This window comes from Tenrec ecaudatus, chromosome 15 (assembly GCF_050624435.1).
Source record: "Tenrec ecaudatus isolate mTenEca1 chromosome 15, mTenEca1.hap1, whole genome shotgun sequence".
NCBI lineage: Eukaryota > Metazoa > Chordata > Mammalia > Afrosoricida > Tenrecidae > Tenrec > Tenrec ecaudatus.
The window spans coordinates 14935743-15055531 of record NC_134544.1 but is presented as its reverse complement, the minus strand read 5'-3'; the positions used below and the strand labels follow the sequence as shown (position 1 = coordinate 15055531).

General features: G+C 39.8%; 2 protein-coding genes and 1 pseudogene across 2 annotated transcripts; 1 reads left to right on the top strand and 2 right to left on the bottom strand.

The window, feature by feature from the left end:
• The first annotated feature begins 512 nt into the window (after window positions 1-512).
• On the top strand, window positions 513-113663 carry RELCH (RAB11 binding and LisH domain, coiled-coil and HEAT repeat containing). Its single transcript, XM_075533139.1, has 29 exons — window positions 513-1256; window positions 23861-23950; window positions 31739-31810; window positions 31923-31978; window positions 32076-32189; window positions 34478-34681; window positions 34785-34876; window positions 35681-35974; window positions 39742-39817; window positions 41488-41583; window positions 53843-53955; window positions 60577-60667; window positions 63290-63361; window positions 67083-67223; window positions 68251-68415; window positions 70337-70484; window positions 72869-73025; window positions 73647-73770; window positions 75901-75949; window positions 80583-80662; window positions 87238-87344; window positions 90042-90141; window positions 94486-94568; window positions 95369-95432; window positions 96843-96981; window positions 100172-100288; window positions 103962-104050; window positions 105659-105729; window positions 111973-113663. The coding sequence occupies exons 1-29, from the start codon at window positions 743-745 to the stop codon at window positions 112091-112093; spliced, it is 3639 nt and encodes a 1212-aa protein (XP_075389254.1). The 5' UTR covers window positions 513-742; the 3' UTR covers window positions 112094-113663.
• Window positions 39852-40339, bottom strand: LOC142428000 (small ribosomal subunit protein eS12-like). Its single transcript, XM_075533140.1, has one exon. The coding sequence runs from the start codon at window positions 40257-40259 to the stop codon at window positions 39861-39863; it is 399 nt and encodes a 132-aa protein (XP_075389255.1). The 5' UTR covers window positions 40260-40339; the 3' UTR covers window positions 39852-39860.
• On the bottom strand, window positions 83755-84054 carry LOC142428006 (10 kDa heat shock protein, mitochondrial pseudogene; annotated as a pseudogene).
• Window positions 113664-119789: the final 6126 nt, after the last annotated feature.

Genomic DNA, 119789 nt, shown 5'->3' with positions numbered 1-119789 from the left:
ACCTGGCCGGAGGGACGTCACCCACGGGCAGCAAACACGGAGACAAGGAAGCTCGCAAGGGGCCAGGCCGCAGTTTCGGGGCCGCCCCACCTCGGCACCAGCCCCCGGACTTTCCCTGCGGCTCATGCAGATCACTCTTGACTCGGAAATGAAGTCTTGACGCAGAAGACCACGAAAGGTCTTGGGCAGTGCCCTCCTCCTGCCCTAGCCGCTAGCCCAAAGGGTCTGCCCTAAGGTACCCTGCAACCGTCCGTCGACCCAGTAACGCCCCCAACACCTACCCGATCGGCCGCCTCTCTCGCGATATTTCCAGAGTTACGCCCCCTTAATTCCCGCCCCCTGCCTCCCTCCGCCAATGACTACGGAGTTGGGAGCGGGCTTTGCTGCGGCGTGTGAGCGCGGCCCTGAATTCTTGCTCGCGGGCGTTGAAAGTGGGCGGGGCCGAGGCGGGGCTGCGGCGGAGGTGTGGCTTAAAGGGGGCAGGACCCGCGCGATATCTCGCGGGATTGGAGACCAGGAAGACGCCTACTGAGCCCGGCTGCTAGTGCAGCCGCGGCTGAGGCAGCGGGCGTAGCTGCATCAGGACCTTCAGCTTCCGAGCCACGCCTGGTCTCCAGGGGGAGGCGGGACCTGGCCAGGCCCGGGCCGTGGAGGCGCACCGTGCCCGCCGAGCTTGTGGGGAGATTCAGGCTGTGGCCTGTCTGAGGCAGTCAGAGAGGCGCCCACCCTCCTGACAGAAAAGATGGCGGCGATGGCGCCTGGAGGTGGCGGCGGCGGCGTGAATCCCTTCCTCAGCGATACGGACGAGGAGGACGACGAGGTAGCGGCGACCCAGGAGCGGCGGTCAGGACTTCGGCTGGGTTCCGGGGGCGGCCTGGACCCTGGATCGGTGGGCTCGCTGTCGCCACAGGACCCTGTGGCTTTGGGGAGCAGCGCGCGGCCAGCGCTCCCTGGGGAGGCGGCCGCGGTGGCGCTGGGGGGCCTCGGGGAGACCCCGGCCCGCCTGTCCATTGATGCAATCGCCGCTCAGCTGTTGCGCGATCAGTACTTGCTGACGGCCCTGGAGCTGCACACCGAGCTGTTAGAGAGCGGCCGCGAGCTGCCTCGGCTGCGCGACTACTTTTCCAACCCCGGCAACTTCGAGCGGCAGAGCGGGACCCCGCCGGGGGTGGGAGCGCCCGTCTTCCCCGGAGCAGCCGGCGTCGGAGGCACGGGAGGCCGGGAGCCGAGCACCGCGTCGGGAGGGGGACAGCTCAGTAAGTGCTCGCCACCGGGTCGCTGGTGGCGGAATGTCGGGGTCCCGTGGAGTTGGGAGCCGGGAGGAGTCTTCCCGGGCCGGGGGCGCAGAGCGTCGGAACGCTGGAGAGCGCGCGATCCGGGAGGTGTTTTGTTTCGCATGGAAGCTGGAGGGCCTGACTGTCACCGCTCTGCGGGTCTCCAGCCCCCGGCTGGATGCTCGCTCGGTTCCGGCACCCCTGTGGGTGTCCGCGCCCGTCAGAGCCCACGATTTACCAGCCCACTTGTAAACGGGCTTATAGCTTTAAGCATACTTCCTTTTCCTCCATTTCCCTGAATCATACGGCCCAGGGAATTGTGGTCCTTAAAATATATACCCTCCGTCACTTTCTGATTCTCTGTGGGTGGTGTGTCTCTCTGGCCCTTGGCGGCCACCTAGGTTACTTACCGTGTTTACCAAAGACTGGGCGGAAAAAAGTCAGGTGCATCCTTCTGACCCTTTGCCTTTGGGATGACTGCTGAACCCCAAAGCCGGGCTTTGGCCTGCCGGAGTTGGGTTCTGTTGAAATGTCGCAAGTAAATTTCTTTCGGGTTCCTGGCGTTAATTTCAGTGGGAGCGGGGCTGCCAACGTGCTGCCTGTAGTTGATCTCATGGTCCCCACCCACCACCTAGCCGCCTATTTTCCTCTGCGTGAATGATGGGCGTTACTTTTTCACCTTGTTATTAGCATGTTAGCCTTCTAGAGTCATCATTTGCCGTCTTCTTCATACATTTATAAATATTTCTTTGGTCCTGAAGACTGTCAGTGATGCTCATTAAGATTCCGGCTATCCATACCTTTAAGGAGAACTCGCAGGTCTTCCCCAAATTGATGGTATGAGGCGCTTTTTATGAAGTCAACGGGAATTTACCAACGTGTTAAATGTGTGTGACACGCAAACAAAATAAGAATTGGCTTTTATTTTATTACTCTAAAAAATAGTCCTTTTTCCCCTAGACCATTTTATTAGGAGCTAATCCAGACTTCATACCATTCCATAGTTTAACCAGGCTTTTGTTTTAGGATTACTACATTACTTAATAATGATCTTCACATGGCAAGCTCTTATTAATTCATCAAGTGCCAGTGCAAATACACCTTTATAAAAGCTTTCCACGGAAACTTCCTTGACCTACTTAGTTCTTTTCATTGCATGACTCTCAAACCTTAATCACAGCGTTTAGCTCTTCTGTATTTTATTTATCGACAATGTCAGTTTTTCCAATTAATAAGAACACTTTTATATTCTCTACTTTGTAAAGTCCCTGGCTTATTGGAGAACACAATTGAATTGTAACTGCTCTGTTTTCTACTATAGTAATATAAGTATAAAAGAGTTATTATGTACTCTTAACTTTCAGTCATTTTTAAAGAATTGCTCTATCTGTTCAGCTTATCTTATGACTTAATCACACTATTTACAAGGAAAACATCTTAGTTAAGAACTTTTTGCATCAAAGGGTTGTATGCATTGTATAGGCTCTCAAGTAATATAAAGCCTGTCATCAGATAGAAATTTAATTTAGTCTACAGTAGTCATTTGTGCCTGTGCTCCTCTGTTCTCACTTAATCGCGCCCTTTAGGTCCTAGAGCCTGTATATTAGCCTGGCTAATGTAAATATATTTTTAAGTTAATACAAAGCAAACTGAAGGCAAAAAAGTTATGAAATACAGATGAGTAATGAGAAAAAGTCAACATTATAATTCCACTATCTGCTGTTAATGGTCTTTGCCTTTCTTGCTTTCTGTGCATATATTTTAAGAAATATAAATCACATTAAACTCTTTTACGTAGCTTTATAATTAACCTGTGAATATACCATCTCATTAAATATTTTACAAGTATTGTATTATCTATTCATATTTTATTCATCTCTTTAGATTTCTCTGTGTGTCTCTATTATTAAGAAATTGGGAATGAGGCGTACTTTCAGGCCCATCCAGAATTATTCCATAGACTAAGTGATTATGAGTCCTTGGTTCAGAGGATTTTTTTTTAATGAAAATCTTTGATAAGTGAGGTAAATTGCCTTCCCAAAAAGACTACTAATTTTCTTTCATCATTTTATCAACATTCATCATCTGAAAGGCATTCTTGTTTGATGGCTTTGAAGTGAACTTGTTTGGCAGTTCATTAATTTTAGCTTGAGTATTTTAAAATTACCCTTTCCTCTTTTACCTTTCCCTCCTTTCTTAAATTGCATTTATCAATTTTAGAGCTTTTTTGGGGTCAGTCTCCTATTTTAACTTTGAATAGCACAATATACAATGGATGAGAATAGCAATTTCAGAAGTGTATTTCTTAACAGAATCCAGCATACAAAGCTTTTTATTTCCTTCATTCTAAGATATTTATGAACTTTTTAGTATTTCTAGGATTGAGATATGGGTTACAAGCCATGCTGTATCAGTTTATTTAGCAGCATTCTTTTTCCTTAGTGGCCCTTAAATAAATAATAAGTAAGTTGCGGTCTCCCTCTGTACCCCTCACTATGCTCCGTGTGCTGAAGGTTTAATTCATGTTCTCTTATTAAATGGTTCTGGCTTAGTTCATTCTACAAAGTATTCACTGGTTATGCCTACATACCTTATGCCCTATGCTACTTGGTCATGTGATTTTGAGATGGCATCTGTCCCAGAACCAGGTGAGCCAGTTATGGCTAAAATTCTAAGAAGTCAGCTTATGCTAGTTATAACCAATGCATACATACATCTGTGCTCAAAGTGACAGGTTTCCAAAAATTCAGTTCAACCAATATAATACTAAAAAACTAATATTTATGCATTTTCTCCCCCTCAAAGTACTGGCTTTTTAAACACTTTGTCATAAGGCCATATATTGTTGGTGATGATTTCCCTGTTGTATAGTTGGCAACAGTAAGACTCAGAGAGTTCACCTGTAACTTGCCCAATGTTATTAAAAAATGTGAAGTGGTGGTGCCAGGATCCAAAGCCAAATCTGTCTGACTACAAACCTCTTGATCTTTTCATAATGGTCATTGCTACTTTAATATTTCCTAATATTTTATTAGCAATGCATATTGACTGTTATTAGATCGTCTTCTTAGGGGTACTTTACATTCAGCTCAAATAAGAAATACTTCCTTTGTATAAGTCTGGGTGCCCTATTGTACCTGTTCTAAAAAGGTGAGTCGTTGTAATCAAATAGTCTTCACTATGATTTGAAAATCTACCGTGATAAGAGAGCAGTTAGCATTTGTAAATAATATTTGGCATATATTGTATTTTTATCCCTATCTTTGAGAGAAAAAACTCATAGAAAATAAAATGCACCCATTTTAAGTGTAGTTTGATGAATTTTTAAAAACATAGTCAATCATTTACTGCTAGAATTAAAATATTTAAAATTAGGAAAGGTGTGCGTCAGAGTTGTGTTTTCTCACTCTACTTATTCAGTCTGTATGTTGAGCAAATTATCAGAGAAGCTGGATTATATGAAGAAGAATATAGCATCAGGATTGGAGGAAGGCTTATTAACAGCCTGCAATATGCAGAAGACACAAGCTTGTTTGTGAAAAGGGAGGAGGACTTGAAGCAATGCTGATGAAAATCAAAGATTACAGTCTTGAGTGTGGATTACAACTCAATGTAAAACAACAAACAAATCCTCACACTTGGACCAATAGGTAACATCAAGGATTTCATCTTTCTTGGCTCCTCAATCAATGCTCATGGAAACAGCAGTCCAGAGATAAATAACGACACATGGCATTGGGTAAATCTGCAGCATAAGACCTCTTTAATGTGTTGAAAAGCAAGGACGTTACTTTGAGGACTAAGGTGCGCCTGACCCAAGCCATGGCATTTTCAATTGCCTCATAGGCATGTGAAAGGCATACTGCCAAACGTTAAGTTAGCCACCCAGCACTTAATCTGCTCTGTCACTAGGGCCCCCTTGGTTGATTTCAGATATATTAACATTGTTTATGGTGAATTATCTACAATAAATTATTTTTCTTTGTATCTGTTTTGATTGGTGTGTGTCTGTTATGGAAATTCAGAGTATTTCAGAATATTGTATACTCTATAAACATAATGCCTTTTATGTAGTGATTTTTGAAGCAATTTATCTTTTTAAGACTTATTTCCCTAAAAATCTGTTGACTAAGGTTAATGTTAAGGTATAGGTAAGCTTTTAATATCCTTTAGCAAGTCTTCAGACTGAGTTTAATTCTTTTCTTCCTTGATTTAGCAGCGTAATCCATATTTATAAAACATATCACAAGGGTATTCAGGTTATCCCCCTGAAATTGAAAATTAACAGCACTCTGTAAAGCCAAAATGGTTTAAAGCAAAAAGCAATTACCATCAGTTTCTATGGGAATTTTAAAAAAATGTTCCCAGGCCCTAAAAAAATAGCTTACCAAGTCATACCATTTAACATGTAAACACCTGAAATAACACAGTGTTCACAGACACGGTTCTGTGCTCTGGCGGCTTGGTGAGATGATGCCTATGGGTCCTGGGAAAGCCGCTTGATGACACCCCTCACTGCTTCTTTAACAGCTCACTGCACACAAAGTAAGGACTCAGGCTAATTGCACTTATCAGAAAAGCAAAATTCCTCTTTGATTTTTGGTTAGTGGTGAATGTAGGTCTTTCATAAGCAAAGTAGCATAAAGTAAACTTTCAAAAGTGGGCATAACTGTAAAGCTTTTTAAGTGTGACTTTTTAATAGAAGAATCTCCTAACAGTGCAGTTACTTTTAGTATTAGATAAGTGCATCATCGCATTAGATAAATATGTTAGTGTTAGATCAATGCATTGTTCCTGCTCTATCCACATGATGAACTCATTTGAGATATCTAAATTTGTAATTACTTACTTGCTGGAATACACACTCTGAAACATAAACACATCACTTACACTCCGTCTCCCATATCTTTGCTAGTTGAACCAGACAACTTTCATTGTAGTTGTTTTGCTTTGCAATTCAACTATAAGATTAACAGTTGTTGTCTTGACATCGTCACTAAGCATATGGTAGTAATTTAGCCAGAGACTTCAGGTTCCGATTGAAACCTTAGGGTTCTAATCAAAATTGGGCTTTGGATTCTTAGGATGGTCATCTAGGAGGATGTATGCCTTTGAGTGATCAGCTTCTTTTATACTGTATTTTTCATGCCTTCAAATTTTTATAAAGTCACTGTTCAGTAGGCTGTCGTTTTCTTCCTTTTTATTATCTTGGATCTCAGGATCTGACCTCCTTTTTCTCAGAACTCTCCAGGCTTACCTCTCAATATGTCCAGAGTTCTGGTCTTAGGATCCTTTCTTTGTCTCCCAGTACAAAGGTGCTTTAGTTGTTTTTTCCAGTGTTCCCATCTCTTCAACAAATCAGTTCCTCTCTGTTGGTACAATAGGTGAAACGCTGCCTACTAAACGGAATGCTGAACATTTGAACCTACCAAGCACTCTTCCCACTTCCTCCCTGTCTTCCTCGTTTCCATTCTTCTCTCCTACCCTTTCCTGCCTTTGAATATTGATTTGGGCAAAAGTTGCCCTTTTGGTTTCATGGGACTGATTTTTTTTCCCCGAGGAGTAAGTTCTTTGGAGGTGTTACTGTTCACTGTATTGTTTCTTTGATAGGTGATCCCCAGGAGTTGGTCTAGTTCCAGGTGTGAAGAGTGGCTAAGAGCCTCTCAAGTTCCTTCAGTCTTTCAGAACAATAAGTCAGATCTTGTTATGTTTTTTAATTTTGCTCCATATTTTTCTCATCCTCCATCTAGGACCTTGTATTGTGATCCTGATCAGAGCAATAGGTAGTGTAAGATAGCAGGCCACCATCTCACTCTTTGGTCTAAGTCTAATGGAGGTTGTATTTTGCATGGTCCATTAGTCTCTTTGGATTTTTTCCATGGGTCTTTGATTTTTCTTCTTTCCTTTTTGATCTAGATGAGGGGAAACCAATAATTGTGTCTTAGGTGGCTAGCTGTTCACAAGCTACCTAGACCCTGGCCACTACTCACCAAAGTAGTATGTAGAATAGCATCATTTTATAATGTTATGCTAGTTGACTGAGTTGGCCCCTGAGACTAGTCCTACCCCTAGGTTAATACCTTTTCCCGTGTTATGTCCTGCTGTGTATGTACATGGCTATATTTACAGCATGTGCAAACACATATAAAGAAATATCCTATATCCTATATAATATCCTAAACCTATATAATGACTCATGGATGTACTCCTATGTATCCCACACCTATTCATCTTACATAAATACTTATGCATCCACTGTTACTATTTTTATTATTACTGTAATTTGTAAATACTGCAAATTATATATAATATGCTTCCCCTACTTATTGTATATTTCCTCTCCTTCATCCAAGTTAATACTTGACTCCTTTCTAGGTAGTGATTTTCCTTCTTTCCCCATGCTATCCTTCATAACCACCGAAGAATGTTTCTGTGAAAAAATCTTTTCTTGACTTTTTATGGTATTGGTCTCATGCAATCATTTCCCTTTTGTGATTGACTTATTTCAGTGTAATGTTTTGCGATTCTTCCACTGTGTGCATGTGTCCTAGTTTATCTGTCTGGTTTCTTTCATTAGGCACATAGGTCGTTTACATGGTTTTGCTGTTACGAATGGCGTTGCGATGACCATGGCCATGTTTGTAGCCATTCGTGTCCTTGCACCTATTTCTCTAGTATGTGTACCTTGTGAAATCCTGGATTGTGTGGCATTTCTATGTCTAATTGGAGGACGCACAATACTGTTTTCCATAGTGGTGAGAATTCCGATCTCTCAGCGCTTGTTGTATTCTGTTGTTGTTTTTATCATTGCTATTATTGCCAGAGTCAGATGGAATTCCATTGTCACTTTGATTTGCATCTCAAGTGGCTAAGATCATAACCATATCTTTGTATATTTGTCACTTGAATGTCTTCAATATCTGAGCATTTGAAATTGCAATCTGCATTTCCCCTTTTGATGAAGATTTTATAGTCTTTAATCAAGAAGCCCAGTCAAAGTAGCTGGGTACCATCCAGTTTTTCTGGGCTCGAGGTAAATGTGGCAGTTAACACACATTTTTTACTTGGCCATATTTGAACTCAGTGCCTCTCTGATTGTTTGAATTTGGCGGGGGGTGGCGAGATTTGTTTTCATATGAGGTTAATCTGTTTCCTTGAACTTGACAGTATCATTTCCTTCAAGGTTGCATTTAAATGTTGATGTGGTTACTGGCCCTATTTCATTGGAGCATGGGCCTTTAGATTTCTATAACTCCGCTTACACAGATACTTTATACCATCAAAGTCTAAGGAGGATTTCTGGTGGCATAGTGGTTAGGCATTTCAGCTGTCAGCTGAAAGGTTAGTGATGTGAACCTGTTAGCTAGTCCAGTAAAGACAGATGTGGCAGTGTGCTTCCGTAATGGTTGCAGCCTTGGAAGTGCTCCCGCAGTGACACAGCCAGGGCAGTTACGCTCTGCCCCGTGGGCCTGCAGACAGTTAGAATTAATGCAGAGCAATGGGTTTGGGTTTTTGGTAACAAAATCTACACAGTTGCTCTTGTGTATAAACCTCTTTCTTTTATATATATGAGTGCCTATGGATTTGTTTCTCTAGTCTACCCAGACTAACTGTTCCTCAGATTCATACTTAATGGACCACTGCCATCTTTCCGACTCATAGCAACCCTGTAAAACTGCCCTTTGGGTTTCCGAGACTGTAACTCTGTAAGGGAGGAGAGAGCCTCATCTTTCTCCCATGGAGCATCTAGTGGTTTCAATTTGCTGACCTTGTGGTTAGCAGCCCAATGTGTATGTAACCTACTATCACACCAGGACTCCTCCAACTAGTGGACAGAAATGGAAAGTTGTCCTTTTATGGAACTTAATATTTTTCTAAAATGGATGTTGCCATATGTAGAAGAAAACATTTAAAAGCAAAGTAGCAGACAGATTGAGCTAATGTACATACCCAAACTCACTGCTATCTAGTCAGTTCTGACTCATGGCAGGACGGCCCCCTGTGGATTTCTGAGACTGTAACTCTTCACAGGAGTAAAAAGTTTCTTCTTTCACCTGTGGAGTGGTTGGTGGCTTCAGACTGCTGACTTTGTTGATAACAGCCCAGTGTGTAATCACTATAGCACCAAGGCTAGACCCCAGACACAAGCTCACTGAGTCCTGGGTATCAGAGAAGAGGGTCGAGTAGACTTTTCCATAAAGTGTTGTCTTCTCTTAGAGAAAAAGTAAGTGTGCTTGTTGTTTTTTTGTAACCTTATACCATATGTACTCTCATGCTCATATATATACACACCAGTCAAAGTGTCCAAATAAATTAGAAATCTAAATGTGAGATATTGAATTTGTGGGTTTTTAAAAACCATTTTATTGGGAGCTCTTATAGATATTATAATAATCCATAATTCAATTAGATCAAGCATAATTGTACAATTGCTGCCACCATCAGTTTCAAGACATTTTCTTTCTTCTTGAACTCTGATATCAGCTCCCCTTTATCCCCTCCCTCTCCCACTGTCCCCCCTGGAAACTATATATATATATATTTCTGTATCTTACACTATCCAATATATCTGTTCACCTACAATTCTTGGATTTCATGCATTGAGTGGTCTTAATTATACAAATGAATATACACAGGTCTAACAAGATTAATGAGGCAAAACTAAGACCATAATAGTAAGAGGGGGGGGGATATTAAAGAACTAGAGGATAGTTAAGTGTTTCATCATTGCTCTACTACACCCTGGGTGTATCATCCCTTCCATGTGACCCTTCTGTGAGGGACTGTCCAATTGTCTTACAGGTGGGTTTTGGGTCTCCACTTTGTGTACACTTCTTCACATCAATTTGATTGCTTGTTTTGAACTTCTGATACCTTTTCCCATCAACCCCTCATGATCACACAGGCTGGTGTGTACTTCTTCCATGTCGACTTTGTTGCTTTCCAGTTAGATGGCCGCTTGTTTACTTCAAGCCTTTAAGACTCCAGACTCTCTGGAGTGGCTATCTTTTAATAGCCAGCCACTATCAACTTTCTTTACCACATTTGCTTACGCATTTTTTTTGGCTTCAGGTGTGTTGGGAAGGAGGGTATCATACATTGCCACATTATTAGAACAAACTATTCTTGTACTGAGGTAAGATTTAAGTAGAGGCCCAGAGTCCAACTCTTCTTTGTTGTATATATACACACACACAATACATATATATATGTATCTAAACCTATATATAAAGTTTTTACTTTCTAGTTCTTTCCTCCTGCCCAACTATCACATTTGCCCATTGTTCACCTCTCAGTAATTTTTCTCAGATACATTTCAATTGGTCAAACATGACCAGGAATGCTACACCCTCCTCACCGTCAATTTTAGATCCCATGCTATTCCCCTGTCCCTGTCGTTATTGGGTTACTGTTGAACTTAAGTGTTTTGAAGAAAATACAAAAAATGTGTTTATGAGTTGGAGTAAAGATTTCCTAAGGCATAAAAATCTTAGATTTAAAAAAAAAAATCTTAGATTTTTAAAATTAGGAATTGATCAATTGGACTCTAATGAAATTGAAATTCTTAAGATAAAGGTAACACTTTCAAAGTAAATGACAAGCCATAGATTAGGAAAATATAAATATATTTCCACATAGACAACAGTCAAAAGGTTTTACAATATCAAATTTGTGTAGACTACCTAAGGGAAAATATAACCTAATGAAAAATGAGCAAAAATATAGACCGATAAATCATAAATGAAAAGAACCTGTGAATAGATGACCAAATTCAATAGTAATCAGTGAAATGCATTTCACAATACCCAACTTTTTGGAAAAAGGTAGAATGACAATAGTAAGCATTGTTGGGATGAGGGGAGGCAGGTGCTCATGTAGGTCCAACCACACCGAAGAATGTTTTGACATCTAGTGAAGAGGAAGATGTCTACCTTCAACTTAGCATTCCCACATTTAAGTGTGCAAGTGCAAAGATACTTTATAGCAGCTGAACATTGGAAACAATCCTCTTGGTCATACATAATGGGAAAAATTGATTCTAGTATATTCATAAGAGAATAAAGCAAATCTCAGTTTTTTGCAGCACATTACATGTACTGGGAGACCACTATATCTGTTCTAAATCACTGAACAATCTTGTATTCTATTTGAGGGTGCTTCATATACTGTAGTACCTCTGGTAGCCCGTTGGTTAAGCACTCAATGGTTGGAACCCACCAGCAGCTCTATGGGAGAAAAGAGCTGACAACTTGCTCCCATATAGTTTACACCGCCTAGGCTACCCTATGGGCAGTTAGTTCTACTTTGTCGTATACAGTCTCTATGTTTCAGAGGTGACGATGACATGTGTGGCAGTCACATAATCTGTCAACTTCAGGAAAAGGTTGGGAGTCTAGCCTGTCAATCAGGTCATAGCCAGTGAGTCCTCTGTTTGGGCATGGCCTTCTGAGGATTCTGAGAACTCCTCTCTTAATCTCTGAAGGCAGGGGACACAATTTCTCCCTGTGAGACATTGCTGTTGACAAGACACATGGAGTTAGGCTGATGGAGCCAGAGCCCTGGAGCTGCAGGAGCCATGTGGAGACCCACACCAGCGCTGAGATGCTTCCACCGCCACTGAATCCACAAGACTTTCCACCCACTGGCCTGTGATCTTCCTGCATTCAGCATCATTGCATGTATTGTGTGAGTCTGAAGAGGACTTTGTTGGACATATGGGCTTATATCAAACTTACGGACTTGATGTGGACTGTGCGGGCATGTTTTCTTAATATACAGTACATCTTTGATAGAAGTTCTTTCTTGCAGTTAGCAGCCCAACATATAACCATTGTACACCTTGATATAAAGGTCTTTCTTTTACACATGCGTGTGTGAATTTGTTTCTCTAGTCGCCCCCGACTGGCACAGCTGCAACAGCACAACTTACAGGTCTCAAACCATCAACCGGGACCACACTAGCTCCAGGAGTTGCCTTCAAAGAGAAAAATGTTGGGCATGTGAAATTAAGTTATTTCTTTTAAAATATTAAAGTAAAAATATAAACAGTTTTTAATGTTGGGTAATGGTTATCTGCGTGTCATCCTTTACACTTTTACTTACAAAAAGCAAAATAGATTCTGTGTTTTGTCAAAAATAGGCATTAATGTGTATAAACAAAGAAAAAGTGTAGTGGGAATTAACTCTATCAGCAGATAAACTGGCGCCACTTTATCTAAATCTCTAATATATTTGCTCTTAATTCTTAATCTGGTGCCCTTTTCAACCTTCTCAAGGGTCTGTTTATGTGGGAAGGGAAATTGTCAGAATCAAGTAATGTTGTTTCATAGTATAATATTGACCCAGGCCTCATTTAGCATAAACTTAGCATATTTCAAGGATAAAAGCTTCTCCTAGCCATTCTTCCTTTCATTTTACTAAGCAATTTTGAAAGTTTGGACATTTATTTTGAAGTATACTAATATGGGAACTTGTAATTTTTCTGATCAGTTTTACAAGTAAACTGATATACTAGTTGCATTGCGTGGCATTGTGTAGAGAGTCTTGTAAATATATGTGGGGGCTTCAGAAAGTTTATGGGAAATACAGTGGAAATATTCTGTGCACTTTTTAAGCCCCTTTGTATTATCTTCGAATTACTGGTAGAAAGGCAGCTTGGTAGCATTCTTACGGTTTTTTCCTGGTCAGCTGTTAAGCGCTTTATGTGTCAGTTCTGATCTTAGTGGCCTGCTGTACAACAGAAGGAAACACTGCCTGCCTCTGCGCCAGCCTCACAAATGTGGCTGTGTCGGAGGCCGTTATTGCAGCACTGTGCCAGTCCATCTCATTCAGGGTTTTCTTCTTTTTCAATGACCCTCTCCTTTATCGAGCCGGATGTCTTCTCTAGGGACTGGTCCCTTCTGATACCATGTCCAGAGTACATTCTGGCTGACTTATAAGATAGATTTGTTTATTCTGGAAATAACATGGTATATTCAGTGTACATCAGTTTGTCTCCAGTCTTCCTTAATTATAGTCCAGTTTTCACATGCATCTGAGGCGAGTGAAATACCTTGGTTTGGCCAGGTATACCTTAATCCTCAAAATCTTATCTTTGTTCTTTAGCACTTTCAGATTTTCCCAGTGCATTGTCTTGTTTAATTTCTTGACTGCTGCTTCCATGTGCTTTACTTGTGGATCCAACTAAGTTAAAATTCCTGACAGCTTTAATCTTTTCTCTGTGTATCACACTGTTGAGTTTGGGCCTCTTTGTGAAGTTTTTGTTCTGTTTATGTTGCGCAATCTGTGCTGAAGGCTGTATGCTTGGCTCTTCGTCAGTAAGTGTTTCGGGTCTTCTTGGCTTTCGGCAAGCAAGGTGTTGTGTCATCTGTACATCACAAGTTGTTAGTGAGTCTTCCTCCAATCCTGCTTACAGAGCGGACAGTGAAAAGATACAAGCCTGATTTAAAACCACTTGGTAGCACTGTGGTCAGGAGGAGAATCTTACTATTTTTGATATTTGCCTCAGTTCCTGTTGAACTAGATAGAATACATTTAAAAGTTTGAGTAGAGATTTAATATCATATCTGCCAGCTTACCATAATACATTGTTCTCTTATCCGAAATTTTTTAGAAGAGAAACTTTTGTGGGTGAAATTGCCTCTCGTGGTGAAATCCTTGGTGTCCTGCCATGAGAAAATCATTCATTCATTGGTTTGAAGTAATTTCTTTGTTGCCTTTGCTTCTCTTCCCTGTCTTTATGACAAGAATTCTCCCAACTGATTTGGATTACACACAGTCTTGCAAAAGCATTGTGAGATAACTTCAAAATGGAAATGAACGATCATGAAATTTTTCAAAATTTTCTGAAGCTTATTTGGTACATAAGCTCTTGAGCAGGCTCACATGTGATTGATTCATAACTTCTCAGGTATGTGACATTGTGGTATTTGAAGTTAGGGTACATACAGTCCGATTGTCACTAAAATAGGCTGGCAATGCTTTTGACATAAAGTAGAAGACTATGCAATTGATAGTCATTTATATTCTATAAGTGTCTTGGTATTAGGAAGATAAAGATGAATTATGGAAAACATTAGGTTGGCCCATCCGAAATCTTGAATATTTATTCTTTTTTGTACAAAACAACAATTTCAGATGGTACTACCTAATTTTGGGAAGCCTTCTGCTAAAGGTAGAATCTGTTGGACCTTGTGTCAGAGAGTTAGAGGAATGTTTTATGGTACAAGTTATTGACACCCCAGTAACTGGTTTGCTTAGCTAAAAGACTGGAAATATCACACTTTCCGTTCCATCATTTGGAATTTAGAAAGGGGAGGGATCCTGAAGAAATCATTATGTTAAAAATACGTTGACATCTACTGTGTTAAAAAATATGTCTTTGGATGTGCCTTGAGAGTAGTATATGTAATATTATAAAAGTATCACTGGCTGAAAAAGAGACTGAAAGTATTCTGAAATAGAATGCTCAAGCTGTAGAACAGAGTAAAGAAAAAGTATTTCTTCTCCTGTCCTTGGTAAAGAAAATTCCATTCAACCCCTGAGTAAGCATGTAAACTAGAGTTTCATTTATTTACAGAAGTAGCCATAGCATTCTGAAAAATGTTGTTGATAGTAATTTATTAACAAATATGGATTCCAACCGAGTATCAGGTTTGAGAGGGAGAAGAGTTTCTAAATTTTCCCATTACCCTAACCAGAAGGAAGCCCAAAGACTCCCGTTTGTCCTCACTGCCATCCCTGGCAGCCACTCATAAAACTTGGGTTCGTACATTTGCCTATTCCAGATATTCCTTATAAGTGGGATCATGTAATTGTCCTTTTGCAACTGGTTTATTTTGCCCAGCATGGCGTTTTCAGGGTACATCTATATTGTAGCATGCATCACGAGTTCATTTCTCTTTAGGCTGAGCAGAACTCCATTGTATGTATATAGCACATTTTGTTTTCTCATTTATCTGTTGATGGACATGTAGGTTGTTTTCATATTTTGGTAATTGTGACTAGTGGTGCCACGAAGTGTTTGTGTCAGTGCTTTCAAGTATTGTGGGTGTATTCCTAAGAGTGGACCAGGACCAGCTAAGCCTTGAAATAAGCCCAAAACAGTCACCAATTGTCCTAAATGAAATGACCTACCAAGGGCGTATTCACCTGAACTCTTTTTTCCAATCTCAAAGCTTTACTGTTTCATTGAATTTCCTGTCTAATCATCAAACATGACTAAGCTTCAAGGAAGAGTAGATTGCAGTTTCAATCATGGGTGTAGCCTTCTTCCAGATTTGCCTGTCTGTGATTTCAAAAATCCCCAGCAGTCAGAAATGATGTTCAATTGTTTTTGAAACCAGCTAGCCTTGTCAGTGTATGAGATTTCTCAAGGTAGTGAGTCTGCTTGTTATTTCTAGCCAGGCATCTGTGCTCTGAGGCGTCCTGTTGGTGCTGGCGTAGGGAGCCTTGAACTGCAGTGGCTCAAACTCACCAGCTGTGGCCTTGTAGCTGAAATCCAGACTCCCATTTCTAACCGGGACCTCTGGCTTTATTCTGTTCTGTGTTTATTCCTACTGGATTTTAAAAGGCATTTGTTCTTACCCCTCCAGCTAAAACCTTTTAAAATTGCTTCCTTCATTCCAATGCAATTTTCCCAACATTTTCTTGCTTTATTAGCAAAAGTTAATATCCATTATAGGAAAAATTAGCTGAAAATTTATATAGTATCTGATAATATGAATTTTAAAGATAGGTTACTCTTTCCCCCCTCATTTTGCCAGATTCTTTCCTAAGATCTTCCTTTCTGTCCCAGACACTGCTCCAGCCAAATGTTGTTGGGTGAGGTTACTTAAATTCCACCTCATGGGGACCCTGTGTGACAGAAGAACTGACGCACAGGGGCGCCTAGACTGTGATCTTTTCCAGAACTGCCCATCAAGTCTTTATTCTCATGGACCCCCTGGGTGGGTTCCTTGGAATTGCCAACCTTTCTGTTAGCACAAGCACTTAACCATTGTGCCACCAGGGCTCCACTGCAGCGCACAGAAATCCCTCCATAAACAACCAAAAAACAAAAAATGCTGCCATCAAGTCATTTTTGACTCAGAGTTACCCCTATAGGACAGAGCCTAACTGCCCCATAAGTAGATTGCTTCATTTTTTCCCCTATGGAGCACCTGTTGGGTTCGAACCACTGACTTTTCCTTTAGCACTCAACACTTAACCTCCTGTACTACCAGGGTTCCTTTCATGAGGCAGTAGTATCCTGTAAGCATTTGGAATATGGGTGTGAGGAACTCTGCCTTTGTCTGGGAAGCATGTTTCCCCAGCTCTGTCTACCTAGGGTTGAGTCTAGGCAGGTCTTTGTGAGTCATTCATGACGCGCTGGAACGAGGAGAGTGGAGCTGACATGCACTTTAGGTCTCACTCACCAGGATAAATGGTGTAGAGGCAGGACTTGGTGTCAGGTGTCCCTGGTGGGCAGTGCTTCTCTGTCACAGGAGGTCCCTTTGAGGTGGAATTTAGGCGACCACACCCTACAACCTTGGGCTGGAGAAGCTTCAGGGAGAGGAACACAAACTTCCTTTAAAGATGCACAGAATCTGGGAAAGAGAGAGAAGTATACCTTTAAAACTCATTATCATACACTCCACAGATTTACAAATCATTCCAGTGTGCCACTTGTTAGGAGCCTGACTCGGAAAGGTCTCTCTGTAAAGTGAGATGGGCAGTGACTCCCCTGAGTGAGGTAAGCTGTTTCAAGTGCCTGCACAGAATTACAAGGGGCTTCAAAACAGTTTGTAGAAAAACTTCACTCTCTTTTCATTTCAGTTTTCTATAAACTTCATGACACCCTCCCCTAAGTCGTCAAGCTCTGTAATAGTAATTCCTCTGAGGGTTAGTGTACGCCTCCAATTTACCCAACAGGTGGTCAGATCTCAGCTGTAGACCCTCAGTTGAGTCTCCAGCATTTAGCTCTTGCTACGTTTAAAGTGTACCCCAGGTCATTGTGGTGGATTCATGTGACAAAGAGGATAAGATGGTTGACTGCAGACTGGGAGACTTGAATTCTACCCCAGGCTTACCCACAGATTAATTCTTAAATCATTAACATTTTATCTGATTGCATTGCCATTATCAAGTGCATGACTTGTTCCAGAGACTTTGAAGCTTCCTTAAAGGCCAGGACAAAGTCTGACTAGATACTATCTGAATACACCCACCCCTACCACAGTAGGCCAGTAAATATTCAGTAAGTGAAGAAATGACTTTGGGGTTTTTTTTCTGTAAAAATGAGGGGATTGTGCTATCTCAAAGATTCCCTCTGACTCTCAAGTGTTCTGACCAAAAGGGTTTGGGAAAGTGACCTGTAACAGCATGTGAGAGGAGGTGAGGAGCAGGAAAGTAGAAATGGGATGTTTTCACAAAACTGTGTCTCCCCCCCCCCCCGCCCCCGCCCCCACCCATTGTTAATTACTTTTGAAGGAAGCTGCCCCAGTCTTGATGCCTCCTGCAGCAAGCGTTTTTTCCTCAGAGGTAACACGTTGCCCCTAGGACTCAGAATGGATTTCACAGGAATGAGTTTGACGTCTGGGTTTGGCTTAATACTAACTTTTCTTACTTTCATTTAATTGTAAATAGTATTTTTGTATTATAAAATGCCCATACTGTAAAAAGTAATTCGTATCTGTGTGGAACAGTGGGAAGATAGCAAACAAACAACCAAAACATGTGTAGATCATTGTGATCGGTTCCCCATTTCTCCTCCCACGATCTACTCCCCCTCCTGGTATCGCTACTCTCAATATGGGTCCTGAGGGGTTTATCTGTCCTGGCTTCCCTGTGTTGCAAGCTCTTCTCTGTACCCATGTATATGCTCTGGTCTAGCTGGATTTGTAAGGTAGAATTGGGGTCATGATCGTGGGGGCTAGGAAGCATTAAGGATCTAGAGGTAAGTTGTGCGTTTCACCAATGCTATACTGTACCCTGACAGGCTCGTCTCTTCCTTGTGACCCTTCTGTAAGGCGATGTCCAATTTTCTACAGCTGGGCTTCAGGTCTCCACGCCACTCCACACTCCCCCTTATTCACAATGATAGGATTTTTTGTTCTGGGTCTTTGATGCCTGATATCAGATCCCATCTACACCTCATTATCACACAAGCTGGTGTGCTTCTTCCATGTGGACTTTGTTGCTTCTCAGCTAGATGACTGCTTGTTTTTCTTCAAGGCCCCCCACGCTATATCTGTTGATAGCCGGGCACCATCAGCTTTCTTCACCAAATTTGCTTATGCACCTATTTTTTGTCTTCATTGATCATGTCAGGAAGGTGAGCATCATGGAATATCAGGTTATTAGAACAAAGTGTTCTTGCGTTGAGGGAGTACTTGAGTAGAGAGAGACCCAATGCCCATTTGTTTCCTTAATACTAAACCTTTAAATATATGTACACAGATATTTTTCCCTATTGTTATATATAAATATATTTACCTATGTACATGCCTTTATTTAGACCTCTATAAATGCCCTTTGCCTCCTAGTTCTTTCCTCTTTATGTTTTATTTTCCTCTTGTCCCACTATCATGTTCAGTCTTCATTCGGGTTTCAGTAATTCCTTCTCGGTTACTTTGCCCTTGATCAAACCCTACAGGCATCTTATACCCTCTTCACTATTGATTGTAGATCACTTGTTGTTACCTTGTCCTTGGGTTTGTTAACAAACCACCACCTCTGCTTTTCCACCGCCTCTGCTTCTCACGCCCCCGACCTCGAACCATCAGTCCTGTTATTTTCTTCGCCATATGGTTTATCCTGCCTATCTTATCTAGGTAGACATGCAGAGACAATAATAAGCACTAAAAAAGACAGAGCAAAACAAAACAGAAAAAAAACAACAAAACCAACAACAGATACACTTAATTTTTAAAGTGCTATGTAATTCTCAAGAGACCTTTTTAAGGATCTGAGAATAGTTTTTTAAACTATAGAAAAGTACATTTAGCCATCATTAAAATATGAACTGTAAATATAAACAAATATAGATGCCTTTATATAAATGTAACTACTTTTATATGTGAACTTAACATCATTCTGTGTACTTTATAGTCACACTGTGTGTACCTTAGCTCTAGACTTGGCAAAGCATGTGAACAGGATTTACTGGTTTGCCAACCTGTTGGAAGGGTCTGATCATTACATTTCTGAGTATACGGTGGATTGTTCAAAATTACACAATCCTTCTGTTAGAAATGGAGAAATGCTTTGTGGGTTAAGCATTTCAAATTAGAATATGGTAGCTATTTCTTAAAATGGTGAATTTTTCTAGACTCTTAGATACATTGGATCATGGTCTTAGAAAAATAATCAATTCTGAAGAAGCATACAATTCAATTATATTGAAATTACAGTATTGCTTTTTACCAGATTTAAAATCTGAAGTACCTTCTACTTACAAAATCTATTTTAGAGTAATCCATTTCCCCCCTGATAAAATGAAGCATACTAAGTACAAAGAAGTGCATTTTCAGTCTTTTTCCTTGTGTCGGTGTATAGTCTTTGTACTTGTGGCACCAGCACAGAGTAGATCCCTATGAGACTGCCCTGTAGGTAACTGCCACTTAATGCATGTTGATTTGATTTTCTAAAATGACGCTGGCAGAGTTTTTCTGTTTGGAACAGGTAGCAAATCCATATTGTAGGTTCTACAGACCTTATATGCCATATGGTCATCTTCCTTTTTGTTGTGTAATTCTTTATTAATGTAAAAACCATCTTCAGTTTGGGAATAATAATGCATAAACAGATCTCAGGCTAGATTTGTCCCAAGGCAGTAGCTTAATCTTCTGAACACATGAATGTTATATTGGCATATGATGCGGGGGTGGAGGGGTGAAGTGGTGGGGAACAGCACAGTTTAACATGTCTCAAAATCTCAAAATATTGTTAGTTGCTTGTTTATTAATGAGTATAAGTCAAAAAAGGAATACAGTGGACAGATGATTTTGGAAAGTGCTGACTTTTGTGTGATTAACTCAGAACTTTTATGGATGTTTGATATGATATCCACTATAAATTTCAACCACATATTGATATATACCATTGTTTCCCAAAGTGGGTGATACTGCTTGCCCTCTAACAGGTATATTAATGATCCAAGAGGATTACAAAAGCAGATATTTAACACTTTGTCCTAGATTTTAGGCTTTATGTTTCTATAAAAGTTTTTAATTACCAGAAAGGTACTGGTAGGCCAAATAAGTTTAGGAATCTATGATACATATATGAAGGACTTCAAAGGAAGTCCATGGAAAAATACCATTTTGAAACCCCTCTATGCATATGTGTGTAATGTTCCCCTGTTTTATCTCACATTTTTTCTTGGAAGCATCTTGAGGCACCAAGTGCTTTGTAAAAACTTTCTTAGCAAGTAGAATTTCCCTTTTTATTTTGCTTTAGTTTTAGAAGGGTATTTTTGCTGGATATAGAATTCTGGTTGTATTTTTTTATATTTGTATTTTAAAGATACTCCATTTAAAAAAGAAATGATAGCTTTATTATTAAGATAATATCTATAAAATGCACCCATTCAAGTGATCTCTAGCATATTCATAGTGTGCGACCACTGTCATAATCTATTTTTAAAACATACTCATCACCCCCAAAGAAATCTCGGGCCATTGGCTTCTCACTTCCAATTAGCTGTAGCAAACCACTAATCTATTTTCTGTCTATATATTTCCCTACTCTAAACATTTCATAAAAAGGAATCATACAATAAATATGTGGTTCTTTTGTGACTGGCTTATTTCAGCCTAGTTTTCAAGGTTTGGTTCTGTTCTGTGTGCATATTCTAGTCCTTTGTACTTCTAAATAGTATTCTACTGTGTGTGTACTACATTTTTAATGCATTTGTCAGCTGATGTTTGATTTTTACTTTTTTTGCCATTGAACGTTCACATACAAAATTTTGTGTAAGTGTAGTTTAATTTCTCTTGCACTCATTTTTACCTAGGATTAGAATTGTGGATCATATTTAACCTTTTGAAGAATTGCCAAATTTACCCACATTGACTGCGGTGTTTTACATTGCCATCAGCCTGGTGTAAGGATTCTAATTTCACCACATTCTTGCGGACACTTACTGTTGTCTGTCTCTTTTATCACAGTGTTTTGTTAGGTGTGATGGTGTAGATTCAGACTCATAGCAAGCGCAGGTGACAGTAGAACTGTTCCACAGGGCTTGCTGGGCCATTATCTTTATGGGGGCGCATTGCTACCTCTCTGTCCTGCAGAGCTGCTGCAAGATTCAAATCCCTAATCTTTGGTTAGCAGCCTCGTGCTTGTTTTGCCACTAAGGCTCCTCATCGTCATCCTCCAAACCAAACCAAACTCACGGCCATCTAGTCGATACCAACTCACTGAGACCTTTGGTCAGTTAGTGGGTATAAAATAGTATTTCACAGTGGCTTTCATTTTCATATTCTTAATAAATAATGATGATGAACTTGACTCTGAAACTTCTTTTTTTAATGCATTTATAAATATTTTGAATGCTTTGGAAATGAAATTGTTTTGTTTTTTTGAAATTGTTAACATCTTATTTTTCAGATTGTTTATTACTAGTATATAAAATAAGATTGATCTTGTGTATTCTGCAACTATTATTAATTCATTTGTTGATTTTTAGGGTGTTCTTTAGAATTTTCTAAGGAGCTCTGGTGGCACTGTGGGAAAAAGCCTTGACTGCTAACAGTCAGCTATTCAAAACCCACCAGCCATTTCACTGGAGAAAGACGAGGCTGACTGCTCCCACAAGGATTTAAAGCCTCAGAAACTGTATAGGATCCTTATGTGTCGGAATCAACTTGATGGCAGTGGGTTTGGTTTTTAGGGTTTTCTGTGTAAAGGATCATGCCATCTGTTAACAGATAATCTTCCATCATTCCATTCTGGGTGAATTTTGTGCCTTGAGTTTTAATGGAAACTATTAGTAATTCAAATAATTGTTCCTCTGTATATAATGTGTTTTCCTCTAACTTTTAAAAAATCATTTTATTAGGAGCTCTTGCAGATAGTATAACAATCCATAATTCAGTTAGATTAAGCATATTTGTACATGTTGCCATCATTTTCTAAACATTTACTTTCAATTTGAGTCCTTTGTTTCAACTCCTCTTTTCCTTCCCTCCCCCCTCCCACTCTTGTAACCCTTTGATAAATTTTAATTTATTACTGTTTTCATATGTTGCAGGGACCGCACCGACTGCTACCCCTCTGGCCCCCCACAGTTTCTGTTATTTGTCCATCTAGGGGGATGTGGTTATGTGTCAATCACTGAGATCAGTTTCCCCTTCTTCCCTTCCACATTCCACCTTCCTCCACCCTCCTTGTATTGCTACTCCCATTTCTGTTCCGAGGGGTTTATCTGACCTGGATTCCGTGTGTCATGAGCTCTTATCTGTACCTGTGTATATGCTCTAGTCTAGCCCAAAGTGAAAGGCAGGACTTGGGTCATGATAGTGGGGGGTGAGGAAGCCTCAAAGAACCAGAGAAATATTGTGTGTTTCATTGGTGCTACACTGCACCCTGGTTGACTCATCCTTGTGACCATTCTGTGGGGATGTCCTGTTGTCTTCAGATGGGTTTTTGTTCTCTGCTCCGACCCCCTTTTTCTCAAAAATGTTTCTGGGTTTTTTTATTGTTTATATTCACTTTTCGTTTTCATCTATTTGTTTATAGTATGCCCGGGTTTGGTGCCCTCTTTATTTATCTTGGGTGGAGATCTCTAGGCTCCTTAAATCTATGTCTGAAGCATCTTTCAATTACATACTTTGGACCTTTTTCCTGTTGCCTCACAGATCCCTGTTGCTCTCTTTAATGATCTTCTCAGTCCCCCTCCCCTTCTGTTCTTTACAAGGACAATTCCTTTCAGTTTTCTTTAAAGTCACTGACTCGTTTGATTCTCTGTTTCATTCTGTTATTAGAGTGTTTTTAAATTTTTACATACCACCTTTCTATTCTACAGTTTCTTTCTACCTGTTTGTGTATATACTTGTGTATATTCTTCTGCTAAGTGCCCTTTGCATGCATTCTGTGTGTATTTTCCTTTACTTCTCTGAGTATTATAATGGCAGCTATTCTAACTACTGATATCTATGAACACTTGGGTCATTGTGCACCACTTCATTATGTTTTCTCTTGAAATATGGTTATATTTTCTTAATTCTTTCATATTAAGGAGACTGGATTTGCTATTTTTCTTTGAAGAGAACTGAGTTCTCTATCTCCTGTTCTTTAATAAGTAATTCTCTCTTAGGTGACATCTCAAATTTCAGTTTAGTTTTTTGTGTTAATTGGGCTACTTATAATTAGTCCTGTGTGTGTAATAGTTCAGGGATTAACCAGAGGTTGTCAGGAATACGTGGGTTATTTCAAAGTAACCATATTAGTATAAACATTTTACTTAGTATTTTTATGGAGTTCCTAGACCTTAGAATCATAGTCTTAAAACTGGAAACAATGATAGGTAATTGAAACACGGTTTACTTGGATAATTAAATTAAACTTTATTTATTTAATTAAAATTTTTTTCTTTGTTCTAGATCGAGCTGGGAGCATCAGTACCCTTGATTCCCTAGATTTTGCAAGATACTCAGATGATGGTAACAGGGAAACTGATGAGAGAGTAGCAGGTGAGTAATATTGTATAGACAGACATCTGGATTCCTTGACATTTCAAATATAATAAAAATGGTTGAGTAATTTTAATTTCTACAATTTGGTGTGTGAAAATAATGTTTATAGTTCTTACCAAACTTTTGTTACTCACTTTTCAGCCGCAGGGCACCTCTTACCCCAACTTCTTCTTCAGTGGGGCTGCAAATTTCTGGTTATGTGCTCATACTATTTGCTGAGTCTTGCTTGCAGGCTACTTTATGCAGTGGTCATAACTGGTGTCAGGTTTAAGTTTAGCATAGCATAGCATAGCATGAATTCAGTTGGACCTGAGCCTCACTCTTTTTATCCTCCAAATTAAGACTGCTAGGTAAGTGTTATAGGGCAGTACAATTATGATGGTTAAAAATTGGTTGGGGTGGGGCGGTGTTGATAAACCATTTCTATTGAATTCCCTGTGTACATCTTAGCTATTATAATCTTTCTGCATGAACTTCTCTTGAGCATCTTATGATTTATAAAATAAAGGTTAATATTTGTTATAGCAGTTTTCTCTTAAGACCATTCCAAAAGAAGGCCACCATTCTTTCTAATGAGTGGTTCTCAATCTTTCTCCTTCTTATCCCACGTCCTCGGCATAACTATTGTATTATAGGAACTTCAAAGGACTAATAAGTACCGCATGTGTACTGCTCACCCCAAACGAGCCTTGTTGAATGTTGCTGGAGGTCCACCCTAGAAGGGACCAATAACAGCCCTGGCTCTCTAATTATCAAATGCCCAATACCTTTTGCTCCCTCAAGGCTGAGGTGCTTACCACATTCTTGATTAACTGATAGGAACTGTAGCCTTCATAAAACTGTAACTCTACGAGAGCTGGTATTTGGGGTTCCATTAGAATGATGGGCACTCTTGGAATAGGAATGCTGCGTGGGACAGATGGAGCATGTAGAGGCAGCATGGGGACAAGGAACATTCCTTCTTAACTAACTCCTTTGAATTTTTCTCCTATTTATTGAGACAAGTATGTTAAAAAACCTACCTGTCAGGCTCATTGTGAAGGAAAGGGAGGGCTAATTCTTATATAGTGATTGCTCCATTCTCAACATTGCTCTAAATGCCTGTGAACTGATTTGATTTACAGAATTATCATCTTCCTCCCTTTTGTACTGGTGAGGAAACTGAGGCATTTGCAGGATTACTTTAGACTTTGATAGTCGAACTTGGGCTCAAGCCCAGGTAGTCCACTCTCAGTGTCCAGTACTGTTCCATGTGCCACTGTTAGCATGAAAGATTAGGTTTGACCTAATTATATTTAACACTTCAATATAGGATTTTCATTCCTTGGCTGGGAATAGAGACTGAATATTTTTAGTCAGATAGTATTTTATATTTAAAAAATGACGTAATAACTTTTAGATCAACAGAAACTGAGAAATGGGTCCAGCAATATAAACGATAACTATCCATTTAATGGAGAAGTTACTGGAAGGATTTAATGGGACTCCTATATCAAATCATGGCTTAGTCAAAAGCATCACTCATTGTCAGCTCTAACAGTATAGAACATATCAACATTATCTAAAAGAGCAAATTTAGTGGAAGTCACTTGAATAATGTTCTGACTGACTTAATCTGATTACATCTCTTATACAAGGGTAAATCTACAAAGTACTATTGCTACGGTCCTAGTTTATTCATGCACAGATTTATTCCAAGCAATGTATGTTCAAACATGTCTCTGATCAGCACATGGCTGCAGACAAGTTTTCTCAGATGTGTGGCATAGTCTCTTTAGGGTACATTCAATAAAAAGGATACTTTTTGTGTCAAACGAAAACGTGATTTTGAATTCAGGGCTCCCATCAAATTCTTTTTTTTCCCCTCCCTCCTCAACCAGCCCTTCCCATCAAATTCTTAACAAAGTTAATATTGATATTTTCCTAATCATTGGACCTTAGCAAGAAGTTTACAAGAATATTGCCCCAATAAAGAAAGACCTTTTTTACGTGGCTGAAGTGTTTTAAGAAGGCTAGAGAAGACCTCAAAGATGAATCCTAAGCAAGAAAATCATTTCAGAAAGTTTTAGTGATTCCTTTTTTAGGACTGAAGGGGAAATCATGATAGATTTTCTTAAAGGACAGAGGATCACATGGGCTTATTAAAAAGTTTTAAGAAAATTGAAAACTGAATTGGTTAGAAAAAGCTAGGAAAGTTATGCCAAGCAATCCACCCCACCCCTACCCCCCCATCACTACCACTTATTGCTCATTGTTTGAAGGGTAGCAAGGGCTGCCTTGCAAGGATTTTGTTAGGAAATCTGACCCTATTCACCCTTGGTCTGGATCTTGCCCCTTCAGGTTGCCTTTTGTTCCCAGAACAACATTGAAAAGGAACACATTGTGAATCCTTCAAATTTGCCCAAATTGCTGTTTTCTCAGGGTAAAAATTGAAGAGTGCAGAATTCTTCATGGAAAGGTTACAAAGATTGAAACATGACCTTCAGAAGTAGCAGACAGACCTAGATAGAGGATATGCTAAGAATTAGTAGCTTCACTTTCTTGATGTTTTTGCTTAATAAAAGTTTCTGTGATTCTGTTAGGAGCCCTGATGGTGAAGTGGGTTATGCACCGAGTTAGTAACCATATGGTCAGCAGTTGGTACTCACCAGCTGCTCCGAAGTAGAAAGATGAGGCTTTCTGCTCCCATAAAGATTTACAACCTCGGAAAAACCCACAGAAGGAGTTCGCCCTGGCCTATGAGTCAGAATCTACTTAATGATTTTGTAGGAATACTTCTTACTTACTTATGCATGTTGTATATTTTAGGTTCAGCATTAAATGTACACTTTCTCATTGAGAGGAACCCTGGTGGCATAGTGGGTATCTGTTGGGCTACTAACTGCAAGGTCAGCAGTTCTAAACCACTCATAAGGTCGCTATGAATCAGAATCGATCCCATGGGAGTGAGTTTGAGTTTTAGTGTATCTAATTGAGAACATAATTAAATAGAGTTTTATATATTAATTTGTATTGTTGTGCATTTTATAACATTTTAAAATAAGCCCTACCAAGAAATTAGAGACATAATTATACTCTCCTTTAGTAACCATTTGAAAATTTAGTCTAATTTAGGAGGTGTATTAGAATTCTTGTTATTTAGCTATTTTAGTATTTTCAATTAGGTGAAACATTATAGATTAAAAAGCAAACTGTTTAGCTAAAATGTATAGTAGTTGCTGGAATAATCTCTAATTGTCATGGCATTATATGTAGAATAGATGAAGACAGACATTCTTGTGGTCACATGTCACTGTTGATACAACATTTTTGTTCCCCATCTAACATTTTATTCAAACTTCAGAGTACAAAGTTTGATGACTGTTCCAAACTCTCTGTGGTAGGATGCTAATGAGCTCAATGGAAAAAGTAGAAAGAGAAGAATGAAGAAGCAGCAGTGGACCTGGATAATGACAGACTGCAGGCATAACAGACTAAAAGATAACCTATTCAGTCTGTGGAAGTTTCGATCTAAAGAATACTCTGTGCCTCTGGGTTTGTGAATTACGATAGTGTACCTATACTCAAGGAGCCCTGGTGGTGTGACAAAGTGCTTGACTGCTAAGCAAAAGGTCGGCAGTTCAAACCTACTAGCGCCTCCACGGCAATCTTCTGCTGTATAAATTTAAAGCCTTTAAAAGTCAACAGGACATTTCTACTCTGTCCTATGGGGTTATTATGAATTTAAATCAACTTGATAGGAAGGGGTTTGGTGGGTTCTCATATTATGCTCACATATAAATGAATGTTTTGATTCAACTGCATTTGAAAAGGGGGGAAGAACATACCTTTTTCTAAGCAATGGCTAAAATGTTTCATTTTCTTTTACTGTATCCTTTTATTAAACCCAGTAATTAATATATAATAGATGAAACTTTGCAAAAATTTTTAGAATAAACATAATTCTCAATTCCAAAAATACTTTTGAATAAACAAATAAATACTTTTGACTCTGCTTTCAGTAGTAGGAACTTAAAAAATATTTCAAACTATGTCAAAGGTTTGTTAAAACAATTAACCCACAAAAGGTAATCCAACTGTCACTAGGTCACATGTAAACCTCACCAAGAATGAAGAGATCTGTTAGCAAGAACAAGAACCTTAAAGAATATTTCTTTATCTGTACCTTGGCACTGTGGGGTAAGCTTTGGGCTGCTCACCACAGAGTTGCTGCTTCAACCCCACCAGCCGCTCTGGGAGAAAGACGGCACTGTCTGTGTCTGTAAAGATGTGTATATAGTCCCTGTGACTTCGACCTGATGGCGCTCGGTAGGACATACAAATCTTAGGCAGAGGAGGTTATGAATAACACAGGTCACGAGTCCACTGCCTCACCAGACTGTCCAGAGCAGTGGCTCTCAACCTTTCTCCTGCTGCCACCCTTTCCTACAGTTCCTCAGGTTGTGATGACCCTCAACCATAACATTATTTTTGTTGCTACTTCATAACTGTAATTTTGCTACTGTTATGAATGACCCCTGTGAAAGGGCCGTTTGACCCCAAAAGGTTTAATCAGCTTTTCTTGTTTCTGAGCAAGATACATTTGTTTCCAAGGTCGAGCTTGTGTGCATCTCCTACAGGTAGAAATCTGGTTATTTTTGCCATGCCTCTACAGTGTTCTCTTCAAGAAGGAATGTGGTGCCAGAGCATCTGCCTGTGTCAGGCATTGTGCCGGGTACTTTAGATGTAATATGTTGTTTAACCCTTTGAGCAGCCAAGCAAAGTAAGTCACAATAGCTTACTCTCTAGTGAGGCTTAGCATGCTTGAGAAGTTTGCCTGGTAGCCTCCGTAACTTAGGAGGCTCCACAGATCAGGATTTCTATTCTTGAACCTTTCAGTACTGGGTTACAGCTCTGACCCATATGTATGTTCAGTTCGTATGGATAGCAGAATTTTGTCTGTACCATTTAAGACCATTTCAGCACAGCCATTTTTTAAAATAAAAGTAAAATTTTGATGCTTTTTGTTTTAAGTATTTTCTGTTTCTGAATATATTTTTCATATGATGTATCAATTTTCATGTAAAATGAGTTAAATGGTAACAGAGATCCATCCAGTCAAATTAAGTTTGATCTACCTGTGTTTTTGTAGTAAAGTACATTCTATGTTATTAAACAAGCTAGTATTAGCATGTATGATGTACTTCTTACATGTTTTTAAGTTTTCTTAAAGGCTGCAAGGGACCTTTATTAACAAACATTTTAAATTGTTGTTCTTGAAATCTTTGAGACATTTTGAGTGTCTGCTATGTGTTAGGTACTATGATAGGCATTAATTATACATATACGAAGTAGATAAGGAATAATTTCAATGTTTTCTTTTATTTTTACTGAAACATTTCTGAATTTGTTATGTAAGCATTTTCAGGGGAATGATAACTTAATTGGGGGCAGGAAAATATTGGAGAAAATCTTTGTAGTTACTACTTTTTTTGCAGTAGAATTGTATTCAGCTCGGTTGGGTGCATAGCATGAGGAGTTTGGTGGTTGGTTACTGCCATATCTTTGAAAAACATGAAAATCTTCACACAGTTTTAGGAGGAATTTTATGTAAAAGGTAACTGGAAAGTATACAGTGGATTGTATCTCATTACAAAATAACTGATTCTTAGCGTTAAACAAATGTTTTAAAAAAGAAGGCAGTTCAACTATCTGTAAATACAGCCCCTCTAGAGCCTCTCCTGTGAGACTCACTCTCCTGTGATTATATCCTATGCATACTGTCTTTATAGAGCTGGTTATAAAGATGCCTTTGCTTTTTACAGTCTATACTGTACATTAAGAAACATGCAGCAGAGTGAATTCATTTTGATAGGCACTCTCTTTTCAAAGTGTTGATAATTTAATGATATTGGGCAATTTTTTTATATTGATGTGCGTGGGAATATGAATTCTTGCCGTCTGACATGGGTTTTTCTGGCTTTCTGTGCCTGAATCATTCAGTGTTTGCTCTTGGTCACCTCAATTTTTGCCAAATTAATTTGAGTTTTCCCCAGTTTGTGTTTGAACCAATTTTTTCATTATTTTCTCCCCCTCCCCCCTTCATTTCTGTCATTCCAACACAGGGCATTTCTGATCTGCAATTTTTCTGTAGTATATATAGTTTATTTAGTAAGATGCCAATGATATTGGAAAATATCAGTAGATTTTCATTTTACTTTTGTGGTAATTAGGCATTTTAAAAATTCAAAATCAATTACCTAGAGTTATGAAATTACCAAAAAAAGAAGTAAACTAACCTGTTCTTTACTTATCTCACACACGTAACATGTGTGGTCTTTTAAACCTGGACCTAATCTCCAGTGTGAGTTTTAGGGAAGATGCTTTACCTTTGTTGCACAGAGATGCTTGCAGATCAGCATTGCTGAGGACCAAATAGAACCAGGAACAGACAAAGCCATCTGATTTTCCGTGTGCTTCCATGTTGCTGCAGTTAAATTCTGTGCATCAAAATAAGTGGCCTCCATGTTTCTACATGTGATTCAGCTACCTCCTAAGTTTTTAATGAAAATTGCAAACTGAGTGAATCCTACTTTTCCCATATATTTTTATAACTTTGTTGTCTCTGATAACATCTCATTTAACATCTTTTTGTTTGTCAATCAGGGAAAAACTATATCTTAAGATGAAACCTTTAATTTTCTAGGTTTTTATGCAAAGCAATTTAACTACCATAGTGGATTAAATAGCCAGTTGTAACAAAGATCACTTAGTCTTCCTAGAGCTGTATTTCATTTAGATACCCTCCACTCACCCACCCATGTCTGTTTGGTCTTTTTTCAGCAATTTGGAAAGACATTATAATGAAAATCTCTCAAGTACGTACATTCAGTTAAATTGTGGGTCTGATTAGACTTTTTAAAGAGCTAACTACAATGTTTCCCCAGTTTTATAATTAGACTGTGGTGAGGTGATAAAAGTTCTGAGTTTCATTCATACCTCATAAAATGGAAAAATCAGTGTCAAGAGTTATCAGGGATTTTGAAATTCAACTTACTTTTATTTAGGATCCTAGACTCCTACATTTTTAGAAATGTACACAATCATTTGCTTTAGAAATCTCTTAATCAAAAGTTACAGAAAGTTTTTATCCATATTGGCCATATTCATCCAATGGCCTTGGAACTTGTAAAATAGAATACATTTTATATGCTTGTTTCTTAAATATATTGGCATTCCATCATTTGCTAAATGCTTAAGCCATATTCCTTCAGCTTCTTCAGAAATGGATATTTTCACTCTCATCTCTACATACAGATTTATAACATTTGAAGAAAACATTATAAAATAACTTATTTTAATCCTCAGATATATTAAAGTATATTTACTTGAGCTTCCTCTAATTTTATCTCCCCCACCCCAAGATTATGTTACTGAAACATTTCATTGCATTTTCTTAGCTAAGCAGCATGAAGTAGATATGCCCAAATGACTAATATATTGGTTACCTACATGAGAGGTTTACCTTAGAGTTTGTTTTTAAGTAGCATGATTCCCTGTCAGACAGCTGGAACACTTGATCAGCAGGCCCCCGGATTCTCCTAAAACTGTGGAAAACATTCACCAGTTTGCTTGCAAATCAACTCTGCTGCATGCGTTCACAAATTTCATGAAGATTGCATGCTTTCTGTTCTCAAGACAAATTGTATTTTTTTTTCATACCCATCCTTGCTTTTTATTTTTTTATTTTTGTTTCCCTTTTCTTGGTTGGATGCCTGTGTGTGTTTATTCCAAATCCCTGTCCAGTCCTGGAGTTTGAACTACGGAAAGCCAAGGAGACCATTCAGGCCCTCCGAGCAAACCTAACAAAGGCTGCAGGTGGTGTACATAAAATTTTCTTTTGAGACTTTTCTACTTTGACAATCTAGAAGTAGCTGAGATATTTTGCAGTGTAAAATAGTAAAACGTTATTTACAATTTCTCCCCTCAGAAAATGAAGTTCCTTTACAGGAACGAAAAAATTACAAATCAAGTCCTGAAATTCAGGTGAGTAAATGACAGCTACAAGTAGCTTCTTCATCAAGTGGTAGCATAAGTACCAAAGGAGAACTTAATGATCCTGTGTCTTCTGTCTTACCTCCAGGAGCCAATCAAACCTCTTGAAAAAAGAGCTCTAAACTTCTTAGTCAATGAATTTTTATTGAAGAATAATTACAAGCTTACATCCATAACCTTTTCAGATGAAAATGATGACCAGGTAAACTTACCTTGTTTTTGTATGTGTCTGTATGTGCTTTGGTTTTGCTTTCTTTTTTTTTTCTTTTTAGCCTAGAACGTCTTTACTTTTTCTATTATCTAGTTTCTTCTATTTAAAGTGACACAGTATTCTACCATGTTAGTTCACAAACACAAGTCCTTGTTTACTTGTCTGCCATTGCCCATTTGCCAGGAACATCTCTGCCATTTCTTTTAAGTAACATTGTTACTTCCTGGTTTTTCATGTTAGAGGTTATCTTTTGGCTTCTCCCTAAGGAAAATGTGGCAGACTATACATTTATTTGTTGATGACTACTACTTCCTCAGCCCCAGTCCTCCCAAATGTACGTGTATCATCTTAATTTTGATTTGAGTAATAGTCAGTGTTTTCTTTATCATGACTGAGTGTTGGCTGCTGTCCACTACCCATCTGTCAGTGTGCTAGGATATGGGAAGTGATGCCACTGTATCTCAGTTAGCAGCAGGGTTTCCCCCATGATGGACAGGTTCCAGCAGAACTTGCTGTACTAAGAAGTGGAAGAAAAGCCTGATGATATATTTTCAAAACTTAGCCCATGAAAACCCTTTGGATCAGGACAGATACTGTGCAAGAAAGTGAGCCCCAGCGTGGAAGGCACTCAGAGTACATGCTAGCCTCAGCCGTCGAGCGTGCAGTGACTTTGACGAGGGCACAGGACTGGCCTGCCTCTGTCCTGCTGCATGTGGGGTCGCTGTGAGGCAGCCATCTCGAGGGATCTAATAACAGGAATGACATTTGATGATTTCCCCTGATATTACTAGCTCTTTTTTTGTTTTCTCATTTGGTTCTCTGTGTACTTAGCATTGATCCAACCCTAAACTTTATTGCCAGGTCTGCCATCGGAGGTTTACCATTATTCTATCATTTTCTTCTTGGAAATTCTTTTCTGGAGCCGCTGGTCTTCAGTCCGGCCTCCTCTGTTCTATGCCTGAGGCCTTGCCTCTTCTTGGGACTGCTCTAGACCAGTGATTCTGAACCTGTGGGTCGCATACCCTTTGGGGGTCGAACATCCCTTTCACAGGGGTCACCCGATTCATAACAGTAGCAAAATGACAGTTATGTAGTAACAATGAAAATAATTTTATGATTGGGGGTCACTACAACTTGAGAAACTGTATTAAAAGGTTGTGCCATCAGGAAGGTTGAGAACCACTGCTCTAGATCATGATAATCCTGAGATGTCTTAGCCTTGCTTTCTTGGTTGTATCCGCTGTCTCATCTCAGCTCTCCCTCTTTCTTGCTTCACTTTCTCCATGGAGTCTAGGGACTAGGTACATAAAAGATAAACTTCGGGACTTTGCAGGTCTGAAAATACAGTTACTCTCACATTCAAAGTATTTTGTAGCTGGGTATCAAATCCTTGGTTCCTTCAGAACTGAGGACATCATCCGTGGTCTTCTACATTCTGGTTTCACTGGAGATGGATGCTGATTTTCTGACTCCTGGTCTTGTAGATGGACCCATTATTGCACGTTTTCATCATTCTCTTTCTGGAGGGCTTTGTGACTTTTTAAAATTGTTTTACTGCCAGTGCTCAAGTTACATGATAATGTACATTATTGTCATTCTTATTTCTTTATATTGCTTTAAAATCTCTTTAATATAGACTCTATCATCCTTTAGTTCGGGAAAATTGATTTTTAAATTACTATGGTAATTTTCTAATCTTCCTTTTTTTCCCATTGCTCCTTCCAGAACTTGTAGTTTTTACAATTTTAATGAGGACCTTATGTATTGGACTTTGGATTTTTCAAACATTTCTTAGCCATTTATCTTCTCTTTTCAACACTTCTCAGTTTCATTGTATAGTCTTCTCTTAAGTATTTACTTATCTATTGGTATCTTTTCTGTTTAACCCTTCTACATATGTCTGAGAATCTTTAGCTACCCACTTAAATTGTGTACACACTTAGGACCCCTGAACAATGACCAGAATTTATCCCCTGGTGCTAAACACAAGATACACATTTTTTAATATTTAAATTTTCTAAAAAAAAAAAAAAACAAACATTGTGTGGTAACATCTTGACGATTAAGTTTGTGTATTTAGAATGTCAAGAAACTCATTGTGAAGTATAAAATAATTTAGAATGGTGTTTGCTCACTCTGAAATTATACAAAATTAAGATCATCTTGGACTCTCAATATATTAGCAATAAGGAGTTAAATGAATCTCAGTAGTGGTGGAGGAAATTGAAATTGCCTCTGAGAAGAAGGTGTCATTTTTACTTATTCATGGTGTCTTTCAGGATTTTGAACTGTGGGATGATGTAGGCTTAAATATCCCTAAACCTCCAGACTTACTTCAGCTCTACCGAGATTTTGGAAATCACCAAGTGGCTGGAAAAGATGTGGTGGACGTGGCCAGTGGAGTGGAAGAAGACGAATTAGAGGCTCTCACACCAGTTTTAGACAACCTGCGTCCAACCTTTGAGACACCTCAGCCTATGGAGGTGAGAGACCAGCTAACTGGCTAAGTCTCCCAAATTAATATAAACTATATAAAAGCTTACTATGAGATGTTCAGTTTCTGTTTTTCTCCCATTTTGATTTTAGAATTCCTTGCTAGTACAGAAATTAGAAGATAAAATTAGTTTACTCAGTAGTGAGAAATGGTCCTTGATGGAGCAAATCAGAAGACTTGAAAGGTAAATGGTGGGTCAGTATTTCTAAAGAGACTCTTATACATTTAAGAAAAATTGGCAGATAATATAAATAAATGAAACTGTCTCTTTTGTAAGACACAACTTTTTCCACATTTCAGTCAGTATGTCAGAAGTGAATCTTATAGTTGATTCATCTATTTAATGTAGTATATCTCCGTTTTGTAAAATGTTATTAAATCATGAAAGATGTCTTACAATTGAGTGTCTTAGAACCAAGAAGTGAGACACTTGATTTCTCTAAGCTGTAGTTATTCAATATTAATGAATAACTCCTTGACATCAGTCTTAGGCATGTTCCTCATTCATGATTTTATTTCATACTTACAGTAATTCTTTGTGTTAGATAGAATTCTCCCATTTTGAAAATGAAAAAAAAGGAAGTGTTTGGGGTTTTATGGGTTGTTTAATAGTCATGATCTAATAGTGGAAATGTAGTTACCCAAATGTAAAGTGGGGTTTATTATAAGAGGCCATTCTTTTTTTATTTTAATCATTTTATTAGGGGCTCATACAACTCCTATCACAATCCATACATACATCAATTGTATAAAGCACATCTGTACATTCATTGCCCAGAGGCCATTCTTAAGTTTTAATTGTACAACTAGACTTTTAGATTTAGATATGAGGCATCTCCGTATATCGTGCCAAAAAGATTAATACTCAAAACCTTTCTCTATTAATGTGTTATACTTTTAAAACATTCAGCGCATTTTGAAGTTTATACTTTTGCCAAAGGTTTAAGTAGTACCAGTGCTCACTGTTAACTTTTCTTTCTTTCTACAGTGAAATGGACTTCCTCAAAAATGCACCCTTTGCCTCCCCGGTGGTTTGTGATTCTGTTAAGCCTTCTTTGGAGCAGCCCACCCCCCAAAACTCCGAAGACAGTGTACAGAATTCAGTTGTAAATAGTTCAGACAAGGAAAAAAGCAATGATATTCCTCTTTCAGTGTCAGATGATGTTGATTCTTCTACTTCTAAAGAGAATTCCTCAACTTCCCTCCCCAGGAAGGGAAGGGAAGGAATGCCGTCTTCTTCTCCACCGAGTAAAAATGCAGTTCAGTTCGATAAGCCTAATAGGTTAGTGTGTTTCCTATATTTACAGTGCCTCAGTTAGCGGCTTAGCAACTGGCGGAGCTGCAGTTCTTACTCAAATTGCCTTTGCCAGTCAGAGCTGTGCAGTTTCACATCGACAGTGGATTTTCCACAGAGTAAAGCACGCTCCACAAAGACATGCCCAAAGTTGTCACTCAGTTACTAAAAGGTGAATGAGCCGTCCGTGTGGTAGTCTGTCTCAGCTAAATATTAGGCTCACCAGTGATAGGTGTTCTAGTATCACTAGTGCAATGACTGCCTAAAGGAACAAACAAGTCTGCCTTGAAGAAACACAGCCTGGATCCTCTCTGGAAGTGAGGATTGCAAGACTTCATGCTATGTACTTTGGACATGTTACCAGGAGTGACCCACCTCTGGAAAAGGAAGGGTATCATTCTTGGTGAAGTGGAGCTGCAGCGAAGTCAGAAGACCCTCCACAAGTTGCATTGACATGGTGGCTTCAACAATGCACTTAGATGTGACCACAATGGTGAGGAACGGTGCAGGACCAGACAGCGTTTGGTTCTGTTGTACTTACCGGTCGTCACTATGAACCGTAACCACCACGACGGCACCTAGCAACAAGTATCGCTAGTGTCTTTCCAGACAGGGCTTCTGACCTTTTTTTTATGCTTCTGTCATCATCATCAGGGTCAGCAGTTTTTGGTAGATGCATAATTGCCAATGCTAAAAAGAGCTCTTTTTTTTTTCATTTTTCCTCATTATTTTTTGTCTTTCTAGTACTAATTCTGTATCATTAATATTTTCTTTATTTAACTTCTATTGGATCTCAGAAATCGACTTCAGAGTCCTACATGATCATGTTTTCTAGTGGAGGAGACAAAGAATAATTTAAAAATTATTCTAGTATAAAAAATAATTTTAAGAAAAATATTTACTTAGCTCTTATTGTAAACATTTGGCTGCTAACCTAAAGGTCAATTGTTTGAACTCAACAGCTGGTATGAAAGAGACAAATGTGGCAGTCTGCTTTCCTGAGGATTCCAGCTAAGAAAACTCAGCCCTACGGGGTCATTAAGAGTCAGAACTGGCTCCCCAGCCAGAGGTTAGTCATATCAGAGAGTACCCTGAGTGCTGCCATGGCACTCACTCATTTCATAGCCTCGAGTGCTTCTTTAGCTGAAGGTCCTGCTTTCTCCTCCCGAGTCTGCAGAGGCAGGTAATTAGAGTGTTGTAGCTTAATAGGGAAGAATGACTACTTTGTTTTAGACCGTTAGAACTGATAATATTAAAGGTACATATTGGCCAAATTATTTATTTTAAAGAAAAGTTTTCTAATGAGCCCCACTTTTTTGTGTATCTTCTCTGTAAAATTTTCTTTAGGTATGTGGTGGTTAGAGAATTCATACAGACATGACCCAGTTGTTAAGTCACAGTCTGATACAGGTAAAATATGGTCATAAAAATCTATATTAATGATTCTGAACAATAACTGCCTTTGTAATGATTCTTTAATATTTTGGAATACTTCCCTATGTCTCCGCAAAACCACCCTATGGAGATGATGGTTACTTTTGTGCGACCATTTTTTTAATCTTCTGCCAGGTACTGTCACAGGACTATGTAGCAATCCCTTCAGTCACAAGGCTAATAAGTTTTATGAGAGAGGCAAACAAACAGCAAATCCAAAAAGGTACAAAAAATGTGATATAAGGAAAGTACAACTTCCTTTGGGACTATCTAATCATGTCGCAACAACTCTTGTCATCAAAGCACAAAAGGTTTTACTGAAGAAGTGATATTTCATCTGAGACCTGAAGACTTAAGTAGGAATGAATCAGGCAAAGAAGTAAGAGGCAGAATACCGGACCAAGAGCAAACACCATGTCAAAGAGAGCGTGACAGAAAATGAAGCTGGAGGGTCGAGGCAGACCAAGAAATGTCAGCCTGTTTTTAGTTCAGTTTTCAAGAGGAAGGACATGGCAGAAGTGTTAGAAAGGGCCTGTCAGGTAGCAGTGACTGGAAGGAAGGAAGACTTGCAGGGTATCTATTAGAAGAGCCCAAATAAGAAATGGTGAAGTCTACATAGCATAGCATTGGTACTAGGGATGGAAAGAAGTAGATAGATTGACAAGATATTTTAGAGGTAGAAGACTGAGTGGAGATGGGGTTCAAAGAGGGAAAGAGACCTAGGCTGGCTGAAAGGTTTCTAAGTTGGGCATTTGGACAGATTATGGTGCTGAGAATATGGAAGGGAACATGTAAATGAGCAAGGACTAAAATGCCGCTCTGGTGTGCTAGCATCAACAATGCTTAGTAAACTCCATTAGGTAATTTCTGAAGCCTTGATGCTATAGGAGGTAAGCATTTGCTTTCTAACTGAAAGGTTGACAGTTTGAATCCACTAGCAACTGCAGGAAAAAGATAGGGCAGGATGTGTATGTAAAGATTAAAGCCTTGAGAGTTCTATGGGGCAGTGATACTCTGTCCAATAGGAGTACAGAATTTGCTTGTCAGGAGTGGGCTTGGTTTGGGTCTGTAACTTTTCAGTATGAACTACACCGCAACCTGCAGAAATTGAAGATCCTCATAACTGGACCAATAACAACATGTAAACAAAGAAAGTACCTAAGTAGTTAGGCATTTCTTTTACTTGGATCCACACTAACGCCTGGGAAAATCGGGCTAAGTTGAAAAATCAAACATTGTACTGCACTGGGCAAACCTGCTGCAAAAGACCTCTTGAAGGCATTAAAAATCAAGAAGACACCTTGCGGACCGAGATGTGGCTTATCCAAGCCATGGTTAGTTTTAATTTCCTGTGCGTACAAAAGCTAGACAATGAATAAGGAAGACCAGAGAAATTATGCCTTTGAATCAATGATATTGGTAAAGAATATTGACTATACTACTGGCTGTCAGAAGAGTAAACAAATTTGCTTTAGAAGTCAGAATGCTCCTTTGATGTGAAGATCCTGACATATTATTAAGATGAATCAGTTCCTGGAGAAGGACATTGTGCTTGGTAAAATTTTCAGTAAATAAGAGTAAGGCCCTCAGCTAGATGGATTGACACAGTGGCTTAACAATGGGCTCAAAGATAGCAGTGTTAGTTTCGATGACACAGGACTGGGCAGTGCTTTGTTCTTGTATACATAGAGGATTACTGTGGGTCAGATCCAACTCCCTGGTATCGGAACAACACCCACATAGAAACCAGTGTTTTAGAAATGTTAGCGGTGATTTTAATGTCCCTATTTAAATAAATTACTTAGTATTTTTAATTGTACAAAGTTAGCATTCTTTCAAATATATTGTGAATGCTGAGTGATCCTTTTTATTTTATCTCTAAATTATACATCTTTCAGGTAGGTTTCTGGCATGAAAGTTTACCCTGTATCTGAAACTCTGAAATACTTTGATTCTTCTCAACAGCATGCCAGGCCAGCCTTTGCATTCACTACATATATTTCTGGACCTTCAAGAATTGACAGGAATATATCCTCATTTCACATTATGCAAATGGTTTTATTTACCTCTATTCAGTATCAACCCACTCACCTTTAAGGCCCATTCACTCGTTCAGGCTACTTCAGACGCAGTGATTACTGGTGCTCTTTTCCCTTGGATGATTTGCTGGTAAAATGCCTTCCAAGTCATTGGTGGCTAAGGCACCTGGCTGATGTTTGGAGGCTTTGAGTTAGTGTTGGAATGGGAGTTGTAACATTCAATCTGCTCCTTAAGTGCCCTGATAAACTCTGGTATTCTTTTCATCCAATATTTTCTTCTAGGAAATTGTCTCCTGCTTTCCACCAAGCACTACTCTCATTTTGTCGAATGTCAGCAGATAGTCGTCTAGGGTCAGAGGTAAATTTTTTTTTTTTTTAACAATTAGCCAAGTTTTATTTGCTCATTTTTTGCATTTAAAGTATTCTTTAATAACATCCTTGGCTTGAGATTCTTTGCCATAGTCCTTAACAACCACACAACTGCAACCAACCACTTTCCGGGGTTTTCCTTCTCTATCAGTTTTGCAGAGGCCCACCCACTCTCCTAGTTTCTTGTTGTCATCAACCTTAATGAGGTTGATCTGGTGTTCAGCACATAGGGCCTCCACCAGCTTGACATACATCGGCTCATCACAGTCGGATGCAAGCACACAAAGATGAGCTTGGAGCTTGTCTAAGGCTTTGGCAGCTTCGCGGATTCCACGTGCTAGGCCATCGTGGATGAGGGCGGTCTTCAGCACCTCTTGTAATGCAGTGTTAACGTCCATTACACCTCCAGCAGCAATGCCTTCCTCGGCCATGGCGGTAGGTTACGGGTGGGACCGAATCTTGAACACACCGGAGCCTCCGCCTCCGCACAGCTCGGCGGGGACAGGGAAAGAGAGCGGTAAATTATATCATATAGATCTTCAAACATTTTGATGTTTTCCTTCTTAGTATCTCTAGCTAAACAGCTGTAATTAGTCTATATTTCTTAAACAAGTCTGTTTATGATAATATTCTAAAAAGTTCTTCCTAAAATGTTAAACTTTAAGAAGGTGGTTGAGTATTTCTGGTTTGGGATTAAAGCTTTGTTTATTAATATTAAATTAAATACTGATACATGGTGCATGTTTCTCTTTGGTACAATTTGGGGATTCCGTTTGAATGTCTACTGTTTTATTTCCTCTTATTCCATTATTTTCATTTCATTGGGAATTATTTGAATGACTGACTTTGTTAGTTGTTAATCCTCAGGTAAGTCTTCCTCAAGTATTTTGCTAGGATACTTGCAGGCTCATGCTGAGGTGGGTTTTCTTTTCCTCACACTTCGCTATGTGGTCATCCAGTGGTTAATTCCACGTGGCCCCACGTGTGGTTCTTCATTGCAGTGCCATTGGTGATAATCAAGAGCTAGTGGATGGCTGAGATGCATTTCTGGCCCATTTTTATTGCACGACTGTGCATGGGCCACTGGTAACGTGCCACTTCTTTATACGAACAAGTACTAGGCAGTGATTTTGCAGTATAGGTTTCTTTTCAAGGTTGAAGGAAACCAGTCAGGCTGCCCTCCAAAAAACCAAACTGAACTAACTCACTGCCATTGAGTTGATACCTACTCTGAAGTGTCCCAATAGGACAGAGCAGAGCTGCCTCTGCACGTTCTGAGACTAGTTCTATACAGGAGTAGAAATCCTCATCTTTTCCCCATAGAACTGCTGGTGGGTTGGAACTGCTGACCTTGTGGTTGACAGCCCACACAGAACCAGCAACAGTACCAGGGCTCCTTGAGGCTGCCCTCATTCTGTACTATCCGTACTAGGATACAGAAGTGAGTTAACAGACCACCTTGGTTGGTTCCACTCATGCTAACTGGTGTTTTTAATTCACCTCTAACCCACAGGACTGTTAGGCCAGTTTAGAGGAACAGTTATTGGCCTCATATTTGTAATGTGTGTTTGAAGCAGAGGTAGAATCTTACCATCGTCAAATACATTTGTGCACGGAAGTTCTCTCCTGGGGTCGTTTATGAACCCTTTGGTTTCCTAGGTGTCTCGGATCGCAGACAGTGAAAAGAGTGTGATGCTAATGCTGGGACGCTGCTTGCCCCACATTGTCCCCAACGTGCTGCTGGCAAAGAGAGAGGTGAGACAAGAGATTCTCATTCCAACAACCTCATCATGTCCATTGTTTGTCATTTTGAAGTTTAGTGTTATATTTTTATTTTATTGTAGTCTATTACTTGCAATCATATTCTTACTTTTGTGCATGCATCTCTGCTCCTAGAGAATGGTTTTACACCTCTGTCAGGTGAGTTCAGTAAAACTGCATGGTATTCCTGTTTTCCCAGTTTGGCACAAAGCATCATTAGCTTCTGCAATGCTAACTATTACTGTAGGTCCATTTCTGTGCCCTGAACACTGTCTGATGTTTACACTACCAGCTAACTCATTCCCTCTATCTTTGCTCTTGAAGTGATTTGCTTGATGTGTCTGCAGAAGTGGACACTTTCAGATGGACAATTAACAGGGACTAATAATGTTCTTTTCCTTAATGTACTTGTAGTTTCCTATTACAAATGTTCGTTTTAGTCTGTTTGTCAATAAATTATACATATAACTTAGAGTAGTTGTAATGACCAAAATCACTGTAAATTTTAAACTTTCTGTGTTTTCTTAGATGGCTAGCTAACTTGACAGATGCTAAAATATTCACCTTTTAGTTACATATATACTTTAATACACCTAGCCTATATCATGAGCTACACGTACTATTGGAAGTTATATTGATGGTTCTATATAGCCAATAAAAGTTTGCTGAAAAGGTACTTATTTCATTCACATGACAGAATAATTTGTTGGCAAAGGAAGTTAGTTATTTGTAGTTTTCAATTTATGAGATAAGTTTCCAGTTGGAGAATCTTCAATGGAAAAACATTGGTTTAGAACATTTCAGAATGCACCCTCTAAGTTCCACTATTACTTTTCAAGATTTACCGTCTATTTTAGTCATGATTATTGGGGACCTACAGTATGATAAGTACATAGTGCATTGGCAAAGCCATTTAAAGCTTATCTTTATCTGTTTAGCATTAGAAATTTGTACTGATCCTCAAGAAAACTTTGACTCAGAATACAATTTTTAAATTTTTATTCCTTTAGGTATTTTTATACATAAAGAAGTAAAAAAGACTGTTTTCTTATTGATAATTTCATTTCACTTAATTATTTTTAAATAGTTGTAAGCTATAAGTATGGAAACTGACTGTCTTGAAGGATCAGTGTCTAATTTCGGATGGTTTTGCAGGTCTTCCTGGCAGAATGGTGTTTGAGCTTCTTTTCTGTTCTCAGCTTGTAACATAATCCGTGTAACGAATGCACTGATGTTTGCAACTCTTTTACTGTTTCTTTAATATAAGCTTACGATGTCACAGAAATGTAATTATCACGAGATCCAAGTTTTAGCTTTTTCATTTTAATTTTCCATAATCATAAAAGACCCTACCATGGAAATTTGATTGTATATTGCATGATATACCTTTAAATCTGCATCATCAATTATCAGGTATGTTACATATGTGTGTATATGTGCATATATACATATATGTATTTAATTTGTGGTATGATGCTTCTCTGGCTGATTTTTTAATTTGTTATATTTTTAAAAACATGCAATTTCATGAAGAATGATGAATTACCTATGTTTCGTTACTTGGTCTAACCATGTTGTAGCTTATCAGAAAATGTGTCATTTTATATCTAATGCTAAAGTTGTACATTCTTTATATTTAATTGATAAATCATGATTTATATCTTGGTTTGATTTGAAACTAATCCTTGGATGAGAGAGACACAAATGTTGTCTCATTCCATCTCTTGATATTTAAGTACTTTGTATTGAATATCCCACCCTAGTTCAGTACATCTGTGTTTCAATAAGCTTCTATGATTGAAGGAACAGTGTGTTAGGCTGGGTTGGCTAGAGAAACAAATCCAGACATATATGTAGATGTATAAGAAAGAGTTTTATATCAAGAAGTATTTATTTATCGGGAAGACGTTCCAGCGCAGTCCATCTCAAGTCCCTCAGTCCGACACTAGTCCGTAAGCCCCTCTTCAGACTCCAGTAGCCACATGCAGTGACGCAGGATGCAGGGAGATCACAGGCTGGAGGTGCAAAGTCGTGTGGATTCAGTGACAGTAGCGCTGGCAGCGATCAGGATCAATCAGCAGGAAGGTGAAGGCAGGTCGCCCGGAGTGCCTCCCAGGGTCCGCCTTATGCGCAGGCCACGCCCACAAGGAGGCACCATCAGGCTGTGGCCTGATTGACAGGCTCGACTCCACCGCTACACTTTTGTGTATCTTCAGGTTGTCAAGAAATGATGTAACTACCACAATTAGGGTATTTTTGGTGTGTTTTAACTAATATCTATATAAATATTATATAAATACAGTTCAAATACTCTGAAAACTGATCAATTAAGGAACAGTTCATCTTGAAGATCTTAGCTAAGTTTATGTTCAGTTTTAAGTTTTTTAAATTTAAAAATATATAAAATGAAGGCCTCTTTCATATCCCGGGACCACTGCCCTGCATGCTATCAATTTTACCAACTTAGAGTGGAATCATTGAGGTGGTTTTTTTTTGGTTCACATGTAAGCACATAAGACCTTTTTCTTGTGTTGTACACAAATGATACCATGCATTAAGTGCTGTTATTTTTCCCACATAATACTATATTTCTGATATTTTCCTCTCTCAGTATATAAGGAACTTTCTCATCCTAAGGATGCATGGTATTGGTCTTTTAGTTGTCTTTTTGCAGTTCATTTTCACCATGAAAAAAATTAAACATTTTATATTATGTACTCATGTATTTATTATCATCTGTATACACACATATATGTTGGCTTCAAAAAGTTCCTGGAAAAATTCAATGATCTTTTAAGTCTATTTTTCTAAAGACTTTATTTCCCCTTTTTTCTTTTAATCATGTTATCGGAAGCTCTTACAGATTTTATCACAATCCACATTTGTATATATGTTTCCATCATAATTTTCAAAACATTTTCTTTCTACTTGAGCCTTTGGTATCAGCTTATTTCCCCCCTCACCCCTTCCTCCCGCATGAACCCTTGATAATTTATTTTAAATTTTTTTTTCATGTCTTACACCGACCATAGTCTCCCTTCACCCACTTTTCTGTTGTCCCTCCCCCTGGGAGGTGGGTTTTATAGATCATTGTGATCAGTTCCTCTTTTCTCCCCCCACCTTCCCCTTCCCCTGTTGGTATCACTGCTCTCACTGTTGGTCCTGAGGAGTTTGTCTGTCCTGGATTCCCTGTGTCGTGAGCTCTTATCTGTACCAGTGCACATGCTCTGGTCTAGCCGGGTTTGTGAGGTAGAGTTGGGTCCTAATCGCGTGGTGGAGGGGAGGAAGCATTAAAGAACTAGAAGAAAGTTGTATGTTTCTTTGGTGCTATACTGCACACTAACTGGCTTGTCCACAGATTTTTTAAAGCCCCTTCTTGCATATTTGAAGTAAGAATTTCATGCATCAAGGTTTCTTTCACACTTTCAAAAATTAAAGTAGAAGACAAGCAATGGCAAGTATGCTTTTATAAATATTTCATGTATAAAAGTGGAAATCACAGCTACAGTTGGTGTTTAGCAATGTTTATTTTTTATTTTGTTTTAAAATTAGAAAAAGAACCTTCCTCAACCAGATTGCAGTAAATTATTATTATCACATTTTCTAAATTCAGCATAATATATTTCAAATTTAAGAGCAGTTGATTATAACAATTCCATTCCTTCAGGCAAGAAAAGGAACTTTGATGGTAAAATGGTTAAAGTGCTGAGTTGCTAAACCAAAGATCACTTGTTCAAACCCACCAGCCTACCTGGAGGTGAACAATATGGCTGGCTGCTTTCATTAAGATGACAGCCTTAGAAAGGCACAGGGCCAGTTCTTAGTCCTATTGGAGGACAGTGAGTCAGAATCAATTTGTGGGCAACAAGTTTAAGGAGGAAAACTTCTTCCAACTAAATGACGACCATTATAAGTCATTTCCTAAGTTCAGAGATATTTTTAAGTGTATGTCTGAGAATCTAGTATTTAAAGTCTTGTTTGTTTAATTGGGAGACAAAAATAAGTATGTACTAATCTATGTGGCTTACATATTAATTTATATAAATAGATTATTTGAGGAAACTGGAATCTCTAGATATGTTCAGGAGGTGGTCTTCAAAAATTTGTGGAAAATGGAATTGAGAAAGTCATGGAATTTTTCCTATGAACTTTTGGAAGACTACTTGCATTTATTATGATTTATCCATATAGTGAATGTGCACCAAACAAAATTAAAAAAGATTTTTTCAGTCTGCTTTAAATAAAATTGAAAGAAATTCTAGAAATAATAACAAAAAGATTTCATAAAGAATTACTTCTGAAAGCAGTGTAAGATAACACATCAAAATATAAATTGCATTTCATTTGATGCCAATGAAATAATACTGTGAGCTAGCCATATTGGAAAAGCAAAGGGAGAAGCCAAGACAGAGTTGGGGTGGGGAGAGTGACTGTTCATGGTGTAGGCATTCCTTCACGGATGCTGAAATGCCCTAAAAGCAGGTCTTGGTGGCATTCGCACCATTACTGTGAATATACTGGAAATCTTTCATTGTACATGTTAAAGTAACAGTTTAAGTGATTGGATTGTATCAGATAAGAGATAATATATATCAATGAAATGGGGAGGGGCCTGCAATAAAGGAAACAGCTGCTGTCTTAAATATTTTGAAGTTTTGAGGGGTTTTTTGTTGCTTATTTTTTTAGTGTGACAAGTCCCTCATTGGAGAAACCAAAGTTTACTCTTTAAGGTGGTTGTTCAGATTTACCTCATGGAAAATATCTGTTTCACCAGTTTTACTTATGCGTAATTGTCAATCCAGATGATTATCTCTGTCTGAGAAGGCAGCTAGACGTGGACCATCTCCTTTTACCCATGAAATGGTTTTAATTTGGGGGGATATTCTTTGCTCTTCGGTAATCACAGAGGTTAAACCATGTTTTTTTTTTTAAACGTTTTATTAGGGGCTCATACAACTCTTATCACAGTCCATACATATACATACATCAATTGTATAAAGCACATCTGTACATTCTTTGCCCTAATCATTTTCTTTTCTATCTTTTGGTTAAACCATGTTTTAAGCACTCCAGTACAGCTTCCTGAAGGTCGAGCCCCAGGAATTCCAGGTAGTAGTAATCCTAGAAATGGGTATGTTAGCAGCCCTGAAGGGATAAACTTCTAGTTTTCCCTTCTGTGAGTTAGTGTTCTCTCTTGTTCTCTCTTTAAAACGGGCAACATCGTGGCATATGCCAACTGAGCATAGAAATCAGGGCTTAAACATTAAGTTTCAGAGACCATCTGATGTGGCTGGATCCACTCACTCAGTGATAGTCAAAATGATGAATCGGTTGCTAAGTTTTCAGAATTCCGATATTTTATTTAAACAAGATTTCTGGCTTTTCTTGAAAACTCAAGACTGGAAACGGCTGGCATTGGACTTGTATTCGTAAATGATTCTGTTCACTTTGTAGCTCAGAATTTTCTGCCCCTCTGCATGGGACATGGAGCCTCTAGCCACAGTATTTTTCCGACCCTGGACACATTGAGTCTGTTTATTTCCATGCTGTGCTCTTAATTTTTCTTACATCCCCTATCCATTTGCATTATCCTTTAGACTGCTTCACCATATGGGGTCTGTAGACTGGTTTTATAGATGTTTCCCTATCTCAGGATCATTCCTGGCCATAATGGGAACAGCTGACTTTTCCTTACTTCTTTTCCAGTCTTCTCCCCTTCCACTTGATTTTTCACTTTTCAGACTACTGCGTAATTGCTTTTTCTGATTTTCAACTTATTCTTTTCATACATTGAACTTAGCTTTTCATGGTTCCCTATTGTTTTATTTCATTGTCCCTTATCATTACAGCAAAACATTATTGTCCCAAATACATCTTCAGGTTTAGCATCCCCTTTATTGTCTTAATTTCGGCCTAAATTTAGGCTACCTATCTATCTACCTGTCTTCAGTTACCTATGTTAACTGAAGTGCTGCTCCGAGTCCACAGGAGAAAGCTCTGTAATCTGTTCCAGGAACAGTCGCGCCGCCCCAACCCTACTCGGAGTCAAATTCAGCTCGGCTATACCTGACAACAAAAGCATCTTGGTTTTCCAACATTCTAATTGTCATCTGTATTTGGTATCTCTAGGGATGACTTAACTGCTTCACTATGGATTTTACTCTTTTATTTTGCTAATGTCTTCTTCAGTCATTTCCACTCCCTTTCTGATTTTTCGTACCTTTAGATGATTCATAATAATTATGTTGATTTTTAGAAGTTTAAAATGTGTATGTGTGTGTGTAAAATGATACAATTTTCAAGGTACTCTTTCTGCCCCGCCCCCACCTACTCCCAGGATAATGATTTTTATGTGTTCCATTTAATTTTTTAAATCATTTTATTGGCTCGTACAACTCTTATCACAATCCATACGTACATCCATGGTGTCAAGCTCATTTGTACATTCGTTGCCTTCATCACTCTCAAAACATTTGCTCTCCACTTAAGCCCCTGTCATCAGCTTCTCATTTCCCCCCTCCTTTCCCACTTCCCCTCGATAATTTGTAAAATATTGTTTTGTCTTACCTTTTATGTGTGTGTGTCTTCAATTTTATTTCATGAATTTGAGTTCCCACCATTATTTGTTTTGGGGTTTTCCTTTTTTTGTTTGTTTCTTTTTAAAATGTTTTATTAGGGGCTCATACAACTCATCACAACCCATACATACATCAATGGTGTAAAGCACATCTGTACATTCATTGCCTTCATCATTTTCAAAGCATTTACTCTCCACTTAAGCCCTTTGCATCAGGTCCTCTTTTTTTCCCCCTCCCTCCACACTTCCCCCTCCCTCATGAGCCCTTGATAATTTTTAGATTATTATTATTATAATTATAATTTATTATTTTGTCATATCTTGTCCTGCCTGACTTCTCCCCCTTTTCTGTTGTCCTTCCCCCACGGAGTAGGTCACATGTATATCCTTGTAATCGGTTCCCCCTTTCCACCTCACTCTCCCTCTACCCTCACAGTATCGCCACTCACACCCCTGGTCCTGAAGGTATCATCCGCCCTGGATTCCCTGTGCTCCAGCTCCTATCTGCACCAGTGTACAACCTCTGCTGTATCCAGATTTTCAAGATAGAATTCAGATCATGATAGTGGGCGGGGGCGGGGAGGAAGCATTTAGGAACAAGAGGAAATTTGTGTGTTTCATTGTTGCTACACTGCACCCTAACTGGCTGGTTTCCTCCCTGCGACTCTTCCATAAGGGGATCTTCAGTTGCCTGCAGATGGGTGGGTCTTGGTTCCCCAATCTACACTCCACCTCATTCACAAAGATTTGATTTTTTTGTTCTTTGATGGCTGATACCTCATCCCTTCGACACCTCGTGATCACACTGGCTGGTGTGCTTCTTCCATGTGGGCTTTGTTGCTTCTCAGCTAGATGGCTGCTTGTTTACCTTCAAGCCTTTAAGACCCCAGATGCTATATCTTTTGATAGCTGGGCACCATCAGCTTTCTTCACCACTTTTGCTTATGCACCCATTTGTCTTCATTAAAGTACTCTTGATTTAAAGAAAACCATTTCCAACTGAATTAAAGAAATTTTTATGTAATTGTAGAATCTCTGAAACATGCGTAATAGTGAATTTTTTTTACATATAGCATAGGGTAAATCAAATGAAGTTTATTCAGAATGAATGTCTAATTCTGGACTCACTGTGATTTCTAGTTATGGGTATTGCTTCTGTGTTGTTGCAGGATGATAAATGTGACTTGTAGCTTAGCGTTTTGTTTCTGGCATGCTGGCAAAGGCCGCTGGCACAAACCTATCATGTACCCTGAACAGAGACTTATTTTCATGTGTATGCTCTAACAGGAAGTTATACATATTCAAAGGATTCCAAGGAAAACTATTACATTCTAAGAAATAATTAACAACCGTGGGCGTATGGTGGGTGGAGAATAGTGCCATCGCCACCTAGAGGTGTGTGTGTTTTTGACCTGTAATGTCAAAAGTTCGCTGTCAGATATGTTCAGACTGCTAGGACGACTGAGCAAGCGGTTTTAACCACATCTCCAGTTTTTACCCAGCTTTCATGTCTTAACTAACTACTGCCAATTCTCCTTTGGTTAAAAGGCCAACTAAAATGATTGACATTGACTTTACCCATATTGTTACTTTTTTCAGCAAGCAATTAAAGCAAATGACTGCCACCCAGCCTCTTCTGACACATAAGGACCCTGTGGGCTAGAGGTGAACGTGCTTGTCTGAGTGTGCAAGACTTAGGTCATTCTGGGAGCAGGCAGCCTTGTCTTTCTCCCACGGAGTAGCTGCTGCATTTTAACTGCTAACCTTGCCAGCCTCTCTTAAATTGTTACTAGCCATAATTTATATAAGTAGAAAAAATAGTAATGTTCCTAAATTAAAGAATTCAGGTTGTGTGGGCTGTCTGAAAACTACAGAATTATAGTGTTAAAAGAAACGGCTGACAAATGGCTTTCCTCCATTTATATATAAAAACATTATGAAAACAAAGAATATAAAACTTTGATTCTGTCATTTTCAATGTAGTGGATCAGTTTGAGGTGCTGTGGTTTAGGCATTAGGCTGCTAACTTCAAGATCGGGGTCAAACCCACCAGATACTCCCATGGGAAGAAGACGAAGCTGTCTGCTCCTGTAAACACAGTCTGGAAAACCCTATCTCTGTAGGGTTGCTCTGCGTCAGAATCAACCTAATGGCTTTGGATTTGGTTTGGTTTGATCCTAGAGGGAAAACTGATAGTTTCATTAGCAATAGATGTGGAACCTGGAGAACAAATGTAAAGTATTTTTTCATATTCTCTACATATTTCAGTTGAGAGTGAAAATGTGCGGCTTTGTGGTTCTAAGAAAGCAAATCGAGGCAGCATTTCTTTTAGCTCCTGGACCAATGTTTCTGGTTTGGCACAATATCCCAGTTAAAAGATAATCTGTATGAATATGGGACATAAACATCTTGACTCTTTGGATGGAAAACAAAAAGCATAAAAGACAAGGAAGAATTAAACAGCACCGTAGTTAATTCAGTATGCTTATTTTGGGTAGAAAGATGCTAACAGTTATATTTTGTCTTTTAAAGTGTGTGTGTGTGTGCGTGCATGCACGCGCATGTGTGTACACATATGGGATATATATGGGGTACGGACACAGGTGGTATTAACTTATGTTGTACATAGAATTGCTCTGAATCAGAACCAACCCAGTGGCATCTAAGAGCAACAACTTATGTGCATGTCTGTGTAAGAGAAAGAGGAAGCTTTCTGGCCCCCTAGAGGCTGACAGGCACAGGAACCCACAGGGGCATTTCTGTTCTGGTCCTACAAGGTCACCGTGAGTCAGATGGTCTTGATGTGGTATGGAGTTTGGTTTGGATATGTGATTATACACATACAATGTAACTTCAGACATATATGGGAAAATGGAATTGAACAATAATGGAATTTTTCCAGGAACTATTTTAAGGACCCTTGCTCGATATATGTGTGGATTACAATGATAACAAATACCTGAATATCATACCTATCTTTTAAGTGTGATAGACTCGGAAGAGGATGGGCAGGGCAGAGGTAATGTACAAATTGTATTGCAGGTGTGGAGGCTGTGGGAGAGCAGGAAGGGGAGCCAAGACAGAAGAACCCCTTAGAGCAGTGCTTCTCCACCTTCCTCATGCCACCACCCTTTCAGATAGGTCCTCAGGTTGTGGTGACCCCCAACCATAACATTATTTTCGTTGCTGCTTCCTAACTGTCATTTTGCTACTGTTATGAATTGGACCACCCCGGGGGGGGGGGGGTCGGCGACCCACAGGTCAGGAACCGCTGCCTTAGAGAAAGAACTGGTTAAATAGATGTGTGCCAGTAAAGTTTCAGGGCTCTTCCTGAGATATTTCTCCCTTTTCCAATGCCTCCTGGAGTCACAACTTTAACTAAGATACCGTGAAGATATCAAGTATTAATCTTAACTCTCTTAGATGCTATCAGCCTGTCTGGATTCAACTAAAGCAAGAATAATCCTTGATACTGTTGAACATGAACATTTAATATGAACAAAGTCTTTCTTTCTAATTATATGAGTGGATGTGTTTCTCTTACAGAATCAGACCTAATCTATCATGCATCACATTAAATGTCTGGTGAAAACAGTATTTAACAATATATACATGTCTTCTATCTCCAGCACAATAGTTCTATCCCTAATTATGAAAACATTACTTAGCATTGTAGATTGTCTCCCATTCCTAATACAAAATTATTTTCCCTTTATTTCTTCTGCTTTCAAGTCAGTCATCTAAAACCTACATACCCACCCATTGCCACAAAATTGATTCTGACTCATAGTGACCCCATATAAGGTTTCTGAGGCTTTGTAAAACTTTTCTTTTTTTTTGCTTTGTAAATTTTACAGAAGCCACCAGCCCTGTCTTTCTCTTGTGGTATTGGCTGATGAGATTAACAGTCTAGGGCAGTGGTTCTCAACCTTCCTAATGCCGTGACCCTTTAATACAGTTCCTCATGTTGTAGTGATCCCCCACCCATAAAATTGTTTTCATTTCTACTTCATCACTGTAATTTTGCTACTATTATGAATCGTCATGTAGACATTTGATATGTAGGATGTATTTTCATTGTTATAAATCTAACATAATTAAAACATAGTGATTCATCATAAAAACAACATGTAGTTATATATTATGAAATATTTATATCTAATTACAAATAAATGAGATCTTGTCTTGAAGCATGGTGCAGCATGGGTAACAGTCTTCATGCCAGGTACTCCGATGTGGGCATATCTGCATGTGGGCGGACCTGCCTGGAGATGGGTACAGGAGCAGTGTCTTGGTTCCTAAATTATCAGAAATACATGTTTTCCAATGGTCTTATTGCAACCCCTGTGAAAGGTTCTTAAGACCCCCAAAGGGGTCGTGACCCACAAGTTGAGAACCACTGGTCTAAGGCTTATCCAACAGGGCCACCAGGACTACTTCTGAAACCAACGGAAATCCAGGCAGGATGATTAAAAATGTCAGATTCAAAGTTTAGAATTCATTTTTCAGTTCTCATAAATATTTTCTTAGTTCTTGTTAATACATCTGATTACCTTCAAACTTGAATGTTATACCAGATAATTATATTGATGGTAGAGATAAGTGGGGCTAATCTTTCTATCCTTCTTATCCGAACATAGTGGTTTCTCTAACACACTTGTGAAATCCTGTTCATATAACTTAGAGGATATCTGTCAAAACACAGTTTTTCTAATCTGTTTAGAATTTGAATCTTCTTAGTTTTAAACATCTGACATACAAAACTTTAACATCTTTGTGCTATATTTTAATGTAAAGATGGTTACTTTAGTTTACATAAAATGTAAACCAACTACCTTGCAAGTATTTCTTTGGAAGTGATAAATAAACTTCAACTGTCGCATAGCTCAAATTCATACCTCTGTATGTTGAATGTATAACAGAAGAGAATCCATAGAACATTTTTATTTTAGCAGAAAGCATTTCTGGTAACATTCTGTAGGAGTGCTGAGAGCGTTTCCACACCTGTGGAAATAGTCTTTTCAATTAGGCATTGGCCTAGATCTCTGGGTAAAAAGTTATTAGATTTTGTCTTATCTTTGTAAAAGAATAAAGAATTGTCTTTATTCACTGTTACATTTTAAGTTGTAAAATATTATTGACTGACTTCTGCAAGAGTTTTCTTGGACGCACTTTTAGAATTGAAATGACTGGCGTTCCTGTGGTTCATGTGTCCAGTAGCTTCCGAAAAGGGTCCATGGGTGCCTCAGAAGAAAGGCCTGCCAATTCACCTTTGCAAAATCAGCCAGTGAGAACCCTGTTGAGCACAGTTCGACTCTTATCATATATGGGTCAACTCAACAACTGAAAGGAAAAGAGAGGTTCTTCATTCATCTTGTTCCATGAGGTAGTGCTGTTTAGTCTAAAAACTCATGAGCTCTGGAGAAGTGCTGAGTAGGGAAAAAAGGCTGATAGAATCTTAAGTGACTTTATTGCATTGTTACTGCATTTTCTTCCAGTCAATTTGATGTTTTCATTCCAGTGCCCAACCTTGCAAAATTACAGTGAGTTCTCTGTACTGTTTAGGTTTTATTGCCTTTGAAGTGCCCACTGAAAGTAGAAGAGTACCGGGACAGAACAAAGACTACTCTGCAATGTATTTTCACTTTGACTCTTCTCACCCTCATGTCTCTGTAGGAGTTGATCCCCCTCATACTGTGCACAGCATGTCTGCATCCTGAGCCGAAAGAGCGAGATCAGCTTCTCCACATCCTTTTCAATTTGATCAAGAGGCCAGATGATGAGCAAAGGTAGGTGTGAGGACTTCATTGGAAGTAAATGCCATGTTGATTTCTTAATTTTGTTAATTTGTCATTTAGATTTAGCGTTCTAAAATATTTCCTACCTAGTAATCTAATTAGGGGACACCAGAATGTTCCACCATTGTTGGATCACTTGAAATGTACTTCAAACCATAGTGTCATCCTGTTAGCTCCACCTCCACCCCCCTTTTCTTCCTTAACGTGACTTGGGATGCACACCACAATTAGTAGATAACAGAGAATTCCACCCTAGGAAATGTAACTCCTGGATATGAAGTAAAACTTTAAAAACCACATAATGACTTTTAAAATCTGTGCAACACCTACTTAAGAGTTCTTATTCCCACAAAAAAGTCAAGATTTACTTCCATCAAGTAACTTCAGAGCAAGCCTGTATTGGATTTTCGAGGCTGACAATCTTGACTGAAGCAGATAGCCTCGTCTTTTTCGGTCAGAGTTGCTGGTGGATTTGAACCTCCCACCCTGGAGTTAGCAGTCCAAGGTGCACCAGCAGTGCAGGAGTTCTTGTGATATACTGCGACTTTTATAAATGACTTTTGTTGTTTTGATCTTTGAAAAGGAAATCTACATCTGTTCTTACTACAGTGATCATGGTTTCTCGAGGCTGTGAAGCCTGAGAAATCATTCCTAAAAGCTGTTATCTGAATTGCCGTGTATTTGTGAAGGAAGAAGTTATACCCAAATGCTATCCAATTTTGATGTATTTTATGTCTTTTAAAATAGATAAATGTTCTCTTCTGAAATTGAAGGATAGCAATTTCTGATTTGAAAAGTAGATCTTCTAATAATATACCTCTTCTCTCATTCTAGTAGAAAATCATTTCCCAGTAATGATTAGATAATGTCCAAACCTCTCCTCATGGGGAGGGAATAGACATCATGCAGGTGCCAGATGAGTGGTACAGGCAAATCCTATAATGACTAGAAGACACCTCTTCTGGCCTCCAAATACAGGAAGCCAGAGGAAGAATAACAGGCAGCAGGAAATTAGAGCATGCCTTGTGTACCTTCAGGCAATCCCATTTTCACAAGATAGAGAGATAGTCCCCCTCAGAGAACAACAGGTAGTTTTAGAAAAACCCAAGCAGACCTGCCTTAATAAGCTCTCAATGTTGTTTCTAGTGAGCACTCTGACCTATAAAGGCAAAGAATTAAACCTTGTGGAGTTAGCTCCAAGCTGCCTTAACCTGGTAAGGTTTACCTTCTCATCAGATGCTCCCAAAGGAAAGCAGGTGGGGTTTGTTGAGCAGGAGGACTTCTGGTTTAAGGTGGTGATACAAAAATCAAATGTTCTCTTTTTATACAGACAAGAATGTGATCTCAAGTACAGTAGGACACTTTACATTTAAAAGTCATACGTGAAACCTCACATATAATTTTATAAATTTAAGACACGACAGCATGGTACAGCACAAAATATAATGTTAGCTGCCTTTAGTGTAAGAAAGTAGGAGAACGTGATAAAAACAATGTCTAGAAGCAATAATAAAACTATAGGAAAAATCAGATGAGACAAAGATGAGTGTATATCGTCAGGTTGCTTTGACGTTTGAACTATATAAGAGTGTCACTATTTTTAAATATTAAAAGCAAACTTCATAAAATTTCCTTTTAACAAAGACTTAAATAATGAGGAACTAGCATGGAAATAATGAAAACATTGACACAAACCGAGGAATGTAACCCAGATAACTGCACTGTGTAGAAGTGGTATGGGAGCCTGTTTTGCTGTGTGTGTGTGTGTGTGGTTTTTCAACCATCTTAACCAAATGTAAATAGCAGTAACTCACTAGGAAAATATTTGACACTAAATGTCATAGCTGATCCATATTGTTAAAGAGTTCATCCAAATCAGTAAAAGAAACCCAAAATCTTAACCTGAAAAAAGGAGAGCATCAATTGACAAAACAAAAGAAGAAAGAAAGAAACACATTCACAGAGCCCAACAGGGAGCTTTTATGCTGACTGCTTCCATCCGGGTCCTCTGGCGGGTTAACAGTACGGTTTCTCACAAAGTCAGCCCCCAGGTCGTCCGCGGCCTGTTCTTCCTAGTGTGGAGCCTACGTCCGTGTCGAGGAACTGCACACAACAACGAGCTGAGGTGTAGAACTTTCTGTCCAGTAGAGCGTCCTGGGATGATAACACTGTTCTGGTTGTCTTATTAGTTATTTTTGGCCCTTAATGTGCACCTTGTGAGATTGATCATCTAAAATTGTAATTGTATTTAGTGTTAATTAATTTCAAGCTAAAATTAAATCATGGCTACCATCTGGGACAGAACATGAAATGCTCTGCATTTAATGAGTAGGAGGTTTATCATATCTAATAGTCACGGTTTTCTATTCATTCAAATAATGTAGTTTTTTCAAGGAGTATCATTGTGGACTAAAGAAAGCTGTTGATTTACATTATGCTTCTTCTAGAACCCAGTACAAGGGCACAGAATAAAAGGGAATGACTAACGAAAACAAATGAAATAGATTCATTAGGTAGTTCCTCGTGAGCAATAAGAAACTGTTTCTTATTTAGTATCTTTCAAAAGGATTAATTTTACAAGCCTGTGATTTTGTACTGTATTGACACAGCAGCAATGTCATCTTTTAACTTGGAAACCAAACATAAAATATTAGTAAACCATTCTACCCACTGGCCGTGATGTGCAGGTTAGAAAAATTATTTGCTGGGTCTTCCTTCATTGTAATACTTTTTAGAAACACTCCAACCAAAACTCATAATGCTTGGTGGACAAAATATAAATATGCCTATGTTCCTCGATGTTTATGCCCAAGGAACTATTGGGCAAGCCTTCAATTGCTTACTACAGCTGGTGAGTGTGAACTTCTTGGCCTTGAACCTATTTATCCAACAGCACCACTAGAGCTCCTCACCGCCATCCTTAGCAACTCTGTAGGACAGGGCAGACCTGCCCCATGATTTCCCAGCCTGTAACCCGGTATGGGAGCAGAAAGCCCTGTCGTTCTCTGTAAGAGCAGCTGGTGGTTTCGACTGCTGGAAGCTAAGCAGCCCAATGCATAGCCACTTTGCCACCAGGGCTCTGCTAGCGTTCCTTGTTATGTATAAATTAATAGTGGAAACACTGCCCTTGTTTTTAATAGAAGAAACCCTGGCTTCACAGTGCACTGCAGTCTGCCCACTCTTGTTACTCCAGTTGTTTTTGTTGAGAGAGGGTACACTTTAGAGTTAATTTTCTTTAAATTTATAATTTAAATACTGTTTGTTTTTCTCATTCATTTTTGGCTCTGGATTTAGTGGGAAGCTGCTGTTCCTTTTTTGGTGCTTGCTGTCGCCTGATGGGGGGCTGGGGAACTGCCTGGATCTGAAGAAATGGAGCTCATCCCACCACCTTCAGCCCCAGGGACCCTCTCAGACATAGTGCTTTCACACATTGTATTCCAAGTCCATAGGAGCGCACCAAAGAAAAGCATGGTTTTTGTTTCATTTCATTAAAAATGTCCATTGCTAGGTAAACAAATGGCCATCTAGCTCAGAAGCAACAAAGCCCTCATGGAAGAAGCACACTGTGTGATCACGAGGTGTCGAAGGGATGAGGTATCAGGCATCAAAGAACAAGAAACCACATCATTGTGAATGAAGGGCAGTGCTGAATGGGGATCCAAAGCCCATCTGTAGGCAACTGTGCATTCCCTTATGGAAGGGTCACGGGGAGACGAGCCAGTCAGGGTACAGTGTAGCAACAGTGAAGCATACAACTTTCCACTAGTTCCTAAACGTTTCCTTCCCACCCACTTTGATGATCCCAATTCTACCTTACAAATCTTGCTAGACCAAAGGATGTACACTGGTACAGATAGGAACTGGAAACACAGGGAATTCAGGACAGATGATCCCTTCAAGACCAGTGGTGAGAGTGGCGATTCTGGGAGGGTGGAGGGAGGGTGGGGTAGTGAGAGGGAACCAATTATAAGGATCTACATATAACCTCATCCCTAGGAAACAGCCAACAGAAAAGTGGGTGAAGGGAGAAGTCGGACAGTATAAGATATGACAGAATAATAATTTATAAATTATCAAGGGTTCATGAGGGTGGGGGGAGCTGAGAGGGAAGGGGAAAATGAGCTGATCCCCGGGGCTTATGTGGAGAGCAAATGTTTTGAGAATGATGAGGGCAGTGAATGTACAAATGTGCTTCATACAATTGATATATGTGTGGATTGTGATAAGAGTTGTATGAGCCCCCAATAACATGATTTAAAAATAAAATCCTGAAGAAAAAAAAATAGGACAGTGTGAGGGGGTGGGGGGAAGTGTCCATTGTTGGAAACACTTGGTTTCAGCAGCAACAGCAACAAATCCGAAGCAGAAAGTAATTTGGTTTTGAAAGGGTGAAAACCATTCTAGTGGGTAGAGAGCAATGTTTTCCTTCAGCCTGAGTAAAATGCCCCCAACCACCGGAGGGCCACACCTGTAGACCACACTGTTCAAATGGAGAAATGCCCTGGCCTGGGCAGGAACCAAGAGCAGAAGAATAAGGATGAGTTTGGTGTAGGCCATACTGCCAGGGAGGCTCAGCCTGTGGTGGGGCTGTGGGGGCACTGAGGACCAGGAGGGTCCCAATGGTGCAGTCAGAACATTCGTGCTTTTTGAAGTTATTCTTTTCTATCTTAATGAAAAAGTTGTTTGCTTATCCTACTGCAGAACAATAAAGTAGTACTTTATTCTTTAATCACTTAAGGAACTGGTGGTGGTGTGGTTACATGTTAGGCTGTTAGCCTCAGGGTCAGCAGTTTGAAACCACCAGCTGCTCCATTGAAGAAAAATAAAGCTTTCTATTATTATAAAGAGTTAGAGTCTCAGCAACCCCCAGAGGCAGTTCTGCCTTATCCTCTCTGGTAGCTATGAGTCGGAATGACTCCATGGCAGGGAGTGAATTCTTCAGTCGCTTTAAGTACTGACAAATACATGTTTTTGTTTTTGCCATAATGTTGATCTTTTCTAAGGATGTTAGAACATGAGAAGTAATAAGGGACCATTAAACAAGGCAAGCTCAGAATGTAAAATACAAGGAACATTACTGCTATGGAACAGAGCAGCTACAATAGGCTTTGAAATACCATGTGTGGGTAGGTATTAACCTGCTCTTCCCAGAGTACAGCAGGTGGAGAGACTTGGCCTGGCAGCATCTAACCAAGGTGTGCATGTAATCAGCGGCCCTCATGTATAACCAACCGGGAATTCAGAAAGCTGGCAGAAAGCATCTGAAGCACTGCATACTAGTGAAGTTGGAGCGAGAGAATGCGTTACTGCGCATCACTGCAAAGTGAAGCATTTCTGAAGACGATTTTTGGTGATACTTTACAGGAAATGTGATATTTTACCCTTGAGAAGTAGAATTTAAATACAATCTATTACATTTGCTGTTTTCAGATTTATATGGCAAAATCCTAAAAGCTTTTTCAGAGACTGAGTAAAGCTATTAGCTGCCACCTAGTGGCCAGAGAAGGTCCATTTAGCCTTCCAAATAGTCATCAGAAAAGAGGGATAGTCATACTTCATTCTTTCATCTTATGGGAATATAATTATTTTTTAAAATAGACCAAGAGATTGATTATGTATATCCTATCTAATATGAATAACAAATGAGCAAAAAATGAATTTTAAGTTAATGTCTTGTTTTCTAATCTCAGAAGTAACTGCCTGTCATTGGTTATCAGTCCAACCCATATTTCCAGAGGTCTCATGACACAAGGCCAGACACACAGTGCCTGGAGATCACTGGGAGCCATCCCCCGAAGCTGCCTGCCTTAGTGACTGTGGGTAGAATACTAATAAGAATGCTAATAAGAAATAATGTTTCATGTCCATATGATGCCTCAGTTTTTCTTGGTTCGTAGTGGGTTACACGTTGGGCTGCTAACCTCAAGGTCAGCAGTTTGAAACTGCAAGTTCTGCAGAAGGATGAGACTTTGTAGTCCCATAAAGATTGATAGTCTTGGGGAGCCTACTGGACCAGTTCCCTGTCCTCTGTGGTCGCAGAGAGTTCAATTGTCTTGATGGCAGTAAGTTAGGGTTTGGGGGGTTTTAGTTTTATCATAGTAACTCTGGGGGAATAATCATGAATTATTTAGTAGTTAAACATAAATTCAGTAGAAAATGCAGGCTTGAGCATATCATAATGTCAGAAGGAAGCTTCACAACTCAGAATATTCCCTCCGCTGCAGCTCTCCGAAATGGAGTTGCCAACTGTTTAAAGAGCTAGTCTTGATTGATTGGTGGCACCTTTCTACATTATTAATAAGTACGGTCTAAGAAGGAGCCCTGGTAAACATTGGACTGCTAACTGCAAGGGCAGCAGCTCCCACCCACCTGCTACTCTTCAAGACAAAACTTGGGTTGGCTGCTCCTGTAAAGATTTACAGCTTCGGGAACCAAGGTAGGGTCACTTTGAGTTGGAATCAACCAGATGTCAGTGGGTATAATATGGATACGAAATTATTACACTTTACACGTAATACAAAGCTGCCTCTCCTTAGCCCTTGATCCTAGAGTTGAACTTTCTTTCTAGAGCACAGACAAGTCTTTTATTTACTAATTTGTCATGTCTTTCAGGCAGATGATCTTGACGGGCTGTGTGGCCTTTGCACGTCACGTTGGTCCCACCCGTGTAGAAGCCGAGCTCCTGCCGCAGTGCTGGGAGCAGGTAAAGGACCGGGTTGGCCTTTGCTGTCTTGTTGAAATGGTTTCTGCAAGGATTTCTGAGTCATGATTTCCCCAATTTATTTTGCTTGCATCAAATCTAAAATCGGATGGTTAACTATTATACATTGCATGTTATAAGATATTTTAGATGGTATTTAGGCCCATGTAGGATATCAGTGATGCAGCTGACTCAGTAAGCCAGTAAGGTGGCATCACAGTGCTCCAGATGCTCTGCCATGTCCATTCACATAGCACATACAAAAGGCACCCTCCTCCCAGGGCCTGCTACTATTTAATGCCAGGGATAGCAGAGGTGAGCAGAAGACTTTCTAGTGAGGAGATGAGTGTGAACAAGTAAATGCCGTGCTGTTTTAGAAAGGGCAAACTGAGAAGATGGGGCCATGGTGGCTTAGTGGGTCACGCACTAGGCTGCTGACCAAATGGTCGGCAATTAGAACCCAACAGCCACTCCCCTGCTTCTGTAAAGATTATAGTCAGGCCCTCTGGGCCAGCTGGGCCCTGTCACGTGGGCCAACTGTAAGTCGGAATTGACTTAACAGGACACAGCAGAGAGTCAGAACTCTCTCTAAAGAAGGCTTACAGCTCAGCAGGTTTGCTCATCAGAGACACGAATATAGGGAGGTAGAGGAAAAGCAAAAGCCTTAAAGTGTAATGGGGTCAAACAACAGAAAGGTTGTGTGTTTGTGTATAAAATAAGATATAGTATATAATGTGGACACCTTTGATGCAGAAAGATTGTACTCATTTTCCCCCTTCCCTCATTTTTTAATAATACTAAATTTTGATATTCTGAGCCCCTTCAAGAACTCAGAGTCATTGGCCTTATCGACTTGATGTTTGGGTCACTAAGCAGTGTGCTTCTGCGTCATTTTTTACTGAGTCTACAATAGCATAGTCACTGGTTCTTAAGGAAAATATCAGGCTTTCAAATGTCACGAAAGTATGTGGTCCTTGAGTTTAGTTCCAATTTTGTTTGGGCATTTGTATTTTCATGAAAATATATTGGAGTCATGTCTAGAGTTAATATAGAAAGTTAGTGTTATATAGTCATAATTGCCTTGAAAATCCTTATCATACACAAATCATAGTTAAAGTCAAAATTTGCTTAGCAATAACATATAATTTAGATTTAACTCTGTGCAGCTATTTATGTGCTTATGTATATTTCACTTCTCTAATAATACTTTTTCTATTTAAAAAAATATTGAGATGAAGCAATCACTACAGTTGATTTTAGAACATTTTTCGCACCCAACAAAGAAACTCCAATTTCATTCCCCACCACCCTTGCCCCCAAAATTGTTTTGGCTATTCTGTATTTCTGGAATATCCATATGAAGGTTTAGGTCAACTTGCCGGTTTCTTCAAGAAAGCAGCTGAGATTTTTATCAGGATTGCCTTCAGTGTGAGGACTGTTCCATTGTAGCAGTAGTAAACCTTCCCTTCCAACCCTGGCCTTTCAGGTGTCTCTGCATTTTCTTCTTGTAATAGCAGTTTATAGTTCAGAGTATATGTTTTACTCTACTTTCATTCAGTTTATCTTTAAATTTTATTCTTTTTCATTATATAATAAATAGAATTGTTTTCCTAATTTGATTTTCAGTTTGTTCTTTACTGATATACGAGCTAAAATTGATTTTTTAACATACATTTAATTTTTGCATATACATTTAATTTTGAAAGGCATTGAGCTAGATTAAAGTTCAGGTCCAGCATACTTTGATATTCAAACTATTCTGCCTTTGAGGTGACAATTCTGGATTAAATTTAAGTCAGAGATGTTAATTTATATACCTTTCTGCCACCCCCTCTGCTGTATCACAAATAAACATGGTCTGTCTAGCTACCCACCTCCACTTCATTGCCCAGTATATTCTATATCATTTCTTAATTTTAGGCATCCAATTCATTAATGAATTATGTCATCTTTTCATCTGAGAATGAGAACAAATGCTTCTTTTCCCATTCAAAGGCATATCTATTCTAAAAAGACATAAGAGAATAAAACGTCTTTTTAATGTATCATCTTTTTGCTTATTTCTCATAGAGTTCAGTGCAGTTGATACAGTAGCAAAAACCCATCATTTTGCATATACCAACAAAGGGATAGGCTGAAGTCCGCTTACCTTCAAAACAAGATCCCTATAGGACCCTGGTTAATTGACCATCCTGTAATAACCGATTAATTTATTACTTCATTGCAAAGGTTGAGAAGGGGCCTTGGGTCATATCATAGAACAGGTCCATAATATCCAGAAGCTGTGCTTTCCCAACTGAAACCACACAAACACTGCCGGGAGGGCTCTGCTTCTACTGACGCCCATCGGGAAGCCTCGTCTCGGGCCCATTTTCTCTCGGCACTTGCCAGATTTTCAGCTTTGCTTTTCCTTTAACAGATACTCTATAACCTTGTTTTTGTGTGGACTTTCCCTGATTGCCTTATTTCTGATTCAGATATAACGATACAGGGATACCCAGAGGGGAAAAGTAAGAAACATTATTTAAACAGGATTGATGGCAGAAAGTAATGCTGTGTTGGAGCAAGGGGTGCTGTGTTGTTGATACTTGACTTCCTTTTTTCCTTTTTTAAATTTTGCTCCAGATCAATCATAAGTACCCAGAAAGACGACTCCTTGTGGCTGAATCCTGTGGAGCATTAGCGCCTTACCTTCCTGTAAGAATTGACATTCTCCCTTTAAGATGTATTATTTTATTTTAGGATAATAGAAAAAACTTTTTTTAAGTGTCTTGTGCATTTTAATTCAAATTCTAAGCCATGCTGTTCTAAAAAAAGGAAAAAGATGAGCCAAAAGAAAAAGACCCACGTTGTCAAAGACAGGCCCTTGCTGCATACAGATGGGCACCTTGCCAGTGATTTCGTATCAGTATATGTATAGTCCTGGAGCCCCTGGTATTTTACACATTGGACTAATAACTGGATGGTTGGCAGTTCAAAACCACCAGCTGTCTGCTGGAGAAAGATGAGGTTTTCTACTCCAATGAAGTATTATTGTCTTGGATACACACAGAGTCAGTTCTACCCTGTCCTATGGGGTTCCTGAGTCGGCATCAACTTGAAAGCATTAGGTTTGGTTTTTGAATTTGGTAAGTATAACCAAGTCACTTGTACAGCAGTTCTCAAGCATGATTTACAGACCCAAGGAAGTTACTGGAATCCTTTCAAAAGGGCCCATGAGGTAAACATCATTTGTATAATATAATAATAACATGGTTTTTGTCTTCCTTTTACCACATCAACTTTGTACTCTTGTCGTGGGCAAAGCTGCTGTTGGATTCATATGAAGCAAGAGAATGCCACCTACTTGGACTAAAAGTAATTGTATCCTTCACTACCAGGCTCTAATAGAAAAAGAAAAGGCCATTCCACTTCAAAATGAGCTTGATATACTGCTTCTGCGGCTTGGTCCTTCAATGTTTTCCCTTACTTGTGGCACAATGCAAAGTACTCCAAGAAAGCTGTGTTGTCTCACACTGAACGTACAGTGATTGTCTCCAGGAAAAGCACTTTTGTGGGATTGTTCAAATTATCAGCTGAACTAGCAAGTTGTTGTTGGTTTTTTCATGGGATACAGATTGCACCTGGAGGAACAACTGAAAACAAACTTGTGGTTATTGGGGCTTGGGTATCTGGCAGACATTTTCAAGAAAATTTAGTGAAAGAGCTTGTCTAAGAAAAACAAGTTGGCAGTATTTATTGCTAATGAATAATTTGGAGCTTGTACGTGAGAACCATACTTTTAGAATCTTCTGCCATCATAAGCTTGATAGCTTCAAAGCCTGCAAAGAATTTTCTGATGGCGTCAGTGGTGACTCTCATGAGTGTGATTTTTTTAAATATTCTATCATGAAATACACTATCATTGAGGTAAGATCTGCATAACTCTGGTTCAGTATTTCCCAGGTGACCACTGCATGGTGTTCAAAGCATGCATGGGCGAAATAAGACATTCAAAGTGCAAGATAGACTGATGGAATTTAATGTATGAGAGCGTGGAAAGTTCATTTTTAATGAACTGTGTCATAGTTCAAATTCCACGTTGCAACTAAACTTTATGAAACGACTCCTTGTCAAGTTTTGGTATAAAATCAAAGTAAAACATAATCTGGCTGGGAAAAGATTCTTAAAATACTCCATTTACCAACTCTAAGTTTCTTAAGGTTCTTACAGCCAGATTTAAATGCCTCAACCCAAGCAAGATATCACAATAACTTGAGGTCAGGGCAGATAAAAGAGTCTACCTGTTTGTCAGTTACACATTACAAAGATTTGCCCCGCCAAAATAAAACAGTATCATTCTCATTGATTCTTTGAATTACTTTTCACAAAAATGTTGCATTAGCATTTAATAAGTTGTTATTGTTAAATAAATTGATAAACTATTTTCACATTTTCTAATATAATAAGTGTCAGTAAATATTACCCACGCTTAAAAAGCAGTTTAGGGTGCTCAATTTTTCTAAAATTACTGACACCAAAAGTTGGGAACACTAGAGCTGTTAGTCCCTAAGAAGTAGCTATCTTTTCATAGATCCAGGGCTTAGGATTGGAGGGATGTGGTAGCATTACAATTATTTTAATTTAAAGAACTTGTTTTAGAGCAGAGCTTCTACCCCCCAGACTTTTCTTTATTGGAACACAGCTATGCCCACTTGCCTGTGCTTTCTGTGACTCCAAAAGTCAAGACCATCAAGCCCCAGGTCATCAAGTGGATTCCAGCTCACAGCAACACTGTAAAGGGTCCCATTGCTCCTGGAATAGTAAACAGGATGAATAATAGGCCCGACATTTCCTCGAGGGATCTGCCCTGGACATGTGCCTAACTGTAACTGGTAGCAGTAAGACCTCAGGACTTGAACAAAGCTTTGGTGTGACCATGGTTTATTTGGAGCCCGGCCACTCACCTGTGCTTGCGGGGCCCCTTGTGGCTAGGCTCCTAAGACTAGTTAACACAGCTGACATCAGTCTAGCCCATGTGAACAAAACAGCAGGACCTTGAACCGGCTCATATTGGTTCAGTTATGGCAACAAAGCAAAATCTGACCAGACCCAAATTTGGATAAAGTGTCACAATAACCAGAACTGGAAAACTTACAGGTGGAAGCCCTGGAATGGGAGACCTGGAAGAGGCCTGGTAAGCCCTTTCAGGAGCCTCAGACAGGAGAGTGGAGGTGAGGAGCAAGACACACTGAGAGGTTCTGTCGGCTGCCATCCTTAGTCAGGATGCTGCTCTTTTCTGAGAGGGAGATTTCGTGTCTAGCAGCTTCAACGTTATAGACGTCTTCAATTTCATATATCTGTCCAAATCACCCGCATATTACAAATGTGTTTCCATTTCATTTCCACGCAATCAGCCCTGAGTGAGCCAGGAAGGGCTGGTTCTGAGGAAGCTGCTTTCCCTCCGTCTCGGTGCCTGAGCTAGCACTGCAGGGAAAGTCCTCTAAAGGCTCTCGGGACATTTTAAAGGCAGTTTTTAGCATAAAAGCACAAGTAAACAAGTGGCTCTACCAAAAAGCGTATTTGTAAGCCTAAGTGTTCCAAAACATGCTACAATTGCATCCATGTTTGTATGCAATGTCAGACAGAAACCATTGCTTTCAAAGCCGTCTGCCAATCGTTATCGTGTCCACCAAACCATGCTGTACATTTATAAATACGGTCACCTCGCCAGCTCTGCTTTCTCTAGCCTATACCTATCGAATGAACTGCAACAAGCTGAGATTTAACAAATTTTATAGATTGGTCCAATACTAACAGCTGTGCCAACTACTATAGGAGGGAAATACATTTGTACAATGATAATTCTTATCCTCAGCTCAGCCATTAGTAATGCTGACACATTGTTCAGAACTCTGGAACAAAGTGGGAATCATTAAGGACCTGGCAGTAAGGTAGAGCTCTTTCTTCTCATTCTGTTTGGATTATTTCTTTCTTCTCACTTCTTTAAAAAAGGGGAGCTTGGAGCAGTCCTCCAGGTAAACCCCCAAGTAAATGTTTCCCAGCAAAAGGATGGCCACAGTGATTGTCGTAATCAGTCCCCCCTGCTCTAGCTCAGCGTTCTGCTCTGAGCTGAAGAGAAGGTAGTACAAGAGCCATTGCTCTCGTATCGCAGATTGATAGCCTTGATTTGCCCAAGAATCCACTTGAAGGGTGGATTTGTACGTATTTAGTAAAAATATAAAAAATAAGCTAGTAATGTGAAGCTCGGGGTAGCTATTGTTGCATCAAGGGACGGATGGAGGGAGGAGGGCTAGGAGAATGATGGTCTGAAGAACGTTACTCGCTTTTCTCTGCATTGTCAATTCAGAATTGTCATTTCTGTACTTTCCTGCTGGTGGTGTAATTAATGGTAAAACATGTTTGTAATTATTTTCAGAAAGAAATTCGTAGCTCCTTGGTTCTTTCAATGTTGCAACAGATGTTAATGGAAGATAAGGCAGATTTGGTACGAGAAGCTGTGATCAAAAGCCTGGGTATCATTATGGGATACATTGACGATTCGGACAAGTACCAGCAGGTCAGTTTTTCAGCTATTAACCCTTTGTAAAAGCAGCTTGTCCCTAATATCAGCTTCAGATACCTTCTATCTGTGGCAGGGATGGCAGGTATGCCAACTTTATAATCAGTTGGAGAAGACTAACAGGTTTCAGAGGAAAGAATGCATGACTGAGGTACAGACCCTGCCATAGCCCCATAGCAGACAGTTGGCAGCAAGCACATCATGTTTATGGGATTCACTGGTTGACACTTCACTTCCACGCAGCAAACCTAGGTTCTTTCCTCAACCAGGGTGCCTCGTGCAGTCCTCAGCTAGCTGTCTGTCGGTAGAGGCATATGTGTTGTAATGCTAAGCAGGCTCATTTGAGCTTCCAGACTAAGACAGTCTAACGGAAAACTGTGACTACCTACTTTGAAAATCACCTCATGAAGACCCCCTGGGTCCCTGCTACCCAATAATATGCCAGTGTTTGATGCCCCTTTCAGGTTTGCTAATCAATGAGCACATACCATTTTCTCTAAAGAAACCAGGATAGGTAGAGTCATGGTTGGTTTGCTTTCTTGCTCAGTAATATTTATTAAATGTACTGCAGTGGATATTTATTACTTAATATTGAAACCCAAACAGAACTCATAGCCATCAAACCACTTCCAACTCATAGTAACGACCCTGTGAGGCACAGTGAAACTGCCCCATAGGGTTTCCAAAGGTGCAAATCTTTACAAAAGTACACAGCCACATCTTTTTCCCATGGGGCTGCTTAACCCCTACACCACCAGGACCCCTCTTTAGAACACTCCAACCTCAACCCCAGCAAACCCTACCACAAATCACTGCCAGCACACAGTGGCCCTATAAAACTGCCCCATGGGGTTTCTGAGGCTGTACATCTTTAAAGGAACAGATGCGTCCTTTTCTTCCTGCAGAGCAGCCGGTTGGTCCACCACCCTTTAGCACCTGTACCACCAGCACCCCTTTACTTACTATTATGCTTTTAAAATCTGTTCTTTTAAAAATCCACGTTTTACCTGTTTGCTTTGGACAGGGTTTTGAGTTGTTGCTTTCCGCCTTGGGTGACCCCTCAGAAAGAGTGGTCAGCGCAACACATCAAGTGTTTTTGCCAGCGTACGCGGCCTGGACTACCGAGCTGGGCAACTTACAGTCGCATCTCATACCCACGCTGCTGAATAAAATTGAGAAACTTCTCAGGGTAAGGCCTTCCTTATTTATATCACTTAGAGTCGTTTGAAAGGTCTGTTCTAAGCCATGCTGGAAGAATGTTGGGAACTGAAAGAATGTAGGAACAGAAAGTACGGCTTAATTGAACCGTCTAACAAATACCAGTTACAGATTGGTTGATTTGGAGCACAGAGAGATTTAAGGAAGCTTGCTCTAGTGAAGCTGAGATAGAAGTACAATGTGAGTTTCTTGGCAGAATTAGCACCTTTTAGAATTAACTGGTCCATTATTCAGAAACCCAGTTTGTCCTGGGCCCTTCTAAGGTCTTAAATATTTTATTTACATTATCAGCTCCAGTTTTTCCCAGAGATTGCTAAAGTATGACTTTCTAAAGCCTACGTAGTTATAAGATATCAAAATTGTTTTAACTGTGTTTATTTCACTGTAATATTTTATTCCCTTACTCTTTATTTTAATTCTAAGTCTTTAATTGTATGGTAAAATATGCATAACATAATTTTTCCCCACAGTTAATTAACTGTATTTAATTGTGCAATCCATAGCATTAAATCTACTCTAGGATTTTAAAGGCATCTTTAAGGCGTTTGCATAAAGCATCGAAGCCTTTTGTAGATGATGTAGTAACCACACGGACTATATATACTCATGTATAAGCCGAGTGTTTCAGCACATTTTAAATGCATTCTTTGTGGTAACATTGGGTGCCTTAGCTGATATTCAGGTCAGCTTATACTTGAGTAAATATGGTATTTATTTTGTGAAAAAAAATAAGCTGTTCTATAAATTTCAAAGTGAATATTTTTTGAAAATGTAGGCCACTGCAGTAAAGTATCCATTTTTATTCAGCATACTTTGAACATATCATCAAGAAAGCCAAATAGCTAGAAAAGAACATCTTGTTTGATGGAGAGGCTGCTCAGTGAAGATGGGAGGCCCACTCAGTGGAACGGATTGAGAGGATCTGCAGCCATGACCCTCTCAACATCAGGAGGAGGATGCAGAAGAGGGCAACAAGTTGTGCTGCCATGCATCAGGTGGTCATGAGGCAGGCCCAGCGCAACAGAACATCCTTTCTTAACCAAGAAACTGGTTAAAGCATTTTTTTTAAGTGTTTGCTTCTCTTGGATCTGAAAATGATGCTTCTTTTTGAGTTCTCTATCATGTAATTCCATATTACTACCACAAATAGCTGCAGTGTTCAGCATAGAAAATAGTGCTTACATTGAGAAACTTAATTTAAAACTTGGTAGTAAATAACTCTCATCTATGAAATCATGACAGGTTTTTTTATAATGTAGTAATGACATTGCTCGTGGATTTGAATAGCGATGAATACATTCTTCTCTAGTGAGTTTCACTTTCCTGCTGAGTTTCTGTGTATCGTACTGCTGCCTATGCTTTTTGTTTTGTCTCTTTCTTTTGCTTCCTCTCTTACATTTTTTCTACATGTTGAATTATTTTAAAATGCTTTCAACCTGACTAGTGCAAATATAGCCAAATCTCGGAAAGGAGGTAGGAAGGTAGGGGAAGAGAAGGCGCCTGGACTGTGCCGCTCTAACAGTTGGGTTTTCATTTATGATACCTGTGCCCCGTGCTCGCATCTGACTTTGACTTAGGACATTTCATAAATAAGATCCTCGCAGAATCAAAGAAGAAGAAACTTGTAAAAGATGTTCTCTGTAAGTGGAAATGACTGAAATTCATTTAAATTTTTTCCATGTAGAAGATTATATCATGTCAATGCTACCGCAGTACTTCTTCCTATTTTCACATACTTAGAGAAACTAAGGAAAGATTCATGAACACTTCCATGATCAATTAAGCTGTGGGTCCTGGAATGTTTTCTCATTTTCTGCACAAAAGGAGAACTTATAAGAACAATTAGCAGTATTGCAAGAGACTCAAGTGAGCTTCTTCCGCTTCTGTTTCAGGAAGGCGAGCATGGGCTGGATGAGCACAAGCTCCACATGTTCCTTTCTGCTTTGCAGTCCTTGATCCCGTCACTCTTTGCGCTTGTGCTCCAGAACGCACCTTTCGCAAGCAAAGCCAAGCTTCAGGGTGAAGTGCCACAAATAGAAGGTACTGCACTGAACACTCCGGAGGGTGGTGTAGACTGGGATGCTGAAATTACCAAAGACATTTTTACTGAAACTGTAAAAATCCGTTTGTGTCAGCATTATGTATTGTTATAGGTGTTGAATATTGAATCATCAGTGTATACTATCTAACGTAAACTATTTCTTTTATGATACCTGTACTTTGTTTCAATTTTTAATCTATGGCCACGTTTACCAAACTGGGTGATACTGCTCCCTGGAGGGCACTGGGATGACACAGGGGGACTGCCAAAGCAGATGGCTACACTTTATCCTATTGGGCTAACAATAGTACAAAAGTTTTTTTGTTGAGTAATTTTATTTCCCTGAAAAGGTGGTGTAGGCCAAGTAAGTTTGGGAGCCTGTGATCATCTATCTGTAGGCACGATGGTGCCATTGAAGTTGTTTTGTTTTTTCTTGTCAGGGGCTGGAATTAATAGTTCCTTTCATAAATAACTCTGACTCGGTGAAAATATCCACTTAAATGATACTGGTGTTAGTATATCCGTCTTACCACTTCCGCTTTCTCTGTATTTTCTCCTCCTCCACCCTTTCATGAGATGCAATTACTTTTCCTACTACATATTTGGTAGACAGGACAGTAAATACATATGAAAGAATTTTTTACCAAATATTTCCCACATACCAAAGTAAAGCATTTGTTTTATTTATAGAAGTCCATGAAGTTGATAGGTAGCAGAGACTAGTTCTTTCTTACCTCTCTGTCTTACACGTAAGCGACCCTTGATAGGCAACACACCACACCTGACTCTCAAGAGAAATGGCTATAGACAAGTCGTCATTGTGCTTGAGGCAGCTTTTATTAGATTTGTGACATTATCCAGGCCTCTTCCTGGATTCCAATAGACAGTGCATTGTAACCTGGAGAGCCTCCCATAAGTCCATTGTCATCTATGATTCCCACGTATGTAGGGCAAAACTGCCTCTTCTTTCATACAAGCACTATCACTGCTGTCACCAGGGCTCCTTATTGAGGGCGTCAGCAACCCTTCATGGATTACCTGTAACCTTTGAGATTGAAGCACTGTGTCCACGGATGCATGAAGCCACAAGATAAACGTGGCATATACTACTGGAGTGCCAGTTCTATTTGAAGAACCTAGGGTAGCTGGGTGAAATGAGTTTAATATTTTAAAATAACATTGAAGAGAATGGAAGTTTGAACTTTTAGGCTATTTCACAGATGACGCACAACTCCTCACCGCATTGGTTTCAGCTCTTTTACTCATGAAGGCCCGTCCTGTGCCTCTGCTATCATTCGTGTATGTATTTATTTATCAGATCATTACGGACTGTCAGCTGCTGCCAAGCACCTTGCAGCACCCTCCACTCCCCTCCCCCCGCCCAGTCATTTCCTGGTAGCGTAGGAGGATACACATTGGGTTGCTAGCCACAAGGTCAGCAGTTTGAAACCCAGAAAGATTAGTCTTTCTACTCCTGTAGAGAATTAAGTTTCCAAAACCTACAGGGGCAGTTTCTACCTGACCTTTAAGGTCTCTTTGAATTGGCATCAACTCTATGGCAGTGAGTTTAGTTTGGAATCATTTCAGCAACCCCCAGGGGGCAGTATCACCCACTGTGGGAAACATTGCTGTAGAATCTAAATACTATCTATTAATTTTTTATCTATAGGATCAAAAATTTGAAAGAAATGTGCATTATAAAATGCAGTAATAGTCATGTTTTATTTACATAGTTTTGGAAGTAAATTACAAAACAGATTTTTCCCTGACCTTTAAAAAAGGGGCCCTGGGTATAACACAGTATACCTTTCGCTATATTATACATCACTGGTTTTAACCTATCTTAACTTATCAAAGGACTCCTTATGATATAAAATATTTGATATTGGGGATTAAATACAAAATGAAGACAGTTTGGCTCAAGCTTTTATTGTATTTTCTATCATTCTCAAATATAGGTTTGTCTCTGTTAATCTACTAATATATTATTCCTTGAATAAAAAATTTTATCCTTTTTACTTTTTCATTCAATGAGTAATCTGACAGAATTTCAAATATTTTTATTTTTATCAAATTCATAGATTAAGAGTTTTTTCTTTGGGCTAATTTTTTCAAATTGAATGTTATTCTTCATTATCAGTTGCATCATTACAATGTGTGTGATTTGTAAAATTTGTCTGCAAATGGCCAGAGTTCAGTATATTATCTGTATTCTAAAATATAGTTGATTGATCTGTATCAGGGTTTGTTTTTATTTGACCGTTTTCGTGCATGACAATAGACTAATCAGAAGTCGGGGAAGGGCCTGTTCTCCATTTCACAGAAAAGCTATGTTCTCAAGCTGCTGTTTCCACGTCATTCATTTCACTTCTGTTGTTTGTAGTGACCAGGTTCCCCCGGCCTTTATCGCCTCTTCAAGATGTATCTACGATTATTGGAAGTCGTGAGCAATTAGCAGTGTTACTACAACTTTATGATTACCAGTTGGAACACGAGGGTACAACCGGCTGGGAGAGTTTACTCTGGGTTGTTAATCAGTTGTAAGTGACCCTCTTCCATAGTCATTTGCTACTTCTAACTCAGTTGAATGAACACCAGCTGGAGCACTGAAGGACAAAATAGTAACCAAAATGAACAAAATAGAACATGGCATTGTCTGCAATAAACTTCTCTTTAAGGAGAGGAGAGGAGAGGCCTACCAATGGATATGTCATTATTTATTTAGGGAGATGGTACTGCAATGTTGTCTCAACAGAACTTCTCTCCTGGCAGCCTGCATTGCTGAGGGGGAAGGGGCGCAAAGAAAAGATTTGAATTAGCACATACCCAAGTTTCGTGAGGTTCTTTTGAGGCTACAATGGATGCCATGTTGTTTACCTTCTTAACTGGAAACGATTGTGTAGATTTCAGCCTCGTTAACCTCAGACTCAGAACTGTAGCAGGAAACTTCCAGATACTATAGAGCAAACAGTTAAGCCTTGTTTTAAGAAGTGTGTAAACTGTAGTCTTACATCATTTTCAAAGAATTTAAAACAACTCCTTTGCTTCTAAATGTTGCTGGCTACACAGAAGGAAACAGAAGAGCTTGCTGAATTATATTGTTTCAGAAATTAGGAAGGAAACTATAATTTATAAGTCCCCTCTGCCTGTTTTTCTTTCAGGTTGCCACAACTTATAGAAATAGTTGGCAAAATTAATGTTACTTCAACTGCCTGTGTCCATGAATTCTCCCGATTTTTCTGGCGCCTTTGTCGGACCTTTGGCAAAATTTTTACAAACACTAAGGTAAACATTTGTGTCCCATGCTTTCCGATTTGCAGGAGATAGAAAAAATGTCATGTGTCAGTGATGCTATGACAGTAAATAAAAGCATGCGACCTTCCTCTACTCTAATTACCTTTTAATATTGTAAAATGCTATGGTGGTGGAATAAAATTACAGTTGGTCGTACTAATTTCTTTACTGATAATTATAAGATAATACAGCCTATACCTAGTTTGTACCAGACATAGAAAGAAAGGACTATGCACTGTGGATCTCTTAAAGATTTTCAGCTTAGGTGGTATCCTCATGAAAACCCATTCACAGTCCCTCAGATACACAACTGGTCCTTCACCCTCTACAAGAAGCTCAGGAAGCTGTTGTTTCCTTGGGACACTTGGCTCAGAATTCCAGGTGATCGTTGGAACCCTTTGCCTTTCCCATAGGGAACACTGCCTTTTAGAAACACATGGACTCTCGAGATACACACAACATACTGTTTCCATCATTATCAGAAGTCTCACTGATCGCAGTTGCATACACAGGTTATTTTGAAGTTTGGTATATTGTTAACCCACTTGTTGTATAGCGCATTGGTAATCTAGAGACCGTAATAAAACTGTAGGAAAGCGATAGTTGTTATCATCAAACATGGATTTAGAAATTAGAAGGTAGTGTTTCGCTTTATTACTAAACCTGTAATTGTTGAAACATTTATAGCAATATAGTGTGCTATAGTTAGGAAAATCAGTTATCTGCTAACTAATTGTTGGTGATCTTAAAAAATAATTAATCTGGGTATAATCTGCTGATATATGAAGTGGAAAATGGCCTCAGTGTCTTTTTGTTCTATAATCTTTAAGATTAATCCTTTAACAATGGACTACCCCTTAGTTTAAGCTGACTATATAGATTTTAAGTATAATATTCCTGGCATCATTTTAAGAAGACAAAAAATAAAGTTTGATATTACTGTAGAAGAAACAAGATTATTTTACATCTTCACTAGAATTTAATTTAGTTTTGCTGTTAGGAAGACTGACAAGTACTTTTTGGCATATTCAAAAGAACTAATCCAAAACCCACTGCCATTGAGTAGATTCTGACTCATAGTGACCCTTTAGGGCACACAGTGTCGCTGCTTCCAGATGTTGCCTGGAGCAGAGCGCCTCTTATTTCTCCCAGAGAGCCTGTGCTGACCTTGTGCTGAGCAGCCAAGTACACAACGAACTGCTCCTCCAGGGCTCCCTAAAAGAAGGACCAGTAGTTGTCTCTCTCTCACTTTTTCCTTCCTTCCTTTCTTTCTTTCTTTCTTTTTTTCTTTCTTTCTTTCTTTCTTTCTTTCTTTCTTTCTTTCTTTCTTTCTTTCTTTCTTTCTTTCTTTCTTTCTTTCTTTTTATTTAAGAAAAGCAAATCAGGGCCCACTTAAGCACAATATAGTATCTGGTTGATATGGTACCCTGAAGTTTGTAGTAACATCACTGATAAAAGATTGAAACGTACTTGCTCAAACTTCAAATACTGGATTTAAAATCTGTGATATTGAGTATTTTAGGAAAGTAGTTATAAAGATATAGTCTTGTCATGAATATCACATAGTGGATACTTATGAAACACCCTAAGTTAATGGAATTTTCTCTTTATTCCTCTAAACCCAGTCAAATGTTTTCTCAGTAATTCTAATCATATAATATCCATTTGAAGAACACTATATATCCCCTGACTAACCCCAAGTTTGTGGAGCTCTGGTTGCACCTGCAGGGTGTGTAGTGTGAGCCCAGCAGCTGCTCCACGGGAGAAAAAGGAGACTTTCTACTCCCAAAAAGATTCACGCCCTCAAAAATCCACAGAGGCTACTTTGTCCTACATTTTCCTTTGAGTAGCAATCCACTCAGTGGCAGTGACATTGGACCATCAAGTTCACTTTCAGGAGGTAGTACTTCCAAGCATTTATAAGAATCTTAGAAATGATTTTAACAACTCTTCATCACAAGCCTATAGGTTAGGAATGATTATATTTCTGACCATCTGAATCAGTGTTCTGTAGAACAGAATTAATAGAGAGACTCGTAAGAAAGAAGCTTTTTATTAATTTCTTCATCAATGAGTCCATTGCACCTGAAACCTTTTTGGGTCTTTCTTTGGATTATTTAGGTAAAACCTCAATTCCAGGAGATTTTAAGACTTTCTGAAGAAAACATTGGTAAGTTATTAGTTATAATGCTTAAAGCCACTGAATCTTTTTGCCCAGCTTCGGGGAAGTGCTGTGCTGTGGATGTTCTATGTAAGCTGTATAAGTGCACTAGCAAATACCAATGAACAGAAAAGCTTAATACAGAGTCTTGGTTTACAGCTGTGTCACTTTGAGTATCTTTCTTGTGCCACTTTTAATTTCTTTCTAATGAGGAAGTCATGAATTAATCCTTTAGTTTGATTATAACCATAGTTGGCGGTTCAAACTTCAGACCTACCCAACGTCTGTCTCCTCAGAAGGAAGACCTGACCATCTGCTCCGTAAAGATATCACAGCCAGTGAAGAGTTGACGCAATTCTACTCAAACTGCTCTAGCACATGCAAAGTGAAGGACTACTCCCTGATAAATTTCATGAAGCCGTGTAATCCCCATACCCAAACCAGGCAAAGACACCACTAGAAAAGAAAATTACAGGTCTATATCCCGCGTGAATCCTGACGCGACACAGGATTCTACATCATATTGAAAAAACAATACATCACAATCAAGTGAGATTCGTAACAAGGATGCAAAGATGTTTCAACATTAGTATATCAGTCAATATAGTTCACATATGTAAAGGGAAAGAATCGCATGGTCTCTACATCTCATTGATGTAGAAAAGACATTTGTTAAAATCCATCACAGTTTTCTGATGTAAACACTCAGCAAGTTGGGAGTCTTAAGGAAATCCCTCAACATAAGCACAGTCATATTTGCAAATTCAACAACTAACATTGTTTTCTACCGAGGGAGTTTGCGAGCACTTCCTTGAGAACAGAAATGAGACAGAGATGCTCGTTAACATGGCTCTCTTTTCATGTTACTCTGGAAGTGCAGGCTGGAGAAAGAAAGGGAGTACAGGCCTTGGTGATTCGGAAGGGAGGAGTAAAGCTCTCCTAATTCACATGTGACATGACCCTTGATGTAGATTTCACCCAAAAAATTGCTGGAGCAAACAGGATTTAGTGAAGTAGCAGAACATAAGATCAACACATAGAATTTAGTTGTTTTGGGGGGAAGACTCTGAAAAGGAAATCTAGACATGAATACCATTCACAGTAGCTCCAAAAGGATAAAGTACCCAGAACTAAACTTAACCAGGGATATCGGAAACACATACAAGGAAAACAATAGCACTATAAGAAAATAGAAGAAATCTGTGTAAATGCAAAGACATTTCATGGTCATGGGTGGGGCTTCATATTGTGAAAATGTCAACATTACCAAAAGCAATCTCAGCCCCAAACCCAACAACATTGTTTATTGAAATGGCAAACCTAATCTTTAATTTTATCTAGGAAGGGAAGAGGTCCTGCATAACTAAAGCAATATTGAAGAAGAAAAACAAGGATCAGAGACCTTACACATCTCAAAACTTACTGCTCAGCTACAGAATCTAAATAGCTTGGTCCCGGTTAAGTAACAGACTCAGAGACCAGTAGAACAGGAATTGAGAGTGCAGAAGTAAATCTATTCAATGAAGGAAAGACAATTTCTTCAACAAATGGGGGTGTCAAATCTGGTTAACCAAGGAAATAAAATGGATCCATACCTCACACCATACTTTATACCATGCGCAAAAACTAACTGAAACTGGCTCAATCCATTCTTTGGTCCCACTATTGTGAAAATTTAGGAATAGATATACACAGAAATATTTGTTCTCTGATGGTTACCAGGAGTAGCAGCAGGTGGGGTAAGAGAATCATTATCTAGACAATAAGTACTTGTGGTTTTCTTAATGGGAAAGACAGTACCAAATCAAGATAAGTCTGTACACCTTGACCAAGGTCAATGAAGACACTAAAAAATACACAAGAAAAATAATTAAATGTTATACTCAGTTTTGTAGTAATGATAATTATTTACAGTTACATAGGTAGAAGTATATATATATGTAGAAAGGCATAGATGAGTATATCATGCATAGGTGTATCTATGAACTCAAATCATTCACTGTAATCGACTTGATTCTGACACATCGTGAACCCTATAGAGCAGCGATTCTCAACCTGTGGGTAACGACCCCTTTGGGGGTTCAACGACCCTTTCACAGGAGTCGCCTGATTTATAACAGTAGCAAAATTACAGTTATGAAGTAGCAACGAAATAATTTTATGGTTGGGGGTCACCACCACATGAGGAACTGTAGCAAAGGGCCGCGGCTTTAGGAAAGCTGAGAACCACTGAAATAAGTCGTGGAAATGGTTCGCTGCATTGAAGGGGTTAGGACCACAGTCTGTGGGAAAGTGAATCCATTGGCATTACATAGTTGAGGTCTTAAAACTTGTAAGAACAACTATTTGTCTCTATATGAAGTAAAGAATAAAGGAAACCAAATAATAAAGGATGAAAACAGTCCACAGACTTAACACCTTACACAAACTACCGCCTCTTCTAACCTTAGACTAAAAGAACTCGATGGTCTCCAGCTACCACTACCAACCATTCTCCCTTGGAACACAATAGAATGTCTTGGTTAGAATAGAGAATATATGTAGAACAGAATTCTAATTCATTTTTTTAAAAGCGGACTTACTGGACTAATGTGGACTAGAGTATCCCTGAGACTATTAGCTTTTTAGGTTAGACCTGAAACCACTCCCAGAGGTCAATGTGCAGCTGAGCAAAAGATGATTAAATTTTAAAATAACCAGTATCACCTGTAATAGATGGCCCCAAGCAGCCACCATTTAACTAAGCAAAGATGATAAGGGGAGAAGGGAGGAAGGATAAATGAAAATATGGCGAATAGAGTGGACATAATAAGAATTCTGATAAAATGTGAAAATTGGAGCCAGTGTCACAGAGCAATTTTTATAAAAGTTATGTAAGAATCTAATTTACTGTATAAAATATTCAGCTTTTTTTAAAAGTGAAATTTTATTTTGAAAGATAGCTAAAATATTTTAGAAAACAAACAGCAGAGATCACAGCCAGGACCACTGTATGGGGGCAGTTCTGCTCTGTCATGATCTTGCTGTCAGTCCAAAGTTGACTCATCAGCACCCACCAAGCTAACATCACCACCACCGCCTCCTTGATAACTAAATTGACCTCTAACATTGAGCTTTTTCTACTGGGCACTTGTACCTGAGAGGTTTGAAGTGCGGACTATATTTAAGATACTGGAAATTATAAAATAAGCATGCATCTTGTTCAATATCTTGTTCATGTTTTATCATCATAGCGATATAAAACATTAAAAAATCAAATTAAAAGAGTATGAAAAAGAACACATGATATGCTGGAACCTTGTGTAAATGAAACATTAGATTTCAAAGAAAGCACAGGCCTGAATGGGCATTGCCAGCCCCAGTGGGACAGTTTTCACTCACTCAAGGCCTGCAGTGACAACACCAGTGGCCTCGGGGCTGATTTACGTATGGGTCTGCTGTCTCTGTGTGTTTTTTCAGTTTCTAGGAAGACATTGTGAATCATGTAAAAGAAAATAAATTCAGGTCTTTGCACCCCCTTTTAGGATAGATTGGCCGGTTTTAAATGTGGAGATAATCCTTACCTTAGTGATTTAGCTTCAGGAGCTTACAAAGCTGCTTTACTTTGGCCCTCTAGGAATGAATAACAATCAGCCTTCTTTTTTAATATTTGAAAACACTGATCAGATTTGTTTGGGATAAAGGCTTCTTTAAAGAATTCTAGATGCTTTTTAAAAATAATGTTTGAAATGCATTATCATTTCCGGAACTTTTTGCAAATCTATAGACACTACATTTGCAAAAAAAAAAAAAAGCTTACGCTCACTCCCCCAGGATCAGGGCTCTGGTTGGCTGAGAGCAGGTAGAAGGGGCTGGAGCTAGTATTGGAACCTAGGGAATATCACTTACCCTCACACACAAATGATGCCCACAAGCCCAATGCCTAGGCCCTTACTGAGCACTGTAAACTAAAGGAAAATGTTCAGAAAGCCCATCTACACACGGACCAAGGGTCCTGGGGCACCTTTAGAGTCCTGATTTCTCTTTCTGGGCATAAGAGCACGCACATCCCACCTCATTTGAGTGATTGAAGTTCTTCTCCATCTATTAGAAGTGTTTATGCTAATTATGAAAGAAGTCATTTAGGCTGTGTTCTAACAACCAGCAGAATTGTGGGGTGTTTTTTTTTTTTTAACATTTTATTAGGGGCTCATACAACTCTTATCACAATCCATACATATACATGCATCAATTGTATAAAGCACATCCGTACATTCTTTGCCCCAATCATTTTCAAAGCATTTGCTCTCTACTTAAGCCCTTTGCATCAAGTCCTCTTTTTTCTCCTCCCTCCCTGCTCCCTCCTCCCTCATGAGCCCTTGATAATTTATAAACTATTATTTTGTCATATCTTGCCCTATCTGGCGTCTCCCTTCACCCCCTGGGAGGAGGTCACATGTAGATCCTTGTAATCGGTTCCCCCTTTCCAACCCACTCACCCTCTACCCTCCCAGTACAGAATTGTGTTTTAATCCCAATATTTTCTAAAGTAATATTTACTTGTAAACCTGGTAAACAGTCATAATAATTACATTGTGTCTATTTCTGTCTGCATTCAAACTGACATATTGAGATTTTAAACCTTTTTTTTTTAACTGACTAGATTCCTCAGCAGGAAATGGTGTCCTCACTAAAGCTACCGTCCCCATTTATGCGACAGGAGTCCTTACATGTTATATTCAGGTAAGAGAATGATTCCAGATTCCCTGGAAAAGCAGTTTCTCTCTGGAACCATCTACTATTAGGTATATGTAATGTATGTATAAGTGACATTTTACCCATAAGAGGGAAAATTTGGTTTTTACGTGAGCACATTGGAGTAGTAGGACCCTGAGTGAAACCTCGGTAGATGGAGACAGTTTTATTACAAGTGTTAGGCTGCGTTGGTTTAGCAGCGATTGTATTCCTGATGAGGAGTGCTGGTGTCTTGGTGCGAAGCTTCTGGCTACTCGCCAGAACGTCAGCAGCTTACACTACACCAGCCTTCCCCTGGGAGAAAGCTGTCGCCCCGTCTTCTGTAAGAGGGCAGCCTTGGAAACCCTATGAGGCTGTGCTACTGTGTCCTGTGGGGTGCTATGAATCACAACCAAATCAATGGCAGCAAGTTGGATTGAGTTTGAGTTCTGTTTGTGATAACGTCTTAATGAGAGAAAAAAAACATAGTACATGTGATGGAGGAAGCAAAATGTTGTCGAATATTTTATCTTTGGCAGATACTGTTAAACTACTTTGTTAACTGTTTAAACCACCCCAAAACATAATGGCTGACTGTCACCATTTTATTAGCTCTTCAGCCTGCAGCCTGGGCTCTGCTCAGCTGGGCATCTCCTCCCTCGTCACGCTGCTGGGTTATTAGCTGGCTGGTCAGCGGGTGCTCAGCCTCTGCAGACGGCTGAGCTCCCTCTCTCCACATGGCCTCCTGAACAGTAGAGCCAGCGTCTCACTGGCCTCCCAAGAGTACAAAAGCAGGGTTTGCCAACCCAAACTCTCCGCCTGGAATTAGCAGAGATTCGAATCAAATGGACGAGGAATTAATCAAGAGATGTCGTTCATAGGTGTTCACCTATGTGGCAGGCTGGCCACGCTCACTTCCCACCATTTTAAGTACCTAGCACTAGGATGTGCAACAGACATTTGGATTCTAAAATTACTGCAGCACATTCCTGAGAAAAACAATCCCAGTTAATATCGGAACCTGCAAGAAGACCTTTTCCTTGGAAAGAGTGAGACAATCACACTAGTAAGGTGAAAATATGGCTTCAGGTTAAAGTCATTTTAGAAGTTAAAATGTACAACAGAAAAAGGAATGTGTACTTCCATGATTTTTTGAAGTGTCTCCCACTGTAGTAGGAGCCCTAGTGGCACTGTGGATAAGCATAGGGCTGTTGTGAAGTCCACAGTTCAAAGCCACCAGGCGCTTCATAGGAGAAAGATGAGACTCTCTGCTCCTGTCTAGATTTACAGTCTTGGAAATTCTCTGAGGGTCACTATGACTCAGAATTGACTTGTTGGCAGTGGCTTTGGGTGGGGTTTTTTTGTTTTGTTTTTTAAAAATAGTTTCTTAAAGCTACCATAACTTAAGCACTACAAATCAGTGTTTTTTTTAAGAATTGAAAAGAATCCTTTGGTGTGCCTGTGATTACATGCTGGATTACTAGCCCAAAGGGTTGGCAGTTTGAATCCATCAAGAGGTGCCTTGGGAGGAAGGCTTGGTGATTCACTTCCAGATGGTTACAGCCATTGAACTAGCCTGTAGAGCGCTGTTCTCAGAAACACCTGGGGCGCATTTTAAATTGTAATTAGCTTGAAAGTAACTGAAATAAGAACAGAAAGTTACTGCCTTACAGATTTCGAAGTGTCTAGTCCAAATGTATGTTCCCGAGAGCCATGTTCTCTTAGAAACATCTAGCCCCGTGGTTCGCAATCTTTGTAATGCTGCGGTCCTTTAATACAGTTCCTCGTGTTGTGGTGACCCCCAACCATCGGAAATAGGTGTTTTCCAATGGCCTTAGGTGACACCTGTGAAAGGGTTGTTTGACCCTTAAAAAGGTCGCGGACCCACAGGTTGAGAGCCGCTGCTCTAGAGGAAGTTCCTGCCTTGTCCTTTCCAGCTTGTCCCTCAGATGGTTCTTGCTTACTCCGCTATGGTAACATGCAAAACCAGTTAGCATACCCCATCATGTACCACCCATGGGTGGTCGCAGATCAGACCAGTGTGATCCATAGGAGTTTGGACTGGTTTTCAGAAGTTGTTTCCTAAACTTTTCTTCCTAGTTTTAGTCCGAAAGATGTTTGCTTAATTACGCGCCAGCCTTCGCTGATAAACAGCTAGTGGCTGTTCATTATCCAGAATTGAGCCTGATCCCTACGTGGCTGTCAAGGCTTCTCCCACTGGCTACCAGTGCGCTCTGCTGTGACTTGCAGCTGCAGCAGAATTCTACCCGTCACATGACTATCTTTCCCCTCTCATTCTTGCGTTGCCTTTCCTCTTTTTTAAGAGCACCAGTTGACTTAGAACCCAGTTTACCTCAGCATGACCCTGTGTTAACTAATAACATCTTCAAAGACCCTGTTTCCAAATGAGGTTGTACCAGGAGTTAAGGCTTCATCATTGCCATTTGGGGGACATTATTCTGTTCATTGTTGTCATCGGGTGCTGTCAACTCGGTCCCAACCTATAGCGATGCTTACGTACAACAGAACGAAACACTGCCCAGTTCTGCACCATCCCCACAGTTGTTCTTAAGTTGGATCCCCTTGTTGCAGTCAATGTGTCGGTACATCTTTTTCACCGCCCCTCTGCTTTACCACGTATGACGTCCTTTTGCAGGGATGGTTCTCTCCTGTCAGCATGGCCAAATACTTGAGGCAGAGTTTCGTCATCCTTGCTTCTTAGGAGCATTCTGGCTGTACTTCTTCTAAGACAGATTTGTTGGTTATTTTGGCAGGCTATACCTAAATATACTTATTTTGTTCTTTGAAATTCAAGTACAGCTGCCTGGTCAGCTGGGGGCTCAAGAGGATAGTTAGGTTAAGTGAATAAATTCATATTTGTTGCACTCTTTTACAAAATAGACTTAAGTCAATTATTTTTGGATGGGGGTAACATTTTGATTTGGAAATTTTTTAAAGCAATAAAATGAAAATTTAGAGACACTGCCCTTCATTAGCTTATTATAAAAGAGAAGCATGGAGATTATTGAACATGATGAAAGACTTTAGAACTTTAGTGGAATGGGCAGCTTCACATGATGCCATTTCAATAGTGATTTATTCTAGTCTACATACTTCCCAAGAATGTCACCATCTCTAAGTGAGTTCTTCTCTAGAACTACTTTGGTGCCCCCATATTCAGGGAGAAGAACTTTATCTCCAACTTTCACACTCACTGGCTGAATCTCGCCACTTCTTCCTTTTGAGCCAGACCCTCAACCTACTACTGTTGCTTGCAAGACATTTCCTTGAGATTCTTCTGGAAGCATAATGCCTCCTTTGGTGACTGTTCCAGCGGCACTCCTTTCCACCAATACTCAGTCACAGAGGGGAAGAAACTTTCTAAATGCCTGTCCCGCCATGATGCCTGGGTGGCCGTAGCTCATACTCCCTCTCACACTACACCACTGCAAGGAGAGACCCACAGCCTGGTCCAGAGAGATGAGAACATGGGAAAAGGCCGCCCACCGCACAGGTGCACTCAGCCCGGTCTTGCCCCGTTCAACCCCGCCCCACCCTGCAAGACAGCCTCATCTTTTAAAAATGTCGTCTGTGTTGTACTGTGGTGGCTTGTGCATTGCTGTGTTTCTGGAAGCTGTGCCATTGGTATGTCAAATACCTTTAGAATCAGCCATGGTGAACAGGTTTCAGCAGAGCTTCCAGACTAAGAGAGGTCACTTCTTACTGATTAGCCCTGAAAGCCTGTGAGATTAGTAGAGCTCTCTGACCTCCTTCCAAAAGATGAACCCCTGGGTTGGGAGGACATAGTGGTTTTAACAATGGCCTCAAACACACAGTTGTGAGGATGGTTAAGGACTGCACATAAAGTTAAAGCAAGCAGTAATTCCTGAGTAAACACTTAGAAAGATAAACAAACAAGTGGGGTTGGTGTATGGACATATGACCACATGCATAGATAGATTTGTCATTGGCTAGTTGTACATTCACATATGTATGTGCTGCAAATATATCCATGTATGTCTTGTATAACACAGGGGGGAATGGTCCAGACAACTTTGTAACCATAACCAGATACCTCAGGGGATGGTGTTACTACCAGATTTGAGGGCGAGGGACCAGAGTGTTGGGCCATCTAAGTCACCTGGCATAACGTAGTACATAGAGAATATTATCTCTTACGTTGACAAGTAGCGACTTGAATCTTAAAAGTTTACAGGTGGCCATCTAAGATACAACTATTGGTCTCATCCTGTCTGGAGCAAAGAGAACAAAGAAAGCCAAAGTTTCAAAGAAACAATTAGTCTGAAGGGCTGATGAACCATGGAAACTGCAGCCTCCTCCAGCCTGCAGCCTAATAAAGTAGATGGTGCCCAGCCTTTGCTACTGAGTGTCTGTAGGGGTCACAGTTGAAGGTCCTTGACAGAGTTTGAGAAAATGTGGAAGAAAATCCAAATTCATTAAAAAGATCAGACTTTCTGGTCTTAATAGACACTGGTGGGATTATGACTTTAGATACCCTTGAAGCTTAGAACTGAACACACTCCTGGAAACCACCCCATAGCCCCACAGGCAGACCCATAAAGTAAACAGTAACACCTCTGAGGAATGTGCTCCTGGAACAGCAACTGGACTAGACCAAAAGAGCAGCGTTTGCCCCAAAGTAGCATTTAGAAGACAAGAAGGCTAGACAAATGGGGAGCCCATGGTTGAAGTGGGGACAGTGCTGACACAGGGAGGGGATTGCAACCAGTGTCACAAACTAGACTCCATGTGAATTTGAGTAGGAAATTTGTTTAATAAACTTTCACCTAATTCACAATAAAAAATTCCAAAATACACAAGACAACGGAACTAAACCTACTGTCATTTCCAAGACTATGAATCTTCGCAAAAGCAGACTGCTATGTCTTTCTCCCATGGTGCCATTAATGGGCTTGAGCCTGGCCTTTTGATTGACAACTAAATGCTTGAACCATTGTGCCACTAGGGTTCCTTTGAAGATTAAAAGAAAAGGATTCAAAAAAACAAGAGATGCAACAATTAATTTTAATAATACTACATGAGGGGGTACCCCACCCCAAAATGGATTTTTCTCCCCAAAGCTATGTATTTAAATTTTTTTTAAACAACCTTTTCACCTTCAAAATACCCTCCATTACACTTAATACATTTGTCAAACCTGTGGTTCCATTCATGGAAACATTTTTCAGACTCATCAGTTTGGATGGCTGACAGCACCTTCCTCATTTTTTTCTTCACCTACTCTATGTTATCAATCCTTTCATGTCCCTCTACATTCATAGAAACAAATAGAAGTTGTACGGAGCAAGGTCAGATGAGTAAGGGTCCTGGGCCAAGAGATGCATGCTGGGTTTTTGTTTTTTTGCCAAAAACTGGCACACTGAGATGGCTACGTGAGCATTGTCGTGGTGGCGGAACCAGTCCCCCATCTGCCACAAATCAGGCCTTTTTTGTTGCACACTGTTATACAATTTTTTTCAGAACCTCTAAACAGAAAGCTTGATTAGCAGTCTAACCTGGTTAAATGAACTCCACATGCACTATGAGTCGACATTTTCATCCTTTTGGGAAGTTGACTGGTGTCCAAAATGAGGTTTGTCATCAATTGACATTTTACCTTGTTTGAAACAAGAAAACCACTCATACATACACTTGAGTTTTTCCCATAGAGCTGTCCTCTTAAGCTGTGTTCAACCTCACAACCGTTCTATAGCATTTTTCTCAAGCAAGAAGCAAAATTTCACAGCCACACATTGTACTCTTAAATCGTCCAACCCCCTAAAAAGGTTCAGAGCAAAGCTGCTTTTACAAAAAATTCACTGTGACCAGAGAGAACCTTCCCAGGCAACGCCACTGGGTGCACTAACTCAGAGTGAATTGCAAGGTGCTCACCTAGTGGGGAAAATGTGTACTAAGAAAGCTCCACCCACCCAGCACAATTCTGGGTACCCCCTCGTAGTTTATATTTCGTCAATCAGTCAGCCTTTCTCATCACAAGGATAATTTCTCACTGCAAAGATAATTTCTTGGAAATCCATGTTCTGTACCAAAGCTATCTTTTACGAGTTTGTAATGAACTTGTTAAAGCTAAAGTTCATGGAAATTAAAATGGGTTACGTAAATTAGAGTGGGTGCATATGCTTGTGTGCTACATCAGAACTCGCAGATAAAACTTTCTGCAAGGATGGAAATCCTTTACATGTGAGCTGTCCAAGAAGGGCGTCACTGATCACATGTGACTGATCTACAAGTACTTGAAGTTGTGGCTATTGCAACTAAGGAACTGGGGAAATTCCTGCATAGTTTTTATTTAAGTATTATATCTGCGTCAGCCTATAGTGGTCACCATATTGGACAGTGCAGTTCTAAACCAGAGTCAAGATATCCATTGTCGTTGAACAATTTTGATCATACATGTGCTTGGTAAATGTCTTTTAACTAAAATAGCTTCCAAATGAGTGTGCTTTCTTCTTAGTCACTAATGATTCCTGATGGCGGGTAATTACAATTTTCAGTTCTACCTGCTTGCTCAGAAACTCATCATTCATCCCTTTCCTCTGTAGGAAGAAGACCGAAAGCTGCTAGTGGGATTCTTAGAAGATGTCATGACTCTGCTTTCATTATCGCATGCTCCTCTGGATAGCCTGAAGGCTTCTTTTGTGGAACTGGGGTAAAAAAATACAGCTTAGAGTTCTATAACAGACCTATAAAGTTTATCATTTAGAATTATAGCATGTAAGGGTAACCTTACAAATACTGCTCCTGAGGTTCTGTTTTACACATGCACGGTTTATTCCAAACAGTGTGTTGAAGCATGGCTCCGCATGCAGTCAGTGGGTGTCTGCAGAACCATTCTCTCAAGTCACTCCCTTATCTCAGTCTTGTGAGAGTACCTTTTGAAAAAGGATACTTAAAAGACAGCATTGAACAAAAAGCTGATCTTCCCCAATGAAGATCATTTTGATGGAATGAATTGTAATTGGGGAACAAGTGTTGCATTTATCAGAGAGTAAGGTCCTGCTAAGACAATGACTTCCGGGCAGCTCTACTGGACCAGTTCACTTCAAGGCAGAGAGTCAGATCAGAGGGGTATGATGAGTTTTGGGGGATTCTCACTGGGTAATTCTAATAGATGTCCTCAAAGGATACGGGCCAATTTGACGGGCTTGTTATGAAGACGTTTAATGAAAATTAACAACTGCATTGGTGAGGAAAAGACCGGGAATGTTGTGCCACGGTTTCTTTTTCCCATCACCACAGTACCCCTCCTTGCCCCCATCCGCCCCACAGCCCTGATTTTTCCCCTTCAGACTTTTTGTTCCCCAAATGCAAAGAATATTTAAAAGGAACATGATTTGAGTTCCTTGATGCCAAGACTACCTTTGCCACAGTACAAATCAGAGTACAGAATGTTTGGGGGAAGATTTGGGGCAGTTTCCCAAAGTGAGTAACACTACCCCCTGGAGGGACGCTGGAACAATCCAAAATAAAAACCAACTCACTGCCATTGAGTCCATTCATGCTCACAGGTGCCTTGTATGTCAGGATACAAGTGCCCCCGTGAGTTTCCAAGACCGTTCTTGGGAGTAGAAAGCCACATCAGATTGCCGCAGAGCAGCTGGTGCTTTCGAACTGCTAACCTTGTAGTTAACAGCCCAACGAGCAACCAAGAACTTTCTAGGAAGACTGCAAAAGCAGATATACCTATACTTTATCCTGTATTCTGGGTTACAGCGCAAACGTTTTTACTTGCCAGAGGTTACTGAGCAAACAGTTTTTTGTGAAAAGGGGAGGCCGAATAAATGTGGAAGCCTATGGGTTAGATATGTGGAAACCCCACCTGCAAAAGTGTGGAGACCTAGCTGGAAATTGTGTCAAAAACGTTGGTGCCACATTTTTAAAAAATAAAAGCCTGATTTGGTAGCAATAAAATTTTCATTATTTTTCATTATTTCAAGGCTAGAAGATTTGAAAACTATTCCAAATCTCTAGGTCTTGTCCTGGTAGCCTAGTGGCTACGGGTTGGACAGCTTCAGTTCAAAACCACCAACCTTCTGGTGGAGAAAGAGGAGGCCTTCCACTCCCGTAAGCACTTGCTTTGTCCAAAACCCACAGGGAAGTCTGTCCTTCCTATAGAGTTGCTCTGAGTTGGAATTGACTTAATGAAAATGGGGTTGTTTTGTTTTATATTCTTCGATATGCTGCCTTATACTGGGGGGAAAGGAATTTGGAGACGTTAAAATCAAGTATAAATTGGAGGAAAATGGAATTTTCCAGAAATGGGAAAAGGAGCCCCCAGAGTGAAAGCCATCTCCTTGGGCTCCTTGTTTCACTCCTGTTTCCGTAGTCTTGCTGTCACTGCATTATCTGGCTGTGGGAGAAGTTTTCATTTCTCGCCTTACAGAAACTTCCCTCATGTATTGAGTAGTGATGCCATTTGGCATCTGAATAGGCTCCCCAGCCAGAGGATGTGAGTTGCTCTTAATGGACAATGCCCAACTGGGTGGTCTTTCTTTCTGTGCACGGTGGGGTGCTATGAGCCGGAAATGGTGACATCACCAACAGCAACAATCTGACATCATAGCATGTGTATTGCTTGAACAGATGCAGAAATTAATGTCCACAAAAGTTGTAACTGACCAATCTGACTTTTTTTTTTCCACACCAACAGCCTTACATCATTTATTGTTAAACTTGATTAGGAAGCAAAAAACCAAGGAATAAACCAGATTATTTGCCAATAGAAGTTCAAGTCATCAGATGGGGACAAAATTTGAGTCTGGGACAATGCGGCCATGCGTGCCACCCTTCAGGGGGCTCCTTACAGCCCCAGCTTGGTTCTTCTCCAATGTCTTCTCTTAGAGTTGTACCTGATTTTATTACCGGTTTTCATTCGAATCCATTGGGGAATGGGCCGATTCTGCTTCTGTTTCTTGGCCAGAAATCTCTTAATCCTGAAAGTCTTATGAGACGACATGGTGAAGTCGGAGCACCACCGCACTCGGGGTGGCAGAGAAACGGAGAGAGCAATCTGACTTTTTTTTGCCCATTGCTTTTTCCTTATATTTTTTCCCAGAGGAATTTGATTTTTCTATTTTGATTGTTTTAACTGTTAAGCTATAGAGTTGACATTTCTATCATAATTGTACATGCTAGAGAAGTTAAAAGTGTAATTTCTGAATATGGTAAAGTATATGGTTTTACAAAGTGACTTTTTCATCAAATATTATATACATAATTTAATAAAATACAGAACCAATCTATATATTTCCCAATATTTTTATCAATAATCATAAAAACAGTATTTTTCAATACACCACGAAGATATTGTACCCTTGATTTTTAACATTGACTTTTTTTCTTCCAGTGCAAATCCTGCCTATCATGAGTTACTGTTAACAGTTTTGTGGTATGGTGTTGTCCACACTTCAGCACTTGTTAGGTGTACTGCTGCTAGAATGTTTGAGGTATGTAAACAAATGCTTCTCTTGGTTCAGATGATGATTTTTTTTGGAAAAGATAGAGGGAATTTTTTTTAAAGGAAAAAAAACCCTACAAATCTTATGTGGATGTGTAGTATAGTTTACAGCATTCAACATTTTTTAGTTGTGTACTGGGATGTGGCAGAAATGTAATAATTTAACTTTATGTACTTAAAGAATGCTTTCTAGCTATATTGGTTCTTGAATGTTCCTCTTGATTTTTCCTCCCATTTCTATCTTATGTAAGTCTCTTTAGGTGCACCTCGTTGTTTAATGAAGTATATATAGCTAATGAAACAGTATAGGGTATCTTTTGAGTTGTAAAATATAATTGGATTCCTAAGTACTATATTGTAAGTAATGTTGTAAATACAGAAATACTTTAATTTCTTGATTTATGCTACTTTATTATTCCCTTACTATCATTCCCTTACTATCCTATCAGCCAAGGAAACGTCTAAATCTCAAAAGAAACTTCCATTGTTATCAGGAAGGAGGGTCCTTAGTCCCGATCCCCTTAGTTACTATGCATATTTGAGGGTTTTTCTCCTTTTTAAAATGATAAAGCAGGTCAAGGTGACTGCCCGGTCTAAAAGTTAACTTGCTGTTTAGTGCAGGTTCTACCAGGTTTACTAAAAGAGGGGCGTTTCCGTGAAAGATACCAAGCAGAGGTCTGTATCCAGCCCTAGTCTCACCCCTCCCCGCAGGAGCTCTGCAGCATAGTAGTGGATTTCAAGCTGCGCTGCACACTGCAGAGCCAGCCACTCTGCAAGAGAAAGAGATGAGGCTTTGTGCTCGCATGAAGATCTACAGCCTTGGAAACCAGGAAGGCACTTGTCTGCCCTATAGGGTGGTCGCTTTGAGTCAGAAATGACTTGATGGCAGTGAGTGAGATCTCCACACACACGCCCCCAACAGGCATCCTTTTAAATGCTGGGCTATTTCTTTAGCACAGTCTCTTCTTAGAATGTTCTTCTGAGACCACAAGAGCTGTCTCTTTCTCTTCAACTCTGTTTCTGAACTGTGTGTCTATACTGGTGAAGCAGACCATGGGGGTAAGTCTAACGTACATAGAGATGCCTCGTTCTCCCTTTGTGCTTTCCGTTTTTGCCTTATCTCTCCTGTGTGGCTCTCACTGGTCTGGGTTTCTGTCTGCTGCCTGTGTCTGGAAATGTACCTGTGCCTCAGTGGTTTTTAGCAGGCTCACAGGTTGAATGTGAACAGCCTAGTCCACTTGAGGAGGCTCGTTTCCATGTTTCTCAAAACCATTCATGACCAAAAATTTCACTGCGCAGATGAAAGTAAAAGTGACACATGGGAAGAATCAAAGTTCCTTTTTTGTCAGTGATCTGTTACTTTAAAATTGTATTAAAATAGTAATTATAGTTTACAATATTTCTTTTGTTACTAATACTGATATTTAGTGTCATGCCTGCTTCCTAAAAGATGAGTTCATTCTAAATAAAAACATACAAAACTAAGGCAAAAGAAGGAAAAACGAAAGAATAAAAAGAAGAAAGTAAGAAATATAGAGACCACTAAGGTCCGACGAAATAAGTACTGAAATTGAACATTAATTTAGCTGAGTTGCCAAATGACAGTAAGTACCTAAGGGGAAACTCAATTGGTCATGTTATTGTCATTGTTCAATAAAAGACAATACAGTGCTACTTTTTGAAGTAGCCAATTACTGGAAGTTTATTTCTGAGAGTTTTATCATCTAACTGCTAGTGTGACTGAGTGAATTTTTATAAAAAATACAGAAAGGTTTTTCAGCTTCTCTTATGTCAGACATGAGGAAACAGAGGTAGCTTCATATCACACCTCAATGGAAACTTGAACTTTAGGCGTGTGTAACTGAGTTTCTGAGCTTGCTCTGCTACTACTGCGACCTATGAAAGAAACTCTGGCCAATTTACTATGCTTCTCTTAGCCTCAGTTCCTTCATCTGTTAAAGCATTGATAAATAAGTGTACTTAACTTCATACGGTTTTAAAGGTCTAGACATCAGTTTGGGGTAAAATGCTCAGAAGCGTGTTGCTGTGGCTAAGTGCTAGTACGGCGGTCGTAGTGGCTGTGTACAGCAGAACCAACCATGGCCTGGCCCTGCACCTTCTTCACAGTGGTTTTGTTGGACCCCCTGCATCTATCCAACTCCTCAAGGGGCTTTCTCTGTTTCACTGTCCTTCTCCCTTACCAACGTGACATCCTATTCCAGGGACTGGTCTCTCTTGATAACATATCCAGAGTACTTGAGATGAAATACTGCCATTGGGCCTGTAATCATTTGTAGTTCTTAAATACATGCTTTGTTTTGTTTTCCACCTTACTAAAGTAAATTTAGAAAGACCAAAGCAATAAGCATATGCTGTGTTTCTTAAATTATCTGGGTTTTGTTTGTTTGGGTTAATAATTTTTGCTAAACCAAAATAGACTTTTTAAGATAGACTTGACTGATTCAGATTTAAGCTTTGTTATTCATAAAATGATACACACAGCAGAAAGTGTGTTTTTAAATTAATCGAGGTAATAATAAATTTGGAATATCAATAAAGAATAGCACACCCAAATACTTTTTTTGACAGTGAGATATTTGTCCTTCCCTGCCCCTGTTTCCTTCTACCCAACCTCTGCAATGAGAGTACTGTTGTTGTTAAGTGGTAACCCCTTAAAGCAAAGTGGTTATTGCTTCAGGGCAGTCAAGTCGGTCCTCACTTAGCTTGACCCCCGTGAAGCAGAGCTGCCCTATGCCGTCATGGAAGCAGCAGATCAAAACCAATGGATGGGTTCACACCGCCAACCTTCGGTTAGCAGCTCGCCCTTAACCACTGCGCCGCAAAGCTCCTTTGCAAAATTACAATATGTGTTCTCTGTGCTCGTGTCCTGTAGGAAGAAAGTCTTAGCACGTGCACAGTGATGAGTTTGTGTTAGTAACAATCTCACGGCATCTTAGATTTCCTGTGCGGACTAGCTGCATTCCAGGTGAGCAGTCTGATTAAAGTGTGCTTATATTCCAAAATTGAGACTGTAAGATTAGAGGGGGGTTACCCTTCTCACAAACCTTTATAAAAACAAAAGGTATTAGAATGACAACGATATATGTATTAAATCTCAACTAATAATTTTTAAAGGCATGTTTAGTTTTCTATTACAATGTAGGGTTGATTGCAGAATGAATCATTTTTATGTATGAGTTCTAGAGATACATCTATCTAAATTATAGACTTTGTGTTTGTTTTAAAATGTATTTGTGCTTTTAGAGAAGTGTATAACACAACTATCCATAAAATGTCACCTGTGGCCCAATCAAAAACTCAAACATTGAACAATGTCTTTTTCCCAAATACACAACAAATCTCATAAGCTTGGAGTGGTCATGATAGTGATATAGTTATTATTTATTGAGGCGCTCTAGTGATGCAGCGGTGAAGCCCTCAGTTGCTAACCCAAAGGTCTGCAGTTTGAACCCAGCAGCAGCTCTGCAGAGCAACGTGGCAGCCTGCTTCCATGAAGATTGCAGCCTTACAAGCCCTGTGGCTCGCTATGAGTCAGAATCACTGTGACATTGCATCATTTCCTGAGTGCCAGTCTTTGTCAGATGCCTTGTTAGTACAAGTTCATAGGATGGCAATCCTTGAAGGTAGATGAGAGCGCCACCATTTTCAAATGCCATGTACCTAAAGCCACTAGTGAGTGGGCTAGTAAGCGGGAAGCTGGGTACCTAAGGCCAGGTCAGATTCCCAGTGTGGTACTCCCCGCCCCCAACCAGGCTGCACTGTATCTCTAAACCTCTAAAGAGAGCTCTCCTTGCTCTGAACTACTGAAGGTTGACCCATGTGTCTGATCCTTTAACTTGCTATGGAACCATCACCAACAGTTTCGTGACAGCATCTAGCCATTTGAGTTTGGTTATAAACAGTCCAGTTTGGACCTTGTTGGTCATAGTCAAATCACCCCAGGCTGGCATAGGGAATTTTAACTGTGGAGCCTGTTATGTGCCTTCTTTTTAGCCCCTTAAAAAACAACAGGCAGTGTCCTCTTTGAAAATGCCTTCGTTTTCATGGCACCGGTGCAGACTATGACCAGAAGGACAAATTGCCACTGAAATGGCAACCCACTCGATTTTTGTAGACTGCTAGACTATTCAAGCTTTATTTCCTCCTCAGCATTCTCTGCTTGTGTGGAACACGCTAGTAGCAATATTTGCTTAGCTTCTAATTTTGGTTTTGCTTTGTGTTTTCTCTCTCGTGGCCGTGCCTATCTCCTTCCCACGGCACTGTCTGCCCTTTCCGTGCATCTCCCGTGACTCCCCCTGCGCCGACCCATCAGCTGTTGGTGAAGGGGGTGAATGAGACTCTGGTAGCTCAGAGGGTGGTTCCTGCTCTCATTACTCTCTCCAGTGACCCTGAAATGTAAGTGCCCTGCCTGCCTTTGACATTCAGCATCCCTCTCATAAGTTGTCTGTCAAGAAATAACCATCAGCTTTTAAACTCAAAATTCTCAAAAAGGAGCATTGGATTATGCGTTCTTGATTTTAAAATGAATCACGTTTAGTATTCATCTTAACTTTTTGTAAACGGCAACCCACACAGTGTCCCTAATTTAGAGAACCATGTATTTATTGAAGGGGAGAAAAAAGATAAAAATAATACTAGACATCAATAAACACTTCCAAATTGGAAACGCTGCTGATGGTCTGTTTCTTTTAAGCCAAGAAGGGACGCTCTGCTAACCTCACTAACAGGTTGGATCGTAAGTGTAGTAGCATGAACCGGATGCCTAACCTCTTCATGTCTCATGTGGGTGTTGAACCAAGAAAGGCCAGTGAGTCTGCCTGCCCATCCTCAGTCACAGCTAACCCAGTTCTCATTCCAGTTTACCAAACCATTTTTTATTGCATGTTGACTGGTTTGCAGCTGACTCTTCGAGGCATGAGTGAAGCGTTAGTTGACAAGCGGGTTGCTCCGGCCCTTGTTACCTTGTCCAGTGATCCAGAATTGTGAGTTTCACAGACTGCGACCTTAAGTTATCCTGTCTGTCTTTATGAGCATTCTTCTTGGTTTGCTTTTTTTGTTTTTTGTTTTTAATTTTGTCATTGCTAGAGACTAATACAATATACTTATCCTGTACTTATTTTGGTATATATTTTAATAATAGTCACTTTTCATCCAAAAGAAAGTTTCAGTTTCTTAATTTTTTTCTGTTCTCCCAGCTCTGTCAGGATTGCCACAATCCCGGCCTTTGGCACCATTATGGAAACAGTGATTCAAAGAGAGGTAGGAAATTATTGAAATGGCTTTCTGCATGCTCCTGCGAGTGCTGAGTGAATCCTGTCGTTTCATTTTATTTTCTAGTTAGTTGTGGGCCACAGGAGACTCGATATTTGAAAACATGATAAACCTAACCCAAAAGTGTTTCCATATCCTGAGGACTGTCTAGTCATTCTTAATTAGAAAATCTGGCCTAACCCTCAGATGATCTGTTTTTAGCCAAGAAGGTCATTTGATCCTTCAAACTAGACCCAGCCCCAGAGCCCGCTGATGTCCAGTAGATTTTTGGGGGCAGACTACAGAAATTCCTGAAAGCAGGCTTCACAGATTTGAAGGCACAAATGTATCTCAGTTTCACAAATAGAATGGTAGCTGTGTCCTTCAGCTCAGGCTCCGGAAACCCTCTGGTGGACAGAGCAGATCTCCCTGTGGTCTCCAAGCTCTCCCTCCCTAAGATCCTGTCTTGATGCTGAAACTGTGACTTCATTTCGGGATTATTAAGTTCCATCAGCAACATAACTGCAAGCTTCAGTTCAAAGTTGATAGACAATTCATTCTTTGTTATCAAATTATACTTGTCCTTACTAAAATGAGAAGCCCTATAGATTTTAAAATAAATTATTATTTATATTTATGGTCACTTCAACAAATAAACTAAGCTTTTCATTTGACAGTGAACATGATGCTATTTTAAATTTTTCCTCTGCCACAGAGAGTTAAGAATCACAAAAAAAACTGTATGGATTGTGGTAAAAGTTATATGAGCCCCCAATAAAATGAATTTTTTAATCACAAAAAACTAATTGATACAAAAATTAAACAGCTGTGTTAGCAATAGAAAGAAATGTTTCCCATTTGTCCCCTGAAATATCTCACTGGTGAAGCAACATAGAAGAGCCCAACATTCTGCTAAGCTTGCAATCTTGGCAGAATTTCAACATGTTCTTAAATCTTAAAATAAAAATGTCTTTTAAGGAAATGTGAGTAAGATGTAACTCATTGATGACTCATTGCTTTCAGAAGGTGAATACTCTGTTAGCTCACACTGTGTGTTAACAATTGTAATTCAGTGACAGGCTCATCATTCTCTTATCTCCTTCTCACTAAATATTGTGAAAGTTTCGCATTTGTTTTTACAATTTATCAGGGAGTATTTATATTTTCTAAGCTCTCCTCACCCACCAAAAAAGAAAAAGGGAATCTTTAAGAATTCATAAGCATGCACAAAGGTGTGAAAGCTTTTTGGAACCCAGAAGATTAAATAATTACTCATGTCACTCCAAACTTCGAATATCATGTTGATATAAATTGTTTGAATTCACAGTCACAAGCCGGGTTTAATGTGTACCTTTCCCTTTAACAGCTGTACTCATTTTTAATGTGTTACAAAATCACTGCATATTGTTTCATTTTAAGTTGCTGGAAAGGGTGAAAATGCAGCTAGCATCTTTCTTGGAAGACCCTCAGTATCAAGACCAGCATGCTTTGCATACAGAGATCATAAAAACATTTGGGAGAGTTGGGCCAAATGCTGAACCCCGATTTCGAGATGAGTGTAAGTTACATTTACCTTTCTTTTTTTCCCTCTGGATTATAAGATGAAAGTAAGAAGCCTTTCTGAGGATGTCAAGTGTTAGAATTGGGCTGTACTTTTTTCTTAAAGGCTGAAAGTGAGACAAGTAGATTATTTGTAAATTGATCAGTATTATCAGGGAGTGAATAATACGCTTTCTTATTCATCTTACCGATTGTTATAAAACATAAAAGTCATTTTTAAAACACATCTTATTATCTCTTTATCTCTTAATTGTATTGCGCTACCTCATTACATCCTATTATCTAACTTTAAAAAAAAATTTGCTTCTACATATGTTCTTTTTAAAATGTGTGTTTTTCCCTACTTATCTTGCCATTAAGCTTTTGATCCATTACTTTATGTTTCAGTCACAGCCTGTGGTTCTGCTACCTGACCCTTTGTCCTCTAAAGCAGCGGTTCAAACTGTGGGTGGCGGTGGAACGACCCTTTCACAGGGGTCGCCCGATTCATAACAGTAGCAAAAATTACAGTAATGAAGCAGCAACGAAAATAATTTTATGGTTAGGGGGTCACCACAACCTGAGGACCTGTGTTACAGGGTCGAGGCATTAGGAAGGTTGAGAACTCCTGCTCTGAAGCATATTTTCTCATCTCGGTAGTATCTTTTCTACTTTGGTTCTTAACCTTCTGTGCATGTTTTCTACGGGCCGCATGCAAACCCCCAGTGATTGTTACTCCTACAGTCCAACCGCTACCGCTCTTCTCTTCTAGCCCTTGTATTTTTCCGTGATTTCACTTGTTCTCCCAAGGGCCACCATCTGGTTTCTAGTAAAAAACTGGATTCTCCAGCAAATGAGATACTGCATAGCCAGCCTAAAACTGTCTCTCTTCATTTTAAATATTATAATATCAACAACAACAAAAATAGTAAGTCAGGATTTGGACTATAGTGTCTTCAAAGGTCTGTGTGCATCATGGACACATACTGAGCTACAGAAACACAACTGTGCGATTCTTTTCCACTGGGCAAAAGGTGTTGAAATAGCAACACTTTTAGTTAATTGGCCAACCAAAAGAAAAATGTTTGTTGTTTTAGCTCTCAACAGGGAGAGTCCCACATGTTGTAACATCAGATGTACAGGTGTTCCTAGTACAAGTTCTGAGGGTGCTTTGACGGTGTTGAGGCTGTAATAGCTGAGAGGCAAGGAGAATAAGCTTTGGCTCGTGGATCTTGAAGCCATGGGCTAAATAGGCAATGAACCTTCATTATCAATCAAGTTGCTGAGTTAATCCTGCTCCAGGGCATGAGGCAGCCTCTTCATGTTCAGAGAAAAGAAAGATTGATGACCTTCCAGGAAGGTTCAGTCTGGGTTGGTAAAGGCTCTGCTCCAATTGTTTCACTCTATCCATGGAGTCTTGTGCTCTAAAGAATTCTGGGGCCATGGTTGTTTTTCAAATCATACACAGTATAGATATTTTAGCATCTTTACCTAGAACTTCCAAGAACCACTGAGAACAGTGCTCTGTTTTATTTGACAGTTTGGTTTGTAGAGTAGATGATCAGCTATTATTAAATTTACAGTAGAGAAAGGAATAGTCTCCTCATCATGGCGCTACAATAACAGGTGAAGGCTGCTTGGGGGAAATTGGCACAGCTAAAATTTTATTATTGTGACAGAATTAATTCTTTTGCACTTGCTACCCAATCAAGTGGCTTCTTTTTTGCTTTAAAACATATAGTAGGAATATAATGCCCCTTTGCAATAGGATTAATGATCATTAAAGTACAGCTTGGATCAAAAACACTGTTAATCCAAACACCAATTAGAATTTGGTTCTTTGGTTAAAGGTCATGGTTTCATGGGAAATCCCAGTTAATTGGCCTAGTACCATGTTTTATTCAGCCTGCTAGTTTATTGCATCGCCTGGGATCTTGTAAGCTTGTAAGTGGTCATCCAAAGTACAATTGGTCTCTGTTCATCTGGACCAACTGAGGTAGGAGAGTTAGAAATAGGTGTGGGAAGTGCAATGTGTGACTGCTTGCCTCCATAAACACAACTGCCTCCTTTGCCATGAGACCAGAACTGGATGGTGCCAACTACCGTTACTAAGCATTTTGATCAAAGAATTAAAAATTCTGGTCCAAGAGGGAAAATACAGAATAGAGTTTCAACTTCCTGTGGATTCCAGATTTTTCTGGAGCCGTGAATCCAGTAAAGAACCCAAAGCTGTCACCATGAGACAGTCTTTAAACCTTAAACCCAAAACACTTGGAAGTCTTCTTAAGTCAGACCATTAGTTTAATTTAACTAGTAAAATTAAACAAATCTGCCTTGAGTATCGTGCTCTTTTAAAAACTCTGTGGGATCTTGAAAGATTAGATGGGAAACTCAGGGGGCAGTGAGTTTTTGTTCATGGAAAAGAAGCAGCTCGGAAAAGGACTATGAGAATGCGTGCACACTCAAAGAATGTGATCCGTATTGTTGAGTCACACACCTCGGCGCTGTTGCACTGTTCTCCAGGGTACGTGCTCAACCACAACAAAATAACTGTAAGAACAAGGATGTTGAATGCTAACCATCTGTTTGAAAGTATGGAGCGGCATCAGTGAATAGACTTACATTTGTGCTGTAATGGGCTTCACAAATTTCATGGAGAAATGAAGTGAAAAGATAATGGAACTCTTCCATAAAGTTTTTGAAGCTCCTTCACATTTCTTAACCCAAAAAGGGGACAGTGGTTATATCTTAATGGCCCTTCTCCTTCATGTTTCTTAGTTAGAGGAGCACCTTTTGGCTTTGTTTGTACTGCAGCGGCCCATTGTTTACTGCAGAGCTTTAGTCGGTTATTGCTCATTTTCACTCTTGCTTTGGAAGGCTGCAAATATTCAGCCATGCTTGGAGATCCTAAAGTGATAACACTCCATTCGAGACCGGGTTTTTTTCCTGAACTCCTTATTTCTGGTTTAAACCCTTATGCAAAGGGATGGCAAGATTGCCTGTACTGAAGCTATTGCTTCTACCCCAGAATGCTCTTTGTAAGGTTTCTGAAATGGTTTAAAAGAACAGCATGTGGAAATTTGGTTTTTAATCATCCAGAATTAAGATAAAATTTTCTAAATTAAATTGATTTTTAAAAATCTTAGTGTTTTCTTTGCATGCATTAGATAAAAAAAATGTAACCATTTATTTGTTTTTCTCCCCCCTAGTTGTTATACCACATTTGCATAAGTTAGCCTTGGTGAACAATTTACAGATCGTGGACTCTAAAAGACTGGATATTGCTACCCATCTTTTTGAAGCCTACAGCGCACTTTCCTGTTGTTGTATCCTTGCTGGCTAATGTGTATATTTGTTACATAGCAGGCGTACAGTGGACTTCAATGTTAAAGAGTGAGAAATCAAATTTTGGTGGTCAGTTCCTTTAAGTAAGGATTGTGGGAAAATTAAATTGAGGATTGATTTCACACACACCCTTGTTCTAGTCATCACATAATTTGAAAAAAAAAATGTCTTTAAATCCTCCATGCCTATGTGTCCAATCATTTTGAAAATATTGGTGGAATTCTTAGATGTGTTACCTATATTAATAATAGAACCAGGCAAGAAATAGAAGGCAGAATGAGTTATAGCTCAGACATCTGTTAATCAAGGTGAAAACCTTATATGTGCTCTGGCACTTAGATTTTTAAATGAATGTTTAACCATCAGTGTTCAGTAGAGGACTATGAATATTTCTTACCAAGATACCACACATTGGAAAACCAAAAGGCATACTTAGGTAACCTCATTAATGATCGAAAGCTTAGAGAGGATCCTCTGGCCTTTGTCAACGACTCTACTTTAGAAGCGAAGTGATTAAGGTTTGAAGACACTGCTGACTTCACTGTTTTTATAGCTAAAGAAAAGTGGACTAGAACAAAACTGTTAGCCAGTTAAAGGTTCTCTTTACAATCCTGTGGGCGCCGTAGAAGAAGAATACAAGTAAGAAAGGGAGTAGAAATAAAGATGAGCAGTGACCATTACTCCCTTCCCTCCCTGCAAAATGAACTCCAACTTAAAAAGCACCAGGGGAAATAAAAGAATGAAGGGTTAAAAATTATAAAAGTACGTGCAAGACTGTTATAATTACAGCTAGCAGACAGTTATAATTAAGACATTAGAAAGTAATGCTGGGGAGAGGTTCTGAGTGATTCTCAGGAAAGTAGAGGACAAACAAAAAGCTTCAGGGTGGCAGTTATGGCTTCACGTCGGTGTATACCACTTCAGAACAGTCGGCAGGGCTAACAGGTCGTCTTTAGTAAGAAAGTTTACGTTGCACGAATAAATCACACAGAATAAAACAGTCGGGTTATATGATAAGAGCTATTTGATCTTCTTGACATAGTAAAACTTGAGATTGCATGCATACATAGAGTAGAACATTTAATTTTAGGAATCTACGAATGACCTAGTCAAATGACAATATTATAAAATAGATTATAAATTAGGCAGATGCAACATGTTTTAATAATTGCATACTTAAGCTATCCAGATATCTGTATGTTTTAACTTCACAAAAAGCAGAACTTACTATCTGATTTTTTTTTAATCTATCCTCTTGGCATTTTCAACTTGGAGAAAATAGAGGAAGCCACAAAAAAAGGAACTGATACTCTGAATTATCAAGGCAGAACTCTTTGGTAATGGGGAAGTGATAGGACCCGTGTAAGAAAGTCATAATGACCATTTGAAGTTTGCAGTCTCAAAGAAAAAAGCATTGGTGTATTTATACATGTTCCCTGGACTTTAGGGAAATAGATGTTTAAAACTTAAGCAAAAGTTACGTATAATCTTACATAGCAGGAGAGGTTCTAAAAAATAGGTGAAAATGTAAAAGTCAGAAGGTCATAAATTTTAAGTTTTGTAAAATCCTATCATCCACGTGGGAAAAGCAATGGTTTCTAAAGAAGCATCGATGTTTATAGTGAAGGAATGGGTTTGTGTGTTCAGACGGGCGCAGACAAAAGGCTATGCACAAATACAGTAAGGGGAAGACCTCTCTTAGCAAACAGTCCTTGCTGAAGTCCTGAACGTGTTAGTTTGACATGAGTCACAACTCGGACGTGAGTCAACAGAGTGGGCACCCTTCTAAAACTGACTATCTTTGAAGGAGAAGGTAGAGGTGATTCCTCATGGCAGAAAGGACTCACAATCCTAAGGTCTCCTCCCAATTTTAGGAGTCTTGGATTCCATGGGGAAAGTAAGACCAAACAGTGAGTAGTGAAAGAGAATGACCTTCCTCATCTCTCCAAATAAGGGCATCTTCAACTTCCCAATCCATGGCCATATTTCTCTAGGTCAGACCTTTAACTACTAATACAAAGGTCACTCACAGTGTGCTTTTTGGTACTTCTCCAAAATCTAAACAAAACTACTATTAGGGTGAAGCTTTCTTTGGGATTGATTCAGCTAAACGATAACTGTATTTGCTACTGTATGCAGCATATTTCTAGTACTATCTATGTCATTAATAAGCCTGGTGCTGCAGTGGCTCAGGTGAAGGTGTGTAAATGGCAAACAGACTGCTCTAGCAAGACGGTTGGCCAAGATAGGTTGGAGATCACCTATGGGGTCTCTACGAATTAGAATCAACTTATTGGCAAGAGGCTTGATTTTTTTTATGCATGTTATTAATTATAGATGATTTGTTTATAGTTTTTACTAAAACTTGTCAAGACAGTTATTATATATCAGTGATTTTTTTCTGAATGAAACTTAGTATAATGCATCACTTTTTTTCCCTTAGAAAAATACTGATTTAATATCAGTTATAAAGGAACTCAGGTACCCTGGTGGCTTAGTGGTTACAAGTTGGACTGCTAACATAAGATCAGCAGTTCAAAACTACCAGCTGCTCCTTGGAAGAAAGACAGGGCTTTCTACTGTAGAGAGTATCAGTCTTGGAAACCCACAGTGCCAATTCTCTGTGAATTGGCATCGACTTGATAGCAGTGAGTTTGGTTTTAGTTTTCTTAAGGAACTCGTTTACTGGCATTTTTCTCTTTAATGTGGCAAAATTGAATAAGAGCTATTTTATCAGCTGTTATAATAACTTTGATCAGATGAGATTGTGCGACAATTGATGTGCATAAACAAAGTGAAAATTTTTACCTTGAGAAATGCATCTGCTTTTTTAATTCCTTTGAATGTCAAGGTAATCAAGTGAAATTCAAAGATGACCAGGAAGTATGTATAGTCAGCACTAAACATAAATTAGCCAGCAAAAAGCTCTCTTAGCCATTCAGTCAGGAGGACCAATGGTTGGTCAGTTCGGCAGGGTGATTAAAGCAAGAAATCAGGGAAATCATATATAACTAGGATATGTTTAAGTCAAAATCACAAGTATGTTTTCTTTTTTCCAATCTTTTTATGTAAAACCATGCATTTCTTGTGAGTCTGCTAATTAGTGGTAAGCATCCTCTTTCTTAAATAAAACACCTCATCTCTTATGCAGTTGCCTTTGATTTTCAGTTTAGCTTTCTTTCAAAGGGATCCAGCAACACTTTATACTGTGTAGAATTATCCTCTTTTTTAAAAAAGTTTTCCAGTCATTTACAGCTGTTTCATCATACATAATTCAACAGCTCTAAAAAGTTTGTGTTTATTCCTTTTATCCAAAACTTTCAACTTAGTTTATTGGAATAGAAATACTCTTATTTTTCCGACTTTCTACTCGTTTAGATATTAATTTGAATTGCATGATTTAATTTCCACACTTCATATGTTTCTATAAGATGGACTTAATGGATATAGAATTGACGGTTAGGAATTGACTCTTGATAATAACCAACTTCCCAATGGGAGCCCTGCTTCAGGGAAGCTGACTGGCTGCCAGCAGTCAGGCTACTATAGCATCAATTAGAGGGCTTCTTGTGCATATCTAATCTCTCTTGTTTTATTGGATATAACAGCTGTTGTTCAGTTGCGGCTTAATTCCCTTAACTACTTTGTCTCAAGTTATTTCAGAAGACTTAATGGTTAACCACTTTTTACCGGGCCTCCGATGTTTACGAACTGACATGGAGCAGCTCTCTCCAGAGCATGAGGTGAGCTGCAGCAGTCATGGGACCCCACTTCCTGCTGGATTAGTCTTCATGTGGCACCTAGCTGTGACATGCTTAAATTTTAAAAATCTAGTTCCATGTCGTTTTGTAGATTTATTAGAAAATCTTGAGGCACTTGATTCACGGTTTAATTCTCTAAAGTAGGGCTAACACTGTACTTCACTGAGTAGTGTGAGCATTTAATAGAATGTACATGAAGGACTTTGTAACAAAAATGTCAACTGTTAATTATCGCTGACCATCAACTTTCTCAGAAAGAACATTTCTATTCTCTTTCTCCATTTCCTCATAACTCTTTTCTCCACTCCATCTCTCCTCCTACGTCACTCCCTGTGTCTTCCCAAACCTTGTTTCATCGTTTCTGGCCAACCCTCTCTCTTGAACCTGTTTCCTACCACGCTCATGTTGCTTACTCCCCCGGCCAAGCAAAGTAAAGACAGCTCTTCTCCATCCTTCCCTCAGACCGCCCCTTTTCTGTTCTGAACCCTGCCTGTCAGTGCATCCGAGTCAGTGACGCCACACTACGGCAGTGCACCTGAGGGCCACCCAGAAGAGCTGCTTTTCAGAAGGAGTAGTCTCGAGTCTCCCGGAAGCATTTTTCTGTTTAACCCTTCCCCTGGCTGCTGGGACACACTTTCTTCCTACTCTCTAGTCACTTATCCCCTGCCACCCCGCCTTCCTCACATCACCTTTAACACTGATTTCCTTTTTATTCATTAGAATTACTCCCTGTACTTGCCGTCCGTAAGTTCATGACTCACTCTCCCTGACCTCATTCTTAAGCTTCAGAACTTATTTCTAATGGCCTCCTGTATATTCCATCTGAATGCCCTGGAGATACTTTATCAGATTCACCTTGGCCGGTCTGCCCCACTTAACCAACCTGTTGTTCTCTTGCCACTCCCATTTTGGCAAGCGGCACATACATCTTTGCCCAACCAGAATACTTCATTTTTCACATATGATACACCACGTAATTCATGTGTCACAGAGGCAAGGGGAGCACAGTTTGCAGAAACTGTGGGCCTTATTTGCGTAAAATACAGCAAATGATAACCTCATGTCTTTCATGTTCAGAGATATACTGTATCCAATATATCTGTTCAGCATCAGCTCAAAGCCCTGCCTAAAACCATTGTGCACAGCTTCGTCTTTCTCCCAACCAGGAACTGGTGGCTTCAAACCACTGACCTTCTAGTTGGCAGCCCAACCCTTAACCCGCTGGGCCTCCAAGACTTCTTTAACCAACCCACCCTCCTTTTCTCCTAATCTCAGAAACCCTGCGGGCACATGGGGCAGAACACTTTACAAAGAATGTGTGTGGCCTTGAGTGTGTGTGTGCATTAAGTGTATAGATATATATTTTAACATTAGATGCTGGGGAAACTAAATGAGAATAAGAAATCAGACTTAAAGGCTATCAGTTTCTACACTCAGTCTAGGAATCTAATATGAGTCCTTTTAACAAAGTAACTGCCAGAATGTAACCTTAACTTAGGGAATATTAAGAATTGAGGGAAAAGTTTAGATTAAACTGTAGTATGTCCCTTTGTAAATTATATTTCACTCAAGTAATTTTCTTTCAATCAGGTGATTTTGAGTTCTATGATAAAAGAATGTGAACAAAAAATAGAGAACAAGACGGTCCAAGAGCCTCAAGGGTAAGACTTGAATTCTTTGTAAGGCTTCCAGCGGCCTCCACTTCTCTCTGGGTCTGTGCTGTGCATGGGTTTGGATTCCGTGTTCCTTTGGAGTCCTTTATCTAGAAGATAAATAGATGATACGTCAATCAGTGTTTCTCAAATGCTCACACATAAAACCTTCAATTTTTATTTACCTAAGATTATTTCCATTGGGTGACCTTTTTTAGGGAGGGGGGAAATTACTCATTTTTATAAGCAGACTTTTTTACCCCCAGCTCTTCTGTGTTCATAATTTTTAAGTTACTGGAATAATGTGACTTGCCATGTCCACACCATTCATCTGCAACAGTTATCAACTGATAGCCACTTCCGTTTAATCCGTCCACTACCTACTTCCCCCTACCATTGTTTGGTATGGGTTACTCGAAGATCATTACTAGTTTTAAAAACATAATCATAATAACGTCACACCAAAATACAGTAAATCTTTTTTTTTTTTTCAGTAAATCTTTTAATATCAACTATCTGGTTCACATTCAGATTTCAAGTTATCCCATAAATGATACAAGTGACTTGTTTGTCTTTTTTCTTTTTTTTATCGTTTTATTAGGGGTTGATACAACTCTTATCACAATCCATACATCCATCAATTGTGTAAAGCATATCTGTACATTCATTGCCCTCATCATTCTCAAAACATTTTGCTCTCCACCTAAGCCCCTGGCATCAGCTCCTCATTTTCCCCTCCCTCCCCGCTCCTCTTCCTCATGAACTCTTGATAATTTATAAATTATTATTTTGTCATATCTTGCCCTGTCCGACATCTCCCTTCACCCACTTTTCTGTTGTCCGTTCCCCAGGGAGGAGGTTATATGTAGATCCTTGTAATCAGTTCCCCCTTTCCAACCTACCTTCTCTCCACCCTCCCAGTATCACTACTCTCACCACTAGTCCTAAAGGGATCATCTGCCCTGGATTCCCTGTGTTTCCAGTTCCTATCTGTACCAGTGTACATCCTCTGGTCTAGCCAGATTTATAAGGTAGAATTGGGATCATAATAGTGGGGCTGGGGAGAAGCATTTAGGAACTAGAGGAAAGTTGTATGATTCATTGTTGCTACATCACAGCCTGACTGGCTTATCTCCTCCCTGAGAACCTTCTGTAACGTTGTTTGTCTTTTTTCTTTTCTGATTTTTTTTAATCAATGCAAATGAGGTCCACACATTGTTGATAGGAGAAATCTTCGAAAAGGTCTTGCCATGGAAAAATGGCATTAAAAGATCATGGAATCCTTCAGGAACTTTTGGGGGGCCCCTCATCATATGTCTCTTAAGTCTTTGGGGTCTTAAGTTTCCCTCCTTTTATACCGTTTCCATTGTGAAACAAGTGGGCACTTGTCTCCTAGATTTCCACACGCTCCGAATGGTGCTGACTGCACCCTCCTGTGTCCTGTGATGTGCTCCTCCATGCTGCCTACAAACTGGGGGTGGGTCTAACTTTTAAGACAGAATCAGATTTAGATGTGCTCGTTTGGTTTTGTCTGGCAAGACCCCTTCCGAAGAGAACATGTGCCTTCATCATGAGACAGATAACAGTGGATTTTGTCCTCTGGGGAAGTTAACTGCCAACATGGGTCAGTACTCAGATCCACTAATTCACTCAAGGTTACAAGAGACAATCACTCTCCCATTGTGTCCTCCCTTAACAATTAAGGTACTTCAAGAAGCAAAGAGCAACTTCCCCATAGCTGTTTGACAAATAATTAAATCATCCAATTTATACAGTGAAGGCAACTTAATGCTAGATTCTTTCTCTTTATTTACTAGTTTCCAAAATAACAAAATTGCCTAACCCTCTGATGGTGATCAGTTAGATGTTTTTCTGATTTTGTTTTTGTTTTCTGTTTTTTAAGTATCATCCTAACCTTATAGTTAAACACATTTTTATATACTTCACTACGCTGCATTTGTTACCTGTATTTGATAATATTTGGTCAAACCTTTTCAAGTGGGTTCCTAAGTTGACTCCTGGTATGACTCTTCCTTACTATCTGGTATGACAGGATCATCTGTGTACGCTGTCGAGAATTCCTTTTCAGGACAGAAGGACAACAAGAGACTGTGTGAACTTGGTGGCTAAGTTGTTTCCAGGGATTAAAACGGCACTGCTCTATCAGTATTTAGATTTGTAGGATTACTAACGTGGCTTTTACCTTTTTTGCTTATTTTCAGCACACTGTAAACTTTTATAAATATTTTAGGTTGATTCAGTAAAAAGTTATCATAATAAGCCTGAGATAAAAGTAGGGGAAAAGTCAGGGACTATACAATTTCCATTCATCTTCAACATATTTATTTCTATAATAAAAACCCATGTAGGAAAGCATTACTCATGATACCTGCTGGTATACAAATAGATAAAAGAGGAAAATGCTTACCGTCTTGTCAGGGCTTAGCAGAACAGGCCCTTGGAAAAATGCCCCAGAATGACACAGGCAGTATGTACTCCAGGTATCGGGCCGTTTGATAGAATTTCCCACTTGCAAGGAACATTTGTGGACTGGTTGGGCCCACACCCTGTGCCAGGGATCAGAGATCACGAAGACTAAATGATAGTGTTGGCGTCTCTGGTGGCGAGCAGTGGAGTACGTACAGATAGTATATACAGAAACCTCTGCGGTCAGGTCTAGACAGCCTAGTGACCCGTGTCTAAATGACACTGGTTCTGTAAATAGAGAATAAGGCCCCTCTTCAACAGGGGCCAACAGACGAGGCTGATGGAGAGTTTTAGGTACCTTAGTTGTACCATGCATGTGTTTTCTCTAAGTCTGTGTCCATCAGTTTCCCTCTAACAGGGATACTCTTGGCTTAGCTAGTTCCCATTCAACCTTCAGGACAAAGTGTAGATGGCATCTCTTCAGGAAACCTTCCTCGAGTCTATGCTTAATTAGATGCACAAGAGGAAAGCCTTTCATAGTAGAGGAAGTGCTGATGGGCTGGAAGGAAAGGTGAGAACAGGTGCAGGTGAAGTCTCCATACCAGTACAGGGCCCTGCTCATTGCTGTGGGGAACTTTGAAGCACTGGGATTTCATCCTCGGGGGTTCACAGCAGAGCCATGGTCCACTAGAGCGTGTCATTAAATCAGCTCCATTTGTTGTGATAGGCATTTCCCCCCAAGAAACACAATTGACTAAATACTAGAAGTGCATCCCCTGTTTCCATTGTCTGTGGCTGCATGGTGACTGCATCTCTCACTGGGGGGCTGTATCAGACAGGCTGAAGAGCTTGATCTGCGAACAAAGGAGAATGTGCACAAACATGTTGGTACTCAGCTTGTAATAAGTTTCACTGAGCCCTTATCTGGGCTGTTCACCAAGATGAGCACAGCAAGCACATCCCTTCCCTCGGGGTGTTAACTGGGGAGAACAGACACAAACTCAAGATAGAGGGCAAAGCAGTGCCAACATTTCTAAGGAAGCAGGAGTCTTCCAGTCTAAGGAAGGAGTCTTCCAGTATAAACTTAGCCAGAGAGACAGAAAGGAGGAGGTAATGAATTATATGCAGCGGTGTCGGCCCTGAACAGATGGTAGATCATGACTGGAGCTGTAAGGAAAGCTAGTGCCCAGGGGCGAGGAGAATGATCCAGTGCAGTCCCTGAAGGTAGGTGGCTGTGTGCATTCAAGTCAATGCTGACGCACAGTGACCCTGTAGGACAGAGCAGAGCGGCAGCCTATGGTTTCCAAGGCTGCCGTCTCTACTGGAAGGAGCCCTGATGGGACAGTGTTTGATACCAAGAGAGTGCTCTTCCAACCCACCCACCAGCCACTCCATGGAAGGAGAAAGATGTGGCAGTCTGCTCCCATAAAGAATTGACCTGGTGGCAACGGGTTTGGGTTTTTGTGGTTAAAGCTTGGTGCAAGCCAACTGGTGGAAGCTGCTGATAGGGCAGAACTGCTGAGCTTCCTGTCTGATCGATGAATTCACCACTGTGCCACCAGGGCTCCTTAAAGGTAGGTCGGCACCAAATACTGAAGAACTTTGTGTAGTATGTGAGCGGTTTGAGCTCTAGCCTATTGGCCCAGGGATGGGAAACTTTTTATACAAAGGTAGTAAATCTGCAGGCTTTGCTGGCCACTCTGCCGGTCAGGACATGCAGGCAAGTGGCTTCTGCCAGTCTGCAAACAGGAGAGGCCTGACCAAGTTCCAGTAGAACTTCATTGACAAGCCAGATAGAGGGCTGGATTTAATTTACATCCCTTAGTTTGCTGTGACCTTTAGGGATTTGGGTTTTTAAATGTTACAGTCCATCAGAGCTACCTGGAAATCACTGGGCCACATCCTCACAGAGTTTCTGGTTCAGAAGGCTTGGTTGGGGTGGAGTCTGAGTATTTGCATGTCTAGTAAATTCCCAATGATGCTGATGAACAGAGGATTAGGCCAACTTGAGCCTGGGTGATGAGTATTGGCAATGAGAATCAAAGAAAATGATTGAAGATGCTTCATAGAGTGAAGCCACAGGATTTCATGACTGACTTGAAAAGTAATGGAGAAGGGAGCATTTCATCACTGGGAACAGCAGAAAGTGTTGGAACTGTTGGCCAAATAATTATTTAAATAGAGAGTTATTTCAAAAGCTTGCATGTGAAAAAAAAGTTACAGAAAGAGGTAGTAGTTTAATCAGTATTTTCAAAGTCATCTTTATGTATTAAATATTTGAAAGTTGAAGAAATGGATAATTTGGCAACTAAAGAGCCAAGAGCCAAATACTGAAGCTCGTGGCAAAGAAAAGGCAGGAGGAGAGGTATGAGTAGTCAGTAGACTGGAGAAACAAGACTGATGGGCTAACAGAAGGAGATGTTGGTCAGGGTAAAATATGACAAAATAATAATTTTAAATTATCAAGGATTCATGGGGGAGGGGGAGGGAAGGGAAAACTGAGGAGCTGACATTAAGGGCTCAGGTAGAAAGCAAATGTTTTGAGAATGATGGTGGCAACAAATGTACAAATGTGCTTGACACAATGGATGGATGTATGGATTGTGATAAGAATTGTACGAGCCCCCAATAAAATGATTTTTAAAAAACCGATAATGGATGTGCTATCAGGAGGGCAATGGGAAGAAGAGATTCTCAAGGGGAGTGAGGGGGTGTGGTTGGGTTCCTTAAATGAGTCATTTGGGGCACTGATTAAAGAGGGCTATGCAGAACCAGAAATCCTGGTAGCATGCATTCTATGTATAAACTCACTAGACACCATTGAACACCGTCCCGCCCCCTCGGAGGTGGCCATATTCTCCTTGGCATGTCCAGCCAACATGTTATTGTAGTTAATCCTCAGGCTATCTTGCAGGAGGATTTGCAGTCTGCACCTTTTACAGATGAGGAAACAATCCAGGAGAACTGAAGCAGCATCTTGGCCAAAGCCACACCCAACCACTGGGCGTCTGGGTCCATCACAGCAGTTAAGCATCTGTGCTGTCTTAGTATTCTGGTTTTAGCAGTCGGCTTCCTCAGCAGGCTTCAGTTGTCACTGAGATGGTTTACTCCCTACAAAGCAAGCCTGCCAGAAAGAGAAGAAATGAGTTGACACTATTGATTGAGATGAATACAACTGACAATTCAGGACACACACTCCCCCCCGCAAAATGATAATAGTAGTATGTAATTGTTAGCATGATACAGAAACCTCAGTGTGGTTAAATTTACTCATTTATGAAAAAAGGTTACTATCTGATCTTCTAAGGTTACTGTAAAGATCAAATGAAGTGATGCTGCTAATAAGAATACTGACAGTTTGTTATGCCTGTCACTGTGCTAAGCACTTCACATTTGTTTAATCCTTATGACCCCTCTGGGGTAGATACTAAAGTGATCCCTATCTTACAGTCGAGGAAAGAGTTTGGATAACTCGCCCAGGGTCACTCAGCTGGTAAAGAACAGAGCCAAGATTCCACCTGGTTGCAGACTTGCTCCTAGCCACACTACCTGGAACTGCTCTGATTCCACCTGGTTGCAGACTTGCTCCTAGCCACACTACCATTACTGTTCCTGGAACTGCTCTGAGCCACGCCACCGTATTGTTCCCTTGACTATACATGGTGAACACAATCCCCCACCAAACTGTCACCTCCCCCCAAAATACTGGTTCTCCTTTTGTCCATGAATTCAGAATACATTTACTAATGAGAGGCCACTAAAGGCCTACAAGAAAAATAAATCTTTTGTTTTTCATTGCTTTGAACTTACAAATTTCTTTCCTAGCTCCATGTCAATTGCTGCAAGCTTAGTGAGTGAAGATACAAAGACCAAGTTTTTGAACAAAATGGGCCAGTTGACAACTTCCGGCGCCATGCTGGCCAATGTGTTTCAGAGAAAGAAGTGAAAGCGGGCAGGAAGCCTCCGCGAACACTAAGGTGGACCTCAAGCAGACTGGCTCCTTGTACTTGAAGTACTTGCCTTCTCCATTGACTGTTTTATGTCCTCGCATTATAATTTTATCCTAATCTCCAAAGACATTTGCACTGCTATTGATTATTGCTGTATATGTGTTCATTTGGGTTCCAACTGTGGTGTTAAATTGAGTTCATGGTCTCTACCAAATCCCTCTTCTGTGTTCTTGTCTTTCTGAATAATTTTTATATATATATATAAATATATATGTATAGTGAAGAATTTTTGTTTCGTTTTTGTTTATTGATTTTGGGGGGTGGGCTGTTAGCAAATATCTGTATTATACACTGAGCTATTATGATGGTACTTAAAATAATGTAAATTTGAAGTCATTGCTATAAAGTAATAAAAGTGGAGATTACTTAAGTATTTAAATTATGAAAGAATAATGCTGACTTTTTATTGTTTCTTAACTGACTAGAAAGAGCCACCAGCATTACTCCGTGCCTTTTGGACTTCGGTGTGTGTGTTCTATAGGAATTGTGTGCATTCCGTTCACAGTGCTCATTGATGACGCAGTGATGAATCTGCGTACCAACCCGACAGCCAGTCGACGATGACGGAATAGTCGACATCTCAGAGCGCTGGTGAACATTCTTGAAGTGCTATTTGGACCTCCCCAGCCCTTGCCTGCCTGTCATGGACGTCCAGGGGAGAGAGCACAGAGCCTGGGGAGTGGTGGCCAAGATGAACCTTCCCATCTGCTCGAGAAGAGGTGTCCTTGTGAATTCGTCATTATGAAAGGTTCCCCGTAGTAAACTGCAGAAGAGATTATGGTTTGGACCTGACATTTAGCATTTACTTAAGTCAGTTATTTTATCTCAAGATGTCATTGAATGATTTTCATTCGGATACTAGCTTTTTGTTCTGTGGATTACAGAGCAATAGTGAAACGTTAAGGACATTGGAAGCTGCTTTTTTCCTCTCAGTGAAAATTGCATTGGCTAGAAAATTAGTGGTTAGTTCCCACATCACCCGTAAAACGTTGGAACAATTACTGTGTGTGATCTGTATTACGTAGTCTTGTGTGTAAACAAATTGCATTGGGGTTTGACCCTTGTCTATATCACCCTTCAGGTTGAAGCGGAAATGAGTGGTCTTGGAAATGGAAACAACGGGTGTTGGGTTGGCCTGAGGGTTTAATGTGAAGCCTTTTTGAGAATTGGGAATATTTTGATAGAGATTCTCGGTGAGCACGGTGGATACACAAAGTTGACTTCACTCTGTTGAATACACTTGAACCATAACTGAATGACATCCACGTCACAGGAAAACTAGCTTACCCCACATTCAAGCTGATAAATCATCCCTTATCGCCTCCTGGGAAAAGCCATTTAAAAAGTTCATTCTGAAATGATTTCTTTCACTTCCAGGGAAGTAACTATTGACATACTGGTCTTTCTGAAAAAAAACCTGTTGGGTTCTAGGCATTCCTGAGAAATTGAAAGTGGCTACCTTTCATGTCAAAATGTTGATCTATTATAAATAAAATGTTTTGCATACTTTTGTTTTTTGGGTTTTTTTGCTGTGTGTTGTGTTTTCATTTTGAAACACTGTGTCCTATATCCAGACAAAAGAAATGAGAAAGCATAGATTCACAAAACTGTGCTATTTCAGGTTCATAATCTATATGAATGACTTGATTTACTAAAAAGACTGTGTTGCTATGTAATTAGTACATTGCAGAGGTCACTTAAAGAAAAAATTTTAAACTCTGGTTTGCCTTGAGCTGTGCATGCATGTGGCGCTCTGGTGGCTCTTGTCAGGTGAGCGTTGAACTGTTGACCGCCAAGTCTGAGGTTCAAACCTACCAACAGTTCCAGAGGAGAACGATGAGCCATCTATGCTACAGCTTCAGAAACCCTATCTCCATCGGCTCACTGTGAATTGGAATCAGTTGGGTACCAGTGGGTGTGCTATGGTTTCGGGTTATAATGGAATAACTACGTTACTAGAAGAATAGATGGAATACATTTGTATTGTAATTATTAAAAAGACGACAGCAAACGATACAGATTTCAAATGAAGCTTTTTGATTATACTCAGATATATTAATATTGCTAAAATTTCACATTTAATAGTGTTGGCTTTTATAGTAAAATATGGACTTTTTAAGAACAGAGTCACTAGCCACTGAAGCCGAGTGTGTTCTTACAAAACAGGCCATGAAACCCCCATTCAGAGTCCCTTTACTCGGGATTTAAACAGGTTCTACCATTGGCCAACGAGGTATATTTCTACACCATGTGCTGAATTACACCCTTCTTTTGAAGTATACGTGAGCATTCTGGATGCATAAGCATCACCTAGGAATCTTGTTAAACGGTAGCTTCTGATCAGTGTGCCTGGAGTGGAAATACAATTTCTCAGCAAAGGATCAAACCAGAATGAAACAGGTCAAAACCCTGCTTTTTGCCTAGGGGGAGAACAAGAAAGGAAAGTACTTTTTTTAAAAAATCATTTTATTGGGGGGGGGGCTCATACAACTCATCACAATACATATATACATCCTTTGTGTGTCAAGCACATTTGTACATTTGTTGACATCATCATTCTCAGAACAGTTGCTTTCTACTTGAGCCCTTGGTAACAGCTCATTTTTCCCCTCCCTCTTCTCTTCTCCTTCCCTTATTAACGCTTGATAATTTATAAATTATTATTTTGTCATATCTTACACTGTCCGATGTCTCCCTTCACCCACTTTTCTGTTGTCCATCCCCCAGGAAAGAGGTTATATGTAGATCCTTATAATTGGTTCCCCCTTTCCACCTCACCCTCCCAGTATTACCACTAGTCCTGAAGAGATCATCTGTCCTGCATTCCCTGTGTTTCCAGTTCCTACCTGTACCAGTGTACATCCTCTGGTCTAGCAGGAAATCTTAAGTATCCAACTCATCAAAACGGTACGCTTGCAAAGCAATGAAAAGTGATTAAAATCATGCCTGTCTTTGCTAAATCAAGCCACAGGTTACAATTTTTCAGAAATCAGAAGTACTACCATTGCCAGTTACACTGGATTCTTGTAAGCACAGTATTGATGGTTAACAAGTCCATGCGGAGCTTCATACAAAATGTTCGTGGGAAATGGAATTAAAGATGGGATTTTCCCTGCACGTTTTAAAGCCCCTCAAGACCTATGACCTTGATTTTCATTTGTTTCACCCCCTGATGGTTGCACAACATTAAATTGACTTACACTGAATGAAACAGAGTGATTTAAATCAAGCCATCATCATCAATTCCCTTTGGAGTGTGTCAGCAGCACTCAGCTCTCTGCTGTCACACTAATGTGGCCTCAATTCCAGGTGCCATCATCGTGGTTTTTCCCTGCAAAGTGTGTGTTTGGAGGGGGCTGTGGGGGGTGGTTCACATAGTCTATGATACATTTTGATGGAATCAGTATGTATTATCTTTTCAGAGGCCCCAATTTTCAAAACCACCTATTTTGGATCATTTGAACTTATATAATAACATTCAAGTAAATCAAAGTACATTACTACAATCTATTGAACAAAAAATATCACATGAAGCTACTATTAACTTGGCATATCCTTTACCTAGGCCTAAACCCTTGTGTTTCCATCTCTCGAGCCCCCTAAAACTGCACTCTGATTTGTTAGGTGCCATTGAGTCCGTTCCGACCCATAGCGAGCCTGTGCACCACAGAACAAAATGCTGCAGCCCAGTGCTGTCCTTGTAATTGTCCTAAGCCGGGACCCATCGAGCTGAGCCCTCTGATCCGCGCTGTCCTTAAGCATTCCACTCATGTTCCTTCTCAGTGATAAGTTTTGGAAACAACAATTCTGAAGGGGCAAGATCAGGACTGTAGGGTGGTTAGGGCAATATTTCTCCATTAAATTCCAGTAGGATTTCTCAGTGAAACCCTGGCTCCCTCAAAGAATGAACAGGTGCGTTTTGTGGTAAGAAAAAAAGTCTTAGTGCAACTTCCCGGGCCTTTTTCTCACCAATGCAGATTTTAGCTGTCTGAAAACTTACTCCTAACAAACCCCTTTTCTCAGTCTGTCAAGAAAATCTATCAAAGTTTTTATCCCTTTAGAGCCCCAAAGCATAGTTGCCATGACCCGAGCTGGGCTGTGCCTATGTTTAACGACCACAGATCCCTTGGAAGCCACTTTCAAAAGGACCTTAAAAATAAACTGCAGCCCTGCATTTAGAGAGCACTGAGTAGGATCCAGTGGAAACTTGGTGACAGTGGTTAAGTGTTCTGACTCACTCCAAGAGATTCCAGCTTTGGAAACCCTGTGAAGGCCCACTGTCACGAATTCCGACTTAGTGACCCTACCGAACAGGATGAAATGCAGAAGGTTTCCAGGGCTGTAAATCTTGTTTTTGATGTGTGTGTGTTTTCCTTTTGTTTGCCGCTTTACTGTTTCATTTACATTAAACCATTTCTGAGTAGACCATTAAACCATTTCTGCGTAGATTAAACCATTTCTGCGTAGATCTTCTACTGTTTCATCTACATTAAACCATTTCTGCGTAGATACAGGATTGTGTATTGTGTTAGGCAGGGGTCACTAGTGAAACTGACCGACGACACTTACGATTACATATACACCATATATACTCGAGTATAAGCTGACTGGAACATCAGCCAAAGCACCTAATTTTAACCACAAAAACTGCATTAAAAATGTGCTGAAAAACTGAACTTATACATGAGTATATACACTGTGTGTACAGGTTCATACAGCGAGAAGGAATGTAACAGCTAATTAGTCCACACAGCTGTACAGAAGACAGTTCAACTCACTTTCATGGAACAATTAATATACCGGAAGTCCAACTCACGTGGGCTGCTGGGTCCAAGGTCAAGGAAGCAGACAGTGAAGTATTCCCTTGGACAAGGCAGATTCTGCCTGCCTTGCAAACAGCAGGCAGCAAACAGCAGGGTGGGTCAGCTTATCAAAGCAGGCCTAGATGGGATAGGGAACTCAAAGCAAGGCGACAGGATCCACCAGCCTCAAAATATATATGCACCAGCAGTGTGGGAAAGCAGGTCTCAAAGGAGCCTCAAGCTCTAGCAACAGAATCAATGGGTTGACTCGGCCCACAGGTAGTGTAGCACACAGGTTGAGGCAGAGGACTAGATTAAGCAGCAGCACACTGACCTGATCACCAGAGAGCATGAGAGACCTTGCAGAGCCATTTATCTCTCTGCCCTCCAATCAAACTTCAACCTGATTAATACCACATCTTCCTATTGGCCAGGTTGGCACAATAAACCTGACTCTTATCTATATAATAGTATTTGCCACAATTGCATTAAACTCTTGCACTTGTCCCAATATCTTCCCCTCCACCATTTTTTGCCAACGTCCCTCTTGTATAGTGCCTTCACCCAAGTTAACACTTGTCTGTCTACTCTCAGTAGGAAGTGGCCATCCATACCCCCAGAGTAACCCTCAAAGAATGTTCTTTTTAGTGTGGAAGCTTTTTCTTGACGTTTTTCAATAGTGAGCCCTTCTGTGATGGACTAATTTCACTCAGCATCAAGTTCACCACTCTTTGCCAAGAAATATGGAAAATAGCCACTTGGTTAACTGATTGGAAGAGATCCACATTTGTACCCATTCCAAAGGAGGGTTGACCCTACAGAATGTGCACATAATACAATATCATTAATAAATATCACATGCAAGTAAAATTTTGCCAAAATTCATCCAACAATGATTGCAAGTGGTACATTGACAAGGAACTGCCAGTGGTTTAGAACAGATTCGTAAGAGGATGTGGAACAAGGGAGAACTGCTGAGTCAGTTGAATCTTGGCATAAACAGAATACCAGAAAGATATTCACTTGTGTTTTATTGGCTAGGCAAAGGCATTGAACTATGTGGATCCTTAACAAACTATAGATAACCTTGAGAAAAGTAGGAATTCCAGAACATAATTGTGCTTTTGCAGAATCTAGGTGGACCAAGAGGCAGTTGTGCAAACAGAACAAGGGAATCAATCCTGCGTGGGTCAAAGTCAGGAAAGATGTGCACCAGTTGTATTCCCTCACTGTACTTATTCAATCTGCATGCTGCACCAATAATCAGAGAAACGATTATATAAAGAAGAACTTGGTATCAGGATTGGAAGAAGGCTTATTAACACTCGGCAATATGCAGATGACAACCCTACACCCTGAAAGTGAGAAGGGCTTGAAGCACTTGATGAAAATCAAGGCTGCAGCCTTCAGTGTCGATTACAATTCAATGTAAAGAAAACAAAAATCCTTCACAACTGGACTAACAGGTAACATGGTAAACAGAAAAGACGGAAGCTCGTCTTGCTTGGATCCACAATCGATGCCCCTGGAAGCAACAGCCAAGGGATCAAAAGATGAGCTGCACCAGGTCAATCTGTACAAGCCCTCTTCAACGTGTTGAAGAGCAAGCCTGTGACTGAGGATCAAGGTGTTTCTGGCCCAAGCCGTGGTATTTTCCATCACCTCATATGCACGTGAAAGTTGGATGTTGAATAAGGAAGACCGAAGAGGAGTCGATGCATTCCTGATGAAGAATATTGGAAGGGCTATGGACTGCCAAGAGAACAAACACATCTGTCTTGGAAGAAGTCCAGCCAGAATGCTCTTCGGCAGTAAGGATGGCGAGGCGTTGTCTCGCGTACTTTGGACATGGTATCACGAGAGACTGATCCCTGGAAGAGGACATCATTGTGGTAAAGTAGAGGGGCAGTGACAAAGAGGAAAACCCACAACAAGGTAGGTTGACGCAGTGGCTACAACAAGGAACTAAACCCTGGACCGGTCATGAGAATGGCTGCAGGAACAGGCCGTGGTATCTTTTGGTGCACATGGGGTCACTGAGGCAGAACCCCTGCCACAGCAACAGGTGCCTTCTGGTCAAACCCCCTTGTGCAAATGTGTGTCCCCACTCACACAATGTTGAATCAGAGTCTACTTTTAACTAGATCCTCAGGTGACTCTTAGGGATATCTAAGAATCTCATAAAAATGTAGATTCTAATTTAGTGCATCTAGGACAGATGTGCAAGTTCTTAGCAAGGGGTTGAACCAGAATGAACTGGTCTCAAACTCTGGTTCTTGCACCTAGAATTGTTCCCATTGGCCAAGTAACAAAGTTTCACCCTTAATTGTAGATCATCATTAGTTCACTTAAAAGCATACAGTGAAACGAATATGGTCTTTCATATGAACGGACATTTGAAGACACAATAATGTTTTGTGGTGTGCTTTTGTTGCTATTTCATTTCTCTATGTTTTAAAGTAACATTAAAAGATACAATCTACTAGTCAAAAGATGTTATATGCCTGGAAAATTGAATATTTGAAAAATCCTTGGATTTTCAACAATTTTCGACCTGCCTAAGAGTGCTTTGTCATCTATTTCATCTGGTGGTCATAAATAGTGCGTAGAATCAACACTATTCACAGTCTTAGATTGGAATATCTCATAATTCATATTTTCCCTTATACGTTTAAAAAAAACAACCTCACTGCCAACAAGTCAATTCCAACTCATAGTGACTCTATAGAACAGCGTAGAATTGCCCCTGTAGGTTTTCCAAGATGGTAGCTGGCAGTAGAAAACTTCCTCTTTTCCCCCAAGAGTGGCTGGTGGTTTTGAACTGCTGATC

Coding starts and splice junctions, on each gene's coding strand:
- RELCH (XM_075533139.1), top strand. CDS start 743: ATGGCGGCGATGGCGCCTGGAGGTGGCGGCGGCGGCGTGAATCCCTTC. Junction 100,289..103,961: donor CAGCGCACTTTCCTGTTGTT/GTATCCTTGCTG, acceptor CTTTGTCTCAAG/TTATTTCAGAAGACTTAATG. Junction 104,051..105,658: donor AGCTCTCTCCAGAGCATGAG/GTGAGCTGCAGC, acceptor TCTTTCAATCAG/GTGATTTTGAGTTCTATGAT.
- LOC142428000 (XM_075533140.1), bottom strand. CDS start 40,259: ATGGCCGAGGAAGGCATTGCTGCTGGAGGTGTAATGGACGTTAACACT.